The sequence below is a fragment of the Xiphias gladius genome, chromosome 16 (assembly GCF_016859285.1).
Source record: "Xiphias gladius isolate SHS-SW01 ecotype Sanya breed wild chromosome 16, ASM1685928v1, whole genome shotgun sequence".
NCBI classification, from domain to species: domain Eukaryota; kingdom Metazoa; phylum Chordata; class Actinopteri; order Istiophoriformes; family Xiphiidae; genus Xiphias; species Xiphias gladius.
In genome coordinates this window covers 24,187,726-24,309,082 of record NC_053415.1, presented here as the reverse complement: position 1 = coordinate 24,309,082, position 121,357 = coordinate 24,187,726, and the positions used below count along the sequence as shown (strand labels likewise).

Sequence of the window (121,357 nt, the reverse complement as noted above, 5' to 3'; positions counted from 1 at the left end):
TGGGTGTTCCTGTAGGATTTGCGCAGACGCCTACACACCGGACCTCCAGTGGTTAGTGACCAGTCGTTCAGTGTGTTTTCAAGTGTATTTACTCAGACTGTTAAAGACTTTAAAAAAAAATCTATGCAAGATGGTGGAAACAATCAATTTATGTGTAGTTTGTCCAGTCTTTGTAGGTTTTAGCTAGTCTTCAGGTTTGCCCTGAGTTTAAGTTCTAACTCAGTTTAGTGAATCACTAATTTGAAACTAGCAAATATTTAATATGGATTTTACACACAAACTAAGTAATGGATTCATGAATAGCTGGTACAATCCAATCCTCAGCAACAGAATGGCACACGCTGAGAGGTAGCCTGCTGCTTCATTTAATACGACAATCCCTACTGTCTCCATGCAGCAGCTGTCCCTCATCCTCAATAATCTTATAAAACATCTTAGACAGATGCTCATGATACACCAAGTCCACTGTCCCGGCTCATCTGGAAATGTTGTTTATCCTGTCTTTGTCATTTACACCGTTTTCCCACCCTATTTAAATATACAGTTGTTAAAAACACTACGTGTACCAGGAGCACAATCATCCTCAGCATTTCTGCGTTGACAGAAGCTTTTAGCTTCCTGCAGCAGTGCAAACGTGCTTTCAACCATCTTAAACTATCCGCACGTTTTACAACAGAGCTACATGAGCAGCTTCCACTTCATTTTTTTTTTTTACAGAAATCAACTCCTGTCTCTTTAGTACTACCAACATTCAACATTAATATGTGTCATGATATTCTATAGCTAGGCTGATTTCATCCTGATAATCTCTTGAAGTACTCAGAGCGTCCGAGCTATGGGAGGGAAAGTATAACCTATGGCTGCCTGATCTGTTTTTAATTTTCCTTTAAGTGTTTGTGTTAATGTGAATGTAAGGGAGGAGAGGTTTTTATTAAAAACAGACTGGTCAGTGTTAAAGTTTAGATTAGGGACTTTTTAAAGATGCATTGCTTACACTCTCATGTACAAGACATAGATTTTGGGCTTGAATAGAATTGATGGAGATTGAAACTGTCTAGTATATTGTTAAATAAAGATCATCCTGTGCAAGGTTTTTGAAATGATTAGTTCTTAATCCAAATATTTAACCTCATATGTGATATTTTCTCCATATAGTTTGATCAGAGCTATTTATTTTTCAGTTTTAACCAAAATACCAAGATTTGAATGGAATACAAGGAAGTAGACTGGTTTACAATGAATTTCACCTGTATTTGGTTTGATGCTCCCAGACAACATTAAGTTGTAGCGTTTGCCAGAGGAGAGTGTTAAAAACCAGATCATCCAGTTCTGCGCTGAATACTCGAGTCCATGTTTCACTCCAGTAACAGAAAGTGTGGAGGGAATTAAAGGAAAATAAACAGCTTCTTTTTATGGTACAGATCAGTCCCTTAATTAAAAAATCATGCAAATCTGTTGAATGCTTGTTCTGCAACCTGTATTTTCATTTTTGCATTCTTGACTGTTTTCAAATGCTTTCCAACTGTACTTTTATGCCGCAAAAAAAATACCTAATTACTTGTTCAAAATAATGTCTGAGTCAATTCAGGAGAAACTGTCATTTTCTCAAACAGATAATGGAAAAGGTAGACACAGCTGCTGGTATTATTCTGGGCCACAAGGCTCCTATCCAGCACCGTAATATATTGCAAGCATACTCTCATTTTGAGGGAGATTTGTCATAATACCAAGTCGGCCAGATGCGCTCCCCGAGTTGTAGAAGCTTTTCCTCGCCCACTGGGTCACCCTGTCAAACACAGAGAAATATACTCTTTGTCATAGTTGGGCTCCTACCGTCTCACATTACAGAGAGGGTGGGAATGGGAAGACCTTGGCTGAGGAATCGCAAAGATGAAACAACTCGGTGCGGCAGATTCAGCTTATGCACTTAAGTGTGTGTGAGTGAATGAGTGTGTGTGGTTCCACATTGTCTGGGGGAGATAAAAAGAAGACAAACAGTGAATGAGGGGCTACATTCAAGTATTTTATCTTACCACCACCGGTCTGAATGGCACTAACTGTTCTTAGCTAAGAGACTCCTCTTAAAACGTAAAACTGCTGAAAGGAAATGTAATTGTATAATAGAGAGAATTGCACAAGCTGAGGGCTATATTCACAGTGATAATAAAACGCTCATCATTATAGGCTACAGAGGTGGTACAGTAATTTTGCAGCTAAATAGAGAGATAGATACATAGATAGATACAGTAGGCTTGATCCCATTTATTTGTTGACGAATACATACTGACCTGTGTACCCTCTAAGAACAATCATAAAATCAGCTGTATGTATTGATTTCAGTCGGCAATTATGTAGTGGAAAGAAATAAACCATTAAACCACGCTGGGTCTGGCAAGAACATAAAAGATGTGATGGATATTTCCGCTGACAATTTTCTTTCTAAGTGGCCAAGTAGTGGAGAGTTATGCAAACCCTTGATCTCCAGTGTTACTGTTACACGTTGTGGGTGAGGTGATTATCCACCTCTGTAAAAATATCCCTAGTGATTGAGTCAGTATCTTTTTAAAAGCAAATTTCTCGCAAACATAGGATCTGGTTTTGGTGTCGATAGGTCCAAGGAGTCTTCAAGCTAGAACTGACTTGTTCAGTATTTTAGGGGTTTCTCCTATCTTGGCCAGTCAGAAGCTACTTTCAGTTTTGGGACGTTTTGTTAACACAAACCCTGATCTGCTAGTTTTAAGGGGGCCCTTGATTATTCCCTTCTTGGAAGATACAACACAGCCTGGCAATGAATTGATGTATTCTCTGTGTTGTGCAGTCAGACAGTTTGTACATTCACAAAGGGTGGCATACATTGCATTCTGGTCTATTTAGGCATTCTCTTTAGTTTCTGTGATGAGTTTGTCTCTGTGTTATTTGATAATCATTTATGCAACATTGTGAGCCCTCTCTCTTTGATTCTGACTTCCTGACAATAAAACCCGATGTTTATCACTGTTTTTATAAATAGTTCAAAAGTTCTTTGCAATCTACATTTACTTTAGCTGAGCTGTAACAGCTTTTTGCCAGTTTTTGTTCATACATCTCCCTGGTCCTTTTAGACGCTACATGCAGTAGTGTTATTGTTTAATTGAAAGGTGTTGTTCACAATGGACAAACTGTTGGGGTGGAAGCATTGGTAACAGCAATGCTTAGATTTTGTCAAAAAAAAACAACGAAAAAACATGGGAATATTGATTTGCAAATCATCATCCGTATGTGTTTAAAAGTGGAGGGAATCCTGAGGCACTGACATCAAAATCGGGTATTTATCATTGATGATTTATACACTCAAACATCCATCCATCCATTTTACAGTCCAGTGTAGCAGAGGCGCAACTACTGTATCTCACCGTGATTACATATATCTGTGTTGTATTGACAACAAATGACCAGATTGTCAAAACTCAAGCACCAACAATGTTGGCCCCAAGCTCAAACCTACAAAGTACAGTGTGTACTTTAAACTTTATTAATATTTCCTGACAGTTGTGCAAGTTGCCTCCATGATGTTACAATAATGCAGAGGAAAATCTGTGTGCTGGTGTTTACAAAAAAAAAAAAGAAAATCCCCTTTACTGGAATGTATATTACCCATCCTCATCGGGGTACATATGGGTTTTCACCCCAACAAAAGACAGTATAATCATTCCTTTGTCTCCAAGTACCCCCAGCACCAACTGACACACTGGGGATAAGAAAGGGATCCTACATGCCTGACAGATAAATTGCAGAGTGTAGGGCCTCGTATAGTCTTGCATAGCCAGACCTATCTCCACAGCGCTGCGTCAGCACTGGTGGATGGTCTGGCTGAACCGATTATCATTCTGCTATACGGGGAAAAAAATGCTCGGGCTTGTTTGTATTTCTTTACACCAATCACAATCGTCTTGGGCGGTGCTAAGTGTAGAATGCAGCGACGATGCCCCTTGCAAAATAGTGTCAGCGCAAAACTCGGTGGAGTACTTGCACGTGGGGAGGCGATAATAGTCATTAAAATGGCTAATTCCCTGCAAAGAAACAGCCACAAAAAAACGGTAAAAGACGAATTTCGACTGTGTGATTGCAGGATTCTAATTTTCATCAAAACTTGGCCATTTCCAGCGTACCAGGAGGTTGTTGTTATTTGCTGCAGCAAAGAGGATTTTGAAAATTTTAACAGGCAGATAGTGGAAGGGGAGGAGAATGCCACGTGAGACACGCGGTCAATGGCAGGCTTATACTGATTATACATCCAGTGACTCAGCCTAGGCCTCCTGGGACTCCAGAGTTGAATTTGTTCATTGCATGGTTTAAACTGTTCTCAACTTCCCAAATTACACCTATACCTGAACTCTGCCCATTGACCCAACAAAGAGCTACCATTGGTCACCAATGATGGTTTTGCATGTAACCAGCTAACCTCTTTTTTTAACACGGAACCTTTATCCTAAACTCTTTTGTAAACCTCTCACACATGCCATGCAGTCCCAGCCACCATTTTGTGTCAACCTTTTTTTTTTGTGTCTGTTTTACCGCTCACTCCCTCGCTCCCTCAATCTCACACACACACACACACACACACACACACACACACACACACACACACACCTACACACACCTACCTTTATATAGAACCATCCATTAGATTACATTTTGAGTGTGTTCACATTTGTTATCTGTTAAATTAATGGTTTGGAATATACCTGCTGGTCTATTTAATGTTCCACAAGAGTGAATGCTGCCAACCTCTACTCTGCAGAACTCCAAGCCCTCAACCTTCACTATCTATTGATATGGTAATTATGGCTGTAAGTATCAAGTTAATTATTAATCAGAGTTCCAAATTGATAGTTAGTATATTTTATGAGAGTGAATCAGTGAATTAGCTATCCTTTCCCTTTTTAAGGGTGGTGCCCTGAGGCGGGTTTAATGTAAATGATCCTATTACTTAATGCACTTATTAATTATTTCTGAAAGAAAATAATTGATGAGCTGTTTCACCTACAAAATGCCCTACAAGAGAAAATAAAATTCATATGTTCATAGAACATGCAAGTAAATGACATGTGGAGTACATCTGGATTCCAGAAGCAGACACAGGCGCTAAAGTGCAGACACAGAACATGTACCACAGTTACTCTGTAAAGGTTGAGCGCCCTGGGATCTCATAATGATAATTAAGAAAATTAAACACCAGTGCGCTCTGAAACCTACATGCTGGTGACAATTTTTCAGATGGCAATATGACTTTATCAAGGAATGCAGTGTCCTATAATTTACTTCACTTTTCCACAGTCTTCTGTTAGAGTGGGGTATAATAAAACACTTTTTTTAGTGACACTGATGCCTTTTCATTATAATTTTCTCAGTCTCTGCTTGAGGAAAGGAAAGAGGTCAATGTGAGTGCACTCAGCCAGTGGAAAAGCTACAAAAGCTTCACATAGAGGCTAATTCACAGTGCAGCCCTCCACCATCAAAGTGCTCAGTTGTGGATTTAATTGAGAACCTCTAAGCTCCCAACAGGGGATACCAGGGCCAGCTGACACCGGCAAATCATACCACCTCTTCATAACTGAAACTCTCTTTTTGCTGAGACAAAAAAGATTGAGTTTACAGTTAGGATTACATTCCTCTCTTTCATCACCGAGATAATTTTTCCCTTCTGAACATCTCAAAAACAGAGAAACTTGAGGTGGGTACATTTTTTTTTATTTTTATCTCCAGGTCAATTTTGTCAGAAATTTTGTTGTTATTGCTAATTGCCACAGGCTTTTTGAGGCTTAGCCCCACCATATTTCAGGTGGTAATAGCGGGCCAGACAGTTACAGACATAATGAGTTGGATAAAAATATGCACCTGCATCCACGGGTAGACATTTATAAGACAACTGATAATTGAACAAAAATGAAAAATGCACTTGCACTTTATTGAAAAGTAGCCTGCACATGATTATCTAGCATTGCATACCTTATGGATATTGCTCCATCATTGCCAGATTCTGGGTTTGAGAACAAAAAGCAAAAAACTTACACACACTGTCCATCACTTGTACTCCCTATATTACCAACGTTTCTGTCCTTAGCCGTTCATCAGGCAAATGTTTATCAAAACAGCACCACATAAAGAGCACCATACTGTATATACATATATTGACAATAGGGTCTGAGCTGGCAAAATGCCACCAATCAGAGGAGACACTTTGCCTGCAGTATACAAATTAAGGTCAATGAGCTCATTACAATAGACAAATATAGTACAGAGCTCTCACCAAAGTAAGGGCACATAGAAATTTAGCTAAACATAGATTCACATTACAAAATCTGGTACTCTGAGGACAATATATTTCATGTTTACAAGTCAGACGTATAATATAGGCCATAATTATCAAAAGTTACTAAAGGTGTTCAAAAAGGAGAAAAAAATTCAGTTAATTAAAGTCAGACAAAATGTCCACAAGGGAAATACCCAACAAAAAGGTTTATTTTTTTAACAACAAAGAATTCACTAATTGCCTAAGTAATAACTAATAGTCTACCGCAGACTGTCCAGGGAGGGGATCCACATGTAGGCTAGAGATTTATAACAACTGAAAGGGGCCTCACTTATAGCAGCATCAAAAAAAATGGGGCAGAAAAATCGTGAGGAGCTTGTGGTGGCCGCCCATTAATTATAACATCAATGTGAATAAGAGGGAAGTCCTCATTAGGGGCCCCTCTGGTTTCAGTGTTTGGAATCCAAAATACTTCTCGTCATTTCAAGAGTAGGTCGAGGTCCCCTCCCTGAGGTGGAAGAGAAACTTTTTCAATGCCATGAAATTCCAAAGTAGAAATATCATGCCTCACGTCACTGTAATATGCCGCGACGGGAAAGTCATGGTCATTACGCCTAATGGCACTTTTATGGTCACCGATTCGCTGTTTAAGTTTTCTGGTGGTCTTTTCCCAAGTAGCACAGACCACATGGGCAACGTACAGGGTTGAACACATGTGTGGAGGCTCATGTGATAACCGCATTAATAAGCATCTTTGTTCTAGTATGTGGATGGTTAATGAAATACAATTTTTGGGTGAAGTAGCATTGTGTACAGTTACCACTGGGGAGGAGAGTGAGACATGTCGGACAGGAAAAGTGTTGGGACTATTTTGAGAGTAATTTGCAAGGACTTATTGATCCCTCTAGTTCTGATTCCATTTAAAAATGAAAATGAGGGGGGATCGCAGAAGGTAGGTGAGAGCGGATTTAAGATATGCCAGTGCTTTTTAACGGCCTTTGCTTAAGGAGATATATGGAGGCCTATCAAGGACTATATTAAAATGATAATGTAAACTTGAAAATGAAAATGTAATTGCACAATAGTATGATAAATTTCCACACATGTATGTGTTATTTGAGTAAAAATGGAACTGAAAATGCAGTAATCCAATTTGAATTTTCATTTTTACACACATATGATCATCTCTAAAAAGCCCTGACATTTAATTTTCATTTGTACCCCACTGTTCAAATTTGAAAATTAAAATGCATTATACAAAGTGTAACCTGATTTTCCAGTTACGCAAGCAATATTCAAGTCACGATTAAAGTGAAAATGCAATTTTGTAATAAATTGAAAATGAAAATGAAACAGCATTAACATTTAATTTTCTAAGACTTAACTTGCTTTACAGTGGACAATATTAAAATGCAATAAGCGAAATGGCACCCCCAGTCTATTAAATTTTCATGTCATTATGCTCTTTTGGTGTCAAATTTAAAATAAACTTGCAATCTGTCAGTCCTTATAACCAAATGCAATAGACTGGGGGAGCTGTTTCGAATATTGTCCGCTGTACAGCGAGGTACAACTTTCAAATTTAAATGTCAAATAGATTTTTTATTTTCATTTTAATATGGTCGTAGAACACCCATAGGAGCATGTGAAAATGAACATGCAAATTGGATTATTGCATTTTCTTTTATTTTTTACTCAAACAACACATATATTTGGAAAATGATCGTGCTATTGTGGAATTACATCCTTATTTTTAAATTCACATTATTGTTTTAATATAGTCCCCTGTAGGCTTCCGTACTGAGAAAGTAGTTGTTTAAGTAACTTAGGTAAACTTTTTTTTCCTTGTCCTACGAGTCAGAAATTCAGTTCTGGATTACTTCAAAGTTTGATTAAAAGCCCCATCGATCGAGGTGGAAGGGTAACCATGCTGGGAAAATCTCAATTTCCTATATCTGGCAATTTGTTCTGTAACAAAGCCTTCTTAACCTATAAAGCTGACTTATAGGAAGACCTTTCTTGAGAGGGACAGGATGTGAGCTTGAAGCGAATAAAGGGTTATTTTTATCTTTATCTTTTCCATATATTGTAGTAATTAAATAGCTGCCAATTTTATAACCCACATGTCCAAACAATGTGTTCTCTCTATTATGTCCCTTTGTGAAAATCAGGTACTGATCAAAACCAAAACAAATATTCATTCAAATCACCAATGCAGCCTTTTAAAAGGCAGAAAATGTCATAAATGTACCTCATCCATGTGATGTTATTAGCAAATGCGTGTCCTATCTGTATTAAATACAAATTTCCTCTGAGCAAAATCGGACCAAAAGATTTGCATAATTAGGTGCACATGTGGTGCCAGTGAAAACCAAAGCGGAAGTAATTATATTTCATACCTAAGTGCAGCAAAACAATTATTAGCTGGAACGGGGGACTGGCCACGGGGTCTTGACCTGATAAACGGAAACTAAAAAAACACATCATCAGACACCTCTTGGAGGTCTAAGATCTTGTTCATGAAATCTGTAGAATCTTCTACATAAGCAAGTGATGTTTTCAGAAGAGGGATGATATGAAAATCAACAGATTCATAAAGGAGTGAAAGTACTGAATCTCCCCCCTGCAACAATTGGACAGCCAGGAGGATTTGTTAACGATTTCTGTACTTCTGGAAGGGTGTAATAAAACAGGATATATGAGATGCTGGCAATAGGGAAAGTCAAGTTCTGAGTTTGAAATCCATCCCTTTTGTTTGGCCTCATTAAGATAAGAAAATCCAATCTGTTGGAAAGTGTTGGTAAGATCTGAAGTAGAATTTTTGATCAGATAACTGAGTGAGAATATCCGGTTTATATTTAACAGTGTCCTATATGCAAATCGCCTCCTCCCATATCTGCATGTTTTATAATTATATCTCTGTCATTCATCAGCTCTTTTAAGGCTTGTCTTTCATTTACTGATAGATTATTCGGAGTATGAGTGGTCTTGCTTCACTGCGATCGCTTGGTCAACAAGACGTCAAAAGGTGTTGACAGCAGCACCGGAAACACTATGGCAAAGTGTGCCTTTTGGCCTCAATTTAGAGGAAGCTGAGGGGTTTCCAACACTCACGTGGGAGGAAGAGGAAAATGCTTCAGTTTCATTTGTCTAGCGCCCATTAATGAATCCACTGTTAGTCTAAAAACATCTTTTAGATCTTTTTCTGATAGATTAATTACCAGATTCTGGGTTTAAAATTTGTTTTTTCCATCATGTTGCAGGAGGCATGGTTCAAACTTTTTCCATCAAGCAATGACAAAAACTCAAATATTTTAGTTTGCGGTGTTGATCACGGTGTTGCCAAAACTTGTGAAAAGGCACCAAGGGCCAGTTCATGGTGTCTCATAACTAGTTCTTAGGACATGCTGTCTGAGCGTGTCAGAAAGCAAATGTTTACGGTTGTTCTGAGCGGCCACACACTTACTGATTGATATCGGGAGAGGGTCTGCCACTTCATCATATTCCCATTCCAACTTTCTCTTACAATGTCGAATTCAGGCTTGGCAAACGGACCGGGCATTTGTATTTATCTTTATCTATAAGCAGACCCCTGATCAAGACCGACTCACTGTACCACTGGTATTGGCACCTGCTGCGCTCCGCATACTGTAAATATCACCGCATGAGCTAGAATGGCAGTCAGCGGAGGGCCATTACCCCCGCCGAGGCCAAACAATCCTACACATTTCTGTCTAGCTCTTATAATGGAAAAATAAAAGGAAAAAGGAATTAGTCCGAAGACATAAATGATTTATTAGTCATAAAACGTGGTAAGTACAACTCTGTGTGTAATGCAGATTCAGCATTTTCTTCTCAACCCATGGATCTCAACGCCGTAATTATGGCTGATTTTTTTAAAATCAAGATCCATTAATTATTTCTTGAACTGGCCAAAATGTTGAAAAATGGCCCATCACGCAATGTTAAGAAAAGTGATTTAAGAAATAAATAAATAAATAAAAAGGCCCGTATCTTCCCCGTTAACCGGATCCACACCAAATCGGTTCAGTACTTTTTGCCTAATCCTGCTGACAAATAAACAAAGCAACAAACAGATACGGGTGAAAACAAACTCCTTGGTGGACGTGACAATACAGTATTTACCGAGGCTGCAATCAGTGTCGAGATCCTGTACAGATGCCCCTGGCAAATGTTCCTGTCATAGCGCTACCTCTCATAGATCTCACAGATTAACACCATTTTGTTATATTTATTTGTGTCTGTGTGGGGGGCCAGGTGCGCCTCCATTTTTGTCTTTACGAGCAAACATCGGGGCTGCCTGAGGAAAAAAAAAAAAAAATCTCTCTCGAAAATGTTGCCTCATTCCAAAAAGCAGGTAAATCTTTTAATAGAAGCAACTTCCGTAGCTGGTCTCGGTCCACCTGTACGGAGTCTATGATTTTTCAACCAAATTCGATGATGATTTTGTTTAGATTATTAAACCATTGTGATGTTGATGAGACTGGGGACCCACAGCACTGAATAAGTATTCGAGCTTGGAAAAAGTTTTTAATTCTAATAGCAGCTGAGTGAAAGTGCTAATTTGCTTCAACTTGCTAGGTCCTGTCGGAAGACTGTCGGCTGTCAGTGTGAAGTCGAGGGTGAAAAGGTTGGCTAATTGGTGTGAAATGTTGCATGCCCAAAGTTTTTTAAGTATGAATGTGAATTTGATGTAAAAATCCTTCAGATTGCGATATCCCGGTTGCGACACCGAGAGGCAAGGTTTCGGATTCCGACGAGTCGGCTGAGTAGTCAGACACTTTGACAACTATTGCTCCATGTCATCTTGAAAATAATGGTGTTCGCTTCAGCACAGTGGGTCATTTCAGGATGAATGTGCGTTGCGGCTGCCCGGGGGGCATCTATAATCTGATACCTCCCCGGCTCCGGTTTGTTAATGCTGGAGAAAGTGAAAGCCCATTCCCACAAGGGATGGTGTAGAGTGTAAATGTCTAGAAGTGTGATATTGCCAATAACGGCCCCGTGTAGAGAAATAGTCTAAGCCTAAATGTGATTATACACTACCAACATAATCAGTGACTTCCTGTCTCTGTCTGCGTGGCTGTCTCTTTCACAAAGCAGCAAAGAGACAGCCACACAGAAGCACAAAGAGCATCTGATCTGAGTAACTTTTTTACAACATGCTCAGATGGAGGCTGTCCTCATTACAGCAAATGCATTTCTATTTTCGGTGCTTGATTACCATAGACAGTAGCAAGACAAGGAAAAAAATTCAACGAGTCAAGAATGAGGCCATGTTTAAATATGTATTTATCAAAAGATAAAGTTTTAATTAATTTATTTATTGCCGCACACACTTGGTAAAGAACGGCGGAAATGAACACAGATGTTGGGGAAACAGACGAAGAGGGTCCATAATTGCTGGTTATTGCTGGTATTTAAGGTCATTCAATCAGGTGACACGCTCGCTTCATTTGTCCGGGTCCAAATCAGTGTTTGATTGCGCTTTTCTACAGTAAGCCCTCCGTCCTCCTCCTCACTTGCCTATTAATCTTCCAGTCTGTGGTGTGTTTGCATAATGCTGTCCTCAGGTGTTTGCCTCCATAACGAGGAAGAATGTCGGCACCAATTTTCATGTTAAGACGGAAAACAAAGAAAATTCAGAATAATTAAGGAAAGGAGCCATGTGGGCTTGCTTCAAGTACACTCCTAGGAATAACAGCACTGTGTGGCATTACCTCCGTCTTAAGAAACCCATGCACTAATTTCTTGTGATAAGCAGACTAAAGCCAAAAGTCCCCTTAATGGCCTGCAGAGGCAGCAATGATAATCAAACACTGGCTATAAATGTGCCGAGTAAGTTTTATTGCTAACACGTAGAACACAAATGGTAGTAAACAAGACCAGTCCAAAGTCGTGCTAGCAGCTCGGCAACGCTGCACTTAGGCACAATGGGGCTTTGAGGTAAATACTAGCTTCAGCATGATAACATGCCCACAGTGACAAGGGTAACATGCCGATGTTGAGCAGGTGTAATGTTTACCGTGTTCACGGGCATCGTTTATTATGTTATGCTCATGATCCCTAATTAGCAGTAGCCACAAAGCACAGCCGTGGCTGACCTGAATGTCATTAGTTTAGCTGGTGTTTAGTGATGCATCTAAGTAAGGGACGGATTGGAGCTTTGACCCGACGATGGCGCCAGCGGAAATGCCACGGGGATAACCAGAGTTATTACAATTCACCCTGAGAGTAACACTCGCTTTTTGTGCCGAATTTCATGGCGATCCATCCAATTGCTGTTGAGACATTTCGCCCCTAACCGCAACTGTGTAGCTTGTGGTGGCACCGGGGAAAAGTCCGGGCAGATCACTGAAGTCATTTGGATCCATCCTCGGGAGACCACGAATGTCCGTACAGGATTTCATGGTAGCCCCTTGAAACAGGTAAGATATTTCAGTCTGGACAAGAGTGGTGGGCCAACGGACCGACGGACATGGCCGGTCCTCGTGCCCTGCTTGCAGCTTTTCTCCTAATCCGTAGGATTCGTGTTGAAAGCTGATTTCTTTCATTTAGTCGACAGCCTCTCTTTTTGTCCTCACTGTTTAGATTAGATTTTTTTTTTTTTTTTCCCCCCATCCATTGGTAGCGCCCTCGCTCCCACCGTGCACTGCGCTGTAAGAAAACATCGTCCATCCAAACTAAGGCCACATTCAACAATCGAGTGATTTTAGTCCATTTGCTGTTGACACATAATGCTGAAGTACTGTGGCTATTTTTCAGTTTAATTTTCGTACAACTTGTATTCTCCCTCACATGCAGTGATAAAGCACAAAAGAAATCAAGTGAAAGCAATCCCAAACGGGCAAAGAAAATAACTGGCTCACAGAGGAAGGGGATCATCACGAGTCCCCCTTACCCAAGAGATGGGGCTGGTTTCCTCCAGAAGGCACACTCTAAAGAATCACAAGAATGCTCCATCTCCCTTTGATGTCTTTCTGTGATGAGATATAAACCCCGATGGCAATAATAGACCTCTTTGAACAATAAAAAATCGAATCACAGCGTAACAACACCAAAGGCACAGAGAGGCAGTGCTTTTGTAAACAAGCTGTTCCCCAGAGTGGAAGAGGCTGCATCTTCAGGGTTGCTGCTGCTGAGCCAGATCACACAAGGAGCCCCCACTGCCCCATGGGAACACATGATAATGTTTTTTGTTTATCAGTAAAAATGTTTTATTAACAATAATGTTATACAGTGAGCCGTTAATGAGGTGAACGTGTGTTTCATCTGGACAGGCTCTACAATACAGCCTGCGATATAGGGGGTAATTCCGTTGTACGAACGAGGTACTAAAAAAACACTAACCAGTGCCAACCTATACTTAAAATGCAGGTCCAAAGGAAGAAAGCAATGCTGTGGGGGACAAGGCGGTAAGAACTGAAATGCTGCATTTATTAACGGTAGCCAGCTGCCAGGATGCGGTTTGGGCGTACGAACAGACGACTGTCACGCCCTATCCGCAGTCGCGCTCTGGTTAAGGTCAGGGAAGGATTGCGATTTTGGCTAAATGTAAATAAACGGGTGGTGTCTGAAGCCACTGCGAACCTTTTCTGTGTTTAACCAGACCAAGATGTTTCCCTAAACAACCATAAACAAGTTTAATAATGCTGCAGTCACTACAAGTGGACATTGTACTGCAACGTTGGATATTTGTTGTCTGAAATAATACACTCGTAAGCTCAGTGTCAATGTTTTTGCAACTTGTCAAATGGCTAAATTAACAACCTTTCATAATTATGTTAATAGAAAGTGTAACGTGGTTGCAGTTGCCTTTTTTGTACAACACATATTTGAAGTTGCAGTTTGGTTGCATAGAAATGCAATGTTTGGGAGGCAGAGCTGACAACGGACATTTCAGAGTGATTGTACCGTAATGCTTTGGGGATTATCTAGGCTTTTACTCGTTTAAATTATTGATTGCTAGTTTGATGCCTTTTGCATCCTTTTACTTTTTTATCTCATAATTCCTTTACATTCACTCCGATTCAAATATTTAAAAGGTTTTGTGCAACCCTGAAAGTGAAAAATAACTGCATTAAATCAATGGCTCAAAAACAATGAAATAAATGCCATAATTTATTTAATTTAAAAAACAACTTCTGCTTTTTTTCCCTCTGTTGATTAAAGCAGCTATGTCTGACTCTCCAGTATTTAAATACAAAACAAAATGAAAGGGACAACGTTTCATGCAGACACACGGTACGTACATTTTTAAATGCATTACATGTATAGAAAGCGCCTACATTGCAGGCACAAATAGAAAATCGATTTCGATGTGTGTTACTGTGATAACTGGGTTTGGTGCACAGCTCAGCGCTCCCAACATCCAGCGAGAGCGATGAGTGCCAAGAGTGCAGCTCTCCCCAGCTCACTGCCAGCCGTAACTGTGTCATATCCACTTGCTATGTCAACAGGCCTGCTTTCCATCATCAATATTTATCAGTGTCTGCGCACCGAGGGGACCGCTGCACCCTCCTGCCGCTCTCAGCTCATATATCTACATACTGTAACGTTATTAGAGGAGTCTCCCGAGCTGACATGGCACGCCGGCCACACAGAGGAAACTCTCCGCTGCACAAAGCGGGGGCGATTTGTGCGCGCCTGAAGTCTTGGAGGCTGAGGGTCCACGTGGCCAGGCGGGGCCAAATTCACCGCCAGCCTTTAGCAAAACAGATTAGCTAACTGGGAAACAAGACAAGGACAAATTCTGGACCAAATATATGAAACGTATGACTTTTACATGACAAATAGCTCCCTTTTCACAATGACAATGGGGATATGCCCAGATTGTGTCCATAGGGTGTAACGTTTGGGTGAAAGCGGTGGTGTTCACCGGTGTAGGTATCATACATCTTCAATCAAGTGTTGAAGCGACCAGATGCAGACTAAAGAAGTGAAGTCTCATAAAAGTTCGAATCCTATTTAAAAAAACAAAACAAAAAAACAAACAAACTTTAGTTGAATTTTATAGGGCAAATTTGGAGTTTAGGGGTTAATTTCACTCGTTTTATCTGGTCCATTTCTTCAGTGCAATTCTACTTTCCCGTGTCCTCCCTGACCTGGATTTGCGAACGCTATCGGGGCTAAATTCAAGCTTCTCAGTTCACGTGCGAAGAGCCTTGGAAGAAACTGGCAGAGCTGCGCCAACGAGCAGATGTCTGGGAAAAATAAATTGGCCAGTGGAAGTTTTTCAGGCACCTGTTCAATTCGTCCTGTTGGGAGACATCAGACAAAGCTGTGCAGAGCCACGTTTGTGACAGGGATAGATTTTCAGAAATAGGATGGGATGATTTAGCAAACGGTGTGGGTGGAGGTTTTTGAATTGTGATTCTAAACTTTATCAATGATAAAACGCACTGTAACAAACAGAGGGTTATAGGAAAAGTTTGTATTTCATGGTCAGAGCCAGTCTCTTGGCATTTTTTTGTCTCAATGGAAATTTCCAACCATTTTCTATTTTGTGGCTAATTTATTTTTTACGCCCGTTATATTCCAGGCTGACAACTTAAATATCGGTTTATCTCAAAACAAAACCTTTCTGCCTTGTGATCATGACTTTCATTTGAACTTCTGTTTTTGCTGTACCCATTTGTTTTTGTTTTTTTACAGCTTCAGTTTTAAATAAAGACTTCTCTCATTAGTTAACAGATCCTTTCCTCATGATCACAGTGCAGTCAATTAATTACCTCATCATCTCAGGATATGCGTTTATCGCTGAAATTTCACCCTTACGTGCAGACCTCGCCTCTTTAGTCTCTTTCATTTTTGCTTTGTTTCTCTCCAGGAATGCCTCTCTCTCTCTTAAGGCACAGAGGAATGACTCCATTATGTAAATCGATTAAACAGACCATGAAATAAAGAAGCTCATTATCTTAATTAAATGGCCAATCTGGTCTGAATGTAAACACAATAGCAGCTTCAAGAACCTAAGATTCAAAACACAAATCAGATCCTGCTATCAGATGCTGTCTTTGAATACAGGGACTTTCACTATACAACGAGTAGATCTAAACTCTCTCTTCTAATACTGATAAACGCTTACTTACATCAGCAATGTTTGTACATGAAAGTAGCAAATCCTATATTTTTAATCACTGAAAACCTCAAGAGTACTGACTTCTTTTATAGAAAAAAACATCACACACTGTTTGGGAATATGAACATTCCTGTAATTTATATGGTCAGAGGAAGAACAGAGGAACAGTGGCATGAAGAAGCTTTGGGGAAACCCTGGTCAAAATTTCTGTTACTGTGAACAGTTTAAGTGAGTTGAAGATGAACTGATCTCCAAAAGGCATGAAGCTAAAGGTGAAACGTTCCTTTCAACATTTTAACACAGATTATTGAATTTTTTTGTTTTGTACTATTGTAGAGTTTAAAAAATAAAATAAAAAATAAAGGAAAGGAAAGGAGCACAATACCCCAAATGAGATTGGAGCTTTCAGATAACTTTTACCAAGGTCTCAGATTAGTTTGTTAGGGCCATCAATCTTAGGAGAGGCCGAGTGAAATTCCGGCGCTTTATAAATACTCTGACTCCTCCAACCTTGTCGCAACAATCAGCCGCCACGGGCTCCTCGGCAGCGGCTGCCCTGGCGCTCTCAAAATTAAAAATGACCGATGCCCACAAAGCAGGAGAAGAGTTAAGCTAAGCCCACGTGTCACGGACAACTGAGGGACAGTGCCTTCTCCATTTACCGGTGATGTGGTTGAAAGCCCCGGAAAAGTATGAGCCTTTGGGATGAGATTATTTTTGGCGCGCGCAGTGTTTCCCAAGGTCGAGAATCAGCTTATAAAGTTGAAAAATTAGCAAGTGACAAATTCAATTCTAGTATTTTTTTTGGGCAAAAATGTTGATTAAATGATATTTTTCTAACTCAAAAAAAGAAAAAAATTACACTGAGAATACCCTTTTTTATTTTTAGCCCTGAGTAGTGTCTAAAAGGAAATTCCTCTCCCTGAGCTTGCAGCCCCAACAAAGCACTCGATGCACCACTCACTGCTGCTCATTGAGCTTAACGCTTTGAGCCAGGGTGATACCTGAAGGTGACTGAGGGGGATCGGGGGGGGTGTGGGGACCGCCTCCTGGTTTACTGGGCGAGGCAGTTATGGACATAACTTTCATTTTGATGCATGTTCCTGCAGTGTTAATGAGGTTAGTGTGTTCTGCCACGATCACCCCCACTCTGCTCTGCCATGTTACTGTAGTTTTACATTTTTTCTTTATTACCAGCAGAGGTGTTGGACCATAAGCAAGGTTGGATGCAGTCCTACTGACATTTCTTATCGCGTGAGTTTCTGGGCATCTAATCCAAGCGATACTCTGCTGGTTGCTGCCAACAAAGCAGAAAACTGTGTCACTGAGTTTTACCATCAATGAACCACAGCTCACCACGATATCAACGTTTTTTGTTTTTTTTTTAAATCAACTCATCTCTCATTCACTGTGGTGGCCAGCCAGGAAGAGGACACTGTTCGGAGAAGCTGCAGTGAGTGAGAAAAAAAATCAACCTGAAACAATAAAAGTGAAATGCCCCTCCAATCCCCAGCGGAAATGATGCCCTTGACTCTCACCCAGTTGTTATGGTGCCTGAAGCTAACCAACGATGTCACCCTGCTATAAAGTGCTTCTTGACGGGAAAAAAAATAAAAAAAACACTTATCGTTCTGGAGGGCACTTCCAAGCAATGTGTTATGTTGTTTAATTTGGGGGGATATAGTTCGGAGAAGAAAAAATAAACAGAACATTTGAATTTATCAGAGGAAACCTAACAACGGTCTAAAAAGCCATATCCACTTTGGATTTCCTTAACAGTAGAAATCCGCGTTGCCAATTCATGAGTTACAAATTTTCCCTTTCAGCATATGAACTCAGATTTAACTGATGCTATTTTATGCTTATTTCACTGTCGATCCCGACACATAATTTAGAATAAACAACTGGAAAGCAATCAGAAAGTCATATTTCTCCCAGAATGCTGTCCGAGATTGTCCCGTCGGTTGTCCGCGGTGCTGAATCTGGGGCTGCACTGGGCATTCCCAGACATTCGCAGCAGTGAACATCGCTGGCCGGGACTGATGGCCAATAGTTTGCTTTGTGTGATTCATTTTTCGTGCCTTGTTGTTCCCGATCCTGGTTGCTGAGTCTTGAAGATGCCAAAACCAGACTCCCTCTACTCCACTTCCTTCCTCCTTAAAATCATCGGTCAATTAAATCCTGCTTTTGAAACTATAAATGATTTTTGAGTCATTCAGTTTATTCACATTCTGTAATTTCCTCTCTGTGTTGTAGTTTTCGTTGCGGGTGGTGGAGTCTGCCATTCGCAAATCATCCACCCTCAAAAGAAAGTCTCACAGGAAACGATGGACGACGTAACACCAGCGTTGGTGTTTAGAATTTTATTTCACAGATTACTGTTCACTCTCTTATAGCCTTATCAGAGCTGATTAATTGATATTAATTTACTGCTAATGAACCAATTATTTGCAATAACTGAGGTTTCATCCAACTGGCAAAACACGGCGCAGCTTTCATTGTGAAGCGCTGACAGGCATCATGTTTGACAGAGAGGTTAGCGCTTATCGCGATCTTTTGATTTAAAAAGATGCGATACAAGACAATGGTCAATTTTTTAAATATTGCAGGGAGAAACGGAACAATATGATTTCAACGCCCTGCTGTTGAAATCAGATCGGGGTTCATCACGGCATGGCGTGTTTAATGGAGGTCAATTATTGACTGACCTCTTCATCAGAAGAATGCGAGTTTGTTTGGCCGCACCGTAAACGGGTGCACCAGTCGCTCCTCGGTTGAATTTTCCGATAAAGTAGCTGCTAAAAGGAGCGTTTGCTCTGGCACCGGGCAGCACTTTCTGTTACCGCCAGTCACCAGTCTGAGGGATTCAATTGAAGAGAGTTATTTAGTTATCCAGTTACTTGTCTGTGGCCATTTTAAGTTAGTGTTGACCTGCCTATTCTGCCGGTAGACTTCCTAGCTTTGTATTGGCCCCTCGCTGTCCCGTGTGGCTGTGAGAGGAAAACACCCACAGAATGTCCCCTTGTCCTCTGTCTGACCTCCTCCTCCTATTTCCTGACAAAGCAGTACCTGTGCATCTTTTTTAGACCACTTACTGCATAAGCCCTCACTCATCAATACACAGTACTTTCAGAAAGTATTCAGACCCCCTCACTCTCAACTTACACCCAATACCCCATCACGACAAGGCGAAAACAGAATTTTAGAAATCTTTGCTGATTTATTAGAGAGGAAAAACTGAATTGTATATCAGAAGAGCTTCATTTTTCCTACATTGACCTGAGCACAGAGAAGAAATATTAAGTTTTCGAAGTCAGAAATTCTGTGTGTGGTGTGTTTCCATGCAATTAGGTCCAGTTAAGCAATATTATTGAGATAGAACGACAGTTGTAGTTTGACTTCCTTATAATCCCGCAGTACATCAGCATCAATGTCTTTTAATACCTAAACAGGTGCTTACGATAATCAAAGAAGGCTTATTGTAATATTTTTGCATGTTGCTGTCATTTAGTCCAGGCCTTTCGTAGAAGTGTTTATCTGAATTTAGATCTTGAGTCACGTACGTACGAAAAGACAACACCAGGAAATAACCTTTTGAGATGTAGATGGCACTGGAAGTATGGACATGCTAGCTGCCTCTCATTCCCACGAATCATTCTTCGAATATTTCCATTTCCCTTCTTTACCAGTAACAAAAAAAATATTCAACCCAGCTGCTCCTCATCTCAGTTTCTGAGGCTTTGCAGGAGCATGTGTGTGTGTGGACCATGAATAATGCAAACCTGTCAGCGTTGCGTCTACTCTGTATGCTTTAAATGGTTAGCCCAGTTTAAAAGTCAGCTTTGAGTAATCTATTATTAATTGTATTGCTCTGCCATTGTCCTGAACTCTGCAGAATGCTCTTGTCACATTTTTTGGGAAATGTTTTCTAAAATATGCAGCATGGTTAATATGCTAATCCTGACAGGATGGGTTTTGCATTTTGACCACTGTGCTATGAATACAAATAGCAGCTTTTCTTTACATCGATGCCACATATTCTACCACAATTAAACCCGAATACCAAATTTAATATGACTCATGACCAAACATGGAGTTGTCAGATTGTCTGAGTTCCTCCTTTTCTAAATGACACGTTTCAAACAAGGCCGTTAAATGAGCTGGTCATCTACCTACCGCCTACCAATCTACGACCCAGCTAATTTAATGACCATTATGGGCACTCAGAGCACGTTTCACTGCATTTAGTCCTGGTTATTACACGCTTTCTGTCCGCATTGTGATCAAACGTTTTTTTTTTCCTCCCCCCCCCCCCCAACATGGAAATTAGACTGTCAAACTGCGGTCATGCCGATAATGCTACCACATAGTGACTCCTGGCGTCACTACAGCTGAGAGATAGGAACAGTCTCTGCTCCAGTAGAGTGGCGAGTGGTCTGAGATATAAAGCCACACAGCAGGATATTGTGGTGACGGGGATAACCTGCGTAGTCAGATTCCAGCCCTCTGAATCAATGCCCACAGCTGACTTTTTGATGCGTTTCAAATGATAAATCACTCCGTGAATCAGCGAATCATGATGCATAATGCAACCCAATGGAAAAATCTGTCGAATCTACAGGCTGGCGAAAACTCTCCGATTTTGTTCTTGAAGTAGGTCAAGTGAAAGAGGGGCATCAGACTTTGACCAGGATGTGACAGTCAAGAGTTAGATGTAAAAAGCATGGCATTCATTGTTTAAAAAAAAAAATCAGATTCACCAAACACCAGATACACCAACCACTAATTACAAAAATCAAAAAAATATCAGAGTGCAAAGGATCTAATTAAATACTGTAATTGAAAAGACGCATTTTGTTGAATTTGTCAAATACGGATCTGCGGTCAACATGTCGTAAGTGGACTTGGCCCTAATTGCATCTTTAGACGGACAGACATACATTTGATGAGTATGAAAATGACGTGAATCATATGCTGAGGCCCTCGCAGTCACAAGATCTCAACCCAGGTGAGAACCTATGGGAGATTTTGGATTGACGTGTCAGACAGCGCTCTCCCACCACCACCGTCGAAACACCGAATGAGGGAATATCTTCTGGAAGAACGGCGTTCAACCCTCCAGTAGAGGCCCGGAGACTTGTAGAATTAATGCCAAGGTACATTGAGGTGTCCCATCACCTTAGTAAGACATTTAATGTTGGTTTTTCCTCTAATTTGTCACCCGTCTGTAGATGCAGTAAAATATGATACAGACAGCATGTACAAATACATTTGCATTTACTTATTTGGCAGACGCTCCAAAGCGATATGAAAGCTTGTTCCACCATCTGAGAACCACAGAAGAAGCACAAGGACAGTATGGACTGAGATTGCCCTGTGTGCAGGGACGGCAATTCCAGGCGATGTTCCTCGGAGGAACGCCGTGGCTATGAAGGAGTGTAAGCCTGTATGATTGAATTCAAGCAGATGGGCGCAGACCCAAAAGTCACGCTGTAGGCGAGCAATAGTGACTTGAATTTGATTCGGGCAGCCATGGGTGGCCTGTGGTGCATCTTAATTTCAATCAGCTGGCTTGCATTTGATTTAGAAAGCCTCCACATAGCATCTTAATTAGAGGAACTGTTCACTAATCAGGTTCAATAATGTGACCGGGCTGCTTGTGAACTCACTTAATTCAGTTTCTGTCCAATAAATTCGGTTGCAAGATGAAGTGAAAATCATTCTCCCTGTCTGTAGTATCTGATCTCAAAATTATGACAGCTTAATGGAGCAGGACCTTTAGCCTGTGCCTCTGTGGACTATCCTTTTAATGCAAGAGCGTGTTCGACGTGTTTGTTTTGCTGCTCACAAATTTTAAGTAAATTTACTTTATGTACTTCATGTGTAACAGATTCTTGGTTCGGGAATCATGATTTTGAGAAGTGTAAATGTAGTCGTCTTGTGTATTGCAAGAATTTTGCTTTCGGTATTTCTTTATTCCCCGTCCGGTCTCGTATTTGGCAGGTTTGTCAGATTTAGTGTGGTCATGATTCTGCAAGTTAACAGCCGTAAATCCATCCGGGCAGTTCCCACAAAATATATAGACACCTAGCAGGAAGATCTGTGGCTGTACTAACAAAAACAGTCTCAGCTGGAGAGTGATTTAAGAAAGAAAAATATGATCCCAGTGACGCCGATACGACCGTCTCTTTTATACATGGGCATCAGTCTGCATTTAAGTCAGTCAGAATGCACAGAGGTAAACACGCTCCGTAATAACATAGTTTGCTCCCGCTGCTTGTTAAAACGTAATTTGATAATAGTGTCAAAATGAAAAGCAAAACAAAACAAAAAAAAAACCTTTTAACAGTAACCAGCAATTTTGACAAAACTTGAAAGCATCACCTGTTCTTCCTATTTGTGGAAAAGAATATGAGAATATTATCACTTGGAGCATAAGTTTTAATGGAGTTTATTCAAGTGGGATGAGACTACTGTACGTGTACCTAGTGAGTTTGGTGAATGAAAGTCCAAAATGACCCTATTTTAAACTCCGGTTTTTGTCTCCGAGTACTCCAGTGCTCCACTATGTTCAACAGCTGGGCGCTAACCGTGTCTGTCTGCTGAGCAGGTCGTGTACAGTGGCTTTTAAGACCTTTTACCACTGAAAGCAGCCGCTGAAAATGATAACATGAGAGCAGTGACAGTGAACCGGAACAGTTAAGTTGCAGGCCAGGCAGCTAAACAATGAACTAAAACTTGCTAGAAAGCTCAGTAAAGCCTAAGGGAGCTGCAGATTCATAAGATGATTCTCTGTAGTTTCACCGCTGTGAGCGACCCTTTTCATATCGTCTCATTGTTTTCAAACCGGCACATGATACACTGTTGTTATAAAATCAGCTGTTTTAAGACAAGTAGCGTTGCAATGATGCAGGCACAAGTACCTCACCGACAACACTGAGGAAGATAACTGTATCCAATAATGCTTTTCTGTGTGTGCAATGTGCTCGTGTGTGACTGAAATGAGGTATCTACAACTTTGACAAAGCGTTAAATGCCTAACACGGTTGTTTTGGCTGAGAAACACTGTGTGAGGGCAGAAGGGCTGAGTTTATTTGCAAATTGGTTTTTTTTTTTACTTCACCGCAGTATGACAATAAAACTTCAAGAAAAGAGAAATTCTAAACAGCATAAGGATTTTCTTTACATTTTATCACGGACAGTAACATCTAGTACTAGGGAGCCTTGTTCACACGGCGGCAAAGTACATTTTTTTGTACAGACACAATCAAATGTTTCACCTCATTGTGTCCCAATTTGTTTCCTGATTAAAAGGAAAAAGTTGGCAATATTCTATGTGTTTGATTTAGTTGATAAATCCCATTACAAAGACCAAAACCAGCATTGCCTTTATCTAACTCATGCTTGTATCAACAAAGGCTGATATATTTTAAAAATGTTAAGCCATAGAGCTCCGCCGTGGTCCAAAAAAACGAAAGCACACCAATGAGCCACGCCGTTCGCACTGGCCGACGCGTTCCTTCATGGGGACGCTGTGGATTATTCTGGATCAATCTCACATGCGCTGTCCTGCTGCCGTAAATACTCACTTGAGCCTGAACATCCACAGATATATATTTTTTTTAAAAAGTCCCCAACAAATGCATTATTTCCTCCTGTTCCTCACGTTTTTTGTTTTGTTTTTTTTAAAGACATTAGATATGTTTTATATTTATGACCCATTTTTAAAGACTTACATCTTCAGTAGGAAAACTTGGGCCTGAGACTGAGTCCCGCAGAAGTCAGAAAGTGCTGAGATATGAACTAACACACCGATGGTTTGGATGTTTGCGTGGGATTTGCTGACGGTAGAAAGTTATCGAAATGTATCCAGCTTTATCTATAACACAGCCCTCCTAGTACATTTATCTATACATGGGCTTGATCTAAAGCAACCTCTTAAAAACAGACTGACCCTCTTTCACCGTGGCCTCAGTTAGTGCTAAATTCTTGGCGTTCTGTACTCTGGGAGCTCACGGGAGTGAGTCAGCACTCGCAGCCTGTTGTCTGTTGCAGGGAAGTTGACCTTATTGTATTTTTCTCGGCCCTTTGACAAAATACACACTACAGCAGTCTCTACCAAGCTGTGCTTTCACCTAGTCTTTTTGCAATTAATGAAAGGCGCCACAATATCATGTCCTGTGGAAAATTGGCAGCACCATTTTGTCAACTTTGGGAAACAAATGTCATGTCATCAAGTGCAATCAAAATGTGCCTGCGATAAAAATATGAATGCCTCTTGAGATTGTATTTGGAGTGGATGACATTAACAGCAGCGGCTCCAAACTGACCTTTAAAAGGGGAAATCCTACAAAACTAAAGGTTTGGGAACTTTTCTGAAATGTTACCAATTTGTACTCTATGAATTTGTTAGATAGCAGTTTCCCGTAGAGTAGTGAAGGGGGTGGGGGGTTATTTTGGGTGTCCAGGGTTACAGAAGTAAAAGGTCAACAGTTGAGGTTAGACAACTTCCAATGCCTGGATGGACATGACATTTTTCTGTTTCAACCCCAAGCACAGAAGATAAGCAACTGTTTTAGAAATAATCTGGTACAGTTAAAAGGTACAAACCAGTATAGATAAAAACGTAAGGACTAACTTAACACCAGAAAGTTTCTATTTAGTTTCACCCGATGGGTGAGGTGCAGCAAGGTGAGAAGGCTGATGGCTGATGCGGCACGGATTTTCAAGGGGTGTTAAGTTCGTCTTACAGGAGAAAAAGAAGGCACTTGAGTAAGAAACATTCAATCAATAGGCTTAAAATTTTGTTGCCGGTTCTTGGTCAGTTTTGGTCGATTTTTGGCAAAAATGCTGCTTTTGTGTGTTGTGTTTTGCTATTGGAAGCTTGGGCGCAATTCATTTATAAAATATAGCTTCAGAGCTGCTTGTGTAAACAGAAACTTTGTTCACTAGAAGAAAACTTTGCAGGGCACCTTAAAAGCTGCATTAATGCTAGCATTAAATCTGCATTATAGACTTATTAAATTGTTATGTCAGCAAGCAATTGCCCATTTACACACCCAGCAGACACGGAGCAGCATTAACATTCAGCTGAAGGTGTTCCTCTGTAGTTGATGAAGTCTAACACTCACTCTCTAGAGCGCTGTTTTGGTTTCCATCGGCTCCTGAGAAAAGGTATAGGTAGCTCCTCAGCAATTAGAAGGTTTATTTTTTTTCCCCAACAACCTTGCCAATGCATTTTCCTGGCTATTGTTTTATTTTCTTCCTATTGGTTATAACAATTTGCTCACAGATAGAAAAGTCGCCTCCGTGACTCGGTCCAAGTAAGTACACAAATAAGCCGCTAAATTACAGTATTAAGAGGGATTTAAGCGACTAAACAACTTTTGCCTTGGACAGAGCCGTGGTATGCTGTTAGCAGAGCATCAAAAAAAATGGTGAAAATGATTTGCCTCATCACTGGATATGACCGGAGCAGAGGAAATGTCCCTGACCCAGGAACAGTCAGACAAGGAGAGCTCCACAGCAGATGCTTGTGAGTCATTTATCTCACTTGCGCTCTGACACTGAAGCCGTTATAGTCTGGCTTCTGCACAGAACAGCTCGAGCCTCTCACATCAAAGCAGCTGCACCAAACCACTCGTAAATGGAGCCATTTTAAAATCAGAGCATGATTTATGGATATTGGTTCCACTGAAGTGCAGAGAAAGGCTTAGGTCTTCACTAGACCAAAAGTGGCCAGAGACATAACATTTCATTAAAAAAAAAAATATAAAAAGGCTTTATGATCATCACTGTCGTTATGATAACTGGGTTAAAAAAAAAACTGCTGTATATTGCAAATATTCACATACTGTACACCCCTTGGTATCTCACCGATATTAATGTTGTAATCACAATGAGCTGTTACTTTTCCAGCGTAAACACACCACATACGAACATGCTTAGATATTACTATTTGGTATGGGGTTGAGGCAGACTGCCGACCTGGAGGGGTTCAAACAGGCGTGATATCTACACGACACATGAAGTGAATGCAAATTTCATTATTAGTTCTTCTTCATCGCCCTATAGTTTAACTGTAGGCCAAATGAACAATTAAACCATAAACATCAATCCGAAAGAATTTTCCTTTCATGAGCTGTCATTTTCTCTTTTTAACTTACGTCATGGCTCTAAGGGAACATTTCTCATCACTTTTGTCTGAAAAAACACTTTTAATTGCCTATCTGTCATTTCCATTCAGTATGTGATATGGTAACTGAATCACTGTGTGTCAGGCAGAAACTATACTGATGTGAGCTACATCATTTCCATTTTTCTCCATAACATTTAGGCTTGTACATTATTTCTACGCGCTACGAGGCATTCTAATAATAGCTTGGGTTGTTAAGTGATCAGTTTATACCATTTATACATTGCAGGAGCTTATATTTCATTACATGTTTCGATGTGCAAGAACAACATATTAACATTTATGTGGAAATACAAAATAAATGAATCAAACTGTGCCGCTGTCAACTGAGTAGAGTTTAATTGCGCTGGTAATACCTTGTAAAGCAACTTAATAGGACAATAAATGACTCAACAAGCCACATTTCTTCCACTACTCCACCTGTATGCCCCTTTGTTTCATTGTTATAATTAAAACATTTTTGCCCAGTCACTTCTGCTGATGCTTGAAAAATTATTTCACATACTGTATATTAGTCATGAGTACTTACAGTATATCAACATCACATTATAATGACTGATGAGACTCTGGTGAGTATGCGGGCACACCTTCAAGGACTAGTTCAAGGATTTGGCATTGTAAAAAAAAAAAGAAAAAAAAAAGATCTTTCAACTTAACGTAAATACACTTCGACAGCTGCAGACTGTAAGTGAGATGAACATGGGGTACATGGTCTTTAAGAGCTATGTCAAGTCTATTGGTAAACGTTTAACTCCAGCAGTGTCTGTAGTGCTGGATCTTTTAGTGCTTGCAGGGTGAATATTATCCCTGGACGTCAAACGCACAGAGATACCTGACACACAAGGACCAAGCAAAACAAAGACTGAGCAAAAAACAAACAACTGAATACAGTCTGCTCATGTGGGTTATGTGGAGGAACATGTGGGATTAAAGGTCCAAATAGATCTTGGAAATCATAAAGCGATCACTTGACTTGCTTGAACAGAACTTTGAAATCCTTATGACTTCACAACATGTCCTGAATGTTGAATGATGGATCCTCTGATTTTGGGCCACTCCCTTACAGATATTAAAGAGGCAAAGCCAAACGAAGACCAGTGACGAAACATCATCAAGACAGTGGGGATACAGTGACAACCAGTAATGAAGAGTCACGGGTGCAGTTTGGGAAGTTGCCACCACAACGTATATAATATATTTTTTACAACACTTGATTTCAATTATTTTTCTATTCAATACATTTCACCCTCTCCCTCCATCTTGCAATCACTCTTAGAGACCCCAAGATACTCACTCCCAACCCTGAAGGAGCCATCGATTGGTTTCCGGCACAGTACCATGACATCAGAATTGGAGACTTGGTGATGAATCTAATCCTGGGTGCTTCACAACTGGCTTAGATATTCCCAGTAAAAAGCGGACGTCATGGTCTGATGAAGCCAGCAGAACCACATCATCTGCAAAAAGCAGAGACGGAATCTGGAGGCCACCTTAGGGGAACTAGAGATTCTGTCCATATAGAAGCTCTGCCACACTGTGGATTGATAAAGAGGAACATGAGCCTGAAGGAAGAGCTTTTGACTTGATCTACAGTCCAACCCTCACCTATGGTTAGAGGCTTTGTCTGAAGAAGGAGATTGAAATTACAAGGGGTTGAAATGAGTGTCCTTTCGCCTTCGACTTGGCTCACTATCCTGGCCACCTCAGTGCGGAGGCGACCCTGAGAAATCCAACGGAGAGGACAACCAGAAGACACTGGAGGAATTACATTTCCCATTTGGTCTGGGAATGCCTTATGATACCGCAGGAAGAGCTGGAGGATGTAGCTGGCGAGGAAAAATGTATGACTTACTTTGCTTGACCTGCTGGCCGCCACAACCTTGATATGCATAAGTGATGGAAAATGGAATGGATAGATGGATGGATGGATGGACTTTTTGGTAATGCTTGGACTGTGTTATTGTCCAAGCAGCAGAGAAAAAAATTGCACCTATCAGAACTGAAAAGGGCCCCTGGCAGTGACAAAACTACAGTTAAACCTAAAAGCAAATGTGTAATACGAAGGAAGAAATATGTGCAATGATCATCGCCTGGAACTAAAATCAGCAACGCTCTGGGCCAAGACGTCTGCTGTCCAACTAGTGACTCAGGCCCAGTTCCAATGGCCCCCCTTACATACTCAAAGATGTTGGTGCACACCTCCGCTAAATCCATGATGGTTCACAGCTGTCACACTGTGAAATCGATGAATTGTTTGAGGGCGCCGTCACAGACTATTTGAGCCCTTTATTGAAACTTTTCCCAAGTCTGTAACTCTGCAGACTTTCCTGAAAGGAAAAACCCACGTGCATTATAAACAAGACCAGGTCAAAACCTAGGATATTGCTTGACCGCGTATGGTCAGTGTGCGAAATTGAGGACGTAGTTGAAAACTGTTGTGGTAAACAGCTGAAAACAGCAACTTTCAATGGATGATAAGCTAAAGCCTGATCAAAAAGTCACTAGATGTAGCTGGATGATATTATTTGCTAATTAGCATATTCATGATGTCATTGCGTCGAATTTGCATTCCACCTAGTGTCAGCTGGTTTCGGCCCTTTATCTGTTTGCCTCTCTCCTACATACAGTAATTTAATACAGCCGAATTCCCAAGAAAGCAATTCTCATGGCCTTTTTCTGTTTATTTTGTCAGACAACGGAACAAGCATGAAATCGTGACTGAAACGTGGCCCATTTAAGACTAAGCGTTTACCAGCAGTCCACTTCCAAGCCATTTCCAAGCTGCTGCTCTGCATTGCTAAAATCCTGATTTTTAGAACTGCGACACGTCGTCTGACGAAATCATCATACACAGAGACAACGGTTGTGATTTAGGTTATAATTACTCGTAAAATGATCGCTCAGAGAGAAAGTTAGAGGCTCGTTCACGTCCGTGTCAGCTGCCGTGCCGTCAACCGAATGAGATGCATAAGAGGTGTGCCTGCGGAGGGTAGGGTGAAATAATAGAAACTGTTGGCGCCAGTTCATTTTGAAATAGCAGCGACCAATGGTCGGCCGCCAAATGGTGTTAACTTCATTACTCAGTCAGTCAGTGACAGACATTCACATTTATAGGGCTAGCCCCGCTGTTACGGTCCAGCCAAAAAAAGAAAAATCAGTAAAACATGGAATGAGTCAGCAGGATGTTGTTTACATTGTACCTATAATGACACATTTTGTTAACCAGCACTATGTACTGGTTTACAAGATGTAGACTTCAAATATGATTTAGTCCAACATAAGTGTTTTACTTATCCGCAGAAAGCAAACATTGAATACTCCACTTCATTACAGTACATAGCCTCACACTTTACTATGCATAGAAATGTCTCTGTCTGGGGAATGTGATCACATCCTCCTGCGCATATACACTTATGCATGGTTATGTCACAATTGGTTTAAGTCTGCGAGGGTTCAGTGTTTACAGGCTCAGGGATTACACGCTCAGTCTTCCCCATAGAAGCAAGTCACCATGGACAACCGTAGTAAAATTATAAAATTCTTGAAATGTGGGGCTAGTAGGGCTATCACTTTCTCCAAAAAAAAAAAAAAAAAAAAAAATCAGGTTGCACACTTGACCTTGCTTTGCTTGTCTTTGGTGCCTTCACTGTCTCGCGTCGGGGGCAAGCTAGCAGGTGAGTCCGCAGATTTGTTGCCGTTGTAGCGTAAGACAGCTGCTTCGTACAAAGTCCAAAGATAAAGGTGAGGCTTTGTACAAAGTACAAAGCCTCACCTTTATCAGTTACCTGGTCGGGATCGTCCGCTCAGGACGGCTTTGCTCGCTAGTGTCCTTCCCCCTTTTGTGGCAAACGACATAACATCACTAGCTTGATGAGGTCAACAGGGCATGCCATGGGTCAAGTTTTTGAGCGCCCTCCGCTGGATCACAAGGCAGATTACTTCAAACAGTTTGTTGCGCTTATAGACTCTAAATTTGGAATTTGAACAGGTCACTACAGTGGGATAGTACCTTCTTCCCCCCACATTTGAATGAATGTTCGAATTTCGAATGAAGAGAGACAGCCCTAGGAGCTAGCGAGACACACCTTATAAACTTAATACAGGCAGATGTCAAGCAACTCACTGAACCTGTTAAATCTGTGCAAAAAAAATTGTACAACACTTGAAGGACACTCAGATGTGTAATTTACTCATAATTGGACTACCTGAGAGGAAAGAGGGACTGAATTATACTTAATGCCTATGAAAGTAGGCCTCTAAAGGAGTTATTGAGCATCAGTACAGGGCCAGAGAGCCCAGGACTTGGATAAAAGAATGACCTAGGTCTCCCCTGGTTAAATACCACTCTGCCATGAATGAGAGGACGTACTGAGACTTGCCAGAGAATAGAGGCAACTCATACGTATGGGACAACGGACACTCATATTTGAAAATTCGCATTCATCAGTTTCAGTGCTTTGCCATGGCATATGTGTGAAGGAGTGTGTCAGACACACCAACACAGACTAAGTCTCATCCTCACTCACAAGCAACATTATCTGTCACAATGTAACTAAAGGGGCTCTGAAAATGGCGACGTTGGCACTAGTGAAGCATAGCTCGGTACTCCTGTGAGCATTTATTAAACACGGATATGGTTAAGGTTAGGGTTTAGCGGAGTAACTTTCGGCCATCTACTGTAGCAACAAAGCTCTAGGGACAGCAAGGTCTCTGTCTGTCTGTCTGTTGACCCAGGAATATCTCCCAGATGCACTGGCTGACGGTTTTATACCCTAATGCTGATCACCTGAATTTTCCTCCAGCGCTATTAGGAAGCTAATTTTCGGTTTTGAGTGACACATCATGACAGCTATTGGATGGTCTACCATGAAATTTGCTATAAATACTGGAGGGTCCCCGGAGGATAGACTCTAATGAGCTTGTTGCTTTTCCTCTGGCGCCATCATCAGGAGGAATGAGCAATTTTACAAGTACTTTAGTTTATGAATAAATACCCGCAAAACTAATGACATTCCCACCAGCCTCGGCTGTGTTTTGTGTTAAGTGCTAATTAGCAAATGTTAAGCTAAACTAAGATGATGAACCTGGTAAATACTACCTCTTAGACATCAACATGTTTACTGGAGCTGCCTCTGCCTTACTGGCCGCTGGCTCCAATTCCCTTACCACTGCCACACTACTGCACACACACTCACTTGCACTATTTATGCTCCCATATACCAATCATTTCTATACCCCTTTCCATACTGTATATCGCTGCCCTATAGCATATTCATATTCATATTACTATCTTTACTGTACATACTGTATCTGACCTAAAGTGTATACACGTATTCATATCCAGCCGTTTATTCTGGATATAATGTCCACTAGCATTACTCGTTCTTACACCTGCACTAGATATTTACACTTAAACCTGCAATTGCCCACTGTAGCTGCATCACAAGTTATTATATATATATTATATATATATATATATATATATATATATATATATATATATATATATATATATATATATATATATATATATATATATATATTATATATATATATATATATATATATATACGTATGGGACAACGGACACTCATATTTGAAAATTTGCATTCATCAGTTTCAGTGCTTTGCCATGGCATATGTGTGAAGGAGTGTGTCAGACACACCAACACAGACTAAGTCTCATCCTCACTCACAAGCAACATTATCTGTCACAATGTAACTAAAGGGGCTCTGAAAATGGCGACGTTGGCACTAGTGAAGCATAGCTCGGTACTCCTGTGAGCATTTATTAAACACGGATATGGTTAAGGTTAGGGTTTAGCGGAGTAACTTTCGGCCATCTACTATAGCAACAAAGCTCTAGGGACAGCAAGGTCTCTGTCTGTCTGTCTGTTGACCCAGGAATATCTCCCAGATGCACTGGCTGACGGTTTTATACCCTAATGCTGATCACCTGAATTTTCCTCCAGCGCTATTAGGAAGCTAATTTTCGGTTTTGAGTGACACATCATGACAGCTATTGGATGGTCTACCATGAAATTTGCTATAAATACTGGAGGGTCCCCGGAGGATAGACTCTAATGAGCTTGTTGCTTTTCCTCTGGCGCCATCATCAGGAGGAATGAGCAATTTTACAAGTACTTTAGTTTATGAATAAATACCCGCAAAACTAATGACATTCCCACCAGCCTCGGCTGTGTTTTGTGTTAAGTGCTAATTAGCAAATGTTAAGCTAAACTAAGATGATGAACCTGGTAAATACTACCTCTTAGACATCAACATGTTTACTGGAGCTGCCTCTGCCTTACTGGCCGCTGGCTCCAATTCCCTTACCACTGCCACACTACTGCACACACACTCACTTGCACTATTTATGCTCCCATATACCAATCATTTCTATACCCCTTTCCATACTGTATATCGCTGCCCTATAGCATATTCATATTCATATTACTATCTTTACTGTACATACTGTATCTGACCTAAAGTGTATACACGTATTCATATCCAGCCGTTTATTCTGGATATAATGTCCACTAGCATTACTCGTTCTTACACCTGCACTAGATATTTACACTTAAACCTGCAATTGCCCACTGTAGCTGCATCACAAGTTATTATATATATATTATATATATATATATATATATATATCTTAGTGTATTATATTCACTCTGTTCATACCTTTAATACTGTTATTGTACTCATATATAGCCCTCACTGTTATTTATACACAGTATCTCCATACCTACTGTATGTACAGCTGCACTTTGCTGCTTTTTGCACTTCTGGTTAGATGCTAAACTGCGTATCGTTGTCTCAGTACTTGTGCTCTGTGCAACAACAGTAAGGTTGAAATTGATCTAATCTTGAGACGTCTGATGAACATGTGAAACACCTGATCACCATCTGAGTTTAACCGACAGACGTGGATAAAATGACTGGAGTATGACCGTAACTAAAGTGCCCTGTTGGACGCGTACCCCTGTAGGCTTAGACTTGATGTGGACAGTGGTTGACCACGTTTGCGATGCAAACACTTTACGGTCTCTGTTGCTTGAAATGTTGCCGTTTAACCGAGCTACAGATTGATATCTCGGCTACTATACCCTGACAGCTTCTTCTGTCAGTATGGTGTGTCAGATACGTGCTCCGCGCCATCCCTCAAATGGAGCAGAAAGAAGGAGAGAAGAGTAACCGGCAAGAGGTACATGGCTAAGCAGAAGCGGCACACACCTGAAGTCTTTATACGGGCCAAAAGACAGAAAAAAAAAAAAAAAAAAACAAGGTTAATGCTGCAGAATTCTTATGTCGATAATAAAATGTCAGACCATAGTGAAAGATACCCTCCATAAATTCCCAGAGCCCAAGGTGATATCCTCAAATTATTGAAAATAATTAACTTACAATGATATAAAATGTGTTTTATTACCATTAACAATGACCATAAATTATGCATGGGATCGGGGGGAGGGCTGTAGCTATGGAAGAGCAAACTGGACTGATGCAAGCATATTACACCCTGTCTCCCAGCGGTGGTGGCGGTGGTGGTGGGGCAATAAAAATAAAAACAGAGAGAAGAGAAACACTTCAGCGATGACTTCAAAGGGAAATATTAAAAGCATCAACTTGAATTCTGGCTATACACCAGGTGAACATGACATTTTTCCTGAAATAATTCTGCTGAGTGCATTGCAAAAGTTTGAGAGCGAATTTGGCTTAAAAGGCTTTGTTCACCAATGGGGATAATGTTCTGAGACGATAGTTAACATTATCAGAACCCCACAGTACAATCAGTTCGCGCTGAGAGTACGTGCCTGACCACTCAACAGACTCTAATGCACAGTTAAAGTGATTGTTAAATGGTCTTCTAACTTTCTTTAAGTAGTTCAGACTGAACTCTCTTGGGATTTGAAATACTATTCCTATTCAATATTGACACTACAGCTCTCATATGGCGTTAATGTTGATTTTATTGTCGTAATGCTTTATGTAGAGGTTGACTGAGCTCTGAGCTCCGAGTCTTCAGCCTGACAGTGTGAAAGTGAGAAATGTTCAACACTGGCTCAACGTCAGCGAGTGAATCAGCGGTAGAGGCAGCGGTGCACGAGCTGGAGATTGACTGAGTTTAGCAAACGTGTAGGTGGAAGAATTTCAGCGGAAGTGGAAATTTTTCTAAAGATTATACTGAGCACTGTTTTTTCGTTTGCTTGGGACCGGGCATGATATTGTGGGTGAAACTTGCAACTTGGATGTGATTACCATAGATTTACAGATACTACGAGTAAGCTCTTCAAAAGCTGGAAACCAAAGAGAAACCATGCAAATCTGTCGTGTCAGCACAGAGCACAGTGTAGAGCTCCACTTACAGCTTGTGCTTCAAACACAATCACATCCAAGACTAAATTCATTATTTATATTCTGTTCTTCCTCTTGGGTAGCTCACACTTTGTTGTAGAAATCCACTTTGCATCTTAACAAGTTTTAAGTGCAAAACTTCATTACACTTTCTTTGACTTCCCGTTCCGTGTTGTTCCGGGTTGAGGATGAAATTGCATCTGTGGAAGGAGCGGACCGCAGCGGGGCTGGACCGCGGATGGCCTCTTACCTCACACTTAGGGGCCACCATGAAACAAGTTATAGAGGTCAGACCACATCCCAGACTCTGTGGCTTGGCTTTAATAAGATAAAAACTTGTGATTTTATTTGGTCTTACTGCGCTCAAATAAAGTAATTCCTCAGGTAACATATGGTTTAAGTAGATTGGTTTAAAGTAGATTTTTTTTTTCTCCTTAAAAAAAAAAAAAAAAAAATGGCATGGCGATTTTTCTGTCACATTGCTAAGCAAGACTGTACAGAGCTTGATAAAAGGTTTAACTTGAACTATATAATTTTCCCACTATCTGACAGTCTAACGGGTATTAAGGGTTTTTTCTTTTTGCAGGTTTTTTCTTTTTCCAGCAGTTTCCTTTTTGTGTCACTGGGGTGCTGATTTTATGTAACATAAGTATAATTGCGATTCCTATTAAGGGGTGAAAATACTTTAGATTTTGCATCCAGCGCACACGTGTGGTATGTTTCTACTGGAAAACATGTGCCTTATGCAACCTGTAGCACATTTGTTTTCATCGGCGCTGGCAACATGGCTCCGGTTAGTCCACCACTTCGGTCCTGACAGAAATATCTCAACAGCTATTGGATGGATCGCTACGGAAATGTCGTTACAGACATTCATGGTTCTCAGATGAGGATTCCTAACAACTTTAATGATCCCCCGATTTTCCTCTAGCACCATCGTGAAGTTGACATTTTGGGTTTCGGTGGCATCTCTGGACAATTACTGGATGAGTTACCGTTCACGTAGCAACCTCAAGAGGTCAAAATCTGTGAGCCACTTGCGTTAGCTGCACGCCTGTTTTTACCATATTTGAACTCTGCGATTAAAATGACTGGGAGGATGTGATGAGGGGAACTTTGCAGCCCATCTTTAAAATGCAAAGTTGTCGACCGGATTATGATTGTGATTCAAAGATACAGTACAATAAATAAGATAGTAGCTTCACTCCCAAAATTCAAAACCGTCAAATTGATTAACAGATGTTTGGGACTAATGCCAGACAGAATAAAACAGTCTGTGTTTTCAGTTATCGTCAAATGAGAAATTGATTTTTCATTTCACCTCTTCCATTAAAAATGTGAATATATCTGCTATGAAAAAATTACTTTATTCATAATGATACATAGAAAATAGTTATTAAGCAGCCCACTGCCCTGAGTGTGTCTGCCAAAAATGACTTTTATATAGAACTCATTTGCAACAGCAAATATGTCTTGAGAGAAAAGTATTGCTGCATGGGCCTTTTGTTACCAACAAAATGAGGAAATTTTTTTTTTTTAAATCAACGTATCTGCAAAGTTGTGAATTGTTCATATAGAACATATGAGCAATACCTTGACTGACAAAACTTCATCGCTTCTTCTGAACCTAACCACGTGCAGGACGCAGGGTGCAAACCCCGGTCTCTGTTGTCAAAGTCCTGTCCTCTGTACGCCCATCGTCTACCCCCGGCGCCGTACGAGAGAGTGCAGAACATGTGCGAGCGGAAACGCGGCCCAGGCAACAAATTATGTTTGCTTCAAAATGAATTTGACAAAACAAATTAATCGCATATAAATGTAATCACCGGGAGATAGGTTATTAGTTTTAGGCTGCTTGCTCTGGTGCAGCTGTGAAAGCATCTGAAAAATTATCCATCACAGTAAAGTTCAGCGAAGTTCTCTCTGACTGAAGGAATTACAAGTGGCCAAGTGTTGTGAAAAGGTTGGGCTTGGCCGGGCTGATCTAATTGCATAAGCCTTGGCCTTTCTCCAGGGGCCACCCTCCACTTTATAAATCATATGAATGTCTGTTTTATACCACAGCACTGCAGTCATTGGTCATTTCTGCTGCAGGTCTTCAATCCTCAGCCCTCCAATATTACTTTCCTCTCTACCTAATAATTCATAACTCCCATCAGTCCTGCAGGCCGATAATGTTGCACTCCTGATCGATTCGGATGACGCAACCACTGAATCATAATCAGGGATCAAGCCTCTCTGAGTTGTATACAAAGTTTAATTTGTTGTTGAGTGTGACTCACAAAAGGTAAAAAAAAACAAATAAAAAAAAACATAGTGAACAAAGCCATTTTTTGTTAGAAAAGTGGCAGTGATGGCTATTATTTCACAGCTCTGAGGTTGACACTGGTCAGGGGAAGGGATGGGATGTCTCCTTTAATCAGAGGTCCCTTCCCATGCCTTTCAGTGGGTGCCAGATCAATTTCACAGCTCCCTTGGGAGGAATTTCTTGGCTTAGTTTTCTGACGAAGAAAACAGACGCACATCCACAGATTTAAACGAGGTTTTCAGCACAGCGATTGTCAAAATCAGCGATGGCAAAAAAAACGTCTAATCAGCTCTGTAAATGTGTGTCGACTAACAAAACGTCGTTTACATAATGAAAACAAAAAATGAGTCGTGCCGTTTCCGGATGGGATAGACTCAAGGATCGCAGTTTTACAGGCTGATTTCTTTGGGTAACTGTTGTAAATCTAAAGGACTGGACCATTCACCTTCCCGTGGTCCGTCTGACCAGGTGATACTCAATGAACCCACCAAATGAAGAGATATGAGCGGGGTTGATAAAGCCTGACCTCCAAAGGTCACACTGCCCACTGAATCTCTCTCTCTCACTCTGGTTTGAGGTTTTTTTGAGTCTATACATTAACTGGAATTGCTGCCTCTCTCGCAGTATTATGCAGAGTTTCCCATCTACAGTAGTTTGAGAGTGCACTCTCTCTCTCTGGAGTACTCTTTCTAGAGCATGGTAAATTGGTTTCACCAACCTTTGATTAGACAACCCCCCCCCCTACCTCCATTATGTATGCTGTCGATGAGTGATTGTGCACATGCTGAGATAAAATACGAGTCTGGGAACTGAGGCGAAGAGGCGAATGGGACATGATAATGAAATGAAATGAGGCATGAACATTGTCTGTTGCTGTTATCACTTAAGAACATGGAGAAAGGGTAAAAGGGACCTGAGAGATCTTGGCTCTGCCTAATTCTTGGCTACCTGAACGGACCCTCGGCGACCTGCTGCTGTTGGAGAATTCATCTGTATGCCGAACACATTTTGGCGCGTTTTGATTCAGGGTCTCTGGGGATAGAAAAACCAAAAACAGGAAAATAGTTAGTCTAGCCTCAATCCTGTGTGTATCTGAATTTATCAGCATAATTAACCCTGTATAAATTTCAATATCAGATGTTGGGATTTGAATGTTATGTCGCAGGGTTAAGGGAAGTCAATTCACATTTCAGCTTTGCAATTCACTGGAAAATAAACCAGCTGGGCCTTCTGCTACCGTTAGATTTACTTCTTAGTTTATTGTAGGTGTTTTATTATGTCACAAAGAAGAACACCGGGATGCAAATTTACGGAGCAGCCGGTTTATCTATTTTTTTGAACAACGAACCGCTGCCGAGGCCAGAGACCCGAGTTCACATCCACAGTCCTGTACGTGGCTAGGTGAGGGACAACAGAACCGCTCTGGTTAAAGGTAGGGAAAGATGGTGGTTTTGGTTAAATGTTAATACACGTGTTGCGTCTGAAGTCACTGTGAACTTTTTCTGTATTAAACCAGACCACGATCTCTCCCTAACTTTAACCAAGAGCTGTGAGAGTCTAAACAAAACCATAAAAAAAGGTTGATGATGCTGATATCGTACTGCGCGATCGGATATTCGGACGGAAAACAAATATACTGTCTGCGAACATTTTATCGATAGCCCACGTATCAGTATCAACGTATTTGCGACCTGCCAAATATGGAAATTAAAAGCATATCCTCATTGTTAATAGAAAACGTCATCCCATCGCAATTACTTTTCCTACAAAACGTATTTGCTTTTGCAGTTTAGTTGTATAGAAACGTAATTTTTTGATTGTGTGCATTTGGAACTAGTTAAATATAACTTTACTGGTTATTCCTGGATAAGCGTTGTTCGTTAATCTGCAATTCTGGTAATAAACCATCTAAATTAGGTTATATTTGGCTGTTTAATTAACAGGAAGTACAAAGCTGCCATGGATTTGCTGAGCTCAGCATGCTGCTGGCTACTATCTGAACCCAGTTTTGTTTTGACCCTATAGAGATTTGCTCACATTTCTCCACATATTCACCTCCTCGCAGTCTGAATACCTCTGACCCTGTACAGTCCACACGTACCCGTGAGCTTAAATAAACGCAGTCCCGTGCCTTTGTGTTGACAGGAAGTCGGCGTAGGAGAGCTAGCTGTGTCTGTGTGTTACATGCGTTCTGACTGACACTCCTAGGTGAACACTGCTATTATTGAACCAGCGCTCATACAGTGCTGAGCTTATTACTGGCTTCTGGAAAAGTGTGAAGCCAGCCGCAGTGGAGGCACCAGCCATATTAGCAAACACTAAACTTATCGCAGTTAAATATAGCATTGTTTCGGAGCAGGAAAATTTCAGTGCACCACTGAGATCCATCTGCCTCCAGAAAAAAAAAAAAAAATGAAATTGACCTGAAAATACAGCTACTGACAGCAACCTGATTGAAACACCCAACATCAGCTTCTTTGTCTAGTTAATTTTTTAACACCTCGTCCACTTCGCTAAAACAACAATAAATCTCTGACTTAATGAGTCATGTTCAGCCCTAAATATAAAACCGTGTTCTTAAAAAAAAAAAAAATTAAAAAGTAATCTGCAAATGATGTAATAATCTTTCACCATTTTTTTTTCCCCCAGCACTGTCTTCTTTCATTACCCAACTCTGAAGCATAATCCTGCCTCACTGAAACGTGTTTAGTCTAAATGGTACGAACTGGAAATGAGCTTTCCCAAGTGCAGAAGGGCAGCTTGTCCTGCACCTCTTGACACATTGGACTTAGAGCATCATTTAAACACACACACACGCTGGGGGTTCCTACTGTAGATGACACAGTACCAACTTTAAAACAAGTTACCGGTTATATTATTTATACACACACACACACACACACACACACACACACACACACACACACACACACACACACACACACACACACACACACACACACACACACACACACACACACACACACACACACACACATACAAGAGTTGTAATACATTGCTTGCACAGCCAACCTATGGGCTTGTTGTGTTTACAGGAGGACAGTTTCATACCGACAGTGTGTGGTCAGCGTGAAAGGACCACCGAGCCCCCGCCAGCCTTGCAGCTATAATATGCAAAGAGAAGTCCATTCTGGCCCAAGTCATTGTTATGTGACAAGTCGACATTTCATACAAGTCTTTTTTTTTTCTGTAGGGTATCAATATATTTTAATATGAAAAATCACATTGCATTGTTCATCTTTTATGTTGAAATACGAAACTAAACACAGGTATCGACCCCCCCCCTTCACACTGTTACTGTGTTTTGATGGGCTGCAATAAGAGCGGCATCCTGGGGCCCCCGTGGGAAGCACCACCAATCTTGTGGGCTCCATATTTTCACTGTAATGTTGACAGCAGCGGGCAGCCACCGTAATCATTGCGGATGAATTTTTGATTCTGTTTAAAAAAGGTCTGCATTTTTTCCAGCAATATCCATCTAATGTGTTTAATTCTGCGAGTTACATTTTATTTGATTAAAATTACCTACCTACAACATGAGGGGATTCACAGGAAACAATGCAGCGCTGTGGGCTGATCCAGCGTTACTGTTTTTAATTTTACAGTATATCGGCCTTCGCTAATCCTGTATCAGAGCTGTATTAGGTTACTGCTAATGCAAATGGAGGGCGGCCTATTGCTGCCGCTTCACATTAAAAGCATTCAGCTGTTTCACACAGGAAACTTAGTGCATTTGTCACAACAGTTAGTGCTAACCATGGTCGTTCATCCAGATGCGTCTATGAAACCGGCAACCACTGTCTGCATATTTTTGGACAGTGGATCATTTTTAAATATTTCACAAAGCAATGACACATGAAGAAGCAGCCACAGTAAGAGCTGAGGACGACGGGCACTACACTTCCAATTTTTGACTTATGACTTATTAAATTGTGAGGTTTTTTTTGACTGGTCTGAAAACAGAATTCTCTTCTGTTGGGTTTCTGATGAAGAAGCTACTAACAGAGTGTGTGTCAAACCTGCCTCCTAGAAATGTTGTGCGTATACTACTGTTAAAACTGTTACCACTGTAAACAGCTCATAATTGGCAGCAGGGTTGCCAGGAGACTGTTGGGGTTTAACATGCACAGTCCCGTCTGGGGTTAGGTTTAGGCAACAAAACCACTTTAGTTCAGGTTAGGGAAAGATCATTGCTTGGTTAAATGTTAAGAAACACGTCGTGTCTCAAGTCACCGTGAACTTTTTCTGGATGAAAAACCAGACCACAGTCTTACCAAGTGCTGTGAGGGGATATTTTGACAGAAAATAAATACGTTGTCTGTGAACATATTACCGACATGTTCAACTGTTATTATCAATTTGTTCCTTGCCAAATATTCCTACAAAGCGTAGTTCCTGTTCCTAATTAGTTTGATTTGAATGTAATTTCTAGGAGACAGGGTTGTTGCTGTGGTGTTAAACCACACCTGTTGTTACCACCAATAAAAGTCAACCAACACTGAAATCTCAAGGGTTACAACTTTAACTATGAATTGAACTAAACTGTCTCCCAGTAAGCCCAGTGTCTCCACATACTGTACCAAATAAAGTGAACTTTCGGTTTCGTTTTTTGTCTCCAACTCACTTTTTCTTTGCCTCTTTCTCTTCCCCCACTTCATATTCCAACAAGTGGTGTTGTGATTACAGAAATCTAGTGTCAAGTTCAATGACCTTAAATGAAATCGCTATCCCGGATCTAATCTGTTTTGCACATGGCGTGACTCCTGGCCACGCCCGGTTTTAAACGTCAGGACTGTGTGTGTGTGTGTGTGTGTGTGTGTGTGTGTGTGTGTGTGTGTGTGTGATGTGAGCCCATTAAACTGCAGTGAAAGATGGAAAGGGTGCGTCCATCCCCATATGCCTGTCTGGAAGTTTTTCTTATTGCTTAAATAACCTATTACTTCAATAAATTGTCACTTAAATAGCTAAGATGCCGTTGTAAGACATTTAAATGAATATTCACATACATTTTCAGCCTACAATATGTTCTGAAGTCAAGGTTAGGCACCAGTGCTTTGACAGCTAAAGACTGCAAAGTAAGCTTTGATTTCTTTTTTTTTGTAAGAATAAGAAATTATTTTGATTTATGCAGATAGAGGCCCTTTAAAACTTTTGCCAGATGTATCTTTAGTTGTAACCCCCTTTTTTTTTTTTTTTTTTTTTAAACTGTATGTGTATTATAATGGAAATATTGTGGATTATATTCCTAATGCATGTCTGATGATCTGCTTGATCATATATATGATTCAAGCAGTGATATATGGTTTCACCTTCTTATTTGAATAATAGCACATTGAAAACTGCATTACTGTCCACCTAACCATAAGTATTGAAATTTAGTCCTTGAATAATTCCCCTTGATTATCAGTAGTGCAGAGATCCTGGTATGATTTATTATCGGCTAAAATGATAACTGGAGTTAACAGAGCATGAATGTGTAGCGGAAGAGGCCGCCGCTTAAATCCATTGGAAATACTGGTTTCAAAGAATAAATCAAAGACTATAGGAAAAAGCTGAGATGGTTCTGTTTATGTTTTAAATGTAGACTGTTAAAGTTATGTTTAAGGTCAGGACGCGTGTTAAATGACACTAATCCCAGCGAAGGAGGCTCAATTTAAGCAGAATTTTTCCAAAATTGCGTCATGAGGTTTTTAGTGTAACAGCTAGTCAGAGGGATAATCTGAAAACCTGAATATGCAGTTTCAAAAACTGCCGGGACTGGCTCGGTAGTATGGCTACTCGGTATGAAAAAAAAAATCCGAGGACTGACTGTAGCCCCTTGTGGGAATTCAACGGTCCTTCATTCACTTGTCCAGATTCCCAGTTCAGTTGTCAGACAGACGACGAACCCAGAAATGACTCCAAAGAACATCAGGACATGTTCTCATAAATCCACAGGACCATCAGACAGGCAGCATCAGTCAACAGTTACCTTCCACAAAGCGTGCGGGGTTGAATACAGTACGTGTTCAGCTCTGCTACTGATGTCACTTGGGGTTACGACGCGCACACCTCTTGTAACAAACGTCACATTGAATCAGATCACCGAAATCAGCGGTGGTTTTCTGGCATTAGGCACCAGGGGTAGGGAAACAAGTCGGGCCTCGGTGGTGTCACAGAGCTGAGACGATACCTTCCTGTATTTTAGATTCTCCCGTTTTCTCGTCCGTCAGAGCTTAGACATCTATCGAGGGGATTTTAATTCGGTCAACAGCCCACTGTCTCGCTAACTGATGATATAGTTACTCCTTTACAATGTTTTGGTCTGGTTGTGAATTAAGAAAAATATTATGTATTAAGAAATATACCGGAAGTAAACCAGACAGTGTGTGGGAGTTTGTTTGTTTTGTTTCCATTTCTATTCAGGTTGTGTTTTCCAACGATGGACCTTTCACATAGTCAGTTGTACAGAGACTTTCTCAGTTTAGTGCAAATGGGAGAAAAGTGTTCTTGACATTTTCCCCCGGTATGTTCAGTTACTTTAGGTCACATATGAGACATTGATTTTTTTTTTTTTTTTTTTAAAAAGGAGAAAGTAGGTTAAGTCAATGCTATTTCAAGAGTTTGGAGGGATTTTTTTCCCCCGGTAGTTATTGGCACACCAGGACACGAGATAGGTCACTTCTTTCTCTTAAACGGAATAATTATTGAGTGCGGTGAGGTGAGGGGCCAAAGATTGGTGGATCTGGACCAATTTAAAGAAGAACAGTTCCAGAGGAGGGCCTTGGATATGTTAGAGGTTGGTCACCGACTTTGTTCCTGTTGTTCCCCATTAACCCTTCCCATTATTTTGAAGTTGCCATCAATTTGAAGCGGTCCCTCCAAAAACAGAGCTTTGTCCCTTTTGCCAAAATATCCCTGCTATGGGTTGGGACAGCACTTGACTCAATAATAGATTCTGGTTTTGAAATCCGGAACGCTTTTATTAAATTTACTGTTTACTATACTCTTTTTCTGTCTAGTCAACTCTGTCTCTTAGAAATTACATTTATACAGTATGTGATGAAGCAGTTTTCCCAATTACGTCGTGGCAGCAAACATAATCACTGGCTGTATTATGATCAGAGGCAGTGTTTTTTTGAACGTGCAGAATTTTTTTCTACCCCCCTTCAGATTTCATATTCCTTTTGCCCCTTGGAAAAACGGGGAGGGTTCATTCTCTGTGAACATGAAATCAGAACAGGAAGGGCTGAAGATAAGGCAAAAGTGGGATGCAGCAATCGTGGAGGGAGGCCTCATCCTGGGGAGCGAGCGGGCTGATTACAGTGTAGGATGTTAGTCATATACAAGAGTGGCTAAGGACTGAGGTGAGCAGTGCAATTAGCACAGTGTAAGAGTAAGCCAGTACAGACTCTTCTCTAATCTCCTCTGAACATCTTTGCACGTTCAAACAGAGCTGTACTGGTTGATCTGAAAGTCTTAAGCAGAGCACTGGAGGCAGACACTGGATTATCTGAAGGAAACAAGAAAATAGGGCGCAACTGTCAATTGAACAACTTTTCTAAGTTTGGCTGCATCCATCAAAAATACTGAGCGATACAGACTCCGTTGACTAATTCTGGTTCTTGGCATAGGACAGCGTGTGGCAAACAAAGTCCCAGTGACAAATGCGGCTTGAAGCACATTATTATAACCAGTGTCCCTTTGTCATATTCACCGTAGCCGATCGCTGATCAATGCTTTTTCTAGTTGTGACTCAGACGAGGATGCTCAAGAAAGCACTTGAAGTGTTATAACTGATTTCGGAAACACCCTTGAAGTAGAAAGTAAAGCAGTTCATCTTGACACATGCTAAATTGGCTTGTCTTCATTATGTGCCACATCTACAAAGCAATGCAATTGATTAATTGTGTAATTACAGCCACTGTTATTTCCGCTGCAATGGTTTTGCTTAAAGCATGCCAAGGATGCTCTAAATGGACAACCCCAACCTGTAAGACATAATAATCTTTTAGTGCCTTCTATAAAGGCCTTTATAAAGATTTCAGCACATACTGCAGGACTTGAGTTCCACATATTGTATGCAGGTGGGCTGTCAGCTTTATTGCTCCATAAGTCACTTGAGAAATCATAAAAATGACGTAGTATAGCTGTATCTGTTATGTGTTTTCTTGCAGTTACACACCACAAGCAAGACAGAAATGTGCAGAGTTCATACATTTCTCATCACAACTACTGACACACAAACACAAATATGGCGTTTGGAGAAAAGTGTCGGCGTTGAACTCAAAATCAAGTACAATGGGCCAGTAAGACACATCTCTTCCTTTTAACGTGTGAATTGCAGGAGCTGCTTAAGCTTCACTGAGTCTAGACTAGTTTTACATTTGCTTCCCCACCAGGTTCAATCACCGGCTCAGGGGGAAAGAACTGACAGTGAGACGTGATGGATGCATTCAGCCCTGATCATCAATCAGTCATACCGCACCCCGTTTAAAGAGGAAAAGAAAGGAGAAGCAGGAAATAAGCAGCAGGATATAGAGAGACTGTGACACAAATATCGAATCATCAAAAAGGACGCCCAAAGATTCTGTCACCCACAACCGCAAAATGACAAAGGTTTTCTACAGAGAACTATTAAAGACTGCAAAATGAACACTCTTTTTCAACAGCAAATCATTAAGGTCAACACCTGCACACCCGTCGAGTAGCAGCGGTTAAAAAAAAAAAAAAAAATCTGGTAAGGATATAATTGGAATTGCTTTTTTTGCTTATTGGGTCTTGTTTTCAAACTGGTGACACAGTTCCCAAAACGCAAAAAGCATGCGCGGTCAAAATTCCTGTTCAGCAAAATTAAACATCACAGAAAAGAAAATACGTTACCAAGAGTCTCCCAATCAAAAACAGAATGATATAAAAAAAAAAAAAAAAAAAAAATCAATTTTCACCACAGTGCATCAAATCAAAACATATTGCCTACAGTCATTTAGTGATAATAGATATAACTGACTGCAATGTAATTTAGGTGTCTGATATTTCAGATCCATCACAGTGGGGTGTGAGACCACTTCCCCCACTGACTTGACAGGGAAAGTGGTCTCGGAGTCCTGGACCCCACCGTTCATGTTCAATATATGGAAGATATTTCATGGATAATTATACATCAGGATTTAGCAACACTTTACTTAAAGTGCCCTAATTAGCATTTATAGGCACTATATAAACCTTTAATAAACGGTTTACCTCATACTATAATGTACAGGTAAGAAGATAGAAATTTAAATAATAATAAATATAATTTAATAAATTAAAATGTTCCTTGCTTAAAAAAAAAACAAAAAACAAAAAATGGATGGATCAATAAAACACAGGACTCTGATATGGAAGACTGCTGTTCATTTCTCGTTTGATACTGATAATCATTGTTGTTTCTTTTATCCATGACGGTTCCGCAACCTCGAGGGTGTGTTTGTTATCGAAGCCATGATGGCGAAGGTCCTCTAACCTTAAGGAGGCACCTGTTGTAACCCACACCACCATCTTTCCCTAAACCAAACCAAGTTGGTTCTGTGCCTGAACCTAACCGGACTGTGACTGTTCCATAAGCTCCACCGCATGTTTACTATTGTAACCTTGGGGACAAAAGGTCCGCCTGCTGACGTAGAGGCGCGATATCGGCAGCTGCTGCTGTGGGTCGTAAATCCCTTGTTTCATGGAGTATGCCGGTATGGCGGGTAAACCGTTGAGATTCTTGGAAAGGTTGGGAAGGACCTACACCGCTGCTCTACAATATGACGGAACCTCACGGTGCCAGAGTGTGGCGGCTGTTGCCTCCACACGTCTAGCTCTTCATGAACTTAAATGCGACTATTTGCTAATGATTATTAAGCATCTAGATCCTTTCCCCAATCTCCAGTTTTAAATGTCATATGCACATGGTTTTGTGCGGTAGATTTGGGACAGTTTGAGGTCAAACTTGAGCTTTTGTGTTTAACAGTGGGGTCAAAATAACCTTAGTTTGGGTAAATAACGGCAACACTTGGTCGAATCGGCCAATTGGTAGCGGGTAAAGTTAACCCAGTTTTACTAGGTGCTACACTGACCCAAATTTCTAGTTATTTCTGGTGTGTAGAAAAGTGCTATGGAAGTGCAACTCTATTACTATTTACTTCATACTGATTGTGGAATTAAAAGTCTTCCATCTCTCCATATCTTTACTGAGATTTTTATTCATTAGGAAATATATTATGAGCAGAAGACTCTTTCTCCAACGTTTTGTTGTTGTTGTTGTTGTTGTTGTTGTGTTCAGCCATTAAAAGGCATCACAAAACCTCTGGAAGATTGATGTGAAATACCTTTTCCTGCATTTGGATGAACTCCAGTGAGAGTTCATCTGCTCTCCAAAGTTGGCTTGGTTTTAAAAGGTCAGCAGCTCCTCTGCGTCTTTTGTTGTCTGGTTCCACTATCAGAAGTGAGGCCCATTTCTTTACATAATGGACAGCTGTAGGACACTCACAGCACTGCCACTTGAACTTGGACTCTGATAAACCAGATGATGGATTGTGGTGTCAGTCGGGCATGGATGGGCAGACGGTATGCACCTCTGCACTCTTCTACAGTGAAGCCCGGCACTGACATCAGCGGGTACAAGCCACACCGCGCTCCATCCTTCTCTACAGTCGTGCCACAGTGCCTCAGGTCACCAATTTTACACTCCGGGTATGCACGTACTATTCGAGTGACGCTATCCTGCTTCTAATCTGTCTGCAGATCAAAAGTCTGACCATAGTGTATCCTCAACATGTTATTTTCTCAAACTGTAAACTCAAAATACAGATCAGATACTTAATGGAAAAAGCATTCGTTTAAGATGTGTGTTTTTAGAAATGAATGCGTGTATTTGGAATCAAATTAATTCCCTCTTTTTCCCCCCTGCAACAGTCCAACGGTCCTTAAATAAATGTACCAAATGCTTTGGACAAATCAGAGCTGTTATCTTCTCCACTGAAATGTAAGGCAGCAGGTGGAGTGTTCTAGCTGCAGGTACAGTACTGTTCGTGCTTCTCAACAGATTCTAGCTCTGCTAAGTGCATCTTTTTTATTTGAACTTGAGAGCAGAAAAAAATAAAAAAGTTATTTTGCTCCATCTTTTGTCATTTTTTTTGTGGCTTGAGGTCCCATAATTTTCCCATTCAACCCCACAGTAACATTATTGTACACAACAGCAGCAAAAGAGAAAGATGTTGTTCTTCTACGTCTCAACATAAACTACCTGGTGGTGGAAGCCATGCCGGGTTTACGTGAAAATATTAGAGATTTTCACTGTATGTTTATGATTCAGTTGACAAATGCTTACCTGTTAGATACTGCATCACCATAATTGAATAAGATTCATTTATTATAAGAGTTCATCAGTGTTCATATGTCTCTTTAATTAGTAGGTAGGCAAGACACTACAAAAGATAATCCTTATCTATTTAGGTTCTAACTCATGGAGGAAAATGAAAATCAATCATGAAACACGGCTTGATTTTCTCTTCACGCCGCGCCCTCACATACGGCACTCAGTGACCCTAAACTTAATGTGACAGGGTTTTCATTATTAGTGAATAAATTTGATATAATCCAAAAAAAAATTATGTCGAGAATCTTTTTTGTTTTTTTTATTGTTTACTGGCTGGATTCAATTTGGGCTCTCATAGCTAATCAATTAAAATAGGCTGTTTTTAGACGCCTTCAGTGACCAATTTAACCTTCCCAATTAAAACTCAGACGTACATTTTCCGATCTACCACCTCTATGGCTAAGGTCCGGATTTAGACAACTAAGACCACCATCTTAAGAGTACGAAAAGGTCACTGTTTCTGTTTAAAGGAAAGTCTCGTCTCTTCACAAACAGCTTAGAATAACCAAAACAATGGCTAAAACCCTGCAATCTTTAAAAGTAAAAGTACGACTATAATTTTGGCTGTTTTAATCTGCCACATCGTCACTTACAGACAAAAATCCCATTTCCTCTTTCCGCCTTACTTCCGTGTTTATTTTGGAAATGACAATTTGAAGGAAAACGCTTAAAGATGGAAGTGGCTGGCTGCTAAACATTAAGATATGTCAAATAAAACAGCAAAGAGAATTTCTTTTCAAAGGATTTGCTAAATGAAGCAGCAGGAAAAAAACCTGCCAATTGTCGAAACTAGGGCAGAATTTACTGAGCCTCAGAACTTAAGCTCTGATAAAAGGTTTCCAAATGACTTGGTTTGTTTTGCTGTTTTTCTGTCTGCGAAAATTAACTTCTGATGATAGTGTCATCCAATTACCCAAGACGTTTAAAAAGCAGGGCATCCCAGCATATTTTTTAATGAACTTACTCATAATAAAGACCAGTGGCTGTTTGGGTGCAACCTCTGAGCTGAATAATGTGATGCTGGCTCAACGGCGTCCACGGAAAGCAACTGCTTCTGTAATTAATTTCCCACAGCTTCAGAAAGAGATGTGAAATTAGCCCTCTGGAGCAGCGGATCAGCATGCTTCTTTAGCTCTTCAACCCTCTGTGGGGCTATACCAGCGTGTATGTCTCTGCCAAGGAACTGGTCATGGCTTTGAGTGGGGTTGGCCCCTTGGGGGCAGATAATCGTCCCCTTTTGTATCATGCCAAACGCAGCTGGAGCTGGTCATTGGATAATATTTGGTCTCCTCTTCTTCTTCTTTTATTTTCTAGCTTGTTTTTAGCTCGTCACCCAGTGGCAAAGACAGATGGTAAAAAAGAAAAAAAAAGAAAAAAGAAACTGGCAGCTTTTTGCCTCTGTAGAGACATTGTGTAAATGCTGAAGTAACAACTCACGTTAAGTTGACGCAAGCATGTGTCAGGGCGCAAACAACAATTCAAGTCCAATACCAACGTTTAGTTTTTAGTGGAGTGCCACACGCCGTCATGGGGACAGTACCTCCTGAAATACCACCAAACTCTAAAAGTAAAGGCGCAGAGGTTGGGGCGGTGGCCGACTTTAACCCTATCTCCTAGTTTATAAACTAGCTATTTCGCAACAGCCCATATGTTTTGAAGGAATTGTAAACCAGACCAGATTGTTTTTTCTATTATCACAATGAGGACATGTTAAGTAACGTATTTGGCAAGTCTCAAAAACTTCTCAGTAAAATGGTCACTGATGCTCCCCACCCCCACCAACATCCAGTCTGGCAGTACAATATCCACTTGTGGTGGCCACAGCGTTAATAAACTTTATGGTTCCGTTTAGGCACTGTCAATGCCCTGGGTCAAGGTTCGGGAATGACTGTCGTCCGGTTTTAATGCAGAAAATGCTCACAGCGACAGACACAACGTGTTTATTAGCATTTAACCAAAACCAGGGCTGAAAAAATGATCCTTCGAGAACTATCAATATACATAATAAAATCCACTGCAATATGGCCAGCAGTTGACCCATGTACGGGCCTGCTGCTTGCAGAACAATGATGGGATTAAATTTGTTTAGAAACAAAGCAACTTTTGTGCAACAGCAGAAAGACAGTAAGGACCAAAACAACTGTGCACCTTGTTTTTGTGGAGCTCTCGAGTCTTTTAGCCACTGGCAAGACGAGGGAGCGATACTTTTTAAGAGAATGAAGGGAGGGAGGACATGCTGTGCCAGGTCAAGATGACGAGGACAGTGAACCTGTACAGCCTCAGAGCTTTGGGCTGAAAAGGTCAGGTCATGATTGTGAGGGAACTCATTGAAACGCACAGGGAGAGACACCACTGGGAGGGACTGTGAGGATGTGCTATAAATGACAGAGCAGCAAAGCATTCTCGCCATAATAAGGGCGCTAATAAACATCACCTAATGATGTAACTATGATGTAAAGTCGTGCATTTCACCTTCGTGAGCTCGCACGTCAGTTGGCTGTCCCGCTAGCTGGGACGAAGAAATTTATCATGTACAATTTAACAGCTGCGGTCAAACAAAAAACAACAGCATATACAGTTAAGGACACAAGCATTTGGGCAGGGACACAATTTTCGTAAGTTTGCCTCCGTACACCACCACAATGGCTTTGAAATGAAGCCATCACGATGTGACTGAAGTGTTGACTTTCAGCTTTAATTCAAGGGGTTTAACAAAAATATCACATTAACTCTTTAGAAATTACAGCCATATTTATATTTCACATACAGCTGTCTTCCTGAAGAAGAATCTTTTTTAGTGAAAGCCAAGTCTGACAGATCAAATGATTTCTAGATCAGTTCAATAAAGAGAGACCAACTGGAAATCTATTTAAAGTAATCATTGATGTGACAAGTAAAAGGTTTGGGCAATTAGACTCTATTTATACATATCGTCTTTGTAAACATAGGCCCATCCAGATAAAAAGGACAAGATTCCCCAGAGTCTATTCACTGCTGGTGGTGGCAGAGTAAAGCCAGAAGGTGGAAAATTGCACCTCTTTGCTGGATCCGAATCTGAGGATCATGGTGGTGATGGGAGAGGAAGGGGTGGTGCAATAATGGGTCTGAAAGATCTCTAACAGTGGGGGAAAATGCATGACAGTGAAAAAGACGCTGGGGAGGAAGACTGGAGAGGGAAGAGAAAAGTACTAGCCCTAGAGAAGCAAGTGAGAAGAAAAAAAAAAAATCTGGTCATCCATTTTCCAAGTCTGATCTAAATTGCAAAAAAAAAAAAAAAAAAAAAAAAAATTAGATTAAGGAACTTTAGAAAAGAACTTTAGAAAGATTATCCTGTTCAACCCCCCCCCCCCCTGTTCCTGAGTCATAAACACAGGAGAGAGAACAGTTTAGATCAGACTTACAAAAGGGACGCCAGAGTTTTTTTTTCTTTTTTTTTTCTTCAGGGCTTCCGTAACATGCTCATCAAAGTTTCATTTCGGTACCTCCTTTAGAGGCTTTAAAAAATGTATGGCTCATCTCTAAACTTTCTACTTGTCTCTTTCCAGAGAACCTATTTTGTCATTAATCACATTTGCTATGAAAAAATATGTGCATGCAAATGTGTATGTATGTTTGCACTCTTTTCACGTATCAGATCAATTTTAAAAAAATGATATAAATAAAAAAAGTTTGGCTTTTTACGGCTTTATATGTGGTTTCCACTGCAAGAATTACCAATGGTGGATTTTAGGTCAGTGTATGTCTATTAAAAGCATTATTGTTGTGTTACTGTGTATAATAAAGTAATAAATATGGAATGATGTACATAAGTACAGAAGTTAATGTGTAACAAGACTTTTAAAAAAAAGCTTTAAAAATAGATGTCTAAGTAGTACCTAAATGTCAGACGTAACGAGACACACTCCGGACACTCTCCTGTAAAAATCGATTAACGAGGTCATCCATAATTTAAAAGCTTTCACCTTGCCACAGCAGCTTTGCTACTTGTTAAAATACCTCTGCTCTTTTTGTGTGTGATAAGCAGCCTATCTAATCTCACTTTTAGTGGAGGAAAAAAAGCCTAGTGCACCGCAGCGTTTGTCCTGTAGCGGGTTGTCATCCTAAGGCCCTGGAGGCCAGTCCTACCGTATTCCTTGGATAATTTTGTAAAATCGACGACGAGGATTAGTGTAAAGTGTTAAAAGCTTCAGCGACTGGTGATTTTGCTCATGATAAACCGACGCTTTGTTTGGTAACCTCCTTTACTTTTTCCCCCGACAAAAAAAATGGGAGTTGCGACTGTTCTGCACAACATGGCTGATCTAACAAATGTGGGTGAGAAAAGCTTATGGAAAAAGTCTACAGCTCATCCGAAGAAAACAAAACAGAAAAAAAAGCAGATAAATCCCCACATATCACTACAATCAGATATTCTCTAAAGTGTGGTAGACAAAGTGATTTTCTGGGACAGGATGCATGTGGTGCACAATGTTCCCCCATTTCACAGTGTTGTGATGTTACTGATGTCACTGCTGCGGGATGGCGCATGGCCTTTATTTTTCTGTGTTTACCAAAAACCCTCTTCTAAAGAACATGGCAACGGGCAAGCTCACGCTTGATCAGCAGCGCAGGATGGAGCGGGGACGGAAATGTTTGCTGAAGTGGCAAGATTTCCCCACATAGACGCCGTAAGTGTGTGCTGCGTTGTCGCGTACTGCACATGAGTAATACTGTGATAATGGAGATGGTGTAGATGACAACGATGTAAAAGATTCCGCCTGACAATGTGCAATCTCTGTGAGGGATGCACTCTGTTTATATTTCTTCTAAACTGTAGATCATAAAACCTTCTTCTAGTGCAACACACGTTGCCTTTTGCATCGCTTTTCTGTAGTTTGAGCTGTTTGTTAGTTTTCTAGGAGACATATCTTATGCCAGAGTGAGCCTAAAGCTAGAATCGTGCCGCTACAGAGACACAGAATGCACGCTGAGAAGTGTGTTATGGGTAACAGTAGGCGGCACGGGCTTGAAGAGGATCTGACACGCACACCTCCCAAATGTCAACTTTGAGTTGTGCGGACCCGGAGCAAGTTCATTTGTTGATGCAGCTCCCGACGGGAGGCGGGTTTGAAACAGAGACGAAAGTGAATATGTAAAACATACTAAATACAAGTACGAAAGAAACAGCTGAGCAAAATTATCCAAACAAACCCGGTACAGGTTTGGCTACGTGCAGCCCGGAGGAGCGTAATTTCCCCTTAAGCTTGACAAAGGCTAATATCTCATCATAATTAGCACGAACATTTGTCTTACTTCTTTACACCTTGGTTTTCACACAGTTTCAACTTTGGGAATAAGCTTGGGGTAGGCGACATCCTGGAGAACGCGTTTCTGTTGTCGAATGGTAATAAAGGCTACAATATGCAGGTTCTGGAAATCGAGTTGGCGCTAGCACGAGCGCTTCCTTGCGCTCCGCCCCGGCCCTCCACCCACATCCTCGCTGTGTTCGCTGTCTCGGCGCATGCGGGACTGGGGAGCCTGCTAGCCCGCGAGTCAGCCGCAGCGACGTCTTTCGGCAGCTAACGCTAACGCCTCACGCATGGATCGACAGCCGTGAGCTCCCAACCCCTGACCTTTGGCCTTCTCTGATTGGTTAGAAGGGCGAGTCTGGCTCAGACACTTTAGAGGGGGGAATCTCTCTGCGCTGCCTCCGGGCTGTTCCATGGGTCTGGGTCACAGAAGCCTTTGACAGCACCTCGCCACATTAAGACACTGGAGCATAATCAACCTCAAAAATATAAGAAAAATAATACACACCGTAGCTTAAAGAGGTAATATATTGAGTAATATAGCATTTAGTTGTGATAATTACTACCAATAACTACTGATTATCCCTCTAATATTCATTTGTAACAAATGACAACTTCAGTATATAATGCAATGTATACACAACATGGCCAAAAGTATGCGAGCACTCCGACATTACACCCAGACAGTAGAGTATGTGATTATTAAACATGTGATTCCACAACCAAAGGGAATTAATCTGCTGCTCTAACAGCCTCCACTCTTTTGGGAAGGCTTTTAACAAGATTTTGGAACCTGGCTGAAAAGATTCGCTCCCATTCAACCACAAGAGCATTAGTGAGGTTGGGCACTGGTGTTGGGCGATAAGACCTGTTTTTCAATGGGCTTTAGATTAGGGCTCTTTGAGGCCATGTCAGTTCCTCCACACCAGACTCCGAATACCATTTATGACCTTGCGTTTCGCCCAATGTCATGTTCAAACAGGGAGGGGACCTTCCCCAAGCTGTTGCCACAAAGTCAGGCGGCACACTGCCGTCTAAAATATCAGAGTGTGCTGTAGCAGTAGGATTCGTCTTGCGTAGAACAAATGGGCTGAGCCCAAACCATGAAAAATAGCCTCACGCCAAAAACACACAAGAGGAAAAGACATGAATGTCCACATGCTTTCGGTCACAGAGTGTATGTCTTTAAATCTATATATGGACATCCATTATTTGATACACCCAAAAACACAACCAACTGCAATGCATTATTGCACCTGTGAACGACTGCAGCGTGTTCATAGCTGTACATGAGATGTTATGGAACCCACAGAGGCCCTCTGTACGCTTGTAAGTGGATTTTCTGTGTGCTCCATTTTTGTGAGGATTGTTTATTGGCAGCTCTCACCATCTCAGCAGTTCCAGCTGTGATAGATGAGCCAGGTGGCACACTCCATCCCCCGGTCGAGGGGGGGGGGGGGGGGGAGAGAAAATTGCTGCTCCATCATTTCTCATGACCTTACATGGTTGATTATGCCGCTGCAGATCCCTGCCTGCCATTACTCTAACAAAGCAGCTTCATTTGCATAAATGCACCTAATGATCACATTTCCTGATGAAGGTATAGAAAAGTGTTGTATGTTTTTTTTATGCTTGACCTGACCGGCGGTCCGATCCTTGTGCGTTTTGGCGTGTACCAAATGGCGGTCCAATGTGCGCGGAATCAGAAACGCGAACGCCAGCTACAAGATGTGATTGAGAAGAAGAACTTGAGAGAGGCGTCTTGGATGACAAAGTGGTTGGGTTTTTGCCGATTCCTCCTCTGCTGCTGATGACTGGCTGTCGGTTGGAGCGGGGCCTGCGAGATCAAATAACTGCAGGGAGGAGAGAGTCTGCCAATCAGCGGCAGCCACAGACAGCACTTTGTTCTGCAGAGCTGTGATACTATAGGAGGAGGAGACAGTATATAAGGGAGCGAAGCACTCCTTATGGAAAGACTGCTTCATAAATGTATATTCTTAAAGGGGTTTGTACGGATTTACACCATGGCAATACTAAACACTGGATAAAATTGGCTGTCGCTTTCCAAAGGAACAAACAGATTCGATTGAGTCACCGGGGGGGGGGGTGTTTCCAAGGAAGTGTTGCCAACTCAACTTCTTTGTCACTAGCTGGTGAACGTTAGCCGCTAAAAAGCCAGATATTTCCCTCAAGAATTGGCAGAGACTAAGAACGGAGCTAAAAGAAAAGGAATATTGGACTTCCATTCATCAGGCAGCCAGAAACACCACTCCGCGCCATTGATGATTGCTCCATAACTGGTGGATGTGTAAATAAGCAACTGTGTGCTAAAAAGTTTGTCATATCAACTCGAAAGGTGATGATATGTCAGCGTTGTCGTCACAACTATTTCCTGCTGCCCCCCCTAGGAGGCAATAAATAAGTAAATAAATGCAAGTTTCAGCAACTAAAAGGACCTGGTTTAAGTTTAGTTGGAAAAATTGAGAGCCAGGTTAAATCCAGTATAACCAAAGTTACTTTCCTGAAGCTTTACACATTTTAGTGGCCTTAACCTCACCACAAATCGGATTCAGGATGCGAACCCCAGTCTCAGGTGTTGAAGTCCTGCTCTTTGTTATCCCCAAGTTGTTTTCAGTGAACATAATTCAGGCAGCAATTAAGCATCCTCCAAAACACATGTGGCATAAGCATTTTGCAGTATATGAACACAGGGACAGAGTTGTTCTGGAGTCTTTTTTATTTTTATTTTTCTGTCATTCGTCCGTCTCGCAGACCAGATATTCTCCCATTGTCTCTTCCTGGAACTGTACAGCGATCAATCAAGATTTCCGCAGTTTCTCTGAGAGCTCTCCAGTTGATTGACACAAAGCTTTGGGCGTTGAAATCAATGAAAAAAAACCAACACGTTTTCTTCCTGTGTACTCGTGTAGTCTCCTCGACAACTGTGACTCAACTGATCAATAATGTTGATGACATTTCTGACATCCTCCTGGCGAACACTGACGCAGGCTGCTGTCTTTCTGATATAAGTGTATAACTGTGACGGCTGAATGGAGGTGGGAAATCACTGACAACCGGTTGTAACTCTGGCAGAAAGATATGGCCAAAATAATCAAAACCAGCGGAGAGCAGCTTGCTTGACAAAGTGCCGTCACCGATGGCATCGCAAGGAGTGCGGTACAATGTCGCTTTCTAGCAAAGCGAAGCTATTAACTATTTCATCAATGTCATCGATGTTATTCTAATGTCTATGTACATGTGATACCTAAAAGCCCGACTGTGGCCTGGAGGACGTTATTATGCTTCTTTGAGGCATGTAATTATGACCCGACCGGTAATTCTTGCATTATAAACAAACACAACAGCTTAGATATAGGCCGATAGTCGATTCATCAAGGGAGTAATTTCCACCGGGGGTTACGGAGCACATGTCCCCCTCACTTTTTCAAAAAAAATCCTATTTTTGTTCTATTTACTTTTATAGTTTCAGGTGGACTTTCTTACTTAAAATCGGAATGTTATATTCCCATACCGTCCGGACGCAATAGTCCAGACGAGAAAAAGCGCCGGGTTAAAGCTCGTCAACATCGTCCTTCCAGTGGCCGATCAGCAGGTTGCGGCAACAGGCCGAGTCATGCAGCAACATGACGACAAAAGACAGGGAGGCAAAATACAGCAAACCAGTAAACATGGGTGCTTTGGAAAAAAAGCGTGCTTCGCAAATGTTTTATGAGGAGAGAAATGTATGCAACACGTTTGTTAGAGCTCAATGCATTTTGACACTGAATGTATATGCAGCTTTTGTTTGTTTACAAGAAAACTCCACGGGGAAACTCAGGCCACATACCGGCTGCTCGACCTTATTGGTGAGGCAGGTCGCAGACTGTTATGAATAGCTGGAGACACTCCTCAGAGCTTAAAAAAAAAATAAAAAAATCATTCAACGTACAATATATTTCAATTTACAGTTAGCATTGTCCCTAGAAAGGCAAAATAATTGAACTGAGCACCAGTCAAAATTGAGATAGTAAAGCACTCAATCTTTCTGCCTACGAATGCAAACACAACAATCATCTATCAGAAATGATCAGGTATCTACAAAGGAAACTGAAAACTACTTTAAGTAAGGTCACCATACAGGAAGTTTACATAGCATTTCTACTTTTTGTTGATTTTGTTTTGTTTTTTGAGGAAACTGAAGTGGAAAGTTAAAAGTTGAATCGGTGTGTTAAAGTGATAAAATAACAGTAGTATCGAGGAGTATGGAACCACAGGGGAAATTTGTCCAGGCCAGGAGCCTTGTTTATCAGTGCATTAAAGACTTAAAAGTATGTGTCGTCTCTGTGTAAGACCAGAGAGACAGCGCGATACTGGAGCGTATAGATAAGTCGGGCACTTCTCGTGACGCAAGCTTCAACCCTATCGCAGTGTCAATAACGGGCCACTTCTCTCTCTCAGGTATTGGTTTGGAGCAGTGTGGAGGACTGTCCACAGTATATCCCACAGTGTGGTTCCACTAGCATTGCATTTACAGATAGATGATAGGTAGCAGTCGGGCTTTGCTGTCCTTATCAAGGAGATGACACGGTTCTGCCTTTACAGATCTTGAGCTCCGGCAGCGTACCTGTACTTTAGTTTATTTCTTGCACAAATGCCAATTGCAGGTCTCTGATCTATTTTTCATTCAGACCATTTTATGCCGTGAAAGTAAATAAATTAAAAAAAAAAATAGTGAAATGGTGTAAAGCTGAATCAGGGTCATGGATGGAGATTTTTTTTTTTTTTTTTTTAAAGGACATAAAACATCTAGGAATTCATTTTTGTTTAAAACTAAAATTACTGTTTGAAATAGACATCGATGGGCTTTTCATTTTCTTGTGTTTGTGATGCAAACTCCTGAGAAGTGATCATTGATATCCAGAGCAAGAACAACAGAGGCAGAGTAATGATGGAGTTAGTTTGTTAGAATGAGCATGTACAATATGAATGTGATCTATCTATCTGCTGTTCTGTGCATCTATGGTTTTATAGTTAAACTACAAGAATGAAGAGGAGTCGAGTAGAGGTACCATGAAACAGCTCTCGACCTAAATGAACACGGCGTCTACTTTACTTTGTCTTCGCATCGACAGCAAATGACTTATATAGTTCAGTCTTCATTGGGAACCTCAGCGACACTGGCACGTGGGATTGGAGGCGTACCAGGAAATGAACTATACCAGACGTACTGTAAGTGAGAACATTCAATCCTTTCAACCATTAAAACTCTGAGACCTTTAGCACTATAGTTCTATAGTCTATTCTTTTCATATAATTTTCATTTTTTTAAAAAAATATTCTTTATCGTTCTATAGTTGATTATTTCACAGTTTTCTTTTTTGTTGGGTTTTTTTTTTTTTTTTTTTTTAAAACAATTGCTAACACGCATTTTTCAATACTGAGATCACTTTTTCAAAAGTCTTCACAGTCAGCACAACAGCAGCCAGTGTGGACTAGACTGTGGACCGCTTTTCGTTGCTTTGACAAAGTTCATTCAGTGACCACAGCTCTCAAAATTCATGAATCATTTCCTCATTCAAACTCACCTACCACCAAACCTCTGTGTATTTACACATGTTTACATACTGTTTTCAAAATTATTAAACCTAACATAACCCAAACATTACTGTAGATTAGACTGATTGACACTCTGCTGTATCTACATCTAAAAACAAATTTTAAAAAACAACATAAAAACGCATAAACTCCTAAATGGGAACGAGCGCCGAGGACCTCTATGAAAGACTCGGGCGTGGTGAGGAAAGGGGGCGGGTGAGGGTGAACCCAGAACTCGTCGTAATCGTATGGCGTGTGATGCAGTGTTTCACCTTTCCCTTCCAGTCACAGAGTGGTTTACAGCCTGTCCCAGGACGGTGTCAATTTCCCTTCCACCCTACTCTCTATTCCTCAGCCGCAGAGATGAATTCTCTTCCTCGTGGAGGTGGAAACTGTATGACAGATCTGCAGGGGATTGCCAGGATGGGTCAGATTACAAAAAGCAAAAAAAAAAAAATCTCCCAGGTGTATTGAAGAGAGAGAACGAGGAGTGATGTGGATGAGAACTTGTGGCCAATGCAGAAGAAAGCTGTAGTTCTATATCTGCAGCTACGCTATACATGTGGTACACGTGAGGGGAATATGCACGGCTTCGTACTGCATTACTAGAATTAGTGAAGCATATTGCAGCTATTCTGATTTTTTTTCTGTGACATTTACTGTAAGGCAGCACAATTTATGCATAATAAATGAAAGCCGTTTCAAACGCCACCTGTTAGTGTTTTTTTTTTTTTTTTAGGTCGTTTTGTTCTGAGTGACAAAATTGTCTTGTTGGAAGACAATTGTTGTCAGTGTTCTGGTACGAGAGTTGATCCTGAAATATTGATGAAGTGTTTTGGAGGCGTCAGCGCATTTTGGATGGAGACGGTGCGAATAGTTTTGCCAAAGTGGGGAAAGTCAGCAATGGGAGTTAGCAAACTATAAATATTAAAAAAAAAAAAAAAAAAAAAAAACTTTTCATGTCACTTTCTGTGACATAAAATTGAAGGTATATGGGCTCCTAGTCAATATCCCCTCCAGGAAGGGATATTTTACCTAGACACGGCCCTATCACCAGGCATCAGATGGGTTTCTGTACTCTATATACGCTGTTAAACATTGAGTCAGAGCCTGCTTAAGAAACCCAAGATTGACTGGTGATAGGCAGCTCGGTTGTATCACCTCTCTTCAGGCCAGAAAGTCCTGTGAAATTACAGGGAAGGACCGGATAAACAACCGAGTGCATTTGGTGCAATTTTTAGGGGAATCTGGGGATGGCCTTAAGAGGACTCATGCGTGTGTGCAAGAGCCTCGCCCGATTCAACCAGGAAGCATCAAGCCCCTTCCAGCCCTATTCTATCACTTTAGCAGCAATCCAATTCAAGACAAATCAATTCAATTTGCACTTTAGTATCCAATAGTTAAACTATAAATGTTCAGCCTATCCTAGGGAGTTTTTTTTTTCTACCTTTAGTAGTTAAGCTGTCGTGTTGAAACAGAAGACTAACAGCAGGAACTTTACTGCAGTGTACAATCTTTTTATTGAAGCTTAATGCTCATTAGATGGCTATCAAAGTTTTCTATGCAAAGAGGAATAAAGCTTCTAATAATGCTCTATCAAGTAGTTTGTGGGTATGCACCAAAAATCTCCCTCTCTACCTCTAACAGCCCCCCCCTCCAAAAAAACAACAACAAAAAAAACACTGTCGAACAGCAAAAATGCCGAGCCTCTACTTCCTTCTGTGCTTCCGTTTTACACAGGTGGAGCAGAGGAAAATCTAATGCTATCCTCAACATATGTTAAAAACATAAGGCACAAACAAGACATTGGTAGGACTCTACCCGTCAACGTCAAACAAACACTTAGTAAGATACATAAAACTGCTCAACAAGCCATATCCATTTGGGATCATGCATACTGCACATGGGTCAAGAGGTTTTGATCGAAGCCCTAATAGGCTAGTCTCACCACGGCCCCGGGCAGTTATTGTGGGCTACCCAGATCAGGCCCCTATCTACATGAACGGGGAGAGAGACATAACTGCACTTTCAATGGTCACCGGGACATAGTCTGAGAAAAACCACCAGATTTTTGGTGACTTTGCCCCTAAATAAGGTTTAAAAACTGTGTTGTTTTTTTTCTCCTCACAGGTTATACCCTCACCAACTACTTTTACGGGTCAACCCAGAGTGCTACGCTGTGACGCTGTCAGCTCATCCCACCAGAGCACTTGAAAAAATGCCAGAGTTTACGTCTGATATTGGAATAAATGAAGTTGACGCGCCTCGGCGTTGGTTTTCAGAATCATTTTTCCCCTGGGCAGCTGGCACGAGGTTTGACAGCGGTCTACAAAGTTAGCTTTCGCTCGCGAGCTAACTGTCGGGAACATCAACTGTGCGGCTGCGTCAGTGCAACACCACCACTGGCTTGGTATGTTTCCAGGTTCGGCAGTTATAAACCAGACAATGGACCCTTTGGGGCGAAGGGGGGGGGGTATGTGCCCTACAACCGCCATCCTCGGCGTTACGGACTTTTCTATTCAGGATTCTTGAAGTGCTTTACCTCCCCCCCTCATAACATCTCTGGTGTTGATGTCTGTCTTCTGCTGAGTGGAGATTTACGAGGGATGTTTTGCACAGTGAGAGTTGCATATCACACAGGATGCGGTGCGCACAGAGAGAGAGACCCACAATAACTGTCAGCAGCACAGGTGCTGCATTAATTTGAACATGAAGCTGTGATTAAAAGCGGACCGCCGCTGCTGTGGCAACTGCCGCTGTCAGCCAGAGGTGGAAGCTGTCTCAGTTGGACACAGAGTTGCTCCTCTTTTTTGTGTTCCTTTTCCATGGTTTTGATTAATGTTCTTTTTGTGCATCAAAATTCACTGGGGCTGCAAAGGGGTGAGACTTGGTCATTTTTCATATAGCTGGATCTCTCAGAACAATAAAAAAAAATGCTTTTCTCTTTTGTTGTAATCGAATCCTGGTCTATGCGAAATAAACAAATAGATACTTAAAAGACTAATGATAGTGATAATAGTTGCACAGCCCCATACTGTCACATACCACTTGTAGTATTTTAACCATATAATTACATTGTATGAAGATTGATTTTAAGTGGATCTCCCAGTTAATCTGCACAAACCCTAATTTTACATGGCAACACGGTTAAAATATGATATGAAGCATAATAGTGCAGCCATCTGGTTCTCCTCCTGACAAGCTCCACAGCTCCAAAATGACTCCGCTTCTTCCGTTAATCTTGTATATACACTTATACACAAAATCTGTTTTACCAAACATAGTTAGACATCATGTCCTTTGATATAGAAATTTTCTGGCGTCGTTCATTCGTAGCTAAACAACTTTAATCAGATCTAGGAGGGCTTGTTCTCTCTTTGGTCCTTTGAGATATTCCTTGCGATGAAGGCGTTATAAATAAATCTTGACTTGACAGCTTTGTTTCTTTGTTCTTGTTTTTAACTTTTCTACGCCCAAGTCCCCCTTAGGGCTTGTGGCCATTTTCTAAACTGCTGCAATAAATCAAAATGACACGTCTAAACAATTTTGACAAGAGCTATAATTTCACCAGTTCCGTTTTTTTTTTTTTTTTTTTTAAACCAAAAAGTTTAGGCTAATCATAATCTACGTTATGAAAATGCATAAATGCAGATGTAAAAATATAAAGAAAGAAAGGCGTTCCTGCCATTGGAAATGGCTCGGACAGTGACGAACACTGTGAATGCTTGTCAAAGAGGGCACAACAAAGCACCACACGCAGAGACTGAGAATCGCCATTTTGAGTTGTTGTGTGCAAAAACACTGATTGTCTTCACACCTAGCAGTTTGCTGGGTTGCAAAATGTTCGGGGGGTATGAGGCTAAATGAAAGGAGGCATCGGCACCTCCTTGTGGCAGAGCCACCCGTTTCCAGAAGGGCCATATGGCGATCATCTGCGCGCAAACAAAGCATGACGGTAAGATTCATCTGTGTGTTAAAATAATGAGTTTGGGCCCATTAAATCATAGGTCTCAGTTATGTTAATGGTTAATAATGGCACTATTCAACAGTGATGGGACCATTATAGACTGCAATGCTCGCACTTAATTTGGCATCTGGTACACAAGAGGGAGCAGTGATGAGAACAGCATTGTTTCTTTTTGGATGTATAACTAAGTGGAGCACCATGAATGCCTTTGAGGATAGACTGTCCAGAAGTGTGCACCATTATCCAAATGTGCACGGTTTATCGTCTCTCACCACTTTCCATTGCGACAGCCGCCCCCCCCCCCACTTTAAGTGTGGCCATTCAATACAGGTTCAAACACATGTGCCATTAGACTTGGTCGGGTGCTAACATGCTGAGTATGTTTAAAGCACACTGAAGCCTTAAAATAAAGACGTACGGACCACAATGAAGCCTTAAAAAGGCACCATCATAATGTGGTGTTGCTTTCTTGCTGCGGGCCCCGGAGGGATTTTAAAGGTGGGTGAATGAATGCAGCAGAATACCATCAAAAAAAACCTGGAGGAAAACCTGCTGCAGTCTGACAGAGATCTACCACTTGGGAGAAGATTTATTTTTATAGCAAGACAACCAGCGCTAACAGAAAGCCATGCAGAAGTGGTTCCAAAATAACTACATCAATGTCTGGGAGAGGCCAAGTCAAAGCCCGGTCTTCCATTTAACTGGCATGACTTAAATTGTTCAATCACAGTTTTCATTACACGTGATTTAAAGAAGAATGGAGGAAAAACTGCAATCTGTTACAGGCCTAACACCATAGACTCAAGGCCGTGACTGCTGCCCAAGGCGCCTCCACCAAATATTGATTTGAAACGGGGATACCTATGCAATCATTTATTTTGAGGTTTCATACGCTATAAAATTAGAAGAGTTGGAAGATGTGTTTTTCGTTTTCTGTTGAGCAGTGTCAAAATAATTATAAAATCTATATTCACTACCCATATCAAGTCCTCTACACTTGCATATGCTTTCGGCTTCCATAGCAGAAGTAACACAAATATAATGGATTAATCGGGTCTGCATTATTCTGAAACAGACCACTCAAGATCTGACTGCAGCCGGATCTTCCTCAGCTTCCTAATTACCACTCTCAGTACAATGTTAGGGACGTCAAACATGGTGCTCCGGTATCATCGCAATGGGACCTCCAAGCAGACCGTCGAGACAATACTGGCAATGCAGTACAGAGCTCTGTGCAAGTTCCTCGGCGCCAAACTGGGAAAACCCGTTCTTCGTGGACCCGGCTTTGTGCACGGGGGCATTCTCGTGTCGAAACATGTTGTAGCAGAAAGGGCCAAATGCTTTGTATCGCTGGTTAATATATGTTATATATATATATTGCCGGTTGATCTCAGTGCCTCACAGTGCTTTAATTATGAGGCATTACTGTTTATCTCTGTGAGTACCACAAACTTAATATGTCACATGAGGATTATATCCCCAGTATGAACATCTGCCTGCACAGCTGCGGCCTATCAGGTTGGAGCAAGTAATGCGACACATTGTGGAGGAGCAGCACAATGAATCTGCTACTTCATCCACAGAGTCAAACTTTGGGGTTTTTTTTTTCCCCCCACAGGTCTTGTGAATGCAAACCTGCTTAATTGCCGGCTGATTAGCCTCAGTCACCATGCATTTCAAAAATAAAACTATTGCACAAGTACAGCCGAGAACACTTCCACATCTCAGTTACTATATGCACAATACTTGTGCATATAAATGTCACAGCTCCTTTGCTCTGTCATTCATTCATCATGTCCTTCTCCGTATACGTGCACTGCAGAGTTGAGAGCGTAGAGGAGAACGTAGACCGACTGAGATTTTTCTTAACAGTTACGGTTGTGAAATGTACCTGAGACGTATTTGAAGATTTCACCCCGCCCTGACGGTGTTGTTTGTCAGGCACCACGCTGCAGATATTTTTCTTCCTTCCTTATATCCTTTTACACCTGCGGTGGGAATGGTATAATGTTGTTCTCAAATCCTCTACACTAAAAACAATGATAATAATTCAAAAAACCTGCCCTGGCTGAATTCACAGGATTATTGTATTATTACAGAGAACTGTGGACCTATATTGTTCTGCTATGCTCTGTCACGGGTAGGATGCGGTTGATTAAATTTTAAATTGTGGCACATATTTCAACCGGAATAATCCTCTGGCTCTGTTTTTTAGTGCAGCTTTGTTCCATTGTAAAGACAATAAAGTACTTTGTCTTTTTCTCTCACAGCAAAAGTCAGAAACATTTTCTCAGATCTTTAGACTGTGGAGGCCACGGTGAAGGACGCCGTTTTCCTGGCTGTGAAGGTGGAGCCTGCCATCAGCCTGCATCAAAAAAAAAAAAAAAGACAAAAAAAAAGCAGCTGTTGATGACTCATCATCTCAGGGACACAACCTCCGCAGCAAGACAGTAATGGAATCTTTAGTATTCCTTTTTTTACCAAACGCACGCCTGCTCCACGCAGCTGCTTTCACACACTGCTGTTTCATCCCTCTGCCTCATGTTAAAAGTCTACAGTATGTATTCTGCAATCTGATAAATGTTCAGATCAGGATCAGGTCAAGGAGTACGTGTAAACATGGATATATTTTCTCTTTTCCAATTTTCCTCGTTGATGATGATAAGCTTGGATGTTTTTGGTTTTGGTGATAAGCTTCCATGTTTTAGTAATGAATCACTAACTGGCGGCCTCCTCTATCTGATTGTGTTTTGTTGTGAAAACAATAATGTGTTGTTAACAGCTGCGATGGGCCAGATTTGCCCACTGTTTGAGAAGCACAATGATGAAGCAGGGTGATGTATCACAGCTGGTTTGTGTGTGTCAGGTGACAAAGATAAGAGCAGCCACATCCTCTCAAAGGACATTGTCCTGATGCTCAGAGATAACAAAAGGGAAGCTGTCTTCAGCCTCTCTGCCCCATTATAGCCACCTGATCTGTCCTTTTGCAGCTCAGGAGGCAGCAAAACTTTTAAAGCATCTTGCTTTTAGAGAACAGGGGAAGATGAGTGCACTGGGACACTGAGTAATAGCATTAATTCTATTCTAATTCTCCATTAGGCTGCCAGATAACAATGTCTCTGAAGATCCAGGCCATGGTTATCCAAGAAGAGTCGAATCAATGGTTTTTGTGTGTGATTATCTACATCTATCTACTGGTAACTGGGTTTAATTTGGTGGCAGATCTCTGTACAGCCACAATCTTAGCTCCTTTGGTTTGTAACACTCACCATATTCAAAACTCCAAGGTCTCTATGAACAAGGTTCGAAGATTGAAACTGGACCCGGATGAAAGCATGGTGTCCCTAAGATGTGATCTCATTGTTTACATAGATCCCAACTGTGGAGGCAGTGGAAACCATGAGGCAAACAACTGCTACCTGACAACAGCCTTAATAATAGAACCACCCTCAGCCCAGACCCGATATGCAACTATGCCTGAATACCTCCTAATTTCCAGTACAGCAGGGGGTTTTACAGCCAAAAGCATGACGGTGCCATGCGCTCGCCAGTATCTCCCACAGAAATCAGAGCCATGAGCAGCTTCAGAGGAACAGCATCGAGCCACTGGTTCAGATATGTGGACGACACATGGGTCAAAATTAAAACCAGGATCTACAGGCCTTCACAGAGCGCATTGACTCAGCAGACAGTAACATCAGGGTCACAGTAGACGATGTCAGGAACAACAGCCTGGCTTTTTTTGGACTGTGCTGTACACAGCGAAGAAGACAGGAGCCTCCACACAGGAAACCCACACATATGGACCAATACTTACTCTTTGACTCTCACGACCCACTGGAACTTAAGCTAGGAGTTAACAGAGCCCTGCACCACCGAGCTAATAATGTGCCACAGCCCAAGAGAAGGAGCACAAACACCTGAAGGATGCACTTAAAGCTGGTGGATATCCTAACTGGGCCTGTGTGAAAAACAGCCACAATATCCAGGAAGGACACCAACGCTGGCGGGTGAAGATAACGCAAACAATATAGTTGTACCATGCGTGTCTGGAGTATCTGAGAAACTCAGGAGGAAAAGACACGAAGACAGAAACTGGTCCATCCGAAAGACCGCTCACCCAAACACAGGAAAAGCAATCTAGTGTATGCGGTCCAATGCAGTGAGGAATCCGCACATTTATATATCAGGGAAACGAATTAACCACCCAACAAACGCTTGAATGGTTCAATACAGGAGGGCCAGCTCCTCAGGTCAATACTCAGCAGTTTACCTGCACCTGAAGGATAAAGGACACTTCTTTGAGGACACCAACATACAAATGAAAGAGGAATGAAGGTAGTGAAAGTAGAAAAAAAAACATCCCTCAACAGAGGAGGGGCTTTACAACTCCACTCATCCCTCACCTCCAATGCTGTCCTTTCATTCCTTCCCGGGAGATTTAACAACCATTCACACTTGGCCTCAGGCCACGCCGACGACTCTAACGACTGTTGTTACAACAGCAGGGAGCACTAACGAACCAAGTGACATCAATGACCTTGATAAGAACCCCAGAGAAGTTAACTATACTGGGACTCCCCTCCAGTCAGCCAGAACTGAAGAAGCCTCTGGGATGAGAGGTGAAACATCTTCGAGTATCTAGTCCAGTTGCCCTCGGCTCAACCCTGTTTGGCTGCCAGATAATACGTTTCACAGCCTCAAATAGTAAACAATCTTCAGTGGCTGGGCATCAGCAGCCTGAAAACTGATGATAAAGGACAGGAAATAACCGTCCTTCAAATCTTTATTGAGCTCCACTGTGGTTTTGGAAAAGACTTTTCCAACTGAGAGCGACTTCACGGCTGGGAAATGCTGCTTTAAAGAGAAGCAGTGGGGGACCTCATCACAAATACAACAACAACAAAAAAAATGGAATTCAGCATCAATGTTCCTAGTGCTCCCACATTTTGCCAGCAGATAGAGCCTGTGGATGTCTTGCCATCAAGTTGGATTCATATAAAGCATGAAAAAGAATTATTAACAGCTCATTTACTGAAAAGGAACAAAAATATTACTAAGTCCATATTCTCTCTGATGTTTGATGGAGATTTGAGGGATACTTAAGACTTCTGAAGACAGTTGTGTTTCTTTTTGAGTGGTGGACGGTGCACTGTTCTGTCAGAGCTCTTTAAAGTTCCTGCACATTTATGCTAATGTTGTCTTTCTATGAATTCCAATGACCGAGCCGAGCCAGGAAATGGGAGATGGATTCATCACAGAACAGATGAGGCAGAACTTCACACCAGGAGCCCAGAATTTCATCCTGAGCATTAAATCCCAGTCTGTGTGACAAGCTTTCTGCCTTTGTTGGAAGTGGTATTACTTGGAAAACGATCTGCAATTTCACCAGCTGTCTGCCTTTAGCTTGATAAAGGCTTATTTATTCATATCATTTTTTTAGATGTGTTTATTCCATGTTTTTTAGCTTTGTCGTAAAACAGCCCTATATTTTCACCTCGATCAACCGAGTAACAGACCAACTGCTGATTTTCCTTCCCTAATACGCCAAATAAAAAGTGCTGTGTAAAAGAGCTGAAGTTACACAAAACATCAAATAACAGTCGGTTAGACCAGACCGGGATGCCTGGGGCTTTGGATGCAAATAATTAGATACAATTAGAATATTTGACAAAAACGAAATCCAGAATCTCGTGGCTGCCGTTGCTGTAGCTATATATAAAGCGTGGCCCACAGTGTAAAGATAGCTGAAGAACCTCACAGCCATCAGCTCTGGGTTTGAGCCCGATGAGCTTTTAACAACCTGAACCAAAAATACTGCAGCTTCCCCATGTTTAACCTAAAAAATCAAAAAAAAAAAAAAAAAAGGAAAATCCAGAGTTTGAGGGAATATCAACACACCTGAATGTCATTAAAAAGATCATATATAATATGCTAAATGGGCCTATGTTAACGGAAGTCCCTTATGTTCAACACAAGGATGAATGAGTGATGATTTCCTCTCTGCCAAAAGAAGGAAGAAGGCTGTGAGTTCCTGTTTCATCTGACATATTTACCACTTAATCCACTGAGGGCACTTTGAGAGGTTATTAGAAACTTAGCACTGTCATGTACTTTTCCTGCAAGAGCGAAAGTGGCAATTACTAATCCAATTTAGCAGCAGAGAAGTCATGTGCTATATGTATGTTAATCTGGTTGCTGCAGATGATTGGCTCCTTGATCCCCCTTTCTATGAAAGGGTTATTTAACTCCCATCACAAACAACACATTTTCTCAGTTATGCCCGGTGGTTATATAACCATGCAGATCATTTCATCTGCTGAGGTTTTTGTTGTTGCTGTGGTTGTTGTTGATGTTGTGTCTCTGAGACTCCCGCTGCCATCCCATTACGGTGGAGGTGTAGGGAAATGCGCCTGTGCAGCTCAAAGCAAATGACATTTGAAAAACTTGACAGCAACTTGTCTTTCAAGTAACAATTACTATTACTATGGGTCATCCTCTGACCTGGCTGGGAAGAATTTTTTAATCGAACTACGTCGAGAGCCACTACCTCTCATAATGCCTGTTCCCTTTCATGTTCTCCATTAGCTGATTGAGCTGCATTTTTTATTTTATTTAATATTGACTTTTCTTTAATAAAAAACATTTTAAAAAGTCATTCAATCATAGATTAAATTTTAAAAAATTAAAATTATTACATAGAGAGACACTGCTGAAGCACTATGGCTTCCCCGAGTCGGTCGATGTGAGGAAGTTAGAACAGAGTCGCTGAATAGCTTTAAAGCAGAGATATTTATTTGAAAACAAAGATCTTTGGAGATCGCGCCACAGAGTACAAGTCTGTCGCAGCCAAACGCCCAGTGCGGTCTGAAGCACTCTAAAACAGCGTGGCGATATATACTTTGAGGCAACGCCCCGATTGTTTGTCTCGGTAGTTTTCCACAACAATAATCCACAACACTGCCCTCTATTTTGGAAGTTAAGTAATAATAGTTCTCATAGCACTCAGACTGGGAAACAAAAGCAAATCTCAAATACAAAAGTAGCTGTTTGAACTTGAATTCCAGTTGACAGTAATCTTCTTGAACTGCACTGAAAAATATCTTAACGGATGCAAGACATCTGGGCCTAACCGTGCCTCACAGTTTGCCCCTAAAAACAGCATCTCCTTTAAAGCTGCAGTTGCTTGGTGACAGGGGGAGATTCATGCTTCACAGAATTACATGCCTGTTGCAATGTCTGCTTGCAAGGATAGATCATCACCAGTAATATTCTCGAATATCTGATAAAGGTTAGGTGGCGATAGATCTTAGCACGATATGGAGAAGAAAATATATTGCTTTCAGGGTATGCTTTTGTAAATGAACGTCACTATTTTGTGAAGGAGGATTTTATTATTTAACAGATGCTATTTTGGGCACGAAATTGAAGGAAGACAGTTTTTGGTCTGTATTTTCGCACTGTGTAGTAGCCTGTATTATCTGTATCTGTGCATTTCCAAACAATAAAAAAAAAATGACACCTTTTTTTCTGAGTGAGGCGGTATTTGACAAACTCACAAAGCCAGTCAACGACGCCTTTCATACAAAGCTGTGGATCCAGTTGCTGGAGACAGACTCATTTCAAGTAGCAGTACACAATTAACAGTTTACTCCTTCACTTCCTCTACTAGAAGTCAGCATGGACCCTGGCTGTCACCTGTTTCGTTGCACTCGCCACTCCCTGAAATATCACTGGCCTTCGATTGAGATAGTTTGACTGGCAAAAACACGGTGGTTGTGTTGAAACTGGAAATAGTCTTAGCACCAGATTTCCGTGCGTCCTCTGCCCTCGCCGTACGGTATATGTAGGTGCACAGCTGTAGGTTGAAGACAGGAGGTTGGTCTTCAGAAAACTGGGACCACAGTATTTGATAAAACGCAACAAATTAAATGACAGTAATTGCATAACAGAAAAAGATGAGATACCATAAACATGATTGAGACCAAAGGTGTTGTAAAGACGAATCAATGTTAGCATGGTAACAAGAAAGCTAGATTCACAGATCTGCCAAATAGTTGTCTCTCACGGCAGGAAAATGTAACACGTTATAATACAGCTCCCAATCTACGGTGTAATTTTGTCTTATGAATCAGGTATCCTTCATTAAGTTGTGATATTTTCTCCAGGCCATTTTATCCAAATAATGCCTATTTGGAAATGTGCTTTGACGTTTTCAGACACGTGAGGACGCGTCTGCCGGGTGACACCGGCAGTACTCAGGCTGGAAGCTAGCAGCCCCGCCCACGAGATGACCGGCTGGTCAAAATCCGCCATCAGCCTGGGGAGAACGGCCTTATCTCGGCAAACCCTATGGTAGTTTACCGCTGGCTCAGACACTCCGTAGAATTCTGATATATCATATAATTCCTGGAAGTAACACTTTGAGATCCTTATCCATGTTGACATCGCTGCACCGCATCATATCTGCAGATTTGTGGGCTGCACATTCATGCTGCCAGTCCACCGTTTTGCCACATCCCAAAGGAATCATACTGGATTCAGATCTGGCGACTGGGGAGGCCGCTGAAGTACACTGAGCTCACTGCCATGTTCATGAAACCAGTTTCAGACGACTTTTGGTTTGTGATGTGGTGCATTATCATGCTGGAAGTGGCCATTAGAAGGTGGGTAAACATGGTCAGCAACAATACTCAGACAGGCTGTGGCATTCAAACCATTGATCGGTATTACGGGGCCCAAAGTGTCACAAGAAACGTTCCCCACACCGTTAGACCACCACCACCAGCCTGGATCACTGACATAAGGCTGGTTGGGTCCATGCATTCATGCTGTTGATGCCAAATTCTGACCCGACCATCTGCTGCCTCAGCAGAAATCCAGATTCATCAGACCAGGCTACACTTTTCCAGCCTTCAGCTGTCCAGTTTTGGGGAACCTGTGACCTCTGAAGCCTCAGATTTCTGTTCTCTGCTGACAGGCGTCGAACCTGACGTGGTCTCCTGCTATTGCAGCCCACCCGACCCAGGGTCGGACGTGTTGTTCATCCTGAGATGCTTCTCCGCTCGCCACAGTTGCAAAGAGCGGTTATCCGAGTCACCAAAGCCTCTCTGTCAGCTACGAACCAGTCTGGCCTTTCTCCCCTGACCTCTCTCATCAACGGGGCACTTCTGTCTGCAGAGCTGCAGCTCACTGGATGTTTTTCGGACCATTCCGAGTAAACTCTGGGGACTGTTGTGTGTTTGAAAATCCCTGGAGATCAGCGGTTTCAGAAATACTCAGAGAAACCTGTCTGGCACCAACTATCATGCCACAGTCAAGGTCACTGAGATCACGTCCCCCCCCATTCTGATATTTGATGTGAATGAAGATGAACAGAGCCAGTGCAGTCTGTCTAGTTTTATATAATTAGGGCACACGTGGAGTTATGTGGGAGAAATACCTTTATTATTATTATTATTTACTTTTATTAACTTTTATTACTATCATTTAAAATAAAACAATATTGATGATAATAATAATGTGAGGTCTTCTTCAGACTTTCACAGGAAGAGAAAGAAACTTCACTGATTGTTTTGACGTCTGGAACATACTCAGGCTCCAGCAGAGATAACATTACGCATGCGTTGTCTCACTGTCTGTCTTGCCTCCCTTTCTCTCTCTCTCTCACACACACACACACACACACACACACACACACACACACACACACACACACACGTTACATTTTTACCAACTGTCTTCCTTTCCCTGTCACACTTTTAACAACATGATGGAATTCAAGACAGAAGACACATCTGCACGTCAGATACTCCGGTTTCAAAAACCTATTGACGTATCGACCATTTTTAAAAATTCATTATCCGTTAGTTGAAGGCAGTGAACAGTTGATGGAGATGACAATAACCCAGACGGTGAAGCACACAACTTCAGATTTGAAATGCAACCAGAGACACCTTTAAAGAGACCTTGGAAACTAGAATATTATCCGTCACTAAACCCTTTTCAAAATGATCCAAAGCTGGTATATTTAAAAAAAAAAAAAAACAACTCTTGTACCATCTGGGAGCAACTTCACTTTGTCTTCATCACCCTGATTTTGTTACTGCCTTTGTCAGTGTAAACACTCCACTATTGACCCATCTGAATTGAAAACTGCCTGAAAACTCACGCTCTGCTCAGTTTGCACGCGGCCGATCGCGACCACTTATACGGCTGTTACAGTATAAACAAGTTACCGGGGCTGTCAGACAGAAGAACCAGCAGTAAATAAACGCTACACTCCGGGTAGCAGCGAGAGGATGAAATACAATCCGGAAAAGTCATTTTGAGTGATAGATGCAGGGGTTTTACAGCTTTCAGACGTCAAAACAATGCACAATGCTTTAACACACTACGGAGGAAGGATTTTACAGCTGAGAAGTATTTTATCCCCTCTTGCAACTGCGGGCGCGAGCACTGCTAGTGGGCTGACAGCAGCAGTCCACAAAGTTATTAATTATACAGCTTCTTACCTACAGCCAAGCAGCATCCCTCCTTCTCTGCAGCTTATATTATTTCCCTGTGCAGTTGTATAAACAATCACTTTTTCCTGAATGAGAGGTCTTCCCACCCTCTCTCTCATACTGGCTGAACAAGAGGCAGGTACATTTGTGGACTGCACCATTATACTGTCAGTGTTCTGGGTGTAGTTCATCTACTAGCACCTCATTAAGCACACCCCTCCAGCCAACCCTGTCCCCCAGAAATGATTATTTCTATACAGCCAGACAGCAACAGCAAATACGTTTTGCGGGAACTGTCATTTCGGCCGGATTACGTTTTCAGTGAATACCTTCGTAATTTATGTACTTTGGAACAAATACGTTGATGCTGAGCATATCAGTGGCGTATTCTCAGACTGTGTATTGGTTCTGTACCAAAATATCCAGCCTCGCAGTACAATATCCACTTGTCGTGACTACAAGCTTTATTAAACTTGTTTATGGTTATGTTAAAGACTCTCACAGCACTTCGTTAAGGTTAGGGAAAGATTGTGGTCTGGTTTAATACAGAAAAAGTTCACGGCGACTTCGCAGTCTTCCCCCGACCTTAACCCAGGTGCTTTTTGTTGCCCTAACCTAGCCACAGACGGGACTCTGGAGGTGAACCCCAGTCTGTGATGGCGCGGTCGCGCATTTGTGCGTCTGCCGTCCAGCCCAACCGCCGCCTAGCAACTCCACTGCTGTTAATAAATGTGCGCTTTCATTCGTTCATTTAAAAAGAAAAAACAAACATTTTCTCTGAACATACTCCAGCTAGTGATTACGTTTCCTACAAAACTCATTGGTGTGTGTTTCAGTTTAGTTGTATAGAAATATAATTTCTAGGGGACAGACTTGATCCAGCAAACATTTAAAGATGGTTTCTTTTTACACACTACAACTTTATTATACATTTTTTTTTGCAGAAAGGAATGGAAAGAAAAACAGCGAGACGTACCTATTGTTTCAGATTCCTGATAATCAGGGGATAATCTGGAATCAAGCAGACCAGAGAGAATCTGCTACTAAATCAATACCAATATCAAGCAATGAATGCTTGCCAAAAAAGAAAGGAAAATGTTATTATAGCATCAGTCCCCTGCTAAATAAGCCTTTCTGTGGCAACACAGCCACTGTTTCATCCGCTTAAAACCCTGTCACTCTTGAAGTCCCATGCATACCTGTATCAAGGATTCAATACTCTGTTGGCCTAAGAGAAATGATGTCATTTTCTTTTTTCTTTTTTTTTGTATTGATATGGAGATCACTTCTCTTTTCAGTGTGTTTCATAATATCATATGAGAGATGTACTGGCTCTTGGGAATGAAAAGACTCACTGTAGTGGTTTCAGCTGGATAGTTTCAATCATGGTAAATGGATTTTCTAAATGCCAGAGTAGCTGCTTTATAGATTTGGCTTCCCAGTGAGGAGAGCAAACTCATTTAGCTGGAATATTGCTGACTGCCAAGACACCTCCCTGCACTCACGAACCAAACCGAGAGGAAATGTGGATTTCGCTGTGTCCCTCTGTGTCACGTATACCTGGCTATCCAGTGTCTGACAGATCATTTACTGTCCCATCTTGATGCATCTCAATTACTATCAGTGTTACCGTTTACTGTAGTGATCCACCTGGGGAGCTGACAGCCTATGATGTTTTTGTTGATTTGGTTTGGCGCTCCGTCTTCTCTTTTATGCTTTCAGTTATATTCTGTCGCACATACTAATAGAAGTTGTGTGCGTTTATACTCATCACTGTATAATTACATTTTAATCTTAAGGGGGGCTGTCTTTAGGCAGCAGGAGGTTTGATAAAGAGAATAAAATCTTTGTAATTAGATTCGGATATCGGATTTGCTTACACAAGTCTATCACATTGACATCTAATGCACGTATATAATTTAAATGTAACCCCACTGCATGACGCACCGGAAGCCGAGAGGAGTAAGACTCTACTGGCAGACACTACTGGAGGGCTAAATGGCATGGGCGCTTTTTATGACATAAGGGATTGCAGGCAGCTAAAAGAAGTTCACATTACAATGAAATCTGAATTTTAAAAAAAAAAATCACATTAGAAGTGAGCGCTGGTGGATGCCATGGTTAAGGGAGAAACAGATGCGAAAGTTCATTCTTGACCTCGGAAATGGTTGCTACCTTATCCTGGAGCTTTCAAACACATCTCATAGTCTTTCATCAGTGGATGGGGTCTGTTCCGCTGTCATGGAGATGGCTGGGTTGTAATCACGTGATGTGAAGAAGGCCACCAGAGATCCCCTTTATGACAACCGAGCAAACCCCAGCGACTGAGGCAGTGAGATGCAACTGAAAGGAAGCCGGAAAACATTAGGAAGTTGACCTTGAGTTAAGAGTTTTATACTGAAGTCCATTAAAGTAGGTTTCGGTCTTTGTCTTTTCATGCAATTTGTTGACAACAACAACAACAGAGAATATCTTTAACTTGATCTTTGAACTGTGTTAAAATCTAACAGCAACCTTAACCGAAGCGCTTTTGTTGCCTGAACTTAGCCATGAACAGGACTCTGGATGTTAACCCCAGTCCCTGGTGTGACGGTCGTGTACTTTATACACCCACATGCACCCAAAGCACCTCCTGGCTACTCCACTGCTGTTGATAAATTTGGTGCTTCAGTCATTCGAGAAATAAATTGCCCCTGAACATGATCCAGCCAGCGATTGTGTTTCTTACAAAACTGCACTTGCCGTTACAGTTTAGTTGCACGTGAACGTAATTTCTAGCGGACGGGGTGGAACGTATGAACGGAACATACGTTAGGAAAACATAATAGGCCGCGCCCGATGCCACTGGCGGGCATTGCTCCCCAGTGCCTGTCTCACGCGTCACAGGAGGTCTGTAGGTCTATTCCTCTGTTGTCCCGGAAGGTTTGGATCGGATTCAGACAGCCTCTCCAGCATGTACAAAAAAAAAACAAAACAAAAAAAATGCGGCTTCCAACCTCCTGCATTGTCATGAGTGATGACTGTGCTGTCAGTGTAGTTACCTTGATTTCTTTCTAACTGTCATATTGTTTCGCTGATATAACGTAATTATGCTGTCGAGATATGATTTACTGTGTTGCAAGGGCCTGTTTTTTTTTTTTTTTTGCATAGAAATAGTGCAACTGTAATGCTGTGGTATTATTGGCTAAATTGGAAATGCACTGTATCGGTTAACCAAGAAAATCACATTGAAAAAATATTGTGAATCTTATAAGGAGTCTAATACAACAGGTGCAGCAGCCTCTCACAAAAATCAAATAAAAAAAAACAAACAAAACCATTTATCTATCCCTGAATTTTTGAATTCTGAATTCCAATATTGTTGAAATTAATGTATGTATGTATATAGTGAATGTGTTTCCGTTATTTCTCATCATCGTTTTTATTGATCTGAACGCAAAAAAATAAATTAAATAAAAACTAATTAAAAAAAAAAAAGGGCCTGTCCAGACAGACAGTCACATTAATATACAGTAATACAGCTAAATTAATTGACCATGAAATCGAGGGCCATAGTCACAGACACACTGTTATCCGCTGACCCTCGCCGTGGTAACACCGAGTGTGTTCCGATGTTTGTGAAAATAGCAGCTGCTCAGGTTTTGAAAACGGTCATCAACAGACACAGGACTCAGAGAAGCACTGAATGATAGCAATTATATGTAGATGCTTGTCAGAACATAATATTCCCGTGAAGGGCATTTCCTTATGATTTGTTGATTGTCGATGGTTCTAAAAAGCAACAATGATTTTTCAAAAACACTTCTCAGATTTCATAGCTTCCATTTTCCAGATTTTTTCCTTACACACTCTTTATACAGGAAAAACAGCCTGAGAAATAAAATATTTCTTTGTAGAACTGTGGTTGAGCGATTTGAATGAATGCCGAGACATTTCAGTTTCACTATTTCCATCTGTTCACTGTTCTACTGATTGGGAACAAACTACAAGCACACACACACGTGTGTCCCTCAGCTTGAAATAACAGCTTTCTGGATGAACAGGCCTCCTCTATTAAAAATACTACCAGAATCTGGTGGCACAATCCTGTTGCAGGAAGAAAATGATTCTCCGGTTCTCTCAGGACAAACTCAGATATTGTAGTGGGAAATACAGCCATTTCTCAAAAGGCAATTTCCTCACAATAGCGTCAGCCATTCTGATTCCCGGGGAAAGGCTAATATCATTTGAGGATAGCTCAGCTACACTTGATTAATTGTTATGGGAAGAGGTAGTGATATTCACAGTGCGGGAACAAGCAAGGCTTATTTTTAGAGCAGGCAGCTGCCAAGAGTCACATTTAACTGAGGTTCCTGAAGTAGGTGGCAGAAATCGACCCTGTCGGCTGTTTCTGATCAGAGTGAAGTTATTTTATGATCTATTCCAGTCTAACCACCCTTAGGGGTCATGTGAATGCAGGCGAAGAGGGTTGATGTAGCAATGATACTGAAATTAATAGGAAATTAACCATATCCAACTGCAATTACAGCTTCCAGTTACAACTACAGTTTACTGAGATATAACAGTAAACGAAAATTACTTTCTTCAGTGTGAATATCATTTCCCATTGTCCTCCACTGCTCCTCGGAGTGGATGAAATGGGCACGTTATGATTCCTTGAGGGCTGAAATGGGTCTCCCAAATGAAGGCTTATTGTTACAGCTCGGTAGAGTGCAGCAAGCGTCTACCTAACCTCAGCAGTGCCTCTGTGAAAGTGCAATGTTCACTGGGGACATTGAAATTTTGACCCGAGGTGGGTGCTAGATGAAAAGCCACAGTTCATGAGGACCATGCATGTGAGCACCAAACTGCCTAGTAATCCACACAATAGTTACATTTCCACCCTGAACCGCGCATGTCAAGCTGTCAGGGCATCACCAGAGACATGAAAGGATTAGTCCCCCGGGAACCACGAATGTCTGTACTCATTTGACAATGGCGGTCCATCCGGTACTTGCACTGAATAGTGGGTCCGGACCAAACGGGGTGGGACCCACCAAACAACACTGTAGCCTCCCGCATTGCAATGGGAGCTTGAAGCCGCGTCAAAGTCGAGCACAAAAGCGTTCTGGAGGCAATCATGCTTGGGCCTCGCTGAATTATACCCACAGAGCATTTCGTCTGCTGGTCACCTGCTTAATAAATGAGCGTTTCCTGAAGCCTACTGTCATTTTTACATGGGTAAAAAGCAACTGGCTCAGTCAGAGATCTTTATGATTAGTGTTATCCGCCGTATGGAAACCGGTGATGTGATTAAGAGTGAGAAACTGATGCTAATTAACCTTGGTAGAGGCGAAGGAGCTGGAAGATGCTGTTGTTTTAACTAGTAAACTAATGTGTCTCAGCAGTGATTAATTGTCTGAGGTGTCTGGTCTGGAAGGGAGAAGGACACCTTGGGGGGGTGCACCGATACAGGTACAGTAAAGGAAAAAGCACATATGAGCTGGTGGGGGGGAAAAAAAAAAAAAAAAAAAACAGCTTTGGGCTTGTTCCTCCCCATGGGAGGGGTTTCAACGGTGAGCGCTTGATGGGGTTCCAGCCTCCTCACAGAAATGTCAAGCAAGAGGGCATCGGAGGAATTAATTTAAACACGAGTACAGTGTGTATCCCAAGGCACCCTCGTGGTGTAATTACATGTTTTCCCATTATTCAAATGGAGACAGACATTCACATGGTATTCACCACAATAAGGTTTGAAACGGTGGAGGCCTGCCAGAAACTACGAAATAGTTCCTTACTCTTGATGCTGTAAATAGAACATGAACAGGCCTCCTGTTGTTGGAGTAGAAGTAAATATTTGCATTGTGGTTACCGGTAATCCTTGGTCAGCATGAGGTGCTCTCCTTTGAGCGCTTACCCTTAATGTGCGACTCCAGCTATTTCTGATTTCCGAATACGTATCGTTAACGTTGCCCGTTTGGGTTTATTTATCATTGTTCTGACAAATCATTCTTTACAATTCCAACAAGTCCAAGTCCACATAAAATTGCAATACGCAGTAAAACATTCGTATTTTGTCCAGCAGTAAGAACGCATGCTGTACGGTGTTTTCTGATCTGGCGGCCCCTGTTGGCGGGATGACACTGTTCGTCAGTGGCTTCGAAGGTCGATGCAAAACTAAAGTAGTTTTCTGAACTCTGACACCTTTGGTTAAGGTTTTGGGGTTCAGGCACAAAAAAGGACTGTTTAGGTTTGGTGGAAAGATAACGGTTTGGATGAAAATAATTACTTGATTAAGGTTAGGGAAACTATGCGGCTTGGGTTACAATCCCTGGTTCGCTAAGGTCAGGGAGGTTTCGCCATCATGGTTGAAATAACAACCACTTGGTTAAAGTTAGGGAATTATTATGCTCATATTACGGTTTAAGAGATATCAGCGTTGACTGCCGGTAGAAAACAAGAAGTGAACAGCTGCCGCCCATGTCGAAACCCAAGGTTTTGTTGATCCATCTAACCACCCCGAGGTCTGTATCATTTAAGGACTGAAGCAACTGATGCTGCGTTTTTCCAGAGAGGACAGTCTATTTAATTCAGATGACACATAATCACTAACATCACTGCAGAGATTCGGGGCCTTAATATAGCAAGCTAAATAAGCAGTAGGCTATTAGGTGTCAGCACAGACTCATCACTCATCAGGTGCCCATTGTAATCATCATTTACACTAGAAATGTTTGCAGGAACACTATAGTTTGTACAGCATTTCACTGTCTAACCACAAAATGAAAAAGTAAGACCTTTTCAGTTTGCATAATTACTTTAATGGTTTTTTTTTTTGTTTTTTTTTTAAGCTGTGTGTTAGATGATTTATGGTAACTGGAAATTGTTGGCGGAATGTCTCTAGATCTCACAATGAAATTAATAAGCTAAATGCAATCACAACCCACGATGAGAAAAACAAAAACAAGACCAAGGTTTAAAAAAAAGATTTTTAAGAAAACAGAGTTGTATATTATTGACTTGCTTTGTCATTTCAGGCGAAGTTGATTAAGTACAACAGACAATGAATAGTTGTGGTAGTTTAGTAATTTGGAAAGAGAACATTTGCTGTAAAATAAAACGCATGATGTATATCCCCATTATGTTTTAAATGTTTAGAATATATGGCAGCTCCCATTGCTCATGGTACAATTCCTCTCCTCCTTCCACAACCTCCTCTCTCCTCTCTCTCTCAATCCACTTTATAGGAATTTTAAAAACATTTTCATTAGGATAGTTAGATGTCAAAGCTGGGATTCTGCATTGCACATTCAGTACTTGCAACCATTTGTCTTTATTTACCTTCAAACATCAATTGAAGTTTTCCCCCGATACTTTCTCCGATTTTCCCTGCAATTCCTCTCTGTGCAGATAAATAAATAGCTTCAAAAGGATTCAGGCCTTTAAATTATAGTGCAAGCATGCAAACTAAATGGTGTGTTCAGACTCCTGGAGCTTGGGACCATCAGAGGCCCTACAGCACAATCTCATTATAAACATCCCTCTGTTTATTCCCTAAGCTGAGGGAGCTATTATCAAGCATGTGGCATACTGTCATCCTCATCCACACCAGAGATGAGCTTGTTTCCTCCCGCCTGAAGCCATCCCCCAGTCATATGCCGAGAGTCCGGGTGACAGGCCATCACTCTTCATCTCCAGCGGCCCAGAGCCAGACAGGAGTTTGGAATGGGTGTCGCTGTTACCAGTTTTGTCAATCATGACAGCCTATACAGCACAGTAATGCAGCACAGATGGCCTGTTGGTGCATGTCCCCGTTTGTCACGGAAATAGAAGAGTGGCAGGGTCTTAGCCCGTGTGAGGCGACAGACTTTCAGCTGGTTAAAAAGAAGAACAGAACGTTTGAAGCTAAGTGTTTTTCACAAATCAGCTGCAAATCAAAATTGCCCCGGATTTTTTTTTTTTGGTCGCTAAATGTTGTTCTACGTTCAGCCCATCCGTGGGTCATAAAACTGGCTTCGCGCCGCTTCGCGCCGACCGCCGGATTTTCCGTATGTCCAGGAATGCGGAGTCGATGTGCACATCCCACACTTAAGTGTTCGTTTTTCCTCAAGAAAAGCTGGTTAAGAAACTCTATTTCATCACCAAATTGTCAAGACATATCCTTGAAGGGGACTGAAAGGACGAGGTGTGATTGAGTGTAACCGGCTGCAAACTGATCTATAATGTATCATAATGGATCCCCGAGTGGCATCACTTCTAGCGTTGGGCTTCTTTGTAAAAATCAGTGGTTGCCTGAGTTTATATAAATACGATGTGGAAAATGCACTCAATCAAAATTATCACCAAGATACTGGGGAAACTCCAAATTCTGTCACTGGGTTAAAACATCTGGGCTTGGGCTGGGTTTAATTTTAATCTCTATTTAGAATTGCAGGGGTAAAGCGTTTCTAAAAAAAAAAAATCATCAATTAATTAACAGTTCTTGCAGCCTTCCCACAAATTATGGCCATATTCTTATTTTAGATTTATGTTCCCTCTGCGGCTTAATTGAATAGTAGTGAGCGCAAGAACATGACGACTTCACCCAGAAAGACATTGTACTGTGTGTGTGTGCCTCCTAACACCACCGCTGTTGTGTGGGGTGGAGCTCACCGGTTTTTCCACCCATATAATTCTACATTTACAGGAGGTAGATGTGTTAAAAACATTCTCTCAGCACCGAGACAGTTAAATACCATAGCTGGGATTCTGCATGGCACATTCAGGACTTGTAACCGTGTGTCTGCCTTTACTTTTAAATCTTGACTTAATACGAACAGGAAAATAATAATTAGAAGATAATAATTGATAGTAAGGAAGGAAAGTAGGAATTCGTGTTAATAATAACTGAATACTCCAATACAATGTGACATGAAGAGAACCCATTTAAAGATGAGTCTATCCATAGTCTACAGGAGAATGCCACGACTTCCTTTCTGAAGTAGCTCAAGGGGCGAGGAACAATGAAAACGTAATAAGCTTTTATCCACGTGAGCTTTCTTAGTTTCACATCATACTGTATATGCTCATTTTTTAATGTGACTTTTCTTTTCATCTAGCTAATTCAAATGTTTTATTAATGACCCGAACAAGTTATTTCACAGATTACTGGAGTTTCATTCTCTCATTAATCAAAAACAAAGTTGCCTGTTTGGTGCTTTGTTCTCTTTCATCTCGGAGCAGTGAATTTGTTGCCCCCCTCCCTCCCTCCTCCTTCACCAGCTCAGCCCTGCTTGTTTATCTTAAACAGCTGCATTACTGTTTTTGAACGGTTTCAACGCGAGTCGCTGCCTGATCTAAATCGGTGTCTCCGTTTGGCTCATCACTGTAATAAGTGTCTCTTAAAACGTGGACGCAACGGCCCATAAATGCAGCTACCCTCCAGGTCTTTAAGCAGCTGGAAGGTTCACCCACCTTTAACCGTTACCGTATTCGGCCTATTTGGCCTAAAAGACCATTGACTTTTCGCTATTTTAGTTTCAAAGGACGTGCACATTAAATATTGCTGTAGCTAGTCATTTCATTAGAAAAATTGTTTCCTGTGTTCCCTTCATAGTCATAAATTACCATAATTATCAAGTGCTACGTGCAGACTACAAAACAGTTGGTGGAGCAGGTAGGTCAAATGATTTGTTATGAACTGATTGGTAAAGGTATTTTAATTTTGGCTAGCGGGGTATATGTTCCTTCCTTTCATCAGCTACAATTTGTTCTCTTCTGTTTAGGGATAGGTTAGGATTTTTTTTTTTTCTAAGGCAATCAATCTTCCTCTCTTTGAACTGAAGTGATCCCTTTCCAGTGCAAGTGCTCCGTCCTCATCCCGTGTAAAAAAAACACATTCTAAAGTTCATCCAAGGCAGTTACTCGGCTCTAGCAGTTTCAGTGAGGTAAAACCAGGTTGGCACGTGGGTTTTTTTTTTTTTTGCTGCGTTGCGTCCCGGTCACTAACAGGTCTGTGGCTGCCAGGACGTGTCCCTCCGCCCTGCGCGGGGGCGGCTCAGCGAGGAAACACTGCCTGGGAAATGACAAGAACGGATTTACGTAACGAAAAGACGGACTTAATTTTGGCGTTCAGGACGCTGGAGGCAGTTCTGCCCCAAATCCTGTAAATATCCCATCGTTAAGGAAAAAGTTTGTTACCATCATTATTGTCTCTCTGTGAAGCTAACACCAAAGGCAAGTTAAGATGTTTCGAGAGCAGTCATTAAAGGTGTCCTGTGGAGATTTTTTTGAAAACAATATTTACATTCACTCTTCCTCATCAAAAAGTTCCAAAGGAAGCGTTTTGTTTCTCATAAAACATTTGCAAAATTGATTTTTTTTTTCGGATTATTTTAAATTGTGTTGCGTTTACGGCACCACTGCTACACTTCTTTGCACGTTGTCGCCACCGACTGTCGATAAGCGGAATGGCGGACTTTGCGTCACGTGCGCCCTCCTGCGTGGGCCCAGTACAAACAAAATGGTGAAAACGTTGCTCCGTAGCGCTAGTAACGGTCAAAACCTCCACATGGTACTCTTAATGTTTGGTCTACAAGTGGCTAGGTCTTGGTTGGGCAGTGGGAAAGCCACAAACACATGAAGACGAATATCCAGACGGTGACGACACTGAACGGGTAGTATTTTGAACATCACATCTTACTCAATGCACAGACTCATCATCAAGTAAAGACTCGTGACACAGTGCGGGAAATCCCACACAGGCCCCTTCACGGCGATGTGCTATTTTCAGTGGCAGTGCTTCAACTGGAGCCATGTGAGATATGCGAGTCAGTGATTTAAAACCGAGCTTCACCTGTGTCGCCGGCTATATTGAAAAGCTCGGCGAGCTTCATACCAGACTAATGCTATGTTTGGCTTTCATATTCATGAATCTGTTCTTTGACAAATAGCCTTCGGAGCAAAGGCCCAGCAACGGTGATATCTACAGATCACTCTGCTGCGCCGTGTGCAGTGCCGAATCTCCTATACACATATATAGAAAAATTCATTCAGAATAATAATCTGCCTGCTTTTTTTGGTTACTCATCGAGATAATGAAGAAGCATTGATTTCATTCGTCACGCTACAGTCCAATCAATTTGAGACAAGAGAGAAAAACATTATTCCCGAGTTAAGCCAGTAACCTGCATATACGGGGTACTCTCGCCACAAGGACAACTTCCACATTTTCTGTGTTGATGTAAGCATGGTAATTGATTTCCCCTTGAGTGTGGACCTTGTAGTTGTTAGAGGATTTATAGCTGTGCGTTTGTGTTTGTATGGAAGCTCTTCAGTGTTTTCAGCCCATGAAATGCAATTACTTTCATCCACAGGGGATGTTAATGCAGCCCTCTAACACTGGCATGCAGACACTAAATTAACAGCCATCCCGACACCCTCTTTCTTCTGTTTCCAAGGACGAAGCCTCCAAAAAAAGGAAGGAGGACCTGCAGTAGGCTGCCTCAGTCATTTCCTCCAGCACTGAGGCGGCTGGAATAGATTGTCTCATGGCTCTTTACCATTTCAACTGCGCCTTTGCGTGTGGTTTTTCAGCGGTGACGTCAGACTCCATCATGACTGTTGTGTGTTTCAGTGACCACGGCAGCTACTGTGTATGATGACAGTTCAGTGATCTGAATAGGGTGACTAACCGAAAGATTAAAAATAGAATCCCATAATTAATTTATCGCTATTAATCTTTCATGGATTTACTGTTACAAGCAGAAGCACAGCGTGTCTATAGAAATGTAGCTAAATAATTAAAATCTGGAGGAAAAAAAAAATGAAAAAGAAAATGAATAAAATCATTTTGTCCTACAGAAGATTTCTTCCAGGGGAAGGTGGGAAAAACAAAACGTCACCAGTGGAGATCGTTCCCCTCGATGGCCAGTCTGTGTACTGTATTTTACTGCTGCATGTACTGTAAACAGTGAAGTATTAAAGCTTATGGCACCAGGAACACCTGATAACTTTCGCTGTTTGACAGCAGTGTCTGTGAGGCTGTGATTATACCAACAGTCTGTTTGATTTGGTCTAATCTGGATTCACACTACCACATTTGCAGGGATTGTAAACAGAAGATAAAAGAAATGAGTTTGTTTATTGAGCAAATCTTTTTTTTTTTTTTTTTAAAAAGGCATCGGGCCAGATTAATAATAATAATTATAACCTGAAAAGGTCATTTTTTTGGGAGAAAATACATAATTGTTGAGCACACTCATTTATTATTTCAGTATCTGTCAAACTAGAAGTGGCAGGGATAGTGTGAAGGGTAAGAAAAGTAGAGGAAGAAATTACAAAGACAGATAAGAGGAAGGATGAATAAAACTGGAAGAAAGAAAGAAAGAAAGAAGGAGGCAGGAAAAATGTACAGAACGTCAACAGCATAAACGGAATAAAATGACAGCAAAAACAAAAGCCAAAGGTAATAAATATGCTACCTGTGCTACGATAGCCGCATGGCGTTCAGTGGGTTTTAGATGAACTAGCTAAATATTAACCAGTGTACAGTAAGACTATACAGGTTTGTCGTGGCTTCACTGTGTTGTGGTCAGCCTCCTTTCATCTGTTGGCCGTCCCGTATGTCGGCCTGTGTGTGTGTGTTGTTGAGTGTCCTGCTGTCTTTACATTTTCCATCTTTGCTTATTTAATTATACTTGGCAGTTTTCTTGTTTTAAAAAAAAAAAAAAAAAAAAAAAAAGTTATGTTTTCGTCAACTGTTACTCAACAAAACTTAGAAAAAGTGTGTAAACTTGAGGCCTAACAAACATGCTGAATGCTTCTCCTCCCATATAACGTTATTGCAGAGCCTAATTATTGTTTACATGCATGTTTGCTAGGCAGAAGTCTTCCTCATCCCTACGGAGAAGACTTCTGGCACATTGCTGTTTCCTGGAGCGTTACCACCACCACCGCTTTTGTGACTGAGTAGCATGAAGCCGTCAACGTGAACGGGGAATTAATCTTGCACTTTTTTACTTTTCAATTTTGTTGTGGATTTAGATTTAATTGAATAGAAATGTCATTTTTTGCATAAACATCTACACCCGATAACCCACAGACAAAGAGAAAACTTGTTCCTAGAATGTTTGGCAAATTTATTAAAAATCAAAAACTAAAAGCTTTTTACCGTTTGCTGTGGCACGCCACCTTCTGGTCAGGTGCATCCTGTTTGATTTAATTTTCTTAGAAAGGCACACACCCGTGTATATAAGATCCCACAATTCACACTGCATGTCAGGACAAAAACCGAGACATACTCCAAGGAGCCCTCCGTAATAAAGTTGCGGCGAGCCATAGCAGGGAAACTGTAATAAAACCACTGGGCGTTCCCAGGAGCTCAGTGGCCGAGGTTTGGAGCAACCGGGACCTATTCCTGGAGTTGGCCTTCTAACAAAGCTTCGGAAGTCCTCTGCAGAGAGGGGGGAACCTGCCAGGAAGAGGCCGGTCTCAGCAGCACTCCTTACATCAGGCCTCTATGGCAGAGTGGCGAGACGGAAGCCGCTCTTGAGTTAAAGGCATACGACAGCCTGCTCGGAGTTTTTGCCAGACAGCGAAAAAAAAAAAAGATGCTCTGGTCTGAGGAGACAAAAACTGAAACCCTTTTGGGCAGAACTCAACAGGCACCGCTCATAACCCCGCTCCAGAGTACACATGACCTGATCTGCCAGGAAGAATGGGATAAACTGCCCAAATCCATGTATGCAAAGCTTGTAGAGACTCACCCAAGAAGACTCGAAGCTGTGATCACTGCCAAAGGTGCTTCCACAAAGTGCTGAATTAAGAGTCTGGATACTTTGGGAAATGTAAGCTTTCAGTTTTTTTGATTCGTAGTCATTTCTTAGACCATGTTTAAACTTTGTCATTATGGCCTATTGAGTGTAAATTGATGGGTAAAAATGTCAATTTTACCCATTTAAAATTAAATCTACAGCACAATAAAGAATGCAACAGGTGGAGGGGCCTTAATACTTTCTGAGGCCACTGCATGTACCATTTTGAGGTTACTTGCGCCATACTTGAGTACTTCCACTATCTACCACTTCATACTTCCTCCCCAGTACTTCAAAGAGGGACATATTGTACTTTTTACATTAATTAACAGCTTGGGTTACAGTTACTTTACAAAATAAGATTTTACATACAATAAACAAACGAAACAATATGGAAATCTGAATTTTAATATAATTTGATGATACTGAGGATTGGACTGGGACAATAATGGTTGCTGTGATTATCATATTCATCATGTTGCTTTGGTCATTAAGTTATTGTTTTTTCTATACTTTTGGTTAGGAGTACTGTTTTTGTTTGTTTATTTTGCTTTTGTGGAAACAAAGAATAATAAAGCAAAAAAACATGTCAAATACCAAAATCCAATACAACAAATCCTGTATCTTAAAAAAAAAAAGATTATACAATAATCTATAGCTCCACCAACTATACCAGCAAAACAATATGTGTTATACACATTAAATAATGTATATATATATAGTACATCTCCAGAACAAATAGTTGTACTTTGATACTTCAAGCGCATTTACCTGTCAATACTTCTGAACTTTAAAAGATCTGAATTCTTCTTCCACCACTGCCGCTCATGAACATTGCTACGTAGCGTGACTAGCGATCAACGTGTCCACAGGGGCACCACAGGGGGAGGAAGAAGCGCCACATTTTGGATGAACCCACCGTTACAGTAGATGTGAAGGGCAGGGAAAGATCACGGCCATGCTTGTAAAACCCAACATTAATTGTTGGTCTTAGACGGGAGGTAAGCTCTCCCGGTCTCCGAAGGAAAAGTCATTACGCCACGCACATTTATTATCCACCACCCAACTACTTCAAGCCTCACTCCTAAAGGGCACACCACCTCCTGCGCCGGCTCTGAATGTTGGCAGCGTCGGATGTAAATCACGAGCCGCGAAATCCAGTAAGTCCTCACTCTCAAGGATATTGGACTGATGCTTTGGAATAATTTTTCCTTCGAATAAGCATAGACATCACACTTCAGCTTGAGTCTTTTGGTTGCTTCCTCTGGTGATGCAGAGACACAGTGCAAACTGTACACGCTGAGCTATATTTAGACTTCGGTTCTCCTTCTTACACAACCAACAATTGTGCAGTGTCATTGCACAGTTGAGGATGAGATGTTTTAAAGCGTCTTCGTCTCCCGAGGCTATTTATTCCAGCTTGACAAATCCACCTCTTTGACATTGAGTTCAGTCCCGGTATATCGTTATTCCGCTGGAGAGCCACCATTGTTTCGATTCCATTTCAAAGCCGATGCTAAAATGCTGTGATGAATGGTGTGAAAGGTGCGACCTTTTAAAAAAAAAAAAAGTACGAAGAAAAACAAAAACTGAGTCACAAATCCCTTCCTCACAACAAACGATGATAATCTCCTGGACAGCACTGAGCAACAACGGTTAAACCAAATAGAAAATCTTTTTGTGATTTTACAAATCACACACTGTTTAGTTCTGCATTCAGTCAAAAAAAACAACAACTTTGAACGCAGTATTTCATGCTTCCTGCCCATAGAGTTCAATAGCTCTTTTATTGTGTTAGTCCTTTTTACATTTGTAATAAAGACGATGACTGAAAATTTTGGGGGAAAAAACGACGACTTACGCTTAAAACAACTCCTGCTAATAGACCGTACCCTTTCCGCGCATCCCTTTTGTGTTCGGCGGTGTATTTTTGTTTTATCAGAAGATAATGTTGTGCCGAAAACAACAAACTAATTCCAAAGCAAATCTAAAGCTTTCAAAGACCAAAGGCTTCATTCTTCACTTGCCAACTTACATCAGCGCTTAATCACACAGGGAGAAATCCACAGTCAAAGCAGCAGAGTTGCCAATCTCTCCACCAGCGGTGGCCTCAGACAATAATGTCTTGAAGCCACAGGCTGGATGTTTGTGAATTTTTTCCCCATCAATAGAGGAACCAACCCCCTCTTTGAAACTCTCTCTGTAATTTGAACAAGCACAGCACACCATGAGACTGTCTGCTATTGATTTAAAAAAAAAAAAAAAAAAAAAAAAGGTACTCAGCTAAGGCAGTCCAAGCATGACATAATAAAAATCTCTGGAAAAAAAGAAAAACCCAATAAAGACTAAGATGGACATGATGAAGCAGGGAATAAAAGAGGAAAATTCAAAAGAGCTTCTGGATGTTACTGATGTTTAGGCTAAAGTTTGAATTTGACTAATTTTGCATGAATTTACACTTTACTGGTCTAACAATTCTTAAAACATTTGTTAAAATCGAAGCAAGTTTCTCTACAGTTAGATTTTATGGAGAAAATACCGACTTTGTTTCTCTCGACACCCCTCTTGTAGAGAGGCAGCTGCCTTTCCATCCAGCTATGACGACGGTATGGGATGTTGTTTCACGGTCGGCTGCCAAGTTTGGCTGCTATCAGTGACACGCACATACTGTACACCACGGTGTGTTCCAGTGGAGGGAAAAATAAACAGCGAGAGCTGTGAGGACGAGGGCAAATCCAATCTGAATGAGCAGCTTGGATTCAGTGCGGACGCACGTTGATATACGTTGGACTTTACTTCTAAAACAATAATGTCAATACCATAAGACAGTGAATGAAAAAATAAAAACTATCTCACGGCTTGAATTAAGTAATTCGAGGACCCCCCCTCATGATACCTGCCAGACTCCATGGTCCAGAGCTGTCCCGGTTTGTTTTTGTGTCCATGTAAAGCAACAGAGAGCTACGGCAGTGCAGAGTCATGAAGCCCCCTCATCAAATGAAAATTCATCGCGTGGCTCGGTGATATCCTGGGACATAAATCATTGGCGCAGGGCAGACAGTTGTAGCGAGTCATTTCCTGTCGACAACAGCATCCCCCCCCCCTCCAGTCCATGCGTTTATATCAACCTTCCTTCCACCGGCCTGTCAGCGAGTCGAGCTAAAAATACATGGCAACTCTCAAAAGGGATTTTCCAAATTAGTGTCGTTAGTTGTATTAACGACTCCAGCCAGTGACTATCACCGTAAGGCAAATGAAAATGTAAATATCAAATGTCATTATTTACTGTTGTTAAATTAAGAAGTTATCCTTTAAGGGAGTGTTTCAAGGAGGGAGCTGTTGCTTGTTTCTTATTGGTGAGTTGAGTCCAGATTAATTGGAAAAGTCTGTACTGCACCACTGTTGACAGTTGAAAAGCAGACCTGGTGGACTACCCTTTTTCCAAATGAATTTTTAAAAATCCCTGAAATGATTAGAAAACCAAAAGCAGTCTCAATTAGTGCTGAATGGACTAAAACTACAAGACATGAGAGGATGGTGACTCTTTAGATATGTTGAGCCTACACAGATGTGGTGGCAAACATAGTTTACTCGAGTCCAGAGGTCGGGGTATTGACTTTACACTTATATATGACAGCTGTCAAAGACTTAAATAATAAATATTAAACTATCGAGGAAGCCTTTGGCAATTAAATCCATTAACCCCCCTTGCTCTATTCTTTGGGCCTTTCAAAACCGTAACAAATCCCTACTGGAAAATAAACTCAACTTTAAAGTGTGACAGCGTTATGGTTAAGGCTTGGCTGGGTTTAGGCGTAGAAACGACTTGGTCAGGTTTAGGGAATCGTTGTGGTTTGGGTTAAAATGATTACGTCATTAAGGCTAACTGACTGTTTCACGTGGCTTCAGTAATATACACCTGTTTAAAAGGTTACAGTATGGAACGCCATGACTGTGGATGTTGAATATATGAATATATGAATATATATATATATATATATATATATATATATATATATATATATATATATATATATATATATATATATATATATATTTTTTTTTTTTTTTTTTTTTAAATTAAAAAACAGTATACACTTATGTATACAATTTACTCCAGCTTACACTGTGGCGACGTACGGGGATGTGGTGGAGGTTGAGGCTGCGAACTGTCCCTGCGAGTCTGAGACAAATGGCTCCACTCCATCACCGCCCCAAGCGTCACAGCTGCTCAAATGTCAGTCTTTATGGCACTCCATGGCAGAAAATGACAGAATGCAAATGTCGTCTCCATAAAAAAAAAAAAAAAAAAAAATAGCCTAAATTACATGGGATTAATTATGTAGGGAATCTTAATGACCCACATCTTAAGCAAATATTGCCTGAACCCAGACTAATTGAAATATTTCACCGAAGAGCTGGATGAAGTCGGATCTCATGTTTGAGATATCAGTATTCTAATTATAACCCCGTAATTGGCTGAAAAACAGAACATTGTGTTCCACTCTGTTCAACGGTGGTCCAACTGTTAATAACCTACTCACCGTCCCATTACACACATACATACATACACACACACACACACACACACACACACACACACACACACACACACACACACACACACACACACACACACAATCTAATCACACTTTACCTTCTCTACCTAACCAACACATCTGCCCTGACAAGCAAGTGATGGTTTAATTCAAGAGAGAGGATAATTGATTTTAAGGGAGCGAGTAAGGCATGTCAATGAACTAATCTGGGCGTTCTACAGTCCATTAAGAAATTGTCCACCCATGCTAACAGAAGCCCTCCCCCAAGACTTCTAGGACCAGCAGCAGTTTTATTAGATGTTAAGGGTTCAACTTAGCAAATATTATGGACAAGAGCCATTAAATCATTTTTTTATGTCGGTAGCATGTTTGAATATAGTTATGAAAACTCCTGATTTCTTGTATCCCCCCCCCCCCAACACTGACGATGTTTACGGGGAAATTACTGTGACGGTGCAGTAGCTAATAAATCTATATTAACCGCTGATTCCGTGTAGGTGTCGAATTCATTTCTGCAGTGGATTTGCCAGGAACCGCTTCCACATCTGCTTCGCTAGATTATAGGGCTTTATTTCTTCCTTTGGATACCTTCCAAAATGTGGGAAGTGAGAATTAGAGAAGGCAGACAGAATGACAGCGTGGTTGATGTTATCTCAGGCAGGGAATAAATACACAGAAGCGCAGAGGATAGGACCTTGATAGCTCTGTTCAGACAGACTCTTCCGCAGACTGCTTCCTGCCTACATTTTTATTGATTCTCTCTGAGCAAAGAGGTCACACCCTTACTGCCTTGTTACTTTACATCAGGGCTGTAGCTACCATTTAGCACAGAGATCTTGTTGTCTCAGTTTTTTGCTGGATATGTGAGGACCTGAAGTACAGTTTCGTTTTTCACCTTTGTTCTTGTGGGTGGTTTTTTTTGTTTTGATTTTTTTTTGTTTTTTAAAAGGCAGATACTATAATTTTTAACCTACCGCAATTAAATGTCAGCATTTTCAGGACAATAAAAATGAAGAAATACACCGACTACAGCATTCGACTTTTTTTTTTTTTTAAGCAAATGAAAACAGAAGCTACAATAGAGCAGCCGAATGCAGTAAACATCGACAAGACAAACAATAAAAACTAAATTTTCAGCAATACCTCAGCATTTTGCCCTATAATGGTGGCTGTAGCCCCATATTTAATGGACAGATATGAGACTGGTATCGACCTTCTCTTCTAACTCTCAGCACAAGAGGCATAAATATCAAACTATTCCTTTAAAAATTATGTAGGTTGCTTGGAGTTGGACTTCCGTAGTTTTGAATTCTTGCCCGTGGCCGTAGCTGTTCAGCATTTCAGGAAAGTAAAGGACAGGCTGGCCATTAGGAAATCCTTTATCGACACAATTTCAGTTAAAGTGATGGGGGTCAAAATCCACGGTCCTTGTTCTGCGTAAAAATATATTTCAAAGTTAATGTGGAGGCTTCAGCTGAGTTATACAGATCAGGTGGATGTCTTCTTTGAGTACAAAAATCCCAAGAACGAGGAAGAAGAGAAGGAAAAAAGAAAAAGTTTCATTGCACATATTGAGTATTGCTTTAAGACAGACTTGAAAAAGAAAAGTGAACCTATCGTTTAAGACCAATGCAGTCTAATTAATAGGAACTATCAATGAATAAGAGTAGGGAGATACAAGTTGTATTCAAGTGTTGTATAACAAAGCAAATTCTATGAAAGCCCACATTCCCAATTTCCCTCTGAGAGGTAGTAGATATATACAGTATTTTGGCAGAGATGATCTGAGAGTTCATGATGGGGCATAAAAAAAAAATAAATAAAAAAAAAAATCTATGAACTGGTCCAAGGCCAGAGCTTTTTCAGAACTTTTGAGTTTTGTTCATGAGAAAAAAGAACTTTAAAATCAATTGTTAAAAATACTGGAAGCCACTGAAGCTTGGCCAAAACTGATCTGACAAGTTCCCTGTTTTTCTGTTTTAGTTAGCAATCTAGCAGCAGTGTTTTGAATCAACTGAAGTCTGTCGAGAGTTTTTCAGAAGGGCCTGCGAATGAATTATGCATCGTAATAGTCTAGTCTGCTTGAAATGAAGGCATGGATTTGCTTTTCTGCATCATCATGGGTTAGGAAGGATTAACCTTTGGCAGTGTTTCTCAAATGAAATTATACTGTTTTTCTAACACTGCTTATGTGGGTCAAAATCTAAAGTGACCTCTAACCGCTTCAGTTTGTGTTTCACCTGGCAGACAGATTGCCTGATTCCTGGGAGAGTGTATCGAGCTCGGTTTTGGGGCCAAGTCAAAGAATGTCCCTCTTGTTTACGTTTAGTTTTAAATGTCTTTGCAATAACCATGCTATGTGTAGTCTCAAACATCCATCATCTGTCAGCCGACAATTCCCACTATGTTAGCAGTTTGCTCTTTCTTAGCAGAAATAAATTAGCTGGCTTAGATGTCTCAGTTAGTCAAGAAAATTTGTTGCAGATGTTTAAGAGCTTTTCGATTTCAAGGCCAGAGCTTTGTCAGGGATGTTGGAGCTGACCATGGATGATTTGAGGTTTCATTACTTAGCAGGACTAAAATTCAACAGCCTTGCTGGGCTGAGGCTGATGGGAATGTCTGGGAAAGTATTGGACAAATAAAACGTTTACCACATGATGGTGCTAAGAGGAAAGTGAGAGGATCAACAGCAAGATTGCAAGTCATCCTGTTCAGCCAGCCGCTAAACCAGTCAGCTGTTAGAGCCTACGTCCTCTGGGAAATATGAACGTCTGGACAAAATTTCATGGCAGTCCATCTTGAAAGGTGCTGAGACATTTTATCACCGACCAAAGTGGTTGACTGACCAACCAACAGGCTGACATTGCCATCCATAGAGCCAAGCCACCAGCATGGACTTAAACGGGGAGACCGAATCTTGAATTGCATGTGTTTCCAGGCAGTGTTCAGTGACATTTGTGGCCAGACACTCGCGGCTCAGGTTTTCTGGGTCTCCGTGTTCCTCGCGGGCTCTAACTGAGGTCAGGCCTAGTCTCAGTGTCTTTTTCAAGAGTATATTTTGATTCTTTTTCCCGGTTATTGGTCATTTTACCCTTGGATGCACAGAATTAGAAAGGACATATTGTTTCTTTGTGGTCACTGAGCGCAGAGATACTCAGTCACTTTGAAGTCCTCATAGCAAATATTGTTTTCTGGCACCCGGAAGGAGCGATTCGGGAGTCCAGCAGAAATGGAGCAGAATGTGCCGCAGCAGCCCCCGCTATTCCCAGACCTGCACTTCAGCCCAGAGATGATGACCAGGGCCAACGGTGAGCTTGTGGATGTCACCCAGAGAGGTCATACCAGTCCCAGTGTATCTATCATAGCTGCCAGGCAGGTCAGTCTGTCAGATCCCCATGGTGAGCCTCCTTTTCTGGATCAGAGGGGACGGTCCACTGCCTCTCTGACCCCTGGAAACCTCGAGGGGAAACGGCAGGATCCGACACTGTTTCAGTGATCTGAACTCACAGAATGTGATGAGTCAAACTGAATGAAACGCCACAAAGTCGAGAGCGGTGTAACTGGAGACCGAAAACTGTGCGGAAATCACCGGGTTTCTAATTTACAGCTTTGGACAGTTTGCGTACAAAATACTTTTTTTTTCCTGTATAAGGAAATGTCCAAAAGAATGGAAGCTTAAGTTTTACATAAAACATTTTACCTAACTTCCTGTCAAAAAACAAACAAACAAACAAACAAAAACTCATATAAATGGATATAAATACCAGTCAAATCTTTTATATATTTATATATAGATAGAGATAGATAGATATAGAGATACATATCTCTCTCTATATATATATATTTCTATCTATATATCAAGGTTTCACAAACCCAGGTCTCACTATGGTCTAAGTAATGATCATGATTAACCATTTCACAGGTACGTCTCCTAAATAATGGATGTCAGCCCCCAGGGGGCAGGAAAAGTAGTCTGTTTACCACCCACAGCAGAACCTGACAGTAGCAACTCAGTTATTGTGTCCACGTGTGTTTCAACAGTGCCTCAGTGCACCGGTGTTGTAGCTTCAGACCTAGTTTTCCCACCACCTGCCAGCAACAGACTGTGACGTACTACGAGAGCAGCCCTGGAGTTCAGCAGGCATGCAAATGCCGCGTGGTTTCTGGCAGGGTTGTAATGATGCTCAAGTCGCAATTATGGGTTGTAAATACGAGGTATAAATATAAGGTGAGAGCATATACTTATGAAGGGACTGTCGGCAGAATTACCTCTTATTATTCAGATCACTGATTAGAAGTGCTATGACATGGGAATACTGAGATGATGCCGATTAAAGAGGCCCTTTTTTTCTGATGTGAATCACTGCGACACACACAGATATATTTGATTTGATTTTAACCTCGGGTTGACATTTACATAAAAGATTTATGTCAATTCAAAATGAAACATTTCACGTATCATACAAATACATGACTGTTAGACCGATTATACTTAAAAAATTTAAAATCACATCAAAAATAGATCAATGAATGTGTCAAATTCATGGCTTAGATGCCCTCATGTCAAGAAATATAAAAAGTACCTTTTATGAACTGTTGCTTATCAAGTTACTGTATAAATGAGAATAGCTTTATAAGTTTGTTCAGGATAATGCTATACTACCAAAACATTATCATTACAACTTTTTATACAGCAAAGAGCAAAGTGGGGGGAGGTGGTCAGAGGGGTCAAACCTCTGCATATCTACAAACAAGCAAAAAAATAATTTAAAAAAAAAACAACATCACACATTAAAATTGGTGTTTTGAAAACCAATAAATGTGAAAATGAGAAACTCCAAATTTGTTTCAACTGGCTTCAGCTGGCTCTGTCCATGGTGCTGGATGTGTGTGTGTGTGTGTGTGTGTGTGTGTGTGTGTGTGTGTGTGTGTGTGTGTGTGTGTGTGTTGAGAGCATAAAATCACACACTCAACAGGGAACAGAAAACAGGGTACATTACACTTTTCCCCAATAACAAGCATAATCTCATCATACATTGCATGATAATATGTGCATGAGGTTCGGGAGCGGTCGGTAAAAATTTATTTATTTAGTTTTTGGGGTTTTGTTTTTTTTTTTTTTTTAAATATCAGCGCTGGCTGTTGGAGGGAATTAGGAAAATGAACAGCATTCTTCCATGATAAAGTTTGCGTTCTGTCGATCCATAATCTTATCACCCAACTTCCTCCTTTTCTCCCATCATAAACAGTGCGGCTTCCGGAGGCCACCCGAACATGAACGTATCTCATTTTGGGGCACTTGCTGAAACGACTTTTTGCTGTTGCTGGAGGACAAGTCCATGAACTTTATGTGGATCAGTTGGTGTGAAGAGTCTCAGTTTGAAGTTCCTAATCAAGAGATTCCAAACTCACCTTGCTTCCCTTCAGTAGACTGGACATGATACTAATGCAGTAAATGCAATAAGGCAGAAGAAGAAGAAGACAGCTTTCATCTCTTTTTTTTTTTTTTTTTTATTACAATCACAGAAGCTGCCCGAAGAACAGGAGAAACTGGACCACCCAAATATATAGTCACTGTATCTAGGTGGATAGCTTCTCAGGTTCAAGCTGGGTCATTTCGGTTTTGTTGGCACCCTAGATTGTTGTAATTCCACCGGCCATACAACACTACTGACAGAATGTCCTCAACATCAGTCTGCCTCTGCTCCCTACCTTTCTGAGCCCGCGATGGCAGCAGAGGGATGTAGGGCTGTTGCCTCCAAGGCAAAAATAGTTGTGTTCCATAAACCTTGTCTGTGCTCACCTCAGCACATCACTGGCACAAATGGACCATTAAGCTAATGGAGCCGAGCAGATAAAGCACATGTTCAGCTACCGTCTTTACAAAACTCACAGGGAGCCAATTACAGCAAATCTCCCTTCACTGTGCAGAACTGTGCCTCGTTCCAAGCAGCTTTGCAAAGGCAGACCAAAAAGCCCAAGCCGTAATTAACTTGGGCAAAAGGTAAACAGTCTACATTGCTAAAATTGTCGAATCACCAGCTAGTTGTTGGGTAAGATTTGTGCATGTGGAACAGATCGTACCTTTAGGGGGAGTTTGAGAAAACATTCCAGACGTTTAGGTAACGATACAGAAACATTTGAAAACCCTCAGACTCACTTTGACTCTTCATTTAGACTTTGACTGCACCTAAAAGCCAAGACAAACTAGACTTTTTACATTTTTGTTGTATTTACTCTGAGTTTAGAAGCCAGCCAGGGCACATAAACAAGAGTCACGGAGGCTCAGAGGAAGGTTTCTTATTGAAGAGAGCTCCTGTTATCGGAGGTCAACAGCTCAGTTCCAATATGTGCTTTAAGCCCTGAGCACTGAACCCTCACAGATGTAAAATAACAAATCAGTGTATAAGATTTGATGGAATTCACGGGGTCCTACTTAGAATACGGTCAGTCCACAGCAGCGTACGTATACTGTATGTCCCCCTAGGTTTGCAGTCATCATGTCAGACAAAGGCCTTAGATGAAGTTTTGTTAAATTATATTACAGGTCACGCTGTCGCACCCATCAGCTCTTTACAAAGACTTTTTGATTGATTCACTGATTGAATTATCTAAGTGTGCCTTCACACGATGCCCCACCGGTATGGACTTAAAGAAAAAAAAGAAATAAATTAAAAAAAAAAATAGTACAAACATGTTCTCAGACACGTAGCAATGCTGGCAATTGACAGAGCGACTCCGACTTCAAATCAGTGACTTCATCCCAGCATCGGAGTGTCAATACAAGCAGCCAATGAGTGCGTGCTGAAGTGGCGGTGCCAGTCTTGTTCTTTCCATCGAATTAATGATAATCAATTTCCCCTGACTCAACAAAGGAATCTCTTCAAATGAGAACAGCCTGTGAAATTCCATGTGCAGAATAACAACACATGAGATGTCAGGTCACATGTTTGTCATTCATGTATGACCTTTTTTTTTTTTTTTTTTGTGAAAGCATGCACTGTTTTGAAATCAGATTTTAGCCACGCTACACTGCTTTGGCCCGGACTGAAATAGCTCGACATCTCTTGGGTGGACTGCCGTGACGTTTGGTTCAGATATTCATGGTTCCCAGATGTTGCAGGTCAAAAATTTTATCTGAGACAGCTGCACTTTGCGTTTTGTGGCAAATTAACAAATGTGAGCATGCTAAGATGCTAAAACTAAGATGTGGTAACCATTGGCTGCTTAACATCAGGATGTTAACACTGTCAGCCCGAAAGCAAGATGCCTGAAAACGTTTAGTGACTAAAGCATTGTGTTGCATTAATGCAGAAAGAGCTGTGCGATGTCTTTTGATTTGGATGGACAAACATTTGTATATTAACATTTTCCATGTCAGCAACCTAGCAAAGCATCACTGTGCTAAGGAAAGGCACCAGAGGGCCAAAAGTCTGGCTACAAACTATTACACCCTGCATACAGGATGCGTTTCAGCTGGGTTTTATTTTAATCAATAGTGGCATCTACACAGGCCGCACGATATCCTGCCCTTCACGCACCTTAGCAAAACCAGAACCAACCTTTTCAGGCTTCAAATCTATTTTTATCCATTTAGTAAATGTACCTACAGTGATTGGCTATTGTGCTCTGCGAGCTTCCAAAATGTGGGTGACAAACCAGCGGCACCATGGCTGAATGCAGGGAATGACAATGACCATATAAAAAGCCCAACACAACTGGCACATGAACCCAACTTGGTCCCTGGCAGGATATCTCAATACCCTAATTTTACCTAACAGTAAATATTGTAGTGTCTCGAATACCAATGATATCACTTCGATGCTGTGTTACTTGACTTCCCCAACTCACCAATTGCCCTCTGCTACTCCGGGGAACGTCCTCCGATAGTCTCCTGCAAGCCCGGCTCCGCTGGTCCCCTCTGCGGCCGCTTCTACTACTGCTGCCGAAAGATTCTTTTGCTGCATTTATGGGCATTGCTGGTCAGTGCTTAAAAGTTTTTGTTTTTTTTCCCCCGCAAAGTTTCTCCCACCCACCCTTTTCTTAAAGTTTTCTCTCCGTGTTGTGAACTGCAACATCTTCCTGATTCTTCCCCACGTCTTCACTTTATTTATATACAGGATATTCTAGCATACAATGAAAGTAACACTTAAAGCCGAAACTAAAAGGCCTAACTACAATCAGCACTGCATTATTTAACCTTTTTTTTTTTATTAATATAATATGCGCTGAAATTTTAGCTTTACAATATACGCTGCACCTGTAGGTAAGATCAATAGAATTGCTTGTAATCACTCAAGTAGACACGGACGCCGATTAGTATTTAGGCCCAGCAGCCGCCTGCCAGTCAGCCTGTGGTACCCGCCTCAGTTCAGCGGGTCCGGTGGCGCTCGACTGTGCCCGGTCGAACGGATCGTTCTGGACTTTGACAGAAGGCCCAAAATATCAGTCCGCCTCCAGCTGAATGAATCATGTGCACACGCTGAACATCTCTGTCTTCCGGAAAGTATGTTTATATAAAACTACATTTGCCACAGCTTTGTACATTTGTGGAGATCATGTCCATGAATGTAGCTGGAAAAGTCACATTTTGCCTTCCACGAAATACTATATCCACTTGTAGTGACCACAGCAATATTAAACTTTGTTATGGCCGCACTTACGCACTCACAGCCCTGGGGTAAGGTTAGGGAAAGATCAGGCTCTTGATTTAATACGTAACATTTTTTGCCGTGACATAACGCGTTTAACGTTCAACCAAAACCGTGGCGCTTCACTAACCTTAACGAACGCTCTTTTGTTGCCTAAACCTATCACCAGGCAGGGATTGGGAAGACAATTTAGTACTTTAGAAATTGACTTTTTTAGGAGACAGGGTTGAACTAGAGGAGGACTGAAGTCACGTTTTTTTCACGTCAGATTTAAATAACACTTCTTTCTAATTTCTTAATGGACTGCCATAATCTCTTCCTTTCATACAAGATATTTAATTTTTCTTTTATCTCTCGCTGCAACTTGTTGGATAGTCTGACTGCATAAGACTGCCTTTGGCCACGTTGCTCCCCTTCCGCTTCCGTCCTGCCACCATTCTCAAAATCCCCTTCGCTACAGGAAACAACAACAACAACAACAACAACAACAACAACAACAACCGGTTGAGCTAGCAACCTACACACTGAAAATGGCAATTTTGGACAATAACACAGTCGACTCACAGCTTTTACTGCTTTTTGTGATGTTTTTCTTTGCGGGGAATTAGCCAATTCTAATGACCATGATCGCCTGCCCACATGCACATGTTCCACCAAAACAAGCCCCCCCCCCCCGACCTTATTTTCCTCCGGTGGAGTGGTTTTTTTTCTCCCCTGTAGCAGAATGATAACGACTGCAGCCAGACCACCAACCAGCACTGACACCGCGCTGTGGAGATAGGTCTGCCTACTCGAGACTAATTGTTGGATAATGAATGGTAGCAATGGTGGCTTCCTCTGTTGCCTCTTCAGTGAGGTTTGCTGTGAAGTTTAATAAGTACATTTGTGACCTGAAGGAGACAACCTTAGGACACTTAACATTTTCAGCTCTATTTACATCCTGTAAAGCTCATTAAATACTATTTTGTTATTTAGACTTATTTATATATTGTAATAGGCTTTTTTTCCCCAGCGCTGTTTTCTCAAACAGTCTTTCAATTGGTAAACATTAATGATAACCAAAGGCCGAGAGGGATATTTCAGTTCCTTGCATCAAACAAGACTCCCGCTTCAATTTTGTGTTCTTCGCAATAACTCAAATGTGTGATGTTGCTGTCTTGCAATTTCCAAATTCTGCATCAGTTTTAAAAACCTCCGAGACTGCTGCAAAATTTACAAGACGATGGGACCTCTGAGAGGAGGACTATCTACCTCTGTAGGGTCTGTTTTCTATCTGTCCTCCGTCCCTCAGGAAGCCATTACTGTGAACTAGCTCTGTTTATAGGGAGAGAGTGTGGATATGAACGTAGCTGCGCTTGCTGGGAAGGATCATGGTGAATGATTGGTATTGTTTGTGTGGTCTCCCGAGATAAAAAACAAATTTTTTACTCCTCTAAGGAGCACCTTGCTTTACATTGGCTCTCTGCAGAGCTGTCACATGGATACAACGCAATGTGAGGATAAGTCAGAATATGAAGTGTAAGTAAAGTAAAGTTAAAGGAAAAAAGAAAAAAAAAAAAAAAAACTCAGTCACCTCAGCCTCTGTGAATAACAACTAAAAGTGACATATTACGTTCCAGCCACGCAGCAGAAGACGACACGACACCGGGCAGCTCTGTGTGTGTCTGCTCACAGTCCGACTGCCGGCTCCCTTCAGGCGCTGGAGCTCTAAGAAGTCATCCTTCTCGGGGGTCCTTTGTCAAAGTAATGTGGCAATACTACCCACTTTGTTTGCTCATTGCATGAACACAGAGACAGTCATTACGGTTAAAAAGGCCCTCATTTCGAACATTAGCCGACAGAAAAAGAATTGCTTGCGCACGTTTAAACACACTTTCTAAAACCTTTAGATACTCTTGCCTAAATTAAATACCACCACATTATAATTTCACACGCACAAGCCACAAGATAACACACCATAATGGGTGTATTATGCCATCAAGTCGCAGACACATCTCCCTTTTGAAGAACATCCAGCGACACATGCTTTAAATGGAGCACTCACCATTTTGGTATTTGTAGTATTCTCTATGCGTACAAACAAGATTAGACTAAATTTAGACATACGGCTCTCTCGATTTCTCGATCCATGCCATTTTTTTCTTCATCTGAAAGGGAACTATACAACTTGTTTTATGTGAAACACGCATGTGTGTGCATCGCGGTCGCTTGCCGGCTTGCTCCCTCACAGTAAGGTCCTGGGTTCAAATCCCGAACTGGACAGCCGTGTGAACTTCCTCGAAACGCTCCACTTTCCTCCCACACACGAAGGCAACTTTTTGAAAGTCACCGCATATTAAAAATTCACAAAATCAAAATCGAATCAAAAAGTGTTTTTTTCCAAAACTGTTATACTGAAATGATGTTTGTTTTCCAAAATCTTTCCGTAAGCGTCTCGCCTACTGTGAGCAGCTCCTTCGTTCCTCGGCGCGTTGCATTGCGGGGCAATAGCATGTTCTTTAGTCTGCACAACCACCTTTTTTGGTTACACTTCCATTGGTCACTCCTCCCGTTGGTATGTAACTTGAATTTGTGACACAGCCTGTGTGAGTGTGAATGGTAGTCTGTCTGCGTGTCAGCTCCGTGATAAAACCAGCGACACGTCCAGGGTGTACACAGACCCTTGCCCGGTGTGGGCTGGGATAGACCCCAGCCCCTTGCAACCCCTGTTCGGGACAGTTTGCAGAGAAGCTGCCCGTTGTCCCACATTGGCCCAGCTGACCAGCCACTGCAGAAGATCACACTGCTTTTGATGTGATCAGACTTCCCTAACATAGAGAAATACACACAGAACAAACTACAAAACAAACAGTTGCACCAGCTCGGGGGCCATTTTCATTTTCAATAATACACGCATGTAAATATTTCCTTTAGATGGCAGATGGGTATTCATCACTGTTGTGTTGTAAGAAAAGATTATCCAGAACAGAAATGCAACATCACAGATCTTGGCACAGTTTGTTTATCATTACAACCCAGTCTGGCATTTTCGGGAAAAGGATCGTCAGTAAAACATGCTACGCTGCCAGTACTCTTTGAGCCACATTGCACCGTGCAACACTTCAGATCAATATGACTGCGGAGATGATGAAGGGAAGGTCAACATGAACAAATCTGGCTATTCTGAAATGTGGATACAATGTCCAAAACCTGACCTTCGAGAGGGATCTCTGCTAATGACGCTCACGAGGCCCCGCGATATCATCCTGTGCACTGTCTCGCTCTCCTCCTCCAGCTTAAGCTTATCACATCACCGGGAAACATTTTTTGACAATTGATAGATGATAGATGTGAAGGTCACTCATCATAGTTGTGACTAGCTAATGCTATCAGCCCCTGGCAGCAGGTTTTAATTATCCTCTTGTGGATAATACTGCACATCTTGCAGAGCAGGAGACGTTATTAAAAAAGTTGCAGAGCTCGTAGATTTGTGAGACTCGCTCGCTGCAGAAGAGCTCTCGGTTTCAGTCTCCTAGTGCTGCATATCTAAGAGCACAATGATACCAGTGTATCATCAGAGCTGAAACTCCAATAACCTCAAAAATCAGCCACGCTGCCGAGCTCCTATATCATATATAGCGCAGTGAACCTGGGCTTAGCACTGAAACTTAAATCACCTGAGGACAGAAGGTAACGGCATTTTAGCAAGAAACAGGAATCCTATAGTCCCTCGTAAACAGCAGGGCAAATTCTGCCGAAGCACTACTGTGACTGCTATGTTTGCTTTGACTCGTTCATTGGAGTGAGGCAGGTTTTGACTCTGACATATATTATTTGAACCCTTTCGGGCCGCAGCCCCTAATACAGTAATGTTTTATTCCATGTCTTATAAGTGGCTCGTAAAAAAAGAGGAAAAATCAGACCTCCCTCGTGTCTCATACACAAAACATGTGGAGGCCAGTCCTGGCTCACCAGGATTTTCAGGCGGGGGCATACAAATCAGTGATTCAAGTAGCAAAAGTTCAGGAGGAAAAGGAGAGACACAGACATAAGGGGAACGCTCACATAGTTTGCAGCTTACAGCACAGAGGGGGAAAATGAATGACGACCAGGATACGGCCTCACTTGTGTTACCCTCGAGTATGAGGATGAAAAATATATTTTTGCATTAAAAAAATTTGTACTTTATGCCACAAATGAGCACGACAATCACCATGACTCAGGCAGCCTATTAAACTGTAAATACTGTAGAGTCCAGCATTGCCCCCCTCTCTAGGGTTTCTTATGTTCTTATGTGTTACGTCCTTGTGTTTCATCGGCCTCATTTTGCAGTTGTAAGCGGCTGACGAACCTCTCCATTTGTCAAGACACTGCAACCTAAGGAGTAATCACGGGAAGGTTTATCTCCTCGTGGAACGTGGCTGAGCAGCTTGGGCGGTGGGGAAAAAAAAAAAAAATGACATAACTGAACTGAAGCTTCCACATAAACGAGCAGAAGATTTAGAGGATGAGAATGACATACAAGAGAATGTATGTCAGTAAAACTCGCCCCGGACCCTCTCTCAATTCCAGTATATTATCAGCTGTAGCGTAAACATAGTCATTCTTGTGCTGATTTGACAATTTCCTGACTCCGAACACACCTGCTTGAATGGCTGCAGCGCGGAAGCGGAGGTTGTTTTCATGCGTGCCGGGCGGCAAAGTGCGACTCTGCTGCTCGGTTTGGCACGAAATGAAACTTGTTTTTTTTCTGTCTGTTTAGACCACCTGTCCTCACCACCGCAAAAGCAAAGGGCCTAAAACTATGGTGGCCCTCGAGAGCTCGACATACTGGCCCTTAAGAAAAACGCATGTAAATAGACAAAGCGCAGGAAACACCCTGACAGCACATGCGTGGCATTAAAAAAAAAAAAAAAATGCTGCAAAGTGAAAAAAATACAACCTAATACAGAAACAAACAAATGTTGAAACAAGCTGAAAATCCAGAAAAGAACTAAATACAGAAAACCCAACCAAACGCATTGAGCTAGCATGTCATTATCATGTCAAGTCATTGCCAACAGGCATGAATCCAACTAACAAACCCGCCTTTGCTAAACAAAGGTAATGAGACACAAGTACAGGTACTTACAGTTGGCTGCTGGCACAGTTCCCCACTGAACACGAAGACGGCCTTCGCTCCTGGATAGTGCAACTAAACAGGATCAAGCCATACCAAACAGACACATGGCAGTTAAGGGTCCTTTGTAGATTCACCTGGATAGATGATATGTGCGTCCAAAAATGTGCCTGACTTGAAATCCTCTAAACTGAGAAGGAGCTGGCTTTTTTTTTAAATCTATGTATATATCTCTGTCTATGTTTAACCATGGTTCCTAGAAATTGTGTAAAAATGTCTTTATACTCCTACGGTATTTGTTTACACGGTACATTTTGTGAACAAATGTATTATCTTCAGTGGCAATGTTTGCACCAGGTTAGGGAGGGATTGCGGTCTTGGTTAATGCTCTGTCTCCGATGTGCAGTCATTCTGTCTGAATCGCTCTGATCCCTCCAATACTTAAGGCCGAGACCACAGTCGAATTCGCTGGAACTCAACCGTGTGCTTTAAGTGCCAAAACAAATCTACATAAAAACCCAATGAAACTTTAGTCGCTACGAGCAACTTGTAGGGAAAAGGGAAATACACTGTCAGTGAACATTTTGCAGGTAAGTCGGTATCGGCATTCTGTGACCTGCTAGATACGCCCAGTAAGAAAAAAAAAAAAAAAAATCCCATTACATTGATTAAAAAAAACCATAATACAGGTGGCATAAAGTTTCACTCAAAATGTATTTCCTGTTGCAAATTAGCAGTGTACGTTATAAACATAATTTCTGGGGGTTAGATAGATAGATAATGTTGCTGTCTATCTATTCTATCTGGAAATCCAAATGTATTTATTTTGGGGCCACAATCTGTCATTTATTCAGTATTGATCATAGTGTGCCAGACTCAAAAATGATAGGATTAATATTCGCATGTATCCTCAGGCTCAGTGCTAGAACTGCGAACCCCGCTTCCCTGACTGTGACATTAAGCTTCGTTTGCGGGCATTTTCGATAGGATCTCACATAGTAATTGACAATTGGCACCACTGTCTTAACACGCGAATTATTTTATAGTGTATTTTTACACACTTATGGTCCAGGGTTTCTGTGTTTTCCCCAAAAAGCCCCAATGTAACCCTCGGGGGATATGGATCAAATCCATCCCCTTGTAGATTTTGCTGTAACTCTGGCTGCTGAGGCTGGATCGTTTCGTTCTGCAATAATGCGGGGAAACTTCCGTGTAGAGGGGTGGAGGAAATACACACTACAACTCACTTCTCCATCAGTGACCATTAACATCTCGCTGTTCAATGACTACCCAAGGGAGTCTCAAGCTGTTGCTAAGAGTACTGAGCAATACACAGATCCAAAATGTGTGAAATGCAGAAAAAAAAGAAGAAAAAAAAAAATAGCCTGCATGCCAGACAAATATGACTAGCTGTGTCGTGCCAGCTCTCTTTGGTGCAAGCATGAATCTCAGGTCGGTGAGGATTGTGGCCAAACTGTGGAATTTTAAACAGTAGCGGAACAAGATAAGCACACTTCACTTTTTGAGATTGCTCTTTTTCAAGACGCTCTGAAGCGGCTTGAGGAGGGCTATGCAATCTGTTATAGCGCTTAGAGCTTCAGAGGACGAATTTGCATGTTGGTGTCTTGAAGTAGCAGAAAAAGTAATTCTGCATTTTTCCCATGGCTCGGGGAACGCTTTGGTTGAGGGCGAGATATCTCAACCGCCACTATGCAGATAGTCATTTAATTTGCTGTGAAAACTCACAGACCCCCGAGAATGAACTCTTTTGATTTTGGTGACTTTTAAACTTCTCCTAGAACCACTCAATGTTTCATTTTTACCAGTAGTTGTAGTAGTACTCAGATGTTTTATTGAAATAAAATTGCAATGGCACAGAGTAGAAAAATATTCTGTTACTCACATGCACACATTACATTATATATATATTCCGTACTGTGTTTTATCTATCTATCTATCTATCTATCTATCTATCTATCTATCTATCTATCTATATATATATATATTTATCAATATATATATAGATAGATACATACATATATAGAGAGATATAGATAGATATATATATATATATATTGATATATATATATTGATCTATATATATATAGATATAAATATATATCTATATAGATATAAATATCTATATCTATCTCTCTCTCTACCTCTCTCTCTCTCTATATATATATATATGTGTGTGTGTGTGTGTGTGTGTGTGTGTGTGTGTGTGTGTGTGTGTGTGTGTGTGTGTGTGTGTGTGTGTGTGTGTGTGTGCGTAATCATTTTCTTTGTGTTGCTCCTTTGTGCAGCCTCCACTGATGGTCAGTCGTGATTATTGCCATTCATCATTTTCCACCTGCCTGTGCCTGGGCCACATTCATCACTTCCCACCTGCCTGAGCGGAGCTGGGCTAGAGAATCACAGAGCCTGAGTGGGAAACAGGAAATCATTGTGATTGAACGTCAAGGGAAGCAGATGTCAAACTGGCATTTGCCCTGAATGATATGCAGACCCCTTGCTTTCCCCTGTCACTTTAAACTATTAAGTGACCTTCAAAATAGAAACGCTACACCATTACTGCTGTGCTGTCACAGTCTAATGGTGAATGCTGACGGATGAGCAGTGAGGTACTGAGGCCTTCAGAAAGCACTCAGATCATTAAGGTGTGACCACTGGCAAGCGATGTTGTGACGCTGACTCAAGTGGCCATAAAGGCCTTGATGAATTTGTTTTGCCAAGAGCCATGGGGGCCAGGGATGTTCCAAGGTATCGTTGTTATAATTTTAATCTGTATTTGTTGAAACAAACAAACACAAAGAACTACTGTTTTGGGAATCCTGATTCAATAAAAATGTTGTACTTTATAATCACTTGTTATAGCAAAGAAATATCACAACCCCCCTTTCATTGACAAGCTACTGTACCGTGTAGCAGCTAACTCTCAAAACTCATTATTAAGGGTTTCACATGAGCTTTTTAGAAGTGAATTGAAATAAACCATTCACTCTGATACATTTCTTACCTGAAGAGTGTTTCGAGCAGCTGCTCGAAGATCCTCAGTAAAATCCCCACCGACTCCAATATGGTAAGGCCAACAGAAAACAAAGCATGGTGCAAAACATAAGAAAGCTATATTTGGATTTACCATACGCCATAATGTTGGCGTATTGAATATTTATTGTGGATTAACATCTGTGAGAAAAACGCTGGTATCTCAAGCAACCCTGTCTCCTACAAACCGAGTATTTATTTATTTATTTGTTTATTTTTTTTACAACTAATTTGTCTCCCAAAATACATTTTGACTGAAACATAACTGGCGCCTGGATTATGTTCAGATGCAGTGACGAACAGAGGACATACTGTGGTTTTGTGCAACATGCACGACGTAGACGGTAGACGGTGAGCGGACGAGGCTTGGGACACTGACCTCGGTGACGGTGGTCTGAGGCCCCGTGCATCGTCGGGTTTGGGCAACAAAAGCACTTTAGCTAAGATTAGTGAAAGAACACTTTTTTTCATTCAGTGTTAATTCAGTAAAAATGTCGTGTCTCATATTTCAAGCAAATGTTGACAAATATTGAACCAGGATCACAATCTTTTCCCAAACCTTAAGTGCTATTAGTACCAAAATGTAATGTAAGAAATAACAAACATCATTAAACATTAATCAGTCTTCTTCCACAATAATAGTTAGTGTTGCAAATTATTTTCATATAAATATAATTTCTGGAAGACAGTGTTGGATAAAAGATCTTTAAAAACAACCCGCTGATATAAACAGGAGACATAGCCAAGAATAGAGCAAAAACTCTAATCGTGATAGAATCGTATTTTAATCTTTTCCACTCATCACCAGCACCAGCTGACCTCAGCCCACACATTGCAGGCCTTGTCTGGTTAGGCAGAGCCATAATAAGGAAATACCTGGACACTCAGAGATACTGCAAAGCTTTGTTGTCAGTGTTAAATTTAATCACAGCAGATAAGTGGGATAAGTGACCCATGCAAATGAAAAGAAAAGGGCAGTTTTGCCAGATCTTTGACATCCTTGAGTTAAGCAAGGTGACCACTGCCCTCCATCTAATCGTCTTTCATGCATGTATTTAAATCAGATGAAGTGGAATTTAATCCACTTCCCCGTACTTTTTATTCTGCGCACTGTAATTTCCAGCTGTGTAATCACCATCACATTGTGGTGTGTTCAGTATTCCCCACTGTGATGACCTACCTCTGTTGTAATCATGTCACTTGTGATGTGATATAGCTGCCCTGCTGTCACTGATCTTCAGCCCTTCAGAGTAATGATGATGATGTATGGGTGTTTGCGCGATGGGGTCCTCTGAAGCCTGTGAACTGTGCGCCTCAGTCTCTGTCCATCTCGCTGTTATTTAAGAGCACCTCAGAGAGATTGTATGTTTGTTGCACAGGGGGTCACTGCTGTGATCTTAACTACAGCAGAGGACCATGGACGGATTACATAAAATGTGCCCCCTGGGCACAGACAGGTAAAAGCCCCCCCGCCGCTTTATATACACTAACAGAGCACTAGGAACATCTGGACACCTTCTTATTCATGCAGTTATCCAAACTGCCAATCATATGCAAGCAGTGCAACGTATAAAATCACACAGATACAGGTCAGCAGCTTCAGTTCATGTTCACATCAAACATCAGAATGGGGGGAAAATATGATCTGTGACCTTGACCGTTGCATAATTGTTGGTGCCAGACGGGCTGGTTTGAGTGTTTCTGAAAACTGCTGAACTCTGTGGATTTTCAGGCACAACAGTCTCCAGAGTTCACTCAGGATGGTGTGAAAAACAAAAAACATCCAGTGAGCAGCAGTTCTGCGGACGTAAATGCCTGGTTGATGAGAGAGGTCAGAAGGAGAATGGCCAGACTGGTTGGAGCTGACAGAAAGGCTACGGCAACTCAGATAACCGCTCTTTACAACTGTGGTGAGCAGAGGAGTGTCTCAGGATGCACAGCACGTCGAGAGCAGACATCTGAGGCCGCAGAGGGCACAGACACCAGCTCTGGACAGTTGAAGACTGGAAAAACATAGCCTGGTCCGCTGAATCTGGATTTCTGGTGAGGCAGCAGATGGTCGGGTCAGAATTTGGCATCAACAGCATGAATCCATGACCCAACCTGCCTTATGTCAACAGTCCCAGTGCGGGGAATGTTTTCTGGGCTCACTTTGGGCCCCTTAATACTAATCAATCATTGTTTGAACGCCATTGCCGATCTGAGTATTGTTGCTGACCATGTGCTTCCCTTTATGGCCACAGTTTACCACCTTCTAATGGCTACTTCCAGCAGGATAACGCACCATGTCACAGAGCAAAAGTCGTCGTTTCACGAACATGACAGTGAGCCTCAATGTCCTCCCCAGTCGGCATATCCAAATCCAGCAGAAGACCTTTGGGATGTGGCAGAACGGGAGATTGGCAGCATGAATGTGAAGCTGACAGATGTTCAGAAATGATGTGATGCAGTCATGTCAACATGGACCAGAAACTCAAAGGAATGTTTTCAACATCTTGTGGAATCCAGGCCACAAAGACCTGAGGCTCTTTTGAGAGCAAAGGGAGGCCCTACCCAGTATTAGTATGGTTTGCCTAATAAAGAGCTCTAAGGTTTAGGGGAACATCATAGTTTGGGAATGATTATCATTGATGTCTCTGTCTGGCTGTTTTTTGTCTTTTTTAGTCATTCTGCATATATTAGTGGTGGACTTGCATCTCTTTTTGGTTGTTTTGTGTCTCTTTTTGGTCCATTTGCCTCTCTTTTGGAATCATTTGACATCTCTTTGTGATCTCTGAGCTCTATGACTTCCAAACAAGAAACATTAACAGTCACTTCATGCAGCGGCTCTTGAGGGTTCTGGGCCTGTGCCCGGTAGGCCTGGTCAGTAATCCATCCAATGCGGAGGACAGATTGAACGATATTTGTTCTGTGGTAACAGGGGAAACTAATAGACCTTTTTGTTTTTCCCTTGTTCGAGATGAACTGCGCCTCACCTGGAAAGTGAATGAGAGCAGGCGGCAGCAGCAGATGACAGTGACAAAAAGCTGCCGTCAAGATAGACGGTTTCCATCAGCCTTCACAGTCTTTACAGGAAGTCGAAGAAATGTTTACTTCCCATGAGCTGATCATGATTTAATAAAATGTTGTCAGACCATTCTATTCAGCTTGTACTCAGTCTCCAATAATTGTTGTTTTAATTATATTCTTCTTCGGACAGACAATCTGTGAGCATCATGTCAAGCCTTATGGTTTAACCTCCATAATACTCAATTATTTAACATCAGGCCTGCCGCCGGGGGGGAATCAAGGGGTACAGATGACCCTGGCCCAAGACCCGGGGGGGCCCATGCAAAGGTCATGCAAAAGGTCTACATTTTGCATGACATCTACATTTAAAGGTCTGATTTATATCCCAGACAATGCAATGTATATGTATTTACACATAAATATGTAAATAACATGCAAATATGTGCTGAAAAACACTTTTCAGATTGTCATCTGATATCTGCCCCCCCCCCCGCTGTTACTGTGATAATGGTGCAATGGAAACACTTGGTCTGTTAGATCCCCTCCCCCTCCCTCTCTCTCTCTCCCCATGTGCAGGAGGAAGGATTGTTGTTGTCTTTTCCTCTCGGAGAAAACTAGCATAACTTCTAGTCAAGATTGACTGCTTGTGCAGGTGGATGACGTTAATGTTAATTCGTTAACTCTCACGCTGAATGTTTGCTCCCTGGTTCCAGATGAATATTGAAAAATATTTTCAGAATCAAAAGAGCTCGTCCTGAGGAGGCACAAAGACAGTCTGGACCAGAGGTGTGAGCGAAACAGATCACTTAGAAACTTCAGAAAACACACGTGGGAAGGCTGAACGGTCCGACCAGTGTGATTAGCTATCCGATTCATTTGTTGCGTATACACCGATCAGCTGGCCGGTGTATTTCTAGCCGTCAGGGCCGTGGGAGAGCCAGCTAGCGCAGAAGCAACAGTTTGCAGTTACAGCAAACGCAGACATAGAACTGTATATCGTTCAGTTATTTATTTTTTGACCTATTTTTAAGAATCCTCACATCCCACTTGTTGGCAGTGTTGGAAAGTAACTAATTACATTTACTCAAGTACTGTACTTAAGTAAAATTTCATATCTATTCACAACTACTACTGTATTCGTCGTGATGGTAATGTCGAAGATGAAAACCCTGACCTCAGCACATTTACTGTACGCTGCACTATATAAACCTCACACTACTGAACTGCATCGGAACTGGATGTAGCCACCGACCATAAATCACTGATGTCCAAGTTGCGCTTGACCTAAGGTTTGAAATTGAATCACATGACTTGAACATGAGACTGACTGAGTTGGGGGGGGGGCATGTGAATGTATGTACTCATTAGTTTATAGTTTATTTACTCAGCAGTTATGGTTAATCTGTGCGTTTGCTTGACTGTACTGCCTGACCATTTCATTCTTAGTGGTCGCTGTGTTGTACCCGTTCTGAATTTAATGCAATATAAAGTAAGATTGAGGGAGTAGACATTAGGCCATATAAACCGGATAGTAATGAGGTTATTATTATAGTCGTAACAGGTCTGAAATAGATTAATTGCTGTGCCTCACAGTTTAATTCACTTAATAATTCAATCTTATTTACTTTACAATCTATTTACAAGTTCTTTGACATGGGCATCCTCTCTGAGCAAGGTCCTGTCCGTGGGTCCTCGTAGAGCAAAGTTTTCATTAGGAAAATGCAGCATATTTTAGTTCTCATTTCGACATGAAAATTGCGCTTGTGGCCAAACAACCTCTTGTAGAAGAATGTACCAAATCGGTACCTGAAAAACGGGCGCTAGGGCCACGCTAAATCCGGCCTTCAGTCAGTAGTTGTGTGATAACCTTGACTCCTGAGTATAGTGTTTCAAGCATCCATGGCAGAGATGTTGGGCATGAACAGCCATTGCACAACAAACCAGACTGATGATGCTTCTGTACACACAGCCTTGTACTTTCCAAAGCTGTTTCTTTGAGCTTCAGGGCTTTGCAAATAGATTGACTGCTGAGGCTGCTGCTGACAGACCCCGCTACATTCTCCCTGCAGCAGCTGGGAGAGCACAGATGAGGTAATGCGACACCCTCCTCTGGCTGCCAGAAGATGCCTGGAACTGGAGACTTTTTCACCTGTTACTATGCAACCAATAACAAGTCCCTGCAGACTTTCCTGTGCCAATATGTGTTTGGGTTTCACACTTCTCATGTCCATCCATCCTTTTGAACAGTAACTATTCATTTTTTTTTTTTTTGCTTCGGTGGGCTATCCTTATTTTTGACATTGGCATGTTGTTTCATGGATTCCAAACAGCGGTATCTAGATTTAATTGTTTGCTGATGGATAAATCACCGATCAACCCAGTGAAAGCTGGATCTCTGTCATAAAAAGGGTCTCTTGAATAATTGGGCCATTTAAATGACAAGCGGAGTAGTCCATTCAATTGAATTCGAAATACTTTACACGTCTCTCGGGGGACAATTTGAGGCAACTAAAACTGCAAACGCAAAATCACACAAACAAGTCCTTGTGCATTAAAACAATTTCTAAAATATAAAATAAAATATGTTAATATCAAGTCAAAAGTTGAAATACACAAGGGTAGGTGGCATTGGTCAACAGTGCACCCATTATATTAAGAATTCGGCTTTTTCAATGTGTCCAGATGTGCTATAAATTCACCTTTCACAGATTTACACAATTTATTGGCTCACACTCTAGATTTAATATATTTGAATTCTTATTTATTTATTTAAGTTTATTAATGAAAATGTGTGTATAATTTAAGACATTTTTTCTTTTGGAGCACCGTTTGCCCGCAGTGCAGCGGTTCTCCAACAGGACATGTTTCTGTCACCTTTGGGATCCAGTGGGTGGGGTGGTGGCCCATTTAAGGTTCACCGGGGGCCTTGTTGGCCAGCGCAGTTTCGGGCGTGTCAGGGCAACTGCGCCAGCCCAGGTGATCTGCCCTCTGTCCATGACCATGTTTGGAAACATGGCACTGTCCTCCCAAGAGGAACGACGGCACCAGTCATTTCAGAATAACGTATGTGTACGTTCGAGCCACAAAGCCATCTAGCCGTTGCGGTAATTATGATTATGATTGATAATAGAAAAGAGTCCACATAGCGAGGCGGTCTAGGTGGATGGATTGGTCTACAAAACATTGGACTTTAACATGGGACACCGCTGTTCATTTCCTTTTTCCAACAGAGAGTCGACCCTTTTTTTTTTTTTTTTTAAGGAAGACAGTGATCGTTCTTTAACGTTAACCACGTGTTTATCACTGTTTATTACCATGACGATAAAGGTCAGCTAACCATAGTGTTGTCTGGTTATAAAGCATGTTCTGTTTCTCAGCAGCGCCTTGTAACGATTTTGTGAGGGACAGACAAATTGTATTGTCTTGCTGATAGGGGCGTCAGATAAGAAAACACAAACTGAAAAACAAATTAAATTATTTTTTCATCTATTTGTCAAGTGAGTCACATAGAGCCGTGTGACTCACTTGACAAATAATAACTACAGCTGTAAATACTGAGCCATTGTTGGTTCTTTTCTGTCAATGATGATGCCGTTCGCCCGCAGGTAAATAAATAAACTGTTAAGCTTCATTTTTTAACCGATGTCACACATTTATTCCAAACAGTCCCTTTACTCACCAAAGCGCAGGTGATTATTCGAGACTGGAAATAATGCCTCAACATTTCATATTGTAGAATGTTAGGGCTAGGCTAGTGAACCCAAGTGCAAAACAGAGGAAGGCGAGGAGACTGGAGTGGAGTAGAACAATTTATTGCTGGGTTAGGGTAATGGGATTTGAGCTGCAGATGAGCAGGACAAAGGGGAAGGCTGGGAGCGTGGGGACTGGGCTGGTGGCTTGTTGTGCAGATCAAGGGGGGAGGCCGGGGCTGAGATGAGCAGGATGTAGGGCAGAGGAGCCGGGTAAAGAGGACAAGGGGCTGAAGGCAGGGGCTGGAGCAGAGCAGGCGGGAATACAGAGAGAGAGCAGAACAGGTTTAGTGAAAGAATTACAGACAAAAAGCCAAATATATCTTTGAATGGCTTAAAACACAGCCTGACCACGCAGGTACAACAATCTGGCAGGGTGGTGGTGGCAGAGCTGGGTATTTGTAGAGGTCTTGATTACAGGATGGGATGCGGCCGTGGGACTCCAGCACACATGTCTCCACTCAGACAAACACACAAAGACAGACAGGGAAAGGTTTTCCTTTAAATCACAACACATACGACGGCTTGTTTTCATTATAGCTTAACTCTAGGGTCAATATAACCTACATTTAATGTTAGTAGCATTTCACATTTCACACCTTTCTTTTGCATCATGTTAATTGTTAGCCAGGTGAGAATGGATATATTTTTAGCTACCTAGACCTGAAAGACCAGTATTAATGGATGAGTAGATTACTTTTTTATCTCGGATACTTCTGTCTTTCCTTCCTTGTTTCTTTTGTTGCTTCTCTTTCATGTCACACTCTCCCATGGGTGGATGTGTGAATGTTAAAAATGTTGTAATATGCGCTGTGCCGCGCCTCGAGCTCCGTGGGCCTCAGCTTTACATGTAGGTCCTCCTCCTCCCTCATGCCACTGGCTATTTGCGGATATGGGGGACCTGCAGAGACTGTCCTCCCAAGAGAAATGGCTGCGTCTGTCATTTCAGCAAAAATCCCCCAAAAGAACATATGATTGTGTTTGACTGAAAAAGACCTCCAGCCGCTGCGGGAATTATGACTCTTCTCAGGGTGGTTGGATCAGACTTCGTCGCAGTCGTCGCTGCGCGTTTCCCTTTTCCTACAGACAGTCATAAAGGGTTTCTTTTAACCATGACCACGATCATTCCCTAACCTTAACCAAGACATTATTACTGTAACTATGATGATGAGACAGACCGAGATGTTTTTTCTAACTTTGACAGAGTCACTGTTTTAACCCAAACCATGTTTTTTTTCCCCCCAAATTTAACCAAGTGGATTTAGTGCCATAATCGAACCAACCCTTCACTTAACTACAGCGTTATCACATCAAGAAACAGATTTGCTTTTCAATTGCGATTTGAAAGGATTTCGGTAGACGTTGACAAATGATGTTGTCCTGTTGATAAGGGCATCAGATCAGAAAAAGCTTATATGTGTTTTTCCGGAGAGATAAAAAAGGTATTTTGTCATTCAGTCTGGAGAACTTGTTGGATTGGCAGGCAATCACAGTCAATCTGGGGTTATCTAAAGGCTGAGGAGCTGTTCTTCTGGGTCAATTGGCAATTTTCTGCTGCTTGCTTACACCTCAGGTACATACATGAGAAAGTTTGGGCATCCTTATCAAAACTTCTGTTGTTGTGAATGAGCTCTCAGATAACTTTTACCAAGGTCTCAGACCTTAATTAGCTTGTCAGGGCTATGGCTTTTTCACAACCCTCGCTAGGAAAGGCCAGGCGATGCAAACTTCAAAGCTTTATAAATACTCTCAGTCTTCAAACCTTGTACTAACAATCAACAGCCATGGGCTCCTCTAAGAAGCTGCCTAGCCCTCTGAAAATTAAAATAATTGATGCCCACAAAGCAGGAGGGGGCTATAAGAAGATAGAAAAGCGTTTTCAGGTGGCCGTTTCCTCAGTCCATAATGTAATGAAGAAATGGCAGTTAACAGGAACGGTGGAGGTCAAGTTGAGGTCTGGAAGACCAAGAATACTTTCAGAGAGAACTGCTCGTGGGATGGCTAGAAAGGCAAATTTGACTGCAAAAGACTCAGGAAAGATTCAGCAGAGTGGTGGTGCGTTGGTGCACTGTTCTACGGTGGATTTGACACCTGCACAAACATGACCTTAATGGAAGAGTCATCAGAAGAAAACATTTCCTGCATCGTCACCACCAAATTCGGTGTCAGAAGTTTGCAAAGGAACATTTAAACAAGCCTGACGCTTTTTGGAAAACAAGTCCTGTGGACCGATGAAGTTAGAATAGAACTTTTTTGGCCACAATGTGCAAAGGTATGTTTGGAGAAAAAAGGCTGTAGGATTTCATGAAAAGAGCACCTCTCCAACTGTTGAGTACAGGTTTGGACCGATCATGCTTTGGGCTAAAAATAGGATGGTTTCTACAACAGGATAATGATCTTAAACACACATGGACGACCTCAGGAGGCACAAGCTGAAGGTTTCCCAGTGCCCCTCACAGTCCCCCGACCTTAACATCATCGAAAACCGGTGGATAGACCTCAAAAGAGCAGTGCAGGCAAAACAGCCCAAGAATGTCACAGAACTAGAAGCCTTTAGCAGGGAAGAATGGGCGAAAATTCTCCAGACAACAACTGAAAGACTCTTAGCTGCTACAAAAAGTGTTTACATGCTGTGATACCTGCCAAAGAGGGTGTTACTAAGTATCAGTACTTAGTAACCATGCAGGGCGCCCAAACTTTTGTTTCAGGCCCTTTTTTCCTTTTTTATTAATTTGAAACTTTAAAAGACGAAAATAAAAAGGTAATCTTGCATAAAATATTAAGGAAATGTTTCAGCTTTAACTTCATGCCTTTTGGAAATCAGTTCATCTCTTACTCACTTAACTATTCACAAGTGCCCAAACTTTTTCATTACACTGTACAGTGTGTATTATGAGCTATTCGTGTCGGGACTTGTGTTTGGAAAGAGCCTTGCGCTCCTGTTGTATGTTGTTGCCAGCTTATTATCAGAGAGATAGTTGTTCTGGTGTTGAACGTCAGTTAATCAGTTAATTACTTGAAATTAATTAAAATCCTATCTTTCACCTTGCAAGAAAGAATTGTAGGGGAGTGCTGCCATTTTATTTTTATCTTCCTTTTGTACTGTTTTTTTTTGTGTGTAGTTAGGGAGTTCGGTTTAGAATGGTAACTATAATTTTTTTATGTAGTTTATTTATTATTGTGTTTTTGTTTTTTTGTTTGTTTTGTTTTTCAAGCAAAGTTTTGTTAGTTTGTTATTTTGGCCATGGACTATCACTGAAGTTCAATTCATGCTTCCATATTTGGCAATAATAGAAACAAAGAATATGAAGACTCACTCCTCAAATTCTTCATGTCGTTTTCTGTTACTCCCCTCGACCAACTCTTTCCTTCTGTCTCTTCTGTCCCTTCTCTCTTTCCTTCCCTCTTTGCTTTCTTTCCTTCTTTCTTTCTTATGCTCTCTTATCCTTTCATCAAAGGGTAAACCAAGTGGGCACATCATCCATTAGAAAAATCATATATCCAAGGAGGAACAAAAAAGACAATCTTATCATCATACAATACGTACATATAATATATGTCCATTTATGTACTCTATGTATGCATTGATGCTGCATGAATCTTTTGAGCCTTGATTTCTATTATATTTCGGATTGTGGAGGGTGTAAGTAATTTTATGATTGGTGTTACTTTGTCTATATGCTGTGGTAGGTTCAACCACACATCTAACCTGCTAACTATGTGCATTTTTTTCACTGCAATTATTTTTTGGGGGCCGGTATGATCTATTTATAAAGAGCTGCCTATTATAATATAGCGTTTGCCCCTTGGAATTTTGAGAGGCCTTGTTGTATTTATTATGAAGGGTTCTATGTATGTATTGATGCGTTATCAGATGCCGTGTAAATGGATCCCTACAGGTTCATCTACAAATGCATCCTGTAATATTTCAAAATATGGCTAAGATGGCTTCTCACAAACCATTTGCCCGATGAGCGTCTAGCACCAAAACATCGCAAATAAATGTATTATTGCAACCGAGACAGTGTGTGGGATTTTGTTTGCTACTTTGCATTTATTCCATTTCCTACAAACCTGGCTCATGAAAGAAATGTGTGAAGTGTTCTGCTGTTTCACATCATACAATAAAAAAAATTCAAAGGGCCTGTACAAAGCAGCCAAAGCAAGATTGATCCTATTACGTCACACTTCTACTTCATTACAATCTTAAAGCCTTTCTATAAATGAAAACCAACCTCATGCAAATTGGCGCAATTTGTGGCTGTACTGGTGGCAGTAAAGCAGCCATCTTAATTATGAGCATATGAGCCAAAAACCTAAACCAAGAACGGTCTATTCTACAACATCTTTGGTCTTTAAATAATTCAAAACACACTAAGACTGTTTAACTTTGTTGGAAAAAATTAAACCAAAGGATTCTTTCCCTTTGTGGATAAATTAAAAGACTGCAGCCTGATCACTGTATTGCCACTTGCTCAATAATTATTCATCTAAGTCTGTAAACAAAGTCATTAGTGGGTGGTTGTAGACTTCTGTAGTCTATGTAATAGGGCCACTGATTACTTGTTTTGGAGTTAGCAAAGACATCAGCCTTTGAGGAATATTGGCATTAGTGCTGGATAGAACCAGACCTGATCAATTCTCTGCTAATGAGTTCTCCACCCCTCTCTTCTCCCCGCCTTTCTTTATCCCTCTCTCTCTGCTGCCTGCTGAGCTGGCTGTTCTGCATCTTTGCAGGGAAAAGAGGACTGAGAATGGAGGTGTGCCACGCTGCTTCATCCATGGACCTTTAAAGGTCACATAATATCTTGGCAAGCAGCCACGGAACATTAACCAGACTTAGAGTCGAGCTGCATTGTGCTTTTGCTATTTGTTGGGTCAGCTGATCTACTGAGGATGAGAGACTTATGAATAATGTTTTACTGAGTGATCATCATTTGAAACATTATTTGCAATGAATAATGTACCACCTCAAATTCATGATACAAAATATGACCCCGGACTCCTTATCTAGGGGTATCGTTTTTCAGATGTTGACTGGTTATTTTACGTGATAAATGAAAACTTAGTAGTCTTGCTCTTTTTCTCTGACAACACACACACACACACACACACACGAAGGCGAAGAAGCAGGTGTAATCTATGACTATGAAATCACTACACTGCACACTGCTTACTATTCGTGGTGTCAAGAGTTTAATAAAATCCCAGCTACACGTAAACTACAAGGTTACAGGTTTTTTTCCCCATTTAGTTTTTTTATTGGCTCAGTTTTTCTTTTTTTTGCCCAACCTGTCTTACCACATCTTACCATATACGTGACACGGCGGCCGTTTCGCCAGCCTCCTTTGCTGTGTGATGTATGGCGTGCCGTGGGATACCATAAGCAGATTTTGTCGTTGATACGTGAACAGCATCTCAGCAGCAGCCTGCTCTGAGCTCCTGCGGTGTTTG

General features: G+C 41.4%; 1 long non-coding RNA gene across 1 annotated transcript; it reads right to left on the bottom strand.

The window, feature by feature from the left end:
* Positions 1 to 37,314: 37,314 nt before the first annotated feature.
* LOC120801845 lies at positions 37,315 to 106,216 on the bottom strand. Its single transcript, XR_005709143.1, has 3 exons — positions 106,110 to 106,216; positions 38,207 to 38,290; positions 37,315 to 37,451 (listed from the first exon to the last, which is right to left on the bottom strand). It is a non-coding gene; the product is annotated as an uncharacterized LOC120801845 (long non-coding RNA).
* Positions 106,217 to 121,357: the final 15,141 nt, after the last annotated feature.